The sequence below is a fragment of the Centruroides sculpturatus genome, unplaced genomic scaffold (assembly GCF_000671375.1).
Source record: "Centruroides sculpturatus isolate CEXI.00-Female unplaced genomic scaffold, Cexi_2.0 scaffold38, whole genome shotgun sequence".
Taxonomy (NCBI): domain Eukaryota; kingdom Metazoa; phylum Arthropoda; class Arachnida; order Scorpiones; family Buthidae; genus Centruroides; species Centruroides sculpturatus.
In genome coordinates this window covers 428206-572384 of record NW_019384306.1, presented here as the reverse complement: position 1 = coordinate 572384, position 144179 = coordinate 428206, and the positions used below count along the sequence as shown (strand labels likewise).

The 144179-nt window shown below is 31.3% G+C and overlaps 3 protein-coding genes across 9 annotated transcripts; 1 reads left to right on the top strand and 2 right to left on the bottom strand.

Moving 5' to 3' along the window:
• The first annotated feature begins 38976 nt into the window (after positions 1-38976).
• On the top strand, positions 38977-73967 carry LOC111619027 (zinc finger protein 239-like). The gene is made up of 5 exons (XM_023360666.1): positions 38977-39057; positions 55571-55654; positions 69428-69467; positions 69556-70288; positions 73119-73967. The coding sequence occupies exons 1-5, from the start codon at positions 38977-38979 to the stop codon at positions 73498-73500; spliced, it is 1320 nt and encodes a 439-aa protein (XP_023216434.1). The 3' UTR covers positions 73501-73967.
• Positions 73968-96522: 22555 nt separating this feature from the next.
• On the bottom strand, positions 96523-108186 carry LOC111619240 (potassium voltage-gated channel subfamily KQT member 5-like). Of its 4 annotated transcripts, XM_023360934.1 has the most exons (13): positions 107969-108186; positions 107673-107799; positions 107406-107581; positions 106486-106614; positions 105348-105458; positions 105081-105265; positions 104583-104654; positions 103895-104106; positions 101902-101967; positions 101628-101701; positions 100304-100431; positions 100123-100219; positions 96523-98660 (listed from the first exon to the last, which is right to left on the bottom strand). In XM_023360934.1, the coding sequence occupies exons 1-13, from the start codon at positions 108050-108052 to the stop codon at positions 98058-98060; spliced, it is 2064 nt and encodes a 687-aa protein (XP_023216702.1). In that variant the 5' UTR covers positions 108053-108186; the 3' UTR covers positions 96523-98057. The 4 variants fall into 4 exon arrangements, with proteins under 4 accessions (XP_023216702.1, XP_023216707.1, XP_023216708.1 ...); XM_023360939.1 differs by lacking the exon at positions 101902-101967; XM_023360940.1 differs by lacking the exon at positions 104583-104654.
• A 4754-nt stretch (positions 108187-112940) lies between these two features.
• On the bottom strand, positions 112941-133793 carry LOC111619272 (potassium voltage-gated channel subfamily KQT member 5-like). Of its 4 annotated transcripts, XM_023360962.1 has the most exons (11): positions 133162-133792; positions 120545-120635; positions 120249-120375; positions 119982-120157; positions 119062-119190; positions 117923-118033; positions 117656-117840; positions 117158-117229; positions 116470-116681; positions 114477-114547; positions 114231-114276 (listed from the first exon to the last, which is right to left on the bottom strand). In XM_023360962.1, the coding sequence occupies exons 1-10, from the start codon at positions 133461-133463 to the stop codon at positions 114543-114545; spliced, it is 1410 nt and encodes a 469-aa protein (XP_023216730.1). In that variant the 5' UTR covers positions 133464-133792; the 3' UTR covers positions 114231-114276; positions 114477-114542. The 4 variants fall into 4 exon arrangements, with proteins under 4 accessions (XP_023216748.1, XP_023216739.1, XP_023216730.1 ...); XM_023360980.1 differs by lacking the exons at positions 114477-114547; positions 116470-116681; positions 117158-117229 and adding an exon at positions 112941-112991 and having other exon boundaries at positions 114203-114276; positions 133162-133790; XM_023360971.1 differs by lacking the exons at positions 116470-116681; positions 117158-117229 and having other exon boundaries at positions 114220-114276; positions 114477-114542; positions 133162-133790.
• Between the last annotated feature and the right edge of the window lie 10386 nt (positions 133794-144179).

The following is a 144179-nucleotide window of genomic DNA, read 5'->3' as shown; positions in this document are numbered from 1 at the left end:
AATTTCAATTTATAACTCTACATTCCACCTCTGTCGTATTTTAAACTGAAAATTATAAAATATTATCTTGAATATGTGAAAAAAATAAATGATAAAAGATTTTTGCTTTTATCTAAATTATCCGTGATTTAAAATTTCTATGTGAAAGTATCTAGTAAACTATGTTTATGTGCGGTGAAAGGGAGGTGTGAATTGCCTTAGGCTGACACTTCTCTAACCACTGCCCTGCAATAAAACACTCTACTCGTTTCTACTTATGGAAAATAAAAGAAATTTATCAAATTAAATGCTCAATAACAATATATGAATTACGTGAATATATTGTTTTAACGAATAGTTTTATTGTTTAAAAGGTAAGTGATGTTGCAGTCGAACGTTTTTTTTAAAAAAAAAATTTAAATCTGGGTAAATAAAGCGTCAAAGATCAAGAACCGCTTTATCTTACGTGAACAATGGAACTCTCGGAGAAGAGAAAGTTTTGATGCTATCGTAACCTATTCTGAATTATCCACGTCCACACTTTTATTGCTCGTTGGCCAATTTTCTTTCTTGTCAACTTATCTGTCTTGAAAAGTATAGCAATGACGAACTGTACTGACCCTACAACGCCTTTATTCTGAACTTCTACTGAGATATAAACCATGTTATAATAATAGCCTATAGGGAATAGATCTTATTGGAAGATCTACAGTATATAGTAGAGGAAGCACCTATCCCCGATGATACATTATATATGTACCTTGAAGATTATAAAATAGTAAACTATTAGATCTAACGTTTAGATGTATTTTTTGGCTGGCGAAAGTAATCTTACGCTTTTATAAATCCAACAGTCACCTTAAACATAAATGTAACATTTTATTTTATTTTTATTTTCCAGTTATACAAAAGAATCAATATAAGAAATTTTAAAATATTCATAAAAGTACGTAGCTTAGAATTAAAATTTAGTGGTTGCCAGGATGCTGCTGCATCTTCTTCTGAGGTTTCTAAGGCATGATGTTTCCTTTCTGAATCCATTTCAATGATTCAAGGAGGTTGCTGCACCCCATTCTGAGGTTTCTGTCATATTGTTTCCTTTCTGCACCCCTCTAAAGATTTCTGAATCCATTTCTCAACGATTCAAGAAAGTATTAAAATTTCCATTTCTGAATGTTACAAGATAAACGATTTTGGGCCAAAGTTGAAAGCTTGGTTATAAGTTTATGGGCCTGGCCCGCATTTTAACTTGGAAGCCGTAGAAAAATATGCGAAAAATCTAAAGAAAGTTTAGAGCCCAGCTAGTCGTTTCTTGATAACATCATATATAATGCGCAAGCATCTTCAGCGCACCTTTAATGATAAGGTAGCGAAGAAAAACAGAAAGTATCTCAGAAATGAGATCTTAATGTTTCTTCTATTATGACGCTGCATGTAGGACCAACCACCAAACTCCATAAAATATCAGACAGACATGTTGGCCTGAGGCCCCCGTGACCTTGCAGCGAAGGGTGGGCACATGGGTCAAGTTGATGCACGTGTAACTGATAGCCATATTGCTCGACCTGTAGTATCAGTCGTATGGTAATCAGCGTGCCAGCATCTCGTGCCTGGCAAACGGCTAGCATACTCGTGCACTGCACCGCCCAACTAGGCCATCTGCCTGCCACCACTCGGGTTTTGCGAACACCACTCTCACTTCAGACCCGAAAACGTCCTACATCTCTTTAATTTTATTATAGGACCTGATCAACATAGGCACAATTAATGTCTGTTCTTTAAATAATCGTTTGTAGAAGAGTTATTGAATGAGTTTAATATGATCTAAATTATTCAATAGATATGATAATATACATAAATATAAGATAATTATTCACTGTTTTTATTTAGCAACAGGTCTAAGGTTGTAAGCATCTGAAATATCGTTGTTTTTTTTTATCTAAATATCTTATAAATTTAAGTTAAATTTGCAAAATATTTATGGAAACGATACAAAAATGTGCTTGAATTTCTGATTCCTTGGTTTATATTTGTAAATTTAGGTTTTAATTAGATAATATCTGTATATAATAGCGGATCCAGAAATCTTTAGGGGGTGCAGAAAGGAAAGAAAATGTCTTGCAAAACTTTTTACTACCTGAGGTAAAGTACACGGCTTTACTCGGGAAAAACCCTCAGAAGGGGGAAGCAATGTCCTGCATACCCCTTAAATACGCCCCTGTATGTATACAATTGTTGATACGGATTCAACATAATGCAGTAATGCATTGTGTGAAATCTCTATCTTTTGTATGTATCTACCTCTAGATGTGCAGTTTATAGACATTTTTTTCGACAATTTTTAGCTTTATTAGACTGGGTTATTTCGAGAATTATTGAAATTTTATGTGATAAATTTGAGAAAAAGTTTATAGACTGGAAGAAAAATTTCCTTCCAGGCAATTTATTCCTGTATGAAAGATGTTGGTCATTTCAATGATGTATGACACGTGTCAGAATCTTGGAGAAAAACTAAGATTTGATGCGAAGGTAACAAAGGGGTCATTTTTATGGATTTATGAAGATGAATCTTTTGAATTTTATCTCATTTATTCGCTTCGGGCATATTAATGAAGTTCTGTTCGAATTAAGCTGATAAAAACAACAATAATAATGCTCATTGTTACAGTGTATTTTGTGTGTTACTACAAGTTTCGTGCTTAGAAAAAATATTAACATTATTCGAAATATTAAATTTATTTAATAACAAATAAATAGTTCGAAAATAAATTTTAATTTATTATTAAAATTATTGATTGGAATCCGAATTTAATTCATCAGATTTCAACGATTAAAAGCTGTATAAGTTAAAATGTAATATTTAAAAATATAGTCGAATCTTCAATAACGGCCACCTCTAAACCCTGGCCATTCTTTCGGAAACTTTATTTTGTACAAAAATGCATTAAAATTAACCTCAAACAACGGACGTTGTTCGCAGGTTTGACCGTATCCGATTTAATTTTATAATACAAATTGAATAACAATAGGAAAAAAAAACACTCAAAAATAGAACACATGTAAACAGCTTAATATATATTCAACAACTTATATATAGCTTAATAGGCCTCCATTTAAACACATGATATTTAGATTTGTCAGTGGTCATTCCAATTTTAATATAGGACCCTATCAGCGAGCGATCTTAACTTAAATATTTCAATAGGAAATAAGCTCTTATAAAGATTAAACGAACCTTCACAACATGGACTTACACGATCCTAATTAAAGTTATTAAGAAAATATTTATACTTAGATATTACTCAGCAGTTTATGGGGAAGGAAGGATTCGTTTGTATCTGACGGTTGCTGAAGATGAGGAGGGGTGAGTCTGTTATGACGTAAGATTGCACCCTTCGTTTATTTCCCCCCCCCAGAATTGAAAATAATTCCTGGGTAATTTGCGTTGAGAATGGTTTAAACTTCTGGCCTGATGATGTAATTAGGGGAGGGAGTATCTTGATTTCTGATGACTGGTGATGATGGGAGACGGGTGATCAAATAATGGAAAAAGCTTGGAATATTTGAAAGGCTCCTTATCTGTTTAAGAGGTTAATAAGTACAATTTATTTCGATCCTCTTCAGAATTTAAATTTAATGGCATTTAATTAATTGGAATTAATTTTATGAAAGAAAGTAATTTAAATAGGAAGAATGGCGTTTATAATATAAACAGATACTTTTTACTTGAAATAAAGTTAAGAAATATGTCATTTTTTAATGGTAAAAACTGTATCAAAATGGTTTAGATCGGGTAATTTTAATGGTTGGTCACAGACAAAGCAGTTTGAATGAACGGAATTTACTTTAATTATCTATTTCTTAGACACTTAGAAGAAAAAAATTCAATTGAAAAATGTCATTTGTAGAAGACATTTTGTTTAAGGATTTCCCATCTTTCATTTACAAAGTGGGAAATGAGAGAACTGGCGCCATTCGAATGCTAATAGTACAGCGAAATATAAAGCCGGCATTTTTCTTCCATTAGTTAAAATACAGTCAAACTAAAGAGAAGTGAAATTCGTAGCAAGTTAATGGTTGACAAACTACAAATAATGTTTCGGTTTGTCCGAATTTTCTAGGAAAATGCAACATTTAGAACTCTGCCTAATGATCGCGGTTCGTCACGATTCATGTTAAACTCTCGACAGGAAGTTAAGATTATTGTGTACCGGACGAACCATGTAGTGCGGTTTACTTACACAATATGATCATTGTGTGTGAGCTTGCACTGACACCTACTTCCCTTCTCACCTGTCTTGAGGTTAAAGGTTAACGCGCTGCCTCGACGATGCTACAATAGACAGATTTTTAACAATTATCAAGGAATTTCTTCTTTAGTTTTAATCCTAATTTACATCTCCCTGTAAACCTTGGCATCGATTTCCACATTTCTTACGTATTGAGCTTCGAATCTACATCATTTTGGTAAGCTGAAAATCTATTTGTGATATTTAATTTAAGCTAGTTTCGTGTCACTGCGAAGTTAATTGTACGTTTGCGCGTTGCAATCTTTGAATGATATCATCTTCTGCCATTTCTAAAGTACATCTTTGTATATTTTTATCGATAAAATGATATATGATTAGAGTATACAAGCTTACTTGTTAACATTAGATGCATTTAAACCGTGAGAAATAACAAAGATTCTTCAAATATATCTTTATCTAAGTTAAAAATTTTCACAAAAATTACATCTTTTACTCTTAAATTTTCCTCTTTCTGAAGATCTTTGATGTTGATTCAGGAAAATTTTAACAGAATTACACAAAATGTAAACATGTACTAGATCTTCAGCATCTTCAAATATGGAGGAAAATGTCCGGAGAAGGGTCTGATAATTAATGATGTTTAAGAGTTACAAGCATAATTTAAGGAAGATAATTGTTATTTTTTAGGGAAAAAATTGTTTCAAGATGCTTTATCTTTAAAAAATTATGAATTTTTTTGTTAATATTTATCTGGAAGAACATAAAGTCGGTGTTAGATGCTGCAACTAGGTCTAGGGTAGTCTTTAGAATTAACTATTAAAATAAAATTAAATAGCTTAGCTCTCTGCCATAATGATTTATCAAAGTGAAAAATTGAATTAATATCAAATGTATTGAAGTTCTGCGGCCTGCATCAATGTTGAATCGAATCATTTGTCATCATTTTCTGTCAAATACGGTTGGCTGCTTCTATCGGACGAGTGCCCGGATTAATATAAGTCTCAGAATGACATAGAGTTGGATCTGACATTGATTTATGTCCACTTGATATCACAAGTATTGCTTTTAATCACAAGGCGGCAAACTGGATGTTCAGTCCGTTGACTGACCACAATTAAGTTCTTTTCTCTTTTTGCGTGATGTTCGAGGCGATGGACAAGGGGTGTGGTTTCCTCGCTTGGGTATGATCTCGCTAATCATGACCTTTGCCCGTTTTCCTCGTTTTCCGAAAATAAAAAAAAAGGATTTCATTCACAATTGATGTTCTTTTAATGACTGCGGATGTTTGCTTTGTTATCAATTAGGTGTCGAGGACATTTTGAAGAAGATTAAACGCCGAATATTTAAATAGAAATTAGCAATTTATGACGTAAGATAAAGTCTATTCTCGGAATTATTTTTGTTTCTACACGTATTCGTTAACCTCTAACATCGTTTTATCTCACTAAGCAATAAAAATAACGCACAACTATTTAAAATATTAATGCTTTTAAGTGTATTCTGCGATAGCAACACAAGTCGACATCATAGAATACACTTTAAAACTTTTATACTATAATTTGGTATGGTTGGCAAAGTATAGGGACGGAAATTGTACAACAATACAGCAACACAAAAGAAAAAATTGTACAATGCAACAGAACTACATAAGGACAGTCTGTAGCAGCGATTTTCAGCCTTTTTCATCTGCATCTGTATATAGACTTGTAATACTAACCGATCCTTCTACGTACCCCTAGGGGTACGTGTACCACTGGTTGAGAACTGCTGTTCTGTAGTATATTAAAAAAAATTAATTTTTTCCCGTCTCTTGTATAGCCCGCATGAACTATTTTCTCTCTTTTTTTCATTTTTACTTGTTATTTTTTTTTTTTCTAAACAATAGCTAACTTTGGAATTAATTTCTCGTCGAGGACAGACCCGCATTTTCAAAAAGTTCACTCGAGGAACCAACTTTAACCACGAGACATTAACCGCAATTTCTCAAATTCGAAGAGATATAAACTAATATCTGATAATCTTAATGACAAATTATTTATTTGAAACTAGTTGAAGCAATTAAAATCTCATATATTGGCTGTTGTAAGAGGGTAGAAAAAATGCTAACCTTTCAAACTGGACCAATAAGCGAAGGGAGTTGTTTCCCTGGAGAATGAAGATAACAACTCAGAGATGGGTTGGTTTAATTAAACGACTCCTTATCGGATTATAACGGACGAGGCAGGAGTGTTTGCCTATCTCTGTCAACTCAATTAAGTATTCCGTTCGTCTCGAAGGATTTTTCATTCGTCTTAACAATTCTCCTCCGAAATTATGCATTTCAAAGTTAAATTTTCATTGCTCTATAATATCAATTCTAACGCCGATTTATATCTAAAGAGATAAAACTTTGATATATTTTCCTATAAATTTATAATCGAAAAGTTGAAAACTACTCTAAACGAATTCTTATCAAACTTTTAATTACGAAAGACATCGAGAAAACTCTCATCTTTTATTAAAATTACCATGAAATTTTTAAGAATCTGATTTATATTTTAATCTGGATTTTATTTTATATAATATTAGATCAGTTAGATCAGTTCTCAAACAGGGGTACGCAAAGAAGGATCGGTTAGTGCTATAAAGTTCAGGTAGTACGCCAGTGAAGAAGGTTGAGATCCGCCGATTTAGATAAGCACATTTTAAAATGGATCCACAACTATACACAAGTATAATTTATAAAATCATCCATTAAACTGTACCAGTTGAAAGTGAAATAAATTGAACAAACGAACTGTGGATGAGAGGGAGAATTTACAATTAAAGTAATAATATTAAATTGGAGGCTCCGAAGGAACATGTGAAGTCAATGTCTCCTTGTAAATCTTCATGAAATGAATGATATAGTTACTGTATATAGTTACTATTATAAATGATAACTATTTCAACCAGTTCATGAAGATCTGCGATGAGAAATTGACCTCAGATGTCCATCTGGTAATGGTGTTTGCACTGTTTAAAATATTGAGCAATTCATTTTCAGTTTTTATCCCATTCGGGCAAATAATATTGTGTTAAATTCTTATGCCTGCAATCATTTTACAAGTGCAGAATATATGAAATACGTCTAAGCTACTTAGTATACAGGTTTGGTTCTTGAGTGGGTAGAGGTATGATGTATTGGGAGTTCAACCAAGGTATTTATATCAAAACTTCAGCAGTGCTACATTCTTATTTTCAAAATATAGTTCCGTAATTCAATATTCTTGTTTTAAAATAAATACTTTAATAAATGATTAAATTATTGATAATTAACTAACTTACACAGAAACCACAATTTTAAGAGATGAACAGTAGAACTTATTTTTGCTTATGTTTACAATTAAAATAAATTTATTCATAGCGAAATCATAATTTAAAGATGAGTTTATTAGAAAATTTTTCTATTTACATAAAAATGCTTCTTAAACTAAAAGGAATAAATAATAGTTTTATTAATCTAAACAATTTCGTATTTACTATCTAAATTCTAGTTGATTTATGATGCACTTCATTAAATGTTTTATAATAAATTTATCTGTATAAGAACAAAATATTAGATAGAACTAAGTATTTACCCTATTAGCATCCTACTGAGACTTTCTCTCCTGTTTTTTAACCATTCACTCTCTTTCTTTCTTCAGTATAGACCCATGAATAAGCTCTACTCCCTAATTTAGTCTGTAAATTGATATGCTTATATAACTTATTAACAGTTTAATTTATGCATTACTTCGTTTATAATATATCATAAATTAATATTAATGTCTTTGTTTATAATTAAGCATGAAATATATTAAATTTTAGATTTGATGCTAATAAGGAGAATTTTATAAATTAAAAAAGTCTTATTAAAAATTAACATTTTATATAAGGTACAACCTCAAACAGATCTGGACTTAGATTTATTGTGGATCTAAGCGCTAAACAGGCCCTTCCCCTCCACTAAATAATGATACTTGTAAAAATGTAAGGCCCTAATCTATAGACTCGTAAGCTCGAGGACCTAAGCTGCAGCTCGTTTAGATTGGCTGCAAATTCGATTGTGGCCTTAAAGGTTGGTGTGCGGAGATACGTTATTTTTATTAATTCCATATATTAAATATAATTAAATAATTTAAATATTTTATTAGTTGTATAAGTATATTAATTCAATTAGGCTATAATCAAATGAATTTATAATTTAGTTAATACTATATAGCTTAGATAAATATACTATATTTATATAGTATATTTAATAAATTCAAATTCAAAATAGTATAATAAGTAGTAATAAATTCACTAATATTTATTTATATTGAATAATTAACCACGTGGTAAACATTGTTCTTATATATCTATGTTGATATACACCTACATAAATGAGTTACTAGCAAACAATTGATTTAATATAGTATTTGATGAGAATTTCATTAAATTTATAAAATTGTTTTAATATTTACGACTTAAAATGTAACATTTAGTTTTATAAGTAATAATGAATGCCAAGCTATAGGCATACAGTAGACCCTACATCTGTTTGTTGTCATAAATTCAAATTATTACAAATTAATTTAGTTATTTCTAGATAATCGAAGATCAATCAGTAGATTATGATACAGTAGAAGTATATTTTTATACCGAAAAATAATATTCTCAATAAGGCGTTTATTACGATTGTATTTAGGAATTAGCAAACAGAAGGAATCTTAACTTCTGAAGAAAATATCCATTGTTTTGTTAGCTACCGTTCCACCCACTGCCATTTGCACCACGTCTATAATTATAGCTCATCAATTTTTTCTTACCAGCAGCAGCATTCACAACTTCCCCTCAAAAAAGCAGCTGTCTTCTTTACTGATTGAGTATTCATTAAAGAATAACTGTAGGCCCACTTTCTTTCTGTTATGGAAGGTGGGCTCCCCTGTTGACATACCAAAAATCGTGAGTAACTTCTACCATTGTACATCTCCCCCAACCTTTTTAATTTGACCATTTTCTTACCCTATAATTAAGACAATGGCCATCGGTTTTTGGTGCTGTATTCTTCTAAGACTTCGGTTTTTAACAAGAACTTAATGAGACATCTGTCTTGGCACATAAATCTCTTCGAAAAAAAAAATTCTTCTTAACTAATAAAGTTATTATAATAGTTAATTCGATCTGTCGTTTAATTAATTAATTAATTAAAATTAAATTCGAGCGAGCTGTGTTTTTTCATTTGAATTAAATTTAAATAAGATCCGTAGCTGATCCTTACGAAAGACAAATTTTAATATTATGAATAAATGATAAAATCGAAGAAGAGAACATCTTTTATTCACGGAATAAGAAATGAGTCATTTGTCATATTTAATTTGAGTCATGTTAGAATGTTCCACATAAAAATGAATCTCGAAAATCTCTAGAATTATTGAAAATTCCATACATTTATATTGTTTTCTACACTTTATAACGCTGTCGTAACACATAAAATGTTTCTTTTATATAAAAAAAGAAAGTACAGAAAGACAAACTGATGTAGGAAAAAATCAATAAAATGTCCCTACTGATATGAATGAGCAGTGATTCAGACATGGGTGTCTACCAAACCAACTATAATTACAGCACCGGTGGTTTCAATCAAGTGCGGTAGAGTACATCTTCAGATCACTACCACCCCACATTCTCCCGCCACAGATGCTGTCTTTGTTGTGACCAACGCGTGCTCTATGGTCAGGTCACGACAAGACGAGAAAAGGTTATGACCGCTATTACAGCTACAAATGCCAAACCCATGACTCTAGACAGCTGCACAAGGGTCGATAAAGTCTGTGAGGGGTAGGGCCATAGATACTTATTTGTAGGGAGAGAAAAGAGGAAAAAAAAGAGGAGAGAATAGTGAAGTTGACGCCTACAGCCGCAGATTCAATATGTGGTCTCAGGAATGTCCATTAAGGGGAAGTCCTGCAAAGATGGTGTGATTGGGTACGGGATAGAATACTCCGGATTACGTAACTAGCTTTATTAAACACGTTAAGCCAATAATTACTTTCGTTAAGTTTTATGTTTTAATAATCTCCAAACTTTACTTCTTTAGGAATTAAGATTTAAATCCCGAAATGACTCTAATTTGAATAAGAAACTATTTATTAAGTGATTTTTGTTTTCTTTTTGAATTAATGAAAAGTTAGAGATTTTAAAATATGTCGTGTAAAGGAATATAGTCTTGTGTTAATACTGGAAATGGGGAGAATTTGTGCGAGGGAGGCGACATTCTTACTTGTTGGAGGTCAAAACAGAAAGAGTTATGCCGTGTCTGATTTTGTGACAGAAGCTAGTTGTCTTCTACAAACAGGAATTTTGATTATAGACCCTCAAAGAGTACGATTTTGCTTTATATAATACGCGACACGTGGACATGTTATAGATACCGTGACAAGGACAAATAACTTTTTAAATCGCACACTCCAGAATCACTATACATGCAACACGATACCTTTTAATATTTAGTAAACAATCGCCACGATATTCATATTTTGTAATCGTGTAATGACGTCAAGAAAAAGTTCGTGATGAAGCTGATCTACTGTCAGAGATTCTCACCAGATGGCGGACAGGTGAAGCCATGTTAATGCACACCTGGCTTCTAAGAGGAAACATGAATCTCGAAAAATCTTCCTTTCGTCGCTATAAATATCCACAAAAATAATGTAAACAGTTTATTTTTTTCAAAAATTTCAAGTATTTATATTCGAATTATTTGCTTACAAGTAAATATAAATAATTTGCCATCGTTTATAAGTGTAGAAATGTCTTGTCACACAAAGATTTATAGGTTTATTATGAAGAATATCCCGTTTATCTTTCTGACATTGCGTGTTTATATCGCACGCATTAATGAATATTAAAGCATTAAATTGTAGTTAGAAAGACCAACCTCTTGCAAAATGGAGCGCGAGTCAACAAAGATTGAATGAATCACCTTTGTTGACCCATCTACTATTTTAAAGTCAACAAAAGATAGCTTTTAAAACACTTTTACCGCCATCTGTTATCGTAGATTTCGGCTCTTTTGATTGACTTTAAACGTTAATTTGTTTATTGCAAACGTTTAAAAAACGTTCATTTGTTTATCGCTCGTGCGGAAGGATCGATAATTACTTCATTTTTTTTTTGTTTGTTTGTTTGATGTGTGGTCTTGGGTCCTGACCGTATCCAGCTGCGAAGTGGACAGTAGAGATTTAAAAGCGTTCAGCTACTGGTGTTGACTCCTGTGGCGTGCTTGGGGATATTTACGGCGGAAAACTTAAAAACTGGAAGAACTTCAATTAACATGGCTCTTCGTGCAGTGAAGGGCGAGTATAGACTACACAAGTGCCTATAGCAAAATTATAAACTGCAGTCGTTACGAAGGTTAAAGTTGTTAAATATCCATTTGTTGTACCACTTGCAACTTAAAGATTCGTTTTTAATACCAGAAAAAAATAAATAAATAAACTAATTGTCATAAGTTTAGTGGAGTTTAATGTAAAAATTATTTTATTTTATTCGAATTATCAGTAAAGTTACTGTAACAGTTACCAGTAAAATAAAGCTGCAAGGAGACTTTTAATTAATGAAGTAGCGTATTGAAGATTTTTGATCAAAATAATTAATAATGTTCTCTAGAAATTATATAATTTATAATTGTAATATGATTAAAAATTAATTTAAAATTCTAGTGTCTTGTATTAAGTTATCTGGCGCTCATGACCATACAAATATTTGCTGTAAAAGAATGATGGAGCGAAACTGTCACTTTACATACAGTTTATATTTAGCTTATTGTTTTCGAAAATTTGAATATTATGAAATATAGAATTTCCTAATTTTCATTATATTAAATATACAGCGCCTGATTATCCACTAGGCACACAATGCACATGCCTGCATCTTGGGGGCCCCGAAACCGGAAAAATAAAGCAATTTTATCGTTGCAATTGTATATCGTAATTTATAAATAACTCTATAACTACAATTAGATATTATTATGTAAAATTAGAGAGCCCCATTCTGCGACTAGGGTCCCGGAAGATGTTAATCTGCCACTGTAAATATAATATTCATGTATTAAAAACACATTAAAATTGTTTTAATTTAATTGTTATTTAAATTAAAAAGCAATATGATTTTTATAGGTAATTTTAGTTACCTGAATGAGGTAAATAATTTAATTAGATTGACTTGGAAGTGTCGAAATTGAGTCAAATGATGGCGTGATACATCAGCTTGACCTCAATATCCTAAAAGAGAGAAACTCGGGGTAGTTAGCCAATACGATAATGAATAGTATCTAATAGAGTATTACGATATTTCAGTTAAAAATTGTCATATTTTGAAAACAATATATCAGCCTACAGGGAGCGATGCTGGAAGAACGAAGGTTATCCCTCTGGACACAAGCGAAGATTGAGCCCGAGGATACTAATCGTTTACAATCCCACACCCTAATAACTCACAGCTTAAACTACCACCTGTCAGAAAACAAGACAGTCGCTTGTGGCCGAAAATACAACCAACTTGACAACTATGATATGCGTTATTCGTCATGTACTCTACATACTCTTTGGTCACGTCGAAATTACATTTGCAAATACTTGCTCCTTTATCTTCATCCTCCTCTACGCTCTATCTTCTTGTTTCGTTTTTAAAGACATTCCTCAAACCGTCTTTTTTTTTCTTTTTGTTTTGATTTGCTATAACTTCCACAATTTTAAACGAGGAGAAGGCAAGTTCAATTCCTATCAGCGTAGGGACGTTGTCGAATGATAAATGGTTTCAGATTACGCATGTGCTTAGTATGTGATTGAGGTGATATAAAAGTTGATATTCTGTGTCTCAATCAAGCCGTCAGATAGCGGCTACTGGTCGACGCTTAATCACATGTTTGGCGTTATGACATGCGAAAATCCATGTACTTAAAGACTTACCAATTAGGGTAATTGTTTTAGATAAATGCTAGCTTAGAAGCCACGACGGATAAGAATTAACATGCTTTAGTTGCCATATTCTTCACCTGCCTCACGGCTTATACCTAGCAGGTATGAAGTGTCAGCTCTGATCTTGCATAGAAGAAATCCCGATGATTAATTATGAAACTATTGCCACAAATCCGACGAAAACTTTACACAGAAATCTCGGTGTCAGTACGAAAATGCTCAATTTTAAATATTAAATCGGGTAAAACAAGTTTCAAGAATGCAACTTGTTTTTTCTAGTTACGGTTTAATGAGTCAAGTAGCGATATATTCAATCACTGAAATAGTTGGATGGAAGAAATGTGGAAAAAAACGACTTAGCCAGTAGGCTGAAACCACGTTCCCTACAGCAATCTCCGGATGACGTTTTAAATACCCTATGTTCTGTGTCAGAAGACCTGTCTAAGTGTAACACAGACGAAATTGAAATATAATACCGTGAGTCTACACCCTGCTATTTCGATATCATCCGGCTGTCGATCCAGAGGCTCCTGTCACAGAAACCAAAGTGAATAGATCTTGTTGGAGGTCAGCAGGGTAAACCATTTGATATTGTCATTCTGATTATAGGGAAGAGCAAAAATCGTTTTCTCCCATTCCAACTATTCACCTACGGAAGACCTCTTAGCGTAATCCTGTTTCTCCTACTGTCCAACACGTACCAATTGAGAAACAATTGTACATCAACAGTTGCAGCTAGTAATGGATTGCCGTTTTACAACGGGAGTAATCATTAAGCACAATCGCATTTAAGCAATAACATTCATTACGATTGCTACCGTTTGACAAACAGAGAAACAAACGTTTCTCTGCTTGTGTGACTGTAATTGGAGAGGGCGTTACTAATCATCCGAATCAGTGACAGCTGAGCACGTGTCTTGTTTATGTGACTGTTGGGCCGCCAACCATCTAATGTTATCATTTACCACACTCGTAATTAGATAACTGTCTCTCATTTATTGCCATTTAGACAGTTTGTTCTACTTATAAAAATATTAATTAAAAAGTCTCTTTCCACGAAATTTATCATTTAATGCATTCATTCAAAAAAGAAAGCGTCAATAGCCATTGATGCTCAGCAAACTTTAATAATATGAGGTATATCAACCTTAGATGATCGACATCACCGACTTTGCATAACAGTGTCTGCTGTTAGACAATTTATCTTTACTTATTTATTTTTAATGCAACAAAGTGAAGATGCCAAAACTGTGAAAGAAACTTTTTTATAAAGTGAAATGGCGCCTAGTTCCGTTTGAATCAAACAGTGTTGGCTAACTGGTAATTGCCCGAAGCCAAGCGGGGATCAAGTCCAATTGTACAGTTAATGGTTAGTGTGAGTGGACAAAGAAAGTACCAATTCCTCGCTACTCGAGATATGTTCACAACCTGTTATGGTACCTAGTTAATTACAGAGTCGAAGATGGATGAAACAGATTTGTATACAGGAAATACAACTCGGAGAGTGCCTACTACAATTTACAAACATCGTGTCATTAAAAGAATATGAGTTGAGCGGAATTGGTCACCTCCCACCGCAAGATAGTTAATGGACGAACCAAGCCCACAATTCGTTGGTTCTTCCAATTTACCATTGCGAATGGAAAATGAACGAGAACACTCGCATAGGAGAATGCCTCGAAGGATAACTCATTTACTCTTATTGTATCCAAATTTCTCCTCCCCTCCCAAGTATCTCTCTATCAAATTTACTTAATTTTGAATGATAGAAGCGATAAGAAGTTATTTATCTAAACATTCTATTATATAAAATTTTAGAAATTAAAATAGAGAAATTGCTCATTACTGCCATTTTTTCATTCCTTCATATTCGGGATTATTTTCATGCTTAACTTATATTGAGCCACCCATAAGTAGGTGCACACTGATATTAAATACGTGTAAGGATGCTAGCGAGCAGTATCGGTCAGAGGCATCCCAAAGACACCTCGGAGGGCCACTTTGATGTGGCCGATCATCTGGGGTCGGTCAGTGGAGGAGGCAGCAGCCCAGCAATTAGTACTTGGCAGCTTGAGTTATTTCGCATGGTTCCCAGTGGTCAGGTACCTTAGTGGTGAGATTTGCTGTCAAGTTCGATCTCGTGCTTCAGGCTGTCCTGCTAGCACCAAGTAGGAACTAACAGTTTTCTTTCTATAAAAATTTTTAAGAGAAATATTTGTTTAAAGATGCCTGTTTAAACAGATATTTAGCTTATTATGCGCGTTATATCATAATATCAAAGTTAGAATAAGCATATAAGTATTAGTTTCAGAACATATAGGCCTATTATTATTAGGGGTAGGCCCTACTCAAGGGAAGAACAGTGAGAATTCAAAACGTACTGTACACTTGATTTTAATAAATAAATAGTTTGTATGAATTTTAATTAAGTTTTTAACACTGAATTTAATTAAAATTTTATTAAAATTATTAATAAAACTAAAGAACAAACGAAATGTTCGCATCACTGTTAATTAATAACCTACTAAAAGGTTATTTTCTTCGATAATCAGATTGAATAAACTTTATCAACTAATAATTATGAAATTTTTAGTGAATAAACCTATAAAATCATGCCATTTATTATTTAAAACAGGGCAATAGATGTAAAGTTCTAAGCAAATTTTACTAGATTTACAAGTAGTAATCTATAGACTAGACTTGTGAATTAGATTAATGTATAGACTAGTCTAGTTATACATTAACTTTTAATTATAATTAACTTTTTAAATATGACTATAATTAATTCGAGACTAATAGAATTTACTTTGTTGCTCGTTCTACGTCTACTCTTATTTACAATACGACTGCTTGTGTCCATTCTGAAGTTCTGTGCACTTTGTGAACCGTTGTATCATGTTTCGTTGGGTTCATTCCAGCATGTTGGATCGACAACAGCACTTAAAGACTTTTCGGACATTTTATGTATAAAATACGATATTAACAGATAATCTGAAGATAATAATTTTCGTAATTTTCCATGAAGTTTTATCGTCTGATCACATCACAATTGGATATCAACGTTGATCTGTTCTCTATATAAAGATGGATTATTTCAAGTCGAAAATTTAAAAAAATATTCGTAGGTTTAATCAGAATTTCCTTTAAAGATACTTTAGATATCACTAATATTACTATATAACAGAATTTTAAAGCTATTTTAAATACAGGTATGCGAACTTAACTACGAGCGATGTCGTTAAGGGAACATTATTAAGAAAGAAAGCCACTAGCTCTTAATTCTTTAAAGAACATCATTAAGTTTAGACAAATCTTACTTGCTGTAATATACTTATAGAGGCCATATATAACACAATTGTAACACAGTGATTAGTATTTATATATTTAAGCATATCTAAACAAAGACGAGATATAGGCTAGTACAGGCGGTTACGGATTTTCTAACTCCATTGTAATCTATGGGTACAGTCGTTAAGCTGCGCATACTTGTATACAATTTTTTTTAAAATGTTGAATGACTTAATTTTTTTAAGAGCGCAGGGGAACCATATTATACTAGAGCGTATTTGAAGAGGATCATATTATACTACATTTGAAATGTGTCTAACAGATTATGTATTGTATGTGAAACATTGAGAAAAAGAGTTTAATGATGAAAAAAATATAAAAATTGTGGACCGAAATCTAAATCTAATGACTGAAAAGTAAAAGATAGTAATTTGGAGTAGATAAATGTAAGTTGGGCGAGAAAGATCTTTCATTATTTCATATTTTGTTTATTTAAAACCGGAAAATGACACATTGTTCTTAGAATTTCGGTCGAAATGACACCCCAGACATTAAAAAAAATAGTCAAAACGTGTCAAGGGTTCGTTCTATTTAAATTGGGCAAATCCTATTTTGACCTCCAAACGAGAACAATGAAAATGTAAATAATCTTTAAAGAAAACTTTCTACTAATGTTTATGCGAGTGGCAATTCATTGTTACATAAAATATTTACAGTTTATTCTAATAGAAAGGGAGAACAGTTGAAACTTTAAAAAACAAAGTGCATAATTTATATGTAACGAGGGAAAAGCGTATCTTAACATTCCATCATCAGCGGCTCCAACATTAATCAACAGAATCACGAATGTGCATCTTACGCGACTTTATCGAATTTCAGAATGGCTATATAATATAACAGGATTTTTGAGCACGGAGAAATCCTACTGGGATAGCATTCAGGGCGTGTCTCTAGCCTTTTGGTTTGCTTCCAGATGATATTTCACAATTCCACCTCCCTCCGTGAAGTTCTTCGGGGAGTCGCCTATGATCAGGAAGTTTAGCTGAACCCAATCTATTATACCGACGGTGGACAGTTGACTGAGTCATACTCCACCCTCCCCAGAAGGAATCTATGTTGCACGGGATGAAATCACCTGCGGGATATGGTTCACTGTGGCACCTACCGTTTCTTTCGTCCAAGTGCGATATTGTTGCCGAAACCGTACGCACTTTTTATATTTCTCGTCCACTGCGAAAACGTATTTGAAGAATCTATTGAAAAATTCGTTAAATATCCCCAATATGTAGGGATATTTCGGTCTAAAAGTAGCTCCCTCTGTAGGATCCGAGTGTAATTACATAGCAATTTATTTACAGTTCGTGACATCATATAATTGTACCGTTCCAACTGTACCAAGGTCGCTTAAAGTATCCACCTGTTTCTCAAATGACCATTGCTTTGTGCCATTCATCACTACGTATATCACAAGAAAAACTCAAACATGTAACCACCACCTCTAATATACCTACCAGCAATAATCTTTTCACTGACCAGAATTGATAAACGGAAAATATAGTGTTTACCTTCTGACATTTCCCGTTGTATAACATTTACTTTGTCAGCTGATGTATTGAGTTTGTGCTGTGATTAAATGATCGGAATTTGGGAGAGTACAATTTAGTTACTTCAGTTATATTATTATTATTTTTCTGGTAAGAATATTAAGGATAATTTTATGCTTAAATGGCGCCGATAGAAAAAGATTGGCTTTACTTGTTAAATAAAACGTAAATGTTCATAAATAGGAGGCTTATGCTCATCACTTTAGTAAAGATCTTGTATTTAAACAACCCATAGAAATTTATAATCAACTATATCATGTCTAGAGAGTTGGGAGACAGACTTCCTGCTGTGTATAATGTTGTATCCCGCCGTCTCCTCTTGTCTTACAAATATTCTTGGGTCACTCAGACAGGGGGTAGTAAATCTAAATATAGTCTCGAGTTTAGTTGTCGTTTCAACGGGTACAAATAATTCAGATTAGGAGCAGGCCACTTGGCTCGGGGGCATTGTAAAGTGTTGCATCCTTGTATTTTTTTGAGATAACGACGATTGATTTGCTACTTATATTAATTCAATGGAGGCTCCTTAGTTGAAAAGCAACTTATCTGTCAGATTATAAATCGGATATTATCAAAAATATATAAGCTTAGTTAACTTTTTAAAAATATGATTTCTATAATTCAAGTCTGTAAGGATAGTCTGCAATTAAAATGCTTTTACAAAAATTATTTTTTGGGGAATATTCTATGATCTAACGAAGATTAATTTGTTATAATCGAAAATAATGATAGATAAATTCTTTTATGCATTAATTTCTTAATTTTTATGGAAAATAAAAGAGGCCACCTCATCATACTTCACCCCAATCCGGAAAGCATGTCCAATTTTAAAAATTGTTTAAATATAGACCTATTTATTTTTCCAATAGTTATATTATAGTGAAAGACAGTACATCACTAGAATGTACTGTAATTTGCATACACACATGATTAAACTCTACATTTGTGTATATTTATCGGGTTTATTAGTAGGAACATCCCCTAAAACATCATTAAAATGCATTGTCATTAGATTTAGGTATGTGCTTAAAGTTTCAGCCTTCTATCTTAATTAGAAATGGAAGAAATTTGAGTTGCAAGATTCGAGGACATAAATGAGTTTAAAAAACAATTTGTTCATATTTTCACTTTTCTTTTCTAGTTATTAAAATAAAATTCATTTTAAAATATTTTATTTTTATTTATTTTTTTCCAGTAGATAAATGATATTGTTCATTCAACAGACATTTTTGATGAATGAATAAATTAGCATCAATCAAACTGGCTCGGCTAGAGAGAGCTTAGCTTCAATTTCTCCTAAGAATTTTATTGATTATTCGCTAAGAATACATTTTTTATAGACAAAAATCTATAAAATTTGTATTTAACTTCAATATATAACAATTAAAATCAATATTTTTTTTTCAATGCGAGAAAATACATTGCATTATATTTGATTATATAAAATTTGAATATGTTTTCTTACTATCTTAATACATAAAAGAGAAGTTGAGATCATTGACCTTTACAGAAACGAAATTATTCATTTAGTTAAGAGTTACATAATATAGGGAGGCCGATCAGAATGCGGCTTGACCTTATTCTTTTCGACAGAGCTCGTAGATCAATTACGTTTTGACGAGTGTTTAAAAGCTAGACGTGGGCGAAGTGGTCAAGAGCACACACCTTTTTTCCAGTTCAATGATCTTTCATATAGCAAACAATTCTATTCTTAGAGTAGTCCACGAAGAAAAATGTTAAGAAGTGAAATTACCCTCCCTTAACATTCTACAACCTCTTTCCATTCAGCAATATTCTAACTCACACGTTTTAATATAAGAATGCATGCTTAGAATCATAATTTAAAACGTTTTGCTTAATCTATCTTCTTAATTCAACAATAATCTGAATTTTAGATATTTATCTAGCACAATACTTTGTTTCTACTCATAATTTTTATTTAGATAAAAGCGACACTGATGCTAATCAATGATTTCTAAGCCACACTTCGCCCCCCCCTGTAAATCTTCTCTAAATTCCGACAAACACGGAGAAGCTATTACCATCTTGCGGGTCCACCATTAGATTTGTACAATTTATGAGGAAATTGCCAAAACTTAAGTCGAGACACTCTACTTTACAGGACCAAATGCTTTATAAATAGGAAGAGTGTCATAGATTTAAGAATAAAAAAAAGTGGGCAATCAAAAACTCTCCTCTAATCGTGAATAATGATTTATTCTAAATTCAACAATGAAACTTTTACCCATTAAATATGGTATATAAGCGTCGATGCTTAGGTTAGTCGTGGCGCGTGGCCCGATAATAGCTACAATAAATAAGTCGGATTTAGTTAGATGCCTCAGGCTGGGCTATCCATCCACACCTCGGGGAGTCTTATTATGGACACTTATGAACTATGGTGGTGGCTGGGTCCATAGATCGCTGCTGATGAGGGCTGAGCTAAGGTCTCGTAAGGTCTCTTCTGGGAGTGGAAGAGCTGTGAGTAGGATCCGGGTACTCCCCACATCGTATGCTCTTTCTACGTTACATACACGATTCTATATACATAGGACTATACCTAATAGCTTGTCTTCTTATCGCTGACTCCATCTAGATGCGAACGCAATAAACTTGAATATAATTGATGTATTGTGAAGGCAGACGGACAGACATTGTGATTCACTGCGCTAAATACGGGTGAAAGAAAAAAAAATGTAGTTAGTCGTCGATGACGCCATCATTTTATGAATATTTTCCGATTAAAAATAAATTTATTTATATATTTCTTATTATATTCGGCGCGTTGTTAAATATATCGAGCCAAAGATGAATTTTTTATTTTTCGTTTAAAGTTATATAATATTTTTAGGGGGTGGCTGTAATACGTCATTGGTTTCGAACGGAAACAGAAAAGCGATCTGTCGGCATGAACAGAAAAATGGGTGAGACTATGTCAACATCGGTCGGGTCTTTCAACAAATAATCACGTGATGTAGGTACCGATCTATCAAAAGATGCCGCGGAGTGACAAGTGGACCGATGGGGGAAATTGCCAAGCGCCCTAAGTAAATCCACCCTGAAATATTTAATGTGGGTGGATAGATGTTGTCCCGCTCAACCGACTCCACCCCCGCTGACGGAACAGGTGGGGGTTCCTACTAGCACCTTCGCTCTCTAGGTCCGGGTCAACGGTTGTTCTTTGGTGTCTATGATTAGTAAAGCCTGTCTAATATAATGAGAGATTTGATACGAGTTGCAAAGTATATTTTACTCTTTTCACTTTTTGACAGACTCGCTATGCTCATTAAGGGCATAGACGCGCATTTTTAATTAAGTCTGCCAAATGTTTAAGCTTTAATTCCTCTCTAATTCTTCCAAAGCAGCACGAAAATAAATTCTCCATGTTCACATCTCCTTGCTAACCTATCAATTAAATTGGCTTATAGTGTCATAGAAAACAAAATAATTTATTTATATGATTGTTTTTCTTTTCCACATATCGTATAAATCAGTCTATATGAGATCTTATCAAATAAATTAGCTTAAATCATAAGTTATACCCTATTATACAACACTATTATATCCTAATAAATACGATAGAATGTTAAATAATTTATTTACATCAATAAAACTTTCTTAAGGCTATACGAGGCTACTGTAGAGCTATTTCTTGTAGGCCTACTTCAAATAAATTTTAGAACCCGTATAGGCCTAAACTTGAATTTATGTAAGCCCTATTAGATAAATTATATTACAGGTCACAATCAGTTATGAAAAATATTAGGGGTTAAGTCTACAAAAGCTTCAATAAGCGAAAGTCTAAACTGATTTATAATATTGGAGGCGCGTCTAGGTGACAAGCAACTAAGTAAGCAATTAAGTGTAATTTTAAAAAGTAAACAACTAGCCTTTAATTATAATAAGTGATTAAACATTTACGGTATCAAATTGATTAAATTAAATTCAAGTAGTAACATAAAGAGTATGCGATGAGCCAAAAGTTACTTAACATTCTTATAAAATTGATTTAGGCAGAAGAAAATTTGGCATAATAGAAATATGCTATGCCATTCAGTTGACATATGTGAAGATGGGTTGCCCCTAAGCATTACGTGTTTATATTATGACAAAATTTTCCTTGTCCAACTCAGTTCGATTTTATAATTGTGTTAAGGACTTTTGACTCATCCTGTACAACACTATGACAATATATTGTTTATAGACATTACACAGCTAGAAAATTATTCACAAATTGCACGTTTAACATTTAAATACTATTTACAAAGTACAAGAAAAAAATTTCTTGCTAGTGAGAGTTCAGATAGATCCCAGGGCAAAGTAATCACAAAATCTACTAGTTTCTGTTACTTTCAGCTGCAACTAAAGTCTTGAGACTTGAGTTGCAGCTGAAAGTTCAAATTTACTATTTAATATATGTATATAGCCTATGTCTTTGTAAGAAAAGAATTTTATTATAACTAAAAGATATCCTGGTGTTTCCCGGGCGAAAAGTAATAAGGACAAACGTTAAGAAGCATGGAACTTTATAATAATTATTAGACAAATCCTATTGTGTAATAATCTACCAATAGGAGAGATGTGGACATCAGGGGTGTCCAGGTTGCTTTATATTAGCCTATATTATCCGTCGGTTCCTGAGATAAGTAGGTAAGTATGAAAACTTTGCTGCAGATCAAGGGTTTAGAAGTGTAGAGAGTGTAAATATTCTATTATATATATATGGTACCAAAGTTTGTATTGCTATTTTATCTCATTGACAAGTTATACATTATTAATCTATAAATATCATTAACTCTCAGTTCATTTCCTAATAATCTATTTTAAGTAGGTGGCACGTGAGAAATGACTTATTTAGATCATGCAGACAGAATCTATCTCAATATTTTCATTCATATCTTTAGTGTGATCCAGCTAATGGCGCACTTTTATACTTTATATGGTCTCAAATAGCACGTCACACCAAAGATTCCCATATCGAAATACAACGTTGATGATGTGTATTTGTATAAATAATATTTTAAAAAATAAACAAACAATTAATATAGATTATTTTTCGAAATTTTGTGGATTGTCATAAGTAGTGGTATAGGCTTATTAGGGTTATGTCTCAGCACACTGCACCGGTTGGGAACTATTTGTTAATTATAAGTGTGTTCCAATTGTTTGTTATCCTATAACCTAAAAAATAATTTATTATTATTATATGATGACTTGCTTATTAAATTACGAAATTTAAAAATATAGAAATCGTGAGAAATTTTCTAAAAAATTTAATTATAAAATGATTTTGCAAATGTCAGCCTGACTTTATTGAGCTTCAGGATCCATTTATCCTTTAAAAATTGAATATTCCTATAATAAATTAATTAGATTTTTTATGTTTAAATCTATAATTCAATTAAAAAAAACTATATCAGAATCTTAAAATATACATTTAAAAACTTCTTTAAAGAATAATAGGCTATAAAGTATTATTTTCTTAAAAAAATCTTGCAAAAATCCATAATTTTCCTCTAAAAAGTCATAAAAATTGTCGAATTTATTGATAAAATGACCATTTAACCCATAATATAGGCCTATCCTTAAATCTTATTTTTAAAGTTTTAATTAATTTTCTAGTAACTATAAACATTAAAAATAATTAAAAATACAAAAATTGTTTATAAATATCTTTTTATTTTCTGAAAATTCAATAAAGTAGGCCTAACCTTATGTAATAATTTTGTAATTTAGAATTTTTTTTTTAAACAAAAACATTTCTTTTATTAAAGGTAACCTTGAAAATTCTATTTTTAGATAGGAGTTATATTTATTATTCAAATTAAATGAAGAGTACGAAAGTATAATGAATTTCTCTAAAAGTGTTTTGAAAACTGTCATTTAATTTAATTTTTTGCAGGAATTACAAATGGAGTTTNATATATATATATATATATATAATCTTCTTACATAATTTTTATATTTGATACTCTTATCGACCCCCTCAAACTTTCATCGATCCCGAAGGGGGTTAGTACTGACTCGTTTGGGAAGCCCTAGGCTAAAACTTAATTATTTATATTTTATCATCATCGTTCTATCTATTTTTCGTATTTTAAATTCTTTCTATATTTAAAACACCGCAAAATTCATTTTTGATTACATCTTTTCTTACATATCAAATGTAATTACGACTACAAAATATTGTATTTATTTTCATAATCTCTCATGCGACCTTCTGTGAGAAAGGGACTTTCTCTCCTCTTGTCTACTTTCTCGTTCTCTCACTCTTCCTTTCTTCAGTTTAGACCCTCAAGTATGCTCTACCCCTTAATAATAGTAATATCAAATAGCCTATTTATTATTTTTAAGTTATTATCGTACTTATTATCGTCTTGTTATATTTTATTTTGTATCTTTTAAAGCAATAACACTACATTATTTGTCTACAGTTTCTTTCGAAAGTTTCTTATATTCATTTTGATTTTTCAATATTTTTGGTAAAAATAACGGTTTGAATAGTTTTGCTCTATTCCAAAACGTATTTACAATCGAAAGCCATACTTAACACAGTCGAACCTCCAATAACGGCACCTTTGAACAGCCATATTTTTTATATTCCCGTCAGTGGTCGTTATTTACAGGTTCGACTATATTATATGTATAAAAAAATTAATTTCATAACCATATAATGCCATATAACCTTTTTACATGGTATATTATTTATCTACATTTTAACATAAAGTAGCTCTTAGAGTAGACTTGCATGTTAGTAGGTTACATACAGTACTATGATTTTCATACTTAAAAGTAGACTAGTTATAGATGTATTTTTAATAGAAAAACTATTATTAATATATGATTATAGTACTTAGAAGTAAATATAAAACATCTCTTATGACATATTTATATGATATAAGGAGACATGTCATGATGTAACTATGACATCAGAGATGTAAGATAGGCCTACCTTTTAGAACTAGTAGTGAAGGGTGATGCAAACTTTAACATATTTTTGCACTGCGAATAAGACCTAAGCTGTAAAACGGTGTTTAGAAGCTATTTCCATATAGTTAAAACTATTTCTTTCCTATTTAGAATATAATAATAGCTTATACAACGGTGTAAATTTTAGTTTGCTTTGTAGATAAATTGGAATTTTTACATAGATTTAGCCTAATAATTTAAAAAATTATGAAAGGTTTTGTCGATATACTAAACTTCGAATTAACGAGATATCAAATAGTTTATGTAATAATAAACCTGAATTAAACATTATATTAATGAAAAATCAATGCTTTATATACTTTATTTCATAATAAATATCTATAAACAAACAGTAATGTTTATTATAACTAATTTATCTTACGGTTATAAATAATTCTAAAGATGATATTGCTATAAAAAGAACATACCTTTACACAGAAGGAGTGAGCGCATTATACAAGCTAGCGAGTGTCTCTTGTTAAGACATTAATAAATTTGTGTGAATTGGACCGTGGGAACAACCAAGTTCTGGATTAGGGTTAAACCGCCGGTTCATCTAGTTGCTAGATAAACACGGCGATAGACCTAACCCTAGGTAGCTGCGGTTACATTGTGGCCTTATTCCCACGCTCACCTATACCAAAATCATCGTCTCTCGTCCGCAAAACTTCTTCCCACATGTGCCAAGGTCAGGGTCTTCGTCTTTCTCGCTTCCTGGCTCTTGCTTCCGCTTTGAAATATCTCCCTGATAAATACGTGAAGTAGTTATAAACAATAAACACGCACGTCATATATTACATAGCAGCAGATGCATAAATTGATTCTAATTCTTGTTAGATACCCCGCACCTTTCTAGGCGTCAACACGAGAAAATAAAAACTAGATCTAAGTAACCGAATATTAATTTTAAAATTTAAATTAATATAGTATATCTATATAAGAATCTATATTAAAATCTTAAAAAAGATTATCTTTAAAATATTATAAACACGCATTAAAAAAAAAACTTTTAAAATCGAGCGACTTCTCACTAAAATAAATCTTCGAATACAAATAAACACATAACTCCACGGGACAATTTGTTTATTATTAAATTCTTTTAAGAATTACAAGTTAAAAGGCTACAGTTCGGTAAACGACTTTCTTATCTTTTGAAGGATAAACAAACTGATCTAAACCAAACATCAAAAAGATGGGCAATAATCAATTTAATGCTGCCATTAAATAAGTGAAACGTATCTTGAAACGTTGTATTACTAAGTTTATATTTAAGTCAAGGGTGTAGAATAAAACTGTTTAAACAGGGAAAAAAACCGTTAAAATTTCTGTTTATATATTGGGCGATGACGATGAGTAAAAAAAATTCTTATTGCCGGATTTTGAGTGGATATAAAAAATATTGCTGTGTACACTACACTGCACTCGTTTCTACTGCTAATTTATGTAATTTTTTATAAAATAAAAATGCGTATGTATCTTGAGAGGGAGGACAATTTGTCGTATAAAAATATTGGGGAATATGTCCTATCCTTAATGCGGTTACGAGCTAAAACTGTTTATTATTTTGATAACTACTAGACCTCATTTATTATGAAAGTAGAATAATTTTTTTAATATTTACGACTTATTCTCTGTTATTATTGTTATTATTAAACAATTTTAATTCTACGAAATATCCAACCGAGAAATTTCCGATGTAAACAGCTGCGTTTTGTACGATAAATAAAGAGCGAGAGTTTAGATGAATATAAACTATAAGCTCGTTATATTTGTATAAATTTATGTAATTTGGTTAAATACAATCAATATACAATAATTACTGGGCCGACTTCGATTAAATTAATGATGACTCGATCGATAATTATATGTGATCCGATATCTTCTACCGGTTCATTAAAAATGGCCGCATATCTTATATACAATTTTCCTGTCAACTGTGCAAGAATAATGGATATAATGGATAGATCTGAATCAATTTTCTTTCAATAAATTATGTTCTATTAACGAATTACTTAATTTAAGCTACTTTATTGAGTAAATCTCCTAATATCTAGATTCATGTTAAATTAGATTTCATAACTAATTAATCTATTTATTTATTATTTTATATTGGGAAAAAATATCGAAATTATAAGATAAATTATGCAAAATAAAAAAAATTAACTAATTAACTATAAACTCAATTCATTTATAAACCCTTTAAACGTGTAGAATCGATCAATTCGGTTACCAACAAACGGGATTTATATTTATAACACAAAATAGATTTATATAAAAATAGTTCCATCGATAGATGAATAAGCAAATAAACTTATATTTAATATTTATTTAAGAATATTTAGTAAATAATATATTAACACTTCTGAAAATGTAACTTATACATAATGTTAGCTGCTGTTTCAGGCTTATTCTTAAAATAATTATAGAAAATTTATTTCTATTCTCAGATATTTTCTAAATGTTAAGTGTTAATTCGATATTCTTTTTTTCATCGGCTCAAATACTGACTTCATTTTAAAGGGATGTCACGAATAATATATTTAAACTAGGTTTAGTAACCGTTCATTAATTACGCGTATTGTTTTTGAGCCATTTTTGCTCCTTCTTCCCTGTTACAACGGTGTACTTTTGACAAACCCTCCACCTTTAATTACGTATACAGTACAATAGTTCAATAGTCGGGGGCTGACATTGAAGAAATGGCTTTAAGAAGTTTTACAAATATTTTCTAATAGTAGATTCGCATGACTAATAAGTAGGCTCATAAGAACAAATTCGCATGACGGCAATACCACTTAAAAGAGTCAATGTAGACAATGTCTCGATGTCCTCCCTCCCTCCCCATCGTGTATAATGACGTGTAGTACAATACTTCTCGAGACCCTCTCCCTTTTAAACAGTGCACGTAATTAATGGACGGCTCCCTACTTTTATTTTAAAATTATCTATGATAGATATTTGAAAAAAAAAATAATTTTATCATTCTCTAATGTTTTTTATAATTTTTATTTATTCGTTATTTTTTCTAAAATAAAAACTTTATTTAATAATAAATTTAAATAAATATTTAAAGTATAAATTAAGTAACGCTTGAGATATTATTAAATATCTTAACTTTGCTTTTAAATTAGTTTATTTCGTACATTTTTAATGAAAATAAGTAATTTAAGTATCAATACGTTTGAAAATTTCTATCTTATTTAGAGCCGGTTGTAAGTAGCGTGAAATTTTTTAGCCTATTGTTAGTGCCTGAAGTTTCCAGTATACAGACTATATTAAAATTAAATAGACTACAGTAGTATTATAGGATATATTGAATATTCACATATCTCGAAAAATGAAACTGCAGACAGAACTAACTGCTGGCCTTACCTAGCTAACACCTGCCTTTTGTGGCGTTTGCCACGAGCTCTACTAAGCCTATTAATTAACTGTCTGACGCGAAAAGCATGTTGAATTTTGTTGTTAAATCTATTTTTTCTTTTTTTTTACATAAAACTTGTTTATTTTCGTTATAAAAATATATTAAATCGACTAAATACATTATAAATTCATCAAAATCGTTTAAGTATTTAGCTCAGATTAGTGAAATTTTCCAATAAGCAATAGCACTTATATGGAAAATAAGATACATCAATAATAGGGGCCTATATGTATTATTTTTTAAATGTTATCATTTAAGGGCAGTACATTAATTACGTGTACAGTTTTTGATCCACTTTAGACCCTCTCCTTCCCTGTTGTATACAATTCTGTACTGTACTTTTGACAAATCCCCTCATCTTTAAGCGAGTGTACAGTACAATAGTTTACAGATTTCCCTCCATTGAAGAAGAATGTTTACTATTGTAAAATAAATGTTTAAATATAGGCCTATATTACAAAAGTTCACAGACCCTACTTAAGTTCTTCAAATATTTTCCAGTAGATAATAGATTCACGTGACTAATAACTATGCTTAGCCTATAAGAACAAATTCGTATGTCACTAATACCACTAAAATAATCTATGTAGACGATGCCTCAATCCCTTCCCTCCGCATCATATACAACGTGCGACATCTCCTTTACTTAAACTGTACACATCACATAGACGGTCCCAAATAATATATGAGCTGTTTATAACAGAAAATTGTAGTCTATAATGTTCAATACAACAAACATACTTTTAATCACTAGATAGAAGAAAATAAAACAAAAATGAAGGGAAAAATATATTAAAAAGATTACATTTCTTTGTATATTTAAGATCAAAGACTAATCTTTAATATACAAGGAAATTTGATTCCCCAAAGAAAAGCAAAGCACCTGACACCTGCGGTTCAGAACAATTGTATAATATGAAATAACCATTATCAATAAACAAAAGATAATTTATTAATTTTATAGATAGACAATTCTTTTCAAATTAAATTTAATATATAGAAAGGNATAAATTAAGTAACGCTTGAGATATTATTAAATATCTTAACTTTGCTTTTAAATTAGTTTATTTCGTACATTTTTAATGAAAATAAGTAATTTAAGTATCAATACGTTTGAAAATTTCTATCTTATTTAGAGCCGGTTGTAAGTAGCGTGAAATTTTTTAGCCTATTGTTAGTGCCTGAAGTTTCCAGTATACAGACTATATTAAAATTAAATAGACTACAGTAGTATTATAGGATATATTGAATATTCACATATCTCGAAAAATGAAACTGCAGACAGAACTAACTGCTGGCCTTACCTAGCTAACACCTGCCTTTTGTGGCGTTTGCCACGAGCTCTACTAAGCCTATTAATTAACTGTCTGACGCGAAAAGCATGTTGAATTTTGTTGTTAAATCTATTTTTTCTTTCTTTTTACATAAAACTTGTTTATTTTCGTTATAAAAATATATTAAATCGACTAAATACATTATAAATTCATCAAAATCGTTTAAGTATTTAGCTCAGATTAGTGAAATTTTCCAATAAGCAATAGCACTTATATGGAAAATAAGATACATCAATAATAGGGGCCTATATGTATTATTTTTTAAATGTTATCATTTAAGGGCAGTACATTAATTACGTGTACAGTTTTTGATCCACTTTAGACCCTCTCCTTCCCTGTTGTATACAATTCTGTACTGTACTTTTGACAAATCCCCTCATCTTTAAGCGAGTGTACAGTACAATAGTTTACAGATTTCCCTCCATTGAAGAAGAATGTTTACTATTGTAAAATAAATGTTTAAATATAGGCCTACTGAATTAAAAATGAAATCTAATTTATAGTTCCATTAATATTTTTTGTTTAATTATATTTAATCACCTGTTTCAATAAACTATTTTAGAAGATATCTCGTGTTTAATATAAATCTTTGTTGTCATATCAACATTGTTTAGATACAGCTTAACTGTGATGTCATCGTTGACTTTTCTTATCGTATTTTATTTAAAACATTCCATTCTTTGCGTTTTAATATTCGAAGTGTGACAATTTGATAATTTTAACAGGAATTAATGTTAGAAAAAGCAATTAATTATTGAAATTTAACGCAAGAAAGTAATTTATACGCTGGATTGCATTATCTAGTTTATAATAAATTTGAATTTTATAATAAAATATAGTAACCGTTACACAAAGTAAACTGTTTGCAACTATAATGCACAGCTGCAAATAATTGTATACAATGTTACCATAAATTCATATTATATATTATAGATATTTGGAGATAAATATAATAAGTTTGGGGATTAACCTAATATTTATAAATATTTTCTGTATTAATTACAAGAATAATCTTCTACAGTGATATGAGCTCCGGTTCACCGGTTAATGGAATAATTCATTTACTTGTAATTAGAACCATTTGCATGGTAGCGTACTGTACTTCAACAATATTGTCCACCGTTTGTTTTATAGAATCCAGTGGCTATTTTAAGTGTATTCGAAGCGCATGATAAAAATTCGGAACCGAATGAAGTCTATGATGAATTGATAGGAAGAAGAGCAGCTAAAAGAAATATACATTATATATACATATTTACAACACACGCTCTTTAATAATAAGTAATTTATTACACAACATTAATACATGTTTTATAGTTTTAATATCCTAGTTTATTAAAATGAAGCTGTACAAGTTACAGGTACCGTACATTTTAATTTTTGAAGCATTTTTTAATGGAGATTTAAAAGCCACTAAGAGCAATTTAATAATTTGATGTTAGGCAATTATATGTTGTAATATAATCTATATGTTTTTATATAAGCGAATTTGTAATATTAACACCGGATCTGATTGATTTATATTTATTTTTCAAATTTTTATAACCAGTTTAGCCCCATTTTGAGTCTTCTATACATTTGAATCTGAATTCTAAAACTAGCATTTAGACTTGTAAATTGTATTAAAATTGAAAGAAAAAAATAATTGGACGATAAGCGAGAAATAATGCACAATAATTTATATATAGGCCTATATATACACAGTATTATGTTTAAAATATTTTAAAGTACTTGACTACGACAAGCTTAGCCATTAAACTATAAAACATTAATATTGCAGTCTTTTATATTTTAATAAATAATTATTATTTCTTATCAGCAAGTCCTTCATATAATATCAATAAGGAAAGCTTTTGGTAGATGTATATATCTTATACAGAGAAGCCTAACACGGTACCAAGATAAATAGGAACCATAAAAGTAGAAAAGAATATAAGCACGAGCCGTTCTTAATTACTTCTACTCGTTTTCTATAGCATTAAGAAAAGGTGAAAAGAAGAGCGATTGTCAAAAATTGAAAATTGGGGCGAGACCGAAAGCTATCCGTTGTTCCCTTTAAAATGTAAGACGGGCGTTGGTGTATTTATCAAGCTTAGCACAACCCTATCAATACAACGTAGTTAAAGCTGCCGCATATTACACATCCACAGATATCTCTGTTACCGACCAACCCACATCTTTTACAAATCCGAGAAGTAGTACCAGCGGCCTACAGCTAAAATCTAGGTGGACGGTGCGGTTTCCTTTGCCCCGCCCAAACCGAGGTGACAAGTATACTACTAACTTACCTGGCACGCATCCAACGGCAGCCGATGGTTGAGCAACCTGATTGGCTGCCGTGCAGAAGCTCAGGCGGGTGTCTGTTAACTCGGCTCCCCAATCAGAAGCGAGAGTCTTGTCTGCTCTCTGCATCGATTTCCTTGGTTCATCCCCTATCCACTATCTCGGCAGCACCATTGTACGGCGGTAGCCAACTGGGTACTGCCCTGATCATCCTTCTTAGTAAGGTTTTATTTGGCGTTTGGTTTAGCCTATAGGCCCACTTGGTAAGTCTTCCAATTTATAATTAATCTATCATTTTGTCCAACAAAATTCTGTTTAATATCAACCAGAATATATTAATATATATTTTTTTATTATTTTTAAAATTTTTTATTCCATTATTTTTGAAAATTTATCTATTAATATTTAATTAAAGATTGGCAAAGATGGATCCGGTTGAGTTAGAATATTCGAATTTATTATCATAAATCTGCATTTTTAATAGTTAAGTAGTTAATAGTTATTTGTTAATTTAATATTTTATTTGAATAATTTATTAGTTGAGCTGTTTTTTAAGGAGTGTCGTAAATGCAATGGCAGGTTCGAATTAAATATTTTGCCTTGGTATTATTATGTATGCTTTTTTACAGATTTTAGCGATATTCTATAAGTTGTGTTCTTAAATATAAGGTTGGATTATGCTATTTGAATTATTAACAAGTGAGACAATCTATTTTAGCAGATCCTAGTTGTTGGCTTCCTTACAAAGCAGAGCAGTCAATAGGAGAGGTTGAGATCTTGCAGTTTCTTTGAGGAATTTTTCAATACCCGTATATAGGACATCTTTTCTTCTCTTAAATTAACTTCGTAAATAATATCTGGACTGTTTAAATCGATGTGGAAGTGTCCCATTTCCTTTTAAGTTTTGTTTAAAGATTAAATGACCTCATTACTGGTTAAAACGTTGACAATAACTCTTTAAGGTCATTGTTTCCGTATAATTATACAGAAACCATTATGCTATACACTTCAAAAGATCCGTACGTAAACGTAATGTCTTAATTTAAAGTTTTATCTTTTTTTCAGGGGTAATACTTCAATGGAGAAAAGAAAAAGTTTTTAATCTTAGTCTGTGTAAGTTCTAAAATAACAGGTGAAAGCGTTTTATATAAATTAAATTTTGGTAAACGAATTTAAGTTTTTTCATTATAATTTTCAACCCAAAAATATTTTAATTATTATATAAAATTGATCCACAATTCTAAAATAATGATTAATTTGCCTACGTTCATCGATTTATTCATTGCAAATTTTATATAAGCGTTAAAGGAATGTACTGTACATTCGTCGAGATAATGGAAAATATCCTTTGTCAGTTATACAATAACAAATATAACATTATAATTTTACCAACAAACCTTTTACTTGCTCTTCTCGATGAAAGTTCAAACTCGTAACTCTAAAGTCCAAACGAGAAGAAATACGCAGATTCACTTTCACATTTAAATTATTCGTGCCACGATTGATAAGTTTAAATTTTCATATATGAGAGAGCGATTTCTGCAGAAACAAGTTGAAACTTTTAATTTCCTGTGCTACAAGATAGCATTGCCCGTGGATATATGTGTTTAAACGCATATACCCACGCATATCTGGCATTCACCTTTCACTGAAACCATTAAAATAAACCAAAAGAGTATAGGGCCTACATCTATCGGTATCATAATCAAAGGGAGGCCCCTTTTGTAAATAAATCAATTAAGAAAATGTAAGTACAGGAAAAAGATTTCAATATGACAAACGCACTTATACATCATGTATAAGTGCGTTTGTCACATTGCGCACATGTGTATATTGTACTATACAATATCTTAGAGTTTACTCTTTATCTATAGCATTAGAGATACAGGGGTGAGTATAAGTTTGAGCGTTATAATTCGAGTCTTCTCTAATATCCTAAAGGCACTATTGATACACAATGTTTGATTTTATAAAATTATAAAACGCAATCTATTATTGCTTATTTTCACAGATGTTCAATATAAAATCTTCGAGATTTATTATATAATTTATATATACTATTACATTCGTGTATAGTATATATAACTTTTTATATATCACTTTTTCGAAATTTAAGCTATGTAAAACAAAGGATCATATATTATTTTTCATTTTAAATTTAAGCTTTTATATAAATTATTTTATATGTATCAGAAAAATAATATAACGTAGTTTATATTATATGCGTTTTTATATATAAATATAATATATATCATACATTATAAACTGTAGAAAACTGTATCATTGACTAGTTCCTTACATGCATAGAATTTTCAATTTAAATATAGACTAAATGTAGAATAAATATTTCAATAATAAACAGGTGGCCCAAAGAAAATAATTTACAACTCTTAATACTATATACATAATTCATATACAACAATACAATATTATAGATGTATAATCTTACGTAGAAATATATACATGAATTCAAACTGATAGCCTTGACCTTTGAAACAAATTTAAATTTTGAAATAATTAGCCTCGTGAGAACCCCTAGTGAGAATAAAATAGTGAGAAACCCTTCGTTTATCAGTTAACCTTACAGTTAAGAACTATAGAGCTATAGTCTCTATCTTATCGAATATACTGTATATTCTGTACACATCACCTCTATCAGATGGTTTAGTTTATTTTTGGTAGATTGTCAAGAAATTTTAAGTAAAAATCTAATTATAAACGTACTAAAACTAATTTTCTCACAATATAGTAAATTAAAAAATTTTCCTTAATCATATTAAAATTAATTTTTAATATATTATAAAGCTACAAAAATAATTTTTCCCATTGTTTTATATTATGGAAATTAAGTACAGGCTTCAAGCTCACACTCTTTTATTTGCAGTAGATAGATTATCCTATTATCTCGACATTGTAAATATATAAAATTAAATAATTTAATGCTTACAATAATAGAACAAAAATATAACTTGAAAAAGTATGTTTTTATGGTTTAATTTTTATTATAATCAAAATAGAATGTAAAGTATAGAACTGTAAATTATTTCTTAATTAAAATTTATTAGTAAAATGTAAAGAATGTTTAAAGAAATAAAAAAATAAATATTCCTAACATACTACTGTATTCAGTTGCGGATTAAAATCCCCTGGAGCCCTCAGGCACAGCAATTTGGGGCTTCTCCGCATAATTTTACGACATCATAAACTAAGAACATTTAAATTGTAGCTATAGAATTATTCATAAATTATGATACACAATTGCATTACCTTTTCCAATTTCGGGGCTTTCTTAGATTCGGGATCTTTAAACATGTGCCTCACGTACTCTACTGTAGATTAGGATTTAAAAAAAAAACAAATTAATTAATTAAATATTACTTGTTTTAGTTAATTATAATGTGAGATTTATGTAAACCCGACGAAATATATTATAAAGAAGTAAATAATATCTATAAATATCTTTAGATTTAAAGCATAAGAAGTAAATCAGGTAATAATTTTCTTGTGTAATCTGCAACATTCACGTAAAGGTCGAGAGACATTTACCCCGATTATAACCATATGCAAGTTGGAATAAATTTACAATTAAAACCACAAATTATATTTTATAAACATGCTGCTAATGGGCTAATCTCTAAAGAGAAATATTCTTCTCACGAAGGAAGGTTTTCATGCTCTGTCTCCAATGTAGGTTACCTCGTTTTGCAGCGTATTGAAAATCCCACTAAAATGTTCTGTACGGAGCACCCCTGTTGGGTGAAAATGACTTTATACTAGAAATTAAATTTATCTCGTTGATTGGCCAGGAAAAAAAAATGCATTTCATACCTTCTTAAATGTTATTTTTCATCGGAACAGATAAAATTTTAACAATTAATGGTTCTATTAGACGAAATTTTATTGTTTACTTTAATCGATTCTATGCTAACAAGGCGGCAGATTAATAAAAATAAAGTTTAATAGAATTATGGTTTTGTCAACATCATACTTCAGAATCCAGGACAAAACCAAATAGTTGGCTTATCTTTGCCACCATATGCTGCACTTTTTATCTTTCTGGATAGTTGACAGGAGTCGTTTCGATGTTTGATGACTTTCAAGTAGCTTACCTATATACTATACTTATAAAATTTACAATTTCTGATAGGGGTGATGCATATTTTAATTCATTTTCCAGTTTTTAAAACGAATTTACCTTTATAAAACTGAATAAATCTATTAAATTTTTTTATTATAGAAATTTTAAATACTGTATAATAATAAAAATATCTATAAAAAATTAAGAAATACACTAAATAAAGTGTCATCATTCTTCGTGTTCCTGAGGTGTTTATTAAGAACAGTTTAATTTCTAAATTTCTTGTGAATGTTTTAAAAACAATTGTTCTTTATTAATATTATTGTATAACATTATAGAAATGTTATTAAAATTACTATGTTACGGTTAACGCGCTACATTTTATAATACAGATTAGCCCAAAAATAAGTTAACCGAGTCGGTTAGGTTTTCGTATATCAGTTAATTGACTTTTGGGTCACCCTGTATTATTATATAATATACTACGCTTTATTAATATTACTGTGTAACTGTACATAATTATTGCAATAATATTTTATGTGTTTTTATAAATTTTAGAAGTAATAAAAACACACAAAAAATTAGCAAAATAATATTTATTATATTCATAAATTTTGTTTTTCTTGAACAAGGAAGTGTAGAAGGTGTGCATGCAAGTTCCCCATCATGATGACAATCCTGACAAAAAATAGTGAGTTCTTTTGTAAATATTTTATATCTCTAACGTTAAAGTATTTACAATATTTTCTTTTGTAAATAAAATATAAGATATTGTCTCGGTTGCTTACTGTCCTATGAGCATTTAAACGGTTTAAATTAAGCATTAATATAGCTTTTAAATTTTAGCATTAATCATTATCAATTAAATTATGTTTTAAATAAGAAATTCCTTCGTTTTTTATTATTATTTTAATGACAATAACCTGTCAAACTTGTAATAAAAATGTCTGTTAGAAAAATAAAATTTGAATCGGAAATTTCAAGTAAAAGGCATTTTCATTCCAATATTTAGAGATTTTCATTTGAAAATTATAAGAAAAATAATTTTATATTATAAAATTGTGTTATTTTATAAAATTTCAATTCTTTTTCCTTAAATAATTTAAGCAAAATTGTTAGAAATCTTGCAATAATTCGCTTTAAATTATCAATAGCTTGCCCTTTTTTACGTTCTATATTTTAAAATAAGAATTATATATTATAATATTTAATATATTTTACACTTAAAAACTGATTTAAATTAATTTTTCCAAAAAATCCATTAGAAATTTTGTGAATTTTTAAGACATTTTAAACAAAAACTCCTTTGATGCTGTTTCTTTGCAACGTAGTAATGCGTTGCTTCTCAGTTTCTACAATATTATCTTATTTATTTATTTATTTATTTATAGAAGTCTTATACAATTAATTTTAATTACTTGATGAAGAGAATTAAAATTAGTGTCAATTATGATTAAAGTTTAATCAAAATTATTATTATTTTTATTATAATTTAAGTCAAATTTAATCAAAGACTTTGAAAGAAAAGAAATGATTTTGATTGAATATCATTTAATTATCATAAGATTTTCATTATCATTCCAAATATTTGACATTAATGGTGATCAATGGTTGGTATTTCTACCTCGGAGTCGGTTAATCAAGAAAATTTCATCATCTCTTAATAAGATTGGATTCCCCTAAGAATTTGTCCATCATTAAGGAAATGGTATCTTATCTTAAATTTAGCATTTCACTTCGTAATAAAGGAACATAATTTGCTGCCGTTTAAATATAGAAAAATAATTTTAATTAATTTATCAAGAAAAATGTAGAAATTTACTGAATTTTTGTTATAATTTAGGGTTTAAGCAGATTAAAATCGATTTATAGTAAAAAACAAAAAAAAATTGTATGTTCATGTTCATCGAGTTAATAATTAAGCTAAACATTTTCGAATAAAACTTTAAATGTAGAGAAAGTGAAAATAACGAACGCATCCATCATTAAAATTAGGCCTATTCAATATCGGAACTTGAAACACAGGTCTAGGGTTCTCTTCCGACCAACGTAGAGTTTTCCGGGTTTTCTTCACGTGTCTAGCATCTAAATAGGGACCAGTTTCTCATAGAAAATCCTCTCCCCTCGACAGATCACCCTCGAGTTGCGTTGCCTTCTTCTATCATATCATAGAAATTCCTCGAGATGCTTTGCCTCCTATCAATTCAATCCGATCCAATTCGAACTTCATTTTTTAACAAATTTCTCTGATTTATGTTTGAAATTCAATCAAATTATCATTATTATTATTATTATTTTAATCAAGTTTAACTAAAACCCTAAAAGAATATCTATTTTTTTAATTAGAATTGCTATGCTACCAATCCCATCATATACCATATAATCATAGATAAAATCTCACTACGCATGGAGTTTTATAAGAAGTCAGAAGACAAAACTTAATTAAACTACTTCTTGGTATGCATCAACGTGGTCTGGTTTAAATCTTGGCAATCTCAGTGACAAATAAGAATATAATCCTGGAAATCCGTTCCTTATAGTTTATGAAGGGTTTTAGTTTGAAGTAATCCCAGGACATTCGGAAGATTCATTTCTTGTCTAAAATTAACATCCGAATGTTGGCTACTCAGCAGTAGTTAGTGTTAAAGAACTGGGTGGTCCGATCAACGGTACTTAATTGACGTTGGTGCGTGCGTCATTTCTCAGTGTTGGAGAACTGTCATAAAACCACTTTAATTACCACTGGCTAACTTTGTAGTCCGGTTGTAAAAGGACACACAGTTCGACAACGTTCGCCAACTTCCATCATGGCGATAGTTCTATTTCAAGTTGCTCATGAATCACCCTTCTGTTCCCCATCCAATCAAAACATTGGCTTAGATTACAGGGTAATTATCTGTAGGCGGATGGTCTCGCTTCCCCCTGTCCGACTCCCGGACGATTGACATTCGTAGCTGTCCTTCTAACATTCTTTCTTCGACTGACTTGATGAATCACTTACACTTGTCTGACCTCAATAAACTAACAACCAAATATATATGCGCTTAGAGTAGATCAAGTGCTTATAAAACACGATGATTCATCACTACATTCGAAGATTTGCCCGCTTGTTTATTTGTATTTGGCTTATAACTGTTCTCTTCTAAAATATTATCAGAAATATCGGCGATAATGTTATTTTCTCTTTGAACTACTCGCCTCTTTTCTAAACCATTTCACCTTCAATTTTCCGGCCTACTCATTAAAATCCTTTTAAATTTAGCATTCTCGAAATCGACGCGTTTAAACAGCTTCAAATTCTTTACTAATTTTAACTTTGAACACAGTTTAGAACTGTAATACGACCTTAACAAAAATTTAATTCTGTAATTTTTATGAGGCATAGGCGAGTAATATTTTATTAATTTTAAAATGGATTTTTTTCGGAATTAAAAAAGAGACAATTCACCTGTACCATATAAAACGGGAAGAATACTTCATTTTATTTTAAATAGCATTAAATTTAGTAAATTAATTATGAGTTTTCTATAAAAAACGCGTAAAATAAACTATTTGCAAACAGTAAACATCAGCAGGAACAAAGGTATTGCGACAAAACAACCATAAAAGGAATTAGACTACTTCTAAGAACTGGGCAAACGTGAATTTTCTTCCAAACTTTGCAGCTGTGTTTAATTGTTCGGGTATATAAATAAAATAAATGAGTAGTTCCTACAGTCAATGTGTTTTGCTGAACACATATAAGCATACAGTCTGCGAACGTCGGCTCCTTTCATCTTCTCGAGCCGACAGTTATCTGAAGCCAACCGTGTTTGTTTGGTGACAACTAACTTCAAAGTGAGGCGACTAAAACACAAAAATCAATGTATTATCAGCCTTCAGACAAACCTTAGTTACAACTCAAATAAGTTATTAATGATTAAAGAACCGAGGAGGGGACCTTCAGACAATTATTCGCAACCTTTTTCACTGATTCATTAATATCACCCGAAGGCAATGTTATGGTACTGTATAGTACTGTACATACAGATTTAATATTTACACAATTGTTTTTTTGATTGATAAGTAAATATTATGACGAAATAAATCATAGAATTAAAACGGAATTGTATATATATGCTAATTACATAAGGTGGCTTCATACATAATACTGTATACGTCATAAATCTTTGGGCTAATGTAACGATCTGTTTCGAAATGGCAATCCCCTGTTCGCTTACATCGTGAATAATAAACGATTAGTGTCATTGGATCTTCTATATAATTACAGTATAGTAATGGGGACAACTGTACTTTCCCCAGGCAATAAACACTCGTCTTGTCGACATACTGGACGAACTATAGGCTAAATGATTATAAAAATTGTTAAATAATCTTCGACCAAAAAGTCTTTATAATTAAATAGTCTACTCCGTTCATAAATTTAAATGTTAGTCATTAAAATACGCTACTTCAAAAACTTATAATTTTTATGATCATTTCAAAAATACTTTGTTTCTTTTAAAATAATAATGTGGCTTCGTGATAGCTTATGTCGAAACAGTTTACAAACTATTACCGGTAACTTTAAACAGCTGTTAGTTAAATACCTGATGTTAGAATGTAAACATATAGGCCTATATCCTATAATTAAAAGGCTTTTTAAGTCTTCGTGTTAAAATGCACACCTGTAAATTATAAAAAGAGAAAAACAAATGCACAACAAGCCATTCTATAAAAGAGCTGTGTAGTTATTTACGTTTCAAACTTGAAGTTACTCAGGTATCTATAGAACATGTGCTCTAAGCTACTCCTCTTTGGTAAAGTATTATCATAGCATTTCTATATAATATTTGAAATTGTAATTTGTACGTTGGAATTACAAACAGGTTGGCCAAAAATCAGTTAATCATTGTAAGGTCTGAATTCTCTTATTAAAATACTACGTTACTTATAAAGTACAAATGAAATCATTCGTATTAATGTACAAATATTACTACATTTCGTGCATTAACTGATTTTTGGACCATTCTGTATTGTTAACGTTTATATTATTTTTATATTAATATTACTATACTTATTATTTTCTATTGAAATTGTTCATTATCTATATAATATAGTTAGATAATGAAGTTAGTCGGGCATCTATGTAACACGTTTCTACGCTATTCTCCTTTGGTATGTGAATTTTTCTTCGTTTTTAATTAAAAATAGAAGATATTCGCATTTAATAACTGACAAATTTTAAATTGAGGCATCGAGTTTTAAGGATTATATTTAGGCCTAAACTTCAAACTTTTTACGTGTTATCCAGCACAATTTATGCGATAAAGATTAACTTCTGACATCTAAAAATATTTCTTATTTTAAGAAAGTTAAAGAATATATATATATATGTATATATATATTTTTTTTAATATCAACTACAGAGACTTAATATAGCGACGAAGAATGTTAGCTTAGTCTGTAGGCCCGATTTTCCTTTTGATGTATGCTATTATCGTATGAAAAATAAACAACTGTGGGTTTTAAAATGCATTTTTATGGCTAATAAATCAAATGACATAAGTCTTTTCTCGAGCAGATAATTTTCTAAGCTTTTCTATTCTATGAATGCAAGCATTTTTCAAGCGTAACATAAAACAAAATTAAAAAAAAAAAAGTCGTGATATTTCATTAGTAAAAAGGAAAAGAAATGGGACTGTGAAAAATTGGGTTTATTATTTAAAAAAAAATACCCTTTAAATATAGAATTATTATGATTAAAAATAAATATTTTATTCCGTGAATCCATATTGTTTCAAAATAGTAATAATTTATTTAAGAAAGTAGCAATAATTCTTAGAAGTAAACTTTTAATTTCTTCCCTATTTTTAACAAAATATTATTTACTTTTCATTTAGTTCANTCTCCTTACAGATTCTATATTCTATGGAAGCTAAATCCGGAGATCTTGCTGCCAATTACGTATCTTCACTGCCAAGAAAGTCATTGACGAGTGCGGCTCGTCAACCTCCATCAAGAACATTCCAAAAGCTTCAAGCTATTCTTATTCAAGAATAGACTTTGCAGTCGATATAGTCGATAAACAACATTGTATCTAACTAGCATAAGCAATTGCAGTGCAAAATGCAAACACATATCAAATTAGAACGGAATCTTATTCTTTTAAAAATGTATTTTAAAATAAAAATATCTCTTTTTATAATCTTTAATTAATAAAATTACAATATTTCAAAATTAGCTACATTTCAGAATATATAAGCCTATATATATATATTCTGCTCTAACGAGTCCATCTAAATTATAATTGGTACCGATAATTACTAATGGCATAATATTAATGAAGACACCGTATCATTAACATATTTTGATGGAAGATGAATATAATGGTACGTTAGAATGATTTGCTTTGCTAACATTTGAAATTCCAATCTGAAATAGAATCATGCTGGAAACACAGTATTGAAATACGAATAATAAAAATATTTAATAAAAGTTGGAAAGCAGATAACTCGTATAAAAATAAATATTTTATTCTGTGAAGACAATCCGATTAGAAGCAGTCTACTTCAGGTTTTCTTAAAGATAAATAATATAAAAGAAAGACAGGAGATAGTTTAATAAGAGTATAATAAAATACTTTCTAAACGCTCTCATGAAAGCTGAAGAGTGTATAAGAACTCCGACGTCAGTTACTTAATGAACTCGTTACAAATTCAAATGATTATGACAGTTGGGTAGCTGATGAGCTTATGTCAAGATGGTCTAATTCTGATTATTCAGAGCGCGTTTAAGTGCCCAAGGCAGAACAACAATCGTCTCTGGTTCTTAACCTGTCCCATAATGAGTTCTTTTATTATTAAACTACGTGCCACCATCGCTCCGATATCGTCAAAGATTTGAATTTACGAGATAAATAGTCCAATCTAATTTAATGGCACCGTATTTTATACATTACGGTAGACTTAAGTTAAAGAATTGAATATTATTCTCTACAAGAAAATCGGTTTTTAAAATGAAGTCTACCCTTTACCAGAAACTAATTTTACTTGTAAATTATACGATAAATTAGCATTGTGAGAACCAAAATTTCTTTTGATATGCTATTTACATAAGCCTGTAATCTACCGAAGTTTTCATGCTGACCAGCAACTCTTATCTCAATTTTTCTTTTTGTGGGTCAACTAAGGTAGTTGTTTGCCTTGGCAGAGTTCAAAATGTTAGGTCAGTTGCCAGAAATAAATCGTCGGCACAAGTCGAAACGTCCAAAAGTGAAGCCTTGAGTAGTTAAGCCCGCATTCCATTCGAACGTACGCAAAGAACAATTTGTAAATAAAACACTTTTATAACTTCAAAGAATAAATCAGGATTTTAAAAGAGGAAAAAAAAAGTTGAAGAATTTAGACTTATTTAAATTTTTAAGCCAGTTCCTGAATATTATATAAGCTTACAATCGATGCTCAGCTGGTATAGGCTATATAATCTATTGAAAATTATAGGCTTAAGAGTTTAAAGAAAAATATTTTGAAGAGAAAATTATAAAAGTAATAATGCATTGATAAGTAAATTATATAATCCAGCTTTATCTATATTTTCTCTAAAATCTTCGAAGAGATATTTTGATTTTCTAGTCGACCTTGCGCTTTGACTTCCTATTTAGTCTGAGTGTTTGCTCATCATTTCTCATCCTTCAAAAATAAGATTTCAAAAATGATTAAAAAAAATTGAATCTTACAACAATAATGGCTTATTTTGAAGTTTGTTCTATGTTATTTGTATAGCAATTTGTGAAAAATGACGTCCTATTTGAAGAGATGAATAGGCCTATATCGATAGATATCAACAATTATTTTCTTCCTGTCTATTTTCCTGTCTATCTGTTTAGATAATTTAATATTTATGTAGTAATTTCAACACAGATTTATTAATTTATTTATAAATTTAAAGCTTGAAGGAATTCCCTTCTTTACTTTATTTTTGGCTTATACATAGATACTTATTTCTTATGAACTCGTCAGCATGCCACTTGATATAGTAAGTTATCGTAATGGCTGCGGTGCAAGAATGTCTGAATGGTAAGAAATCCTTCGGTAAGCAACGTTCATGCTTACAGACCAGTCTCAGGGATTAACTTTAAGTAGCTGGATGAAATTGAAGTACGTGAATCCACGCCAAATACGGGAATTGTATCCATGGGTTGTTGACTGTCACACGAAACTATCCGTTGATTGTTTACAACTAGATTGGAGACACTCCAACATGTATCCCTTTAAACCAGTCTCAAACCAACACCTGAGTACACAAATGTTAATGATTTTCCACTTAACAGTTGTTAAAGTCTAGTGTGAAATTATTCAACCTCGAAAACAGCAAACTAGACAAGGAATGTTTGTACTAAATGTTAGTTTTATTGTTCTGTTTTTAAATTTTAGACTGTTGTGTTCTCGTTTTAAATTTATTGTTTCTTTTCTATTTGAGAAAAGAAAATAACGATAAGTTTTTACTGTTTTGTGAAAAATTCGATAATAAAATTAATGAAAATTCGTTAAGAAACGAAGCGAAGAAATCTAGTCTAATGTAAGAGGAAGTTTTAAAGATCTCTTTAATCCGGATTTCAAAGATTCCATTCATTGCTGCAACTCCTGTTACATACGCTCGGGTTTAACAGGGCTCATAAAGATTCGACTGTGTTTTAACTAACCTCTTGACATCGGAAGATTGCAGAAGCAAAGTAACACCTCGGTCGAACGAAAGTGTACCATGTTACACGAACCAGTGCACCTCCCCAGATTTGCTACCGGACACTTCTAGTCTTTTCATTCATCACATATACTGCCATTAGAACTAAGCAGGGTGGGTACCATGTAAACAGCACATATCATGACAGACGGGGAGGCCATGTGTTATTTGACACCACCACCAGCTCTGGAACGTGGCACAGGACATACTACTTAATTATGACAGCGATAAACTGGGGTGAACTCGACGACAGATCTTCGCAGCATTCCCTAGTCTAAAGGACATTCCAAGATCCCGTCTGGCAAGTGGGATTTATGTTGTTGGTTCAGGAATATTTGTAGCATTTGTTCTGCCACCCGCTTCACCAAATTTATACATGAATTTTCGAGAGACTCTACTTAGAAGCGAGAACTGAAGCAATTCTTCTTTCTTTCATACCACGACGTTGATGTATTGATGCGAAAAAAACAAAAATTGCCGTTATTAGGCAACTTATTGGATTATTTAGATGCGATCAAACTAGAATAATTCGTAATTAATGATATAAAAAAACACTTAATAACAACGATGATTTTTTGGCTGTGCAATACGTGACTGACGGCCACTGCGGCGCACGTGGCATTCTTGTAGCTTGCGGCTAACTGTGACGTCACGAGCTGGCAGCTGGTCTGTCAGGTACCTTCTTCCCCTGAGTGGCGTGGCGGAGTGGTAAATTGCCCCTCTCCTGCTCAATATGGGAACTGGAAACATCTGCTGACTCCGTCTTATCTTCGGCTTCATCTCTACACTTTGAAATACGTCGAGGAAATTTTAGATGAAGTCAACTATAAATCCTTATAAAACCATCATTGTTCTTTAGAAAAGATTTTACTGTCTGGACAGTTATATTAGTGTTTAGGATGAAAACAGTCGAAGTGTTTGGATTTATTACCGTATTCCGTATCAATTCAGCAAGACTAAGATAATATATTTTTTCCTCTCTCTTCCTATTTTTTGCGGGTGTATATTATGTTTACAGCACATTTTTCTATTTTATCATTATCTTTACAGACAGGACCTTTGCAACATTATACTGAAATTATGTTTTTAAAATGGCGTATACAAAGAAATGCCAACTTAGTATGAAAATAATCCTATATGTAATGCTTTAAGTTTCCTCTTGTTGATTGGATCTGTATTGAGAAAACAGAGCTTCACACTGCATAAATAGCATGTTTAACAATAAACGTAGAAGATAAATCTATTGAAAGGCTGAAAACACTAATAAATCAGTAATTTCGTAACACGTTACGCTTTCATAACGTGGTAGGTAGCCTATAAGAAGTATCGATATCCGGCTTACATAACTCATTTAAAAGGTGTTATTTTCGAAACTAGGATGATTATATTAAACAAAATTTATAACATGTAAATAAATGAGATCACAAAGTAAAAAAAATATACCATTTAAAACCAGTAAAGACACGCTGTTTAAGTAGAAACTGCACTGAAAACAGACATTAAATCAGTCATCATGATTTCATTCATGTTACCAAACAGGTTATTTGATTAATGTTCATATCTCGCGATAAATCGATGAAAGTTATGTCAGTAGAACCATAATTTATTTAAGAAAGTAGCAATAATTCTTAGAAGTAAACTTTTAATTTCTTCCCTATTTTTAACAAAATATTATTTAGTTTTCATTTCGTTCAAATCTTATAAATTACGTCATGAGCTTTCATTGTCAGCCGATATTTACAACCTCCAATGAAAACCATCTCTAAACAACGGCCATTTTTTATTTATGCTTTCGTCAGTGTAAACTTGTAAGTCTAACATGAAAAAAAAAATACCTTCATGGGGATTAAATTTATTTAGACCTCTTATTTATCATATAACTTTTATATAGGCCTATATATTTAAATTATTTTTTTAAAAATAATACAAAGTTTACCCGAAAATAATATAAAAAATTAAAATTAATGTTTCGGAGAAATAAAAATGCTTGTAATAAAGTTTAATGCCACGAAATATGCTAAAAGCTATTTCTTTCAGATTAAACTAGCTTTACAACACGATAATATAATATTGAAGCTCAGAAAAATTCCCTAAAAAAAGTTTATTTTATGAAATTAATGTTTTGTTTTTATTTTTTTCAGTTAAAATAAATTTAACTTTTATCTCCCTTCAAATTTCGAATAAAACTTACGACTAAAAGAACAATAAACAAATTTTAAAAAAGGAACAAATGAACGAATTAAAATTTTAAATTTCCTTCCAATTAGTTTTAATTTAATCAGAATTATTCGCTTATTTTTTACGTAATAAACGATTTCCTTCGGTAAACTTAGTAATGATTTTCTTTTTGTATTTAAAAGTCATTAATTAAACTGCTTTTAAAAGCGAATGTGTGGAAAATTCCAACATTATTAAATTTTATGGTGTGAAGGAGAGAGAGGACGTTGCATGTTGTGGGTCAGTGCAAAGAAATCACGATAAACAGTCCCGTTTGCTAGAGGCGATAGACAATTCACGATTTTCTTGTCGTGACGAAACTCATTAATTCTTACTCTCAACGTACTACAATACGCACACGTCTTTGGGACTAGACCTATAACACGAACTTGAATTATTAAACGAAAGTAGAAAAAAAAAGTCAGCGGATTATGTTCTTATTCATCTTCTTCCTTTCTCTTTTTTAAATTATAAACTACGCGTTTGAAACGAACCGAACTCCTACGAAGGAGAAAGCCCGTTATTTTGTCTTCGGGCTTTCATTCATCATAGTAGATGGGCCCTATCAGGGGTCTCATCTCGTGTCCAATACATTAAGTTGTGATTCTACTGTTTGCCACATACTGAACACTGTCCAAACTATATTTAGTCGAGGGAGACAGCTTGGACATACTGGGACTAGTCTTTCTGTCACCAGACACAGTCTGTTATTGTGTCTGACAATGGCTCACACGCTCACTCGACTTTTGGCTTTGAAGTAAATTCTGAAGTCAAAGAAGAGGGGGGAAGACTCAACACAACAATGAATACGGGACAATAATATGGCCTAGGCCCACTCGTTATTCTTTTCAATCTAAACAATTTTAAGCTTGTTTACTTTCTTCCTCTTGTTAAAAGACAAATCAATTCTTTGAGGTTTAGCTTTTACGAGGCATTAAGTCGAGACTGGCTCTTCAAAGCACTACTAAGAACGGGCCTCCACCAAAGAAAATCTGTAAAGTTTCTTAAAGTATACGGAAAACGTTTTGGTAATTTAAAACTTTAAAATTATAAAATTTAAAAAATAAAATAATTTCGGAGAATTTTCTAATATAAGTTTAATTAATAAATATTTAATTTTCACAAACACATAAATTTTCTTTAAGTAAATTACGTTAAAGTGATGGTTTGCCTTCGGATTTAATTTATCATTCAGTCTTGTTGTTTCTTCAATTTCGCAATATGTTGGAGATTATCAACCAGTTAAAACAAGGCCGGTTTCATATTAATTACATCGGTATCTCGTATCATCAAATAAAAGTGAATTGAGCAGAATAGCCAGGCGATCGGATCAAAAATTGATTCGATGTCGAGACAGGGGAGTAGTAATGTCACCACTCGTACATTCCTCGAGTTGTCTGCTTGGAAATTCAGTCCAATGGACCCCTCGAGAGCTAGTCCAATGGGACAGGAAGCGTAGTAACAAGTCACTTTCTTCTCGGACTGCAACTCGTCAAACCGAGCAGCGTTAGAGCAGCGCCATTCGTTTCAGCTACCATCAACGCATCTGGTAAATAATGAGCCAAGCAGTTAGATACGTGAAAAGAAATATGATTGTCTTCCTTTTCAGACTATATATTCCGCTGTTAACAAAGCTTCTCCTTGCCTGTCTTCGTGGCCTCTTACAAAGCACTCCCCCTGCTGGAGATCGGAGACTACATTAGACGGAGGAGACCGCCCGGAGTGTCCTTGATTGCCCGATTCTCGCACAACGTCTGTCCACTTGGTCAAGTTTCATTCAACTTGTCTGTCGTCTGTCGCTTACTTTTTAGAAGTTGACGATAGCAGATGGAAAATATGAACTGTTCAGTCTTGGCATTCCAACCGGTTACGACGGCCCTTGAGCAAAGGTTAGATTCTCTACACCTATTTCCTGAATTTGGTATGATCCTTTCAGTTATTTCGTTCCATTAGTGAAGCTTATAATGCGATTCCACGTTTTCATTCGAACTTAGGTCACAGACAAAAAAAGAAAAAAATCAATAACACTAAAAACTTTCCTTTACATGCGCTTAATAACCATCTCACGGCCATAAATGCGGTTAAAAATGCGCTTATTCAGCTTCATAAGTAAAGCTTAATAATATTTATAAATGTTTGCAGAAAATAAAAATGGAAACTGTCTTTTCTAAATTCTCAAAGGTCCCACACACACTGTGATGCAGGATTTTATAAGATTAATCAGTCGAATGAAAGTTTTGACACCAGAAATCGTATCCATTATGGAAATTATTTGCTATATTGTTAATATTATAAGTAGTATTATAGAAAATACATTGTGGCACTCGTATTACTTGAATGTCTTCCGCCTTCATGTTTCGTATTTCTATATATTTTCTGTTATAAATTGACAACATGCGCGCAAAATGTCAGTTTGTATCAATAAATTCCTATTGTTTTACGCTTCTAAAAACTAATTACAGTCAAACCTCTGAACAACAGCTACTGACGGGAATATAAATAAATGGCCGTTGTTGGGAGGGGCCGTTATTTGGAGGTTCGACTGGATATTATTACTATAACTATAATTTATTGTGTATTTGTTTATTATTAATTTCTAAAAATATATCCATAAATTATAATTATTTTAAGCAGTCGAAAATATCTTATTAAGTTTACATAATTGAATTTTATTACAATATTTTATTGATAAAATAAATTTAGTAATCCCTTTCTCTCTCTAGGCAAATACTTATATTATAGAAGATTATTATTATTATTATTATTATTTTTTTTTTTTTTATATATAGGCCTAAAGGAAAAGTAACGAAAATATATAAATCTACTGTCGAGATTTATATCTATTCAAAAAATAGTTATTATTCTTTCTTTGTTTTTATTTGATAAAAACGGATGCGACGAGGCTTTGAAAATCTTGCATTAAATATTAGATTAACATGTTTAACCCGAGGGGTTGTGTTTTCCTGTTTTCCATTGTAATGAAATTCAGTATTAAACAAGACATTATTCTCATCAACTGATTAAAGTATTACTACTTTCTGCGTATTTTTCGTATGAAAAAATATTTTTCAATATAATAAAATCGGTTAAAATAATATTTTTTTCCCTGCTACTTCGGGGTACAAAATTCGGTCCCGAATTAATACAAATTGTTGCTGTTTTCTGGCCGTTGTACCAGAAAACAGCAACAATTTGTATTAATTCGGGGAGCTGATTTATTGTAATTTTACAGAATATACTCCTTGTAAATTTTTATTTAAGAAACTTAGAATTTTACTGGAAATAAAACATGACCGAACCTGTAAACAACGGCCACTGAGAAAACGAAAAAGAAAAAGAAAAAATAGTCGTCATTCGGTGGTGGCCGTTGTTTGGAGGTTATTTCATATGCATTTTTTTTCAAAGGAAAATAAAAAAAAGGTTTCAGAAAAGTGTCCGCTATTTACAGGTGGCCGTTTATTGCAGATTAGACTGTATTTATTTATTTATTTTTAACATAAATTAACTCTTCTTTATTAAATATCAAGTTTCGAGAAGGAAAATATTAAATTTTTATTTTTTGTATAAACTTATTCTGATTAGTATAATTAGTAAGTTATATTTAACAGACCTTTTGCTGTATTAGATTATTTGGTCTTGTTAAATCTTATTTATCTTAGACAAGTTCGACAGATCTAAATAAGCGCTAGATCATAATTCACACGTAAACTGGATCTTATCAACTCAAAATGATCCATTTAAAATTTGATTATCAAGTTTTATCCAATTAAAAAACATGTCTTTTGTCTCAAATTAGAGCTGGAATAATCTCTTTTAATAATCTTAAATAACTTCTATGAATTTTAAACTATAAGGAATGAGGTTTTATGGGCGAATTTACTTACTTTTCTGCAAATTATTCAAATGTTAGCAAGTTGGCCTAGGATGAAAGTACTACACAAGCTATGATATTTACGACGCTAGCGCTAGAATTTAACCTTTTTTCCTCTAATTAGACGATTATATAGTCAATATATATCACGGAAATAGATTAACCATCAAATTAGAACAAGGTCGAATACCAAAAAAGATTTAAAGCTAACACAAAAAGAGTTCGATCGATGTTGTAACTTAGCAAAGAGATGGGCGAGGACATTATGTGGGCAGTAATGAAAATGATTGAAAGAAGAACTCAATTAATAACCATTGCTGTCAGATCACAAAGAGAACTTCTTATCGGGACCACATGAATTACTCGAACATGTAGATAGAGGAATAATTGGAAGGTTCGAGGCACACCCCACCCGTTAGTTTTTCTTACAGGTCTACCACCCCTCCCCGATCAGAATAGTGTTCTTAGTAGAAAGTGCCACCTTTGGCAGCACACAGTTGCGTTATCTCTTCCCCAGAGGCGGGCACTTGTAGACTCGGGCAACCCATTTATATTCATTAAGGTGACTGCAATGTCGTTTATGTACCAATTATCGTTAATGTTTAATTCCAAAAATCATGATGTGCTCGACATGTAACATACCGACCAGGCCGTATTTGAAAATTAGGCTGCTGGATTTAATGTCTCTTGTGCGGTAACAAGAAATCGCAATTGCTCTTTGGGACAAAAATACCGAATGTTACTGATTGATATGGTCCTCCAGAGACAAAATTTGTTTTTATTAAAGCCTCTCGTTCTTTGCTAAGAGTTTCTCGGCCGTCTAATTGATAAAAATAATGCAATTCGATTCTATATTTTATGAGAAAAATTACGCCTAATTTATTTCTGTATAAGAATTACTCAAATTATTTTATTGCTTCTCAATTTTTTAAATAACATAAATTTAGAATTATTCCTTTAAAACTGTAAAGAATATGTAACTTTATTATCAGTTTTATAATCTGAAGACTCACTCTATGAAATATACCTGCAAATTTATCAAAAATATAAGGACTATTATTAGAGAAAAATGAAGAACTTAACATGAAAATATAAATAACTTCTGATTGCTAAATCAGCAAAGTATAAACTGGTATAAAGTGTGAAGGAGTAGCCTATATAAACTAAATAAGTTGTAATTTCAAAGGCATTACTCACAAAAATCAATTAATTTTATAATACGATCAATTAAAATCACAGTGTTTCGAGTCATCAATTTTTATATCGTGCATACTTACGTTCTGTATCGTATCAGATACGGATGGAAGCATTTAGCGACTAATTTTCGCCCATTGTACAAGTGTTGACAAGTCAACACGCAACAAATCTATTAATTAACTTATAAAAAATTTATTTTTTTCTTGTAAAGTGTTAATCATTAAAATTAATTAATAATATTGCTAGATATATCAGGATTTCGATTAGAGTTTTAGTCATATTTTCAACACGCAATACTCGTAAACCTTTACGCTAAAAACCAGGTGTCCCTATCAGTAGGGAGTCATTACAAACATCCTGTATTTTAACTAGTTGTTTAGAGGTGGGAAAATTGTTGTACGTGTAAAAACAGTACGTTAGACAATAGTGTATAAATTTTATGTCATGAATCAGAGATTTATTCAAAGTGTCATCCACAGGAAGCTTGTTAGGTTTGACATGAGATGAAATGAGAGAGCTGTGTGTCAGATACGGATATACAGATAATATCGCATTTTGTGAATGTAGACATCCCACTCTCCTGTCTGTTCTGCTAGCAAAGCAAAATTGACAAATGTCAAGAACAATCTCTTTTTCCACTTCCCAAAAACATTTATTTTCACATGAATAACTCAGAAACTTTTTTAATTAATTAATTAATTTCTGCATATAATTCCATTTTAAATAAGTTAAAAACACTTCTCTGGCTTTTACTTTTTGCTATTACATCACTGTTTTTACTAAACATATTAATTACCTAAGATGATAAGAGAATTTTTGAAGTGACACTCGATAAATTTAACGCTAACGCGTTTAGGGACGTAGAAAACACCCCCGCAACCCCGCAGAGCGGGAGAACCCATAGGAGAGAGGGTGATGGGGTGCATTTATAATACATTTCATCTGTTACGTTCTTCTGATCTAGAAGTGTTAAATTCGAACTTCACATCTCTTCTCCAGTAAATTAACCATTTTCTTAGAGAATTGTACTACTTTTCAAGCAGTTATCACCATTTGAATTAAATATTTTTAAAATTATGTATCATCTGTTAATCTTCATGCAAAATAAGAAACATGGCCAATTAAAAGTTAAAAATGGCTTCCATAATATATCGACATCAAAGATTTTTAGTTATAATTTTATTAAATATAATTGATATATCCAAAAATAAACGTGTTACTTCTATGAAACTAGAAGAATTTCTCTGTACGTAGACTCTAAGTGACAATTAAATGGAGATAAAAGTAATCAATAACGTTTAGTTATAGGCCTACTCTCACGGCAGAAAGTTTTCTTACTAATCTCGATATTACGCTCTTTCTCCGTAAGAAAAAAATAGTTTATTTAATATATATTTCATTTTAGCATCTACATTTTATCTTATTGTCGATTTTATATTTAATATTTTCAATACCGAAAGCGAAAACAAACAATAAATATAGTTTCTAGATATACTTAGGCCTACGTATATGGATTATATATACCAAGTTTGGCAATTTATATACATTTTAATCTCTAATTTACGTTTCTTTTAAGCTCTCAAACTTTAAAACTTGTGTGTAGACCTCATTGTTTTATCGTTCGAGGTTTTTCGGTTTAGCGCTTCATTCGAATTAGTTTCAATTTCGGTGGCGCTATATCGGGGTTTGACTGTATATTAATTCTAATTAAAGAAAAATTAGTTCTTTTTTTCCGTAGCCACATTGAACGTTTGTTATTTACGGTGAAAGTTATTTTAGTCTATATAAAAATATGACTAAGAGGATAGATTTACCCCGAATAACCTGCGCATTATATAGTATATAAAAAAACATTCTCTTCACGATTTTAAAATTTAAAAGTTATAAAGATAAGTTAACTTTCAAGAAGTTAAATACAGTAACTAGCATTTTAGATTTTTAAAGTCATATTTTAATAATTTGAATAGCGGAGAAGACCATCCGTTTTTCCAAATATTGTCATGATTTACGATAACGTTCTATCTGTCGTCTTGCCACCGTATAGGTCCAAAATATGGTTTCAACGGGGGGGGGAAGCTTTTTTCCACTCCTTTCCTATTGATATATGGCTGAAGGTGCAAATCAAATGAACGTTACATAGGGGAGGCACGAATTTTAAGTCACTGCCGGAAATCGAACTGATTTATTAGCATACGTGATCGGTTCGTGTCGTATAGAACCCGGTTTAAAGTATTGCCTAATAACAATAATAAAAATTTAATCGTGCTAATTCATCATTTATGAGTGTTTTATTTCGATATAAGTTTGAATGGTAGAGATCCGGAATAGCTTAAGCTACTTAAAACATCCTAAACTACTTAAACTCGCTCTGCCATTTTCTCTCTCATTTTTGTTTTTAACCACTTTAGATTTATTCCCTCGACTTCTATCGAAATTTTGCTGCTGTTACTAGGCGTGTAACTCATTCATTTTAATGTCAAAGTTGTCTTGAATTTTAGAAATTATTTTCTTCCTTCCAACATAATGTTTACTCGAACTTCGTCTCGAAGAGTCTAGGCCTATCTTCGCTACAGTGTTTTCATCGTACGATGAAAAATAGTACGTTCTATATTAGACATTATCTTTGGATAATTAATTATCTGTTGTTAAAAGATTCCTTAAAGTTTGTCTAGCCTCAAGATTACTAGCTAACAAGATATGTGGAGGGTCGTTGAGTTATTTTCGTCCACAAAATTCGTCAAGCAAATTAAGCGCAATATTTAGAATGACTAGACTTAAAATATTTGGAAATCTTCGATAAACTAGCGTGACATTTTTGGTAAATCCAGGAAATGACTTTATTTTGGTGGTGTATTTAGGTAAATAAATGTCTAGAATTTAATTAAAAGTTTACATAAGTATGTAAACTTTTAATTGGCTCATGCAAAAACAAAATGGTCGTGTAAAAGACCGAAATAATTACCTAAGCCATTTTTAATATGTGTTAAAAATTGGCTTATATAATCGAACTTAAGACATTTATAATTAACAACTATTCTTTTCATTTCTCGATTTTTAATTAAATTTAAATGTAATTTTTGTTTAACATCTAACAAATTTGATTAAGGATTAATATAAAGTAAACCTTAAAATACAATAAAAGAATATTTAATTATAGTTATTAAGGAGTTTGAGAATTAATATTTAAAGTTTAATCAGAAGTTTGTTTTATGGTCGTAACGATCCCCTGGTAGTGTCACATAGTTTTAACAGAATGAAATCTCAGCCAAGACAGTTATTGAGGAGAGTGGTTCTGCAGTAAGTTATCCAATTAGTCTTCAGGGCACGCCTACGTTACGTCGGCAGGCGACACCTGCCGTTGGGGTACAGTTGTACTGTCTTTCAACATCCTGTAGCAGCATAGAAGTTTCGGTTGTAACTCGCCCGCCACCACCACTCGTGACTACATTATTTTATATGGTTTTCCCTTTATTATAGAGGTTAGTCTATATTTCTTTTAATATACTTCTAACCATTATTTATAAAAAAATACATCGCGCGTAATAAAACATATACGTAATATAAGACACGATAACATAAAACTATAACTTACTCCTTATCAAGACTGTAAGCTTAGATAATGCGGATTAACTGGATCCAAGTTTAAATTAGCATTTAAATCGGATACGAAAACGTTTCTGTATACAATACAAGTAACATTTATTGAATTTACTGTATTTCGTAACCCGTAAAGTAAGATCGGTAGAAGTAAGATGGCCACCCGAAACAAATGAAACTACGTCAATTACCGTAAATTAATTCCCGTGATTATTAAATTCGCCTGTTTTTTTTTTTTTAATATTAAAAAGGACCATCAAATTTCTTATAGTTCGTTTCTCCGTCACGAGAGGCGCTCGGTGAAAAGATCGGAAAATAGGAATGACTTATAGGAGCAATTGACTGTTGATTACCGGTAGCCGGTGTAGCTAAATGTAGATTTATGTGGAAACATTTTACCTAGGCTAATTAACTCAATCGTTTCTTGCAGTTAATGATTGTCACGTCCTTTTAACAGAATCTTCCGTTTCTCAGCAATTAAAGCGGGGAAAAAAACCGATTTCTTTTTAAGAATATTTCTAATATTGAAAACTGTTAACTTTATTTATTTAGACAAATTTAATAATTTTCTATCAAAAACCATAAATCTTTTGAACTCTTTACGACAAAAACAAAGGAAATTTTGTAAGTTTTTTTTTTTTTTTTTTTTTTTAATGTTAGTAGGGAGCGAATTTTTTCGGTTTGATCTAAGTCTAGCTTCTATCTACAATGCCTGTCTGTTCGGGGGTACTTTTCCTTAGCTACTCGAGCAGTGTGGTCTTGTCACTTTCTACTGTGTATGATATAGAACAGACTATATTTCCACTGCTTAATTTTTAAGTTGATATTAATGGCATGCTTAGAATTCCTTTCTTTATTACTATAGATCTATAGTTTGGTAGAACATGTGTTCCGAGAAGTTACATTCAGAGAATCGGTGTAATTTAAAGACATTCGCTACTCTTTTTTTTAAAGTTCTCTAATGTAACTTAAGACTTTAACTGATTTTGATACGAAATTTTCTCGATTTTCATAAACTTTAAAGAGAAATTAAGGTGTAACTTTTCAATAATTTCTTACACGCTACATTAATTTTAACAAAGCGCTTCTAAAGTTCATCTCCAACGCCTGAACTGGCATCCTATGTTAAATATGTTAAGTAATTTATCACAGCAATTTTCTGCTAATTTTAAATAAGTGAAAAACATAACTAAAATTACATTATTAATATTAGAGTAATATTATTTTCTGTTCTTTAATTCGATCTTTAGCAGTGTAACCTTTAGAAACATTAAAATTCACTTAATAAATGAATTCTGTAGACTATATTTTAGATTTTAACTAATTAAATACGGAATTTATCAGTTTAAACGTATACTTTTCATAACGACCTTCATAATTTTCTATTTTTTAAGAAGAAAACTGCTTATTTGTGTGCTTAGTATCGATCTCGAAGTGAATATATCCTTAAATTTTTGTAAAAGGTTAAAATAAGTTGAAAGGTCAAAGTATTTTACTCATTAAAGCTCTCAAAGGTTAATATATTAATGTTTGAATGCTGTGTAACGTACGGTAGATATTTTTATTTTAAAATCTATTCACTAGATGGAGACACTATTCATAGCTAGACGTGGAAGAAAAGCAAATTTACAGGAGCAAACTACTAATTATCTTACTCTATAAAACTGCTTTCTGTTATTTAGTATAGAAAAATATATTTTTATTATTATAAAGAACATTTAAACGCGAGTTTTTCACGTTATTTCGTGATTAGGTATTAAAAACTGACGATTTACCCGATAATTTTGCTTACACGAATGGCTTATTTGCGTTAAAACGAAGTATAAGTTGTAGTTGTTATATTATAACGGAGTGGAATTCGATCATACTATCAAAGGCCGTTAAAATTATACTGTTTTAACGCCTGCTACGTAATTTCCAGCACTGGTGTTGTAAAGTGTTGATTGGTTAATTAAAACTGTTGCCGGTTCCAATGCATCACCCACACTTTATGTAGGCCCATTAACGCTAGCTTTTATATCGCACTAGACTGTCATAAAAGGACTAGAGTCCAATTATGCCGACGATTTCACTAAATGGATGAATGACGTAGCGTACTTTATGTCTTCTTTCTATAACTTAGCCAAAATCCTATTGGATAAGAGAAATTTCCTTTAAAGATTCGACGTCTTCCTATTGAAATTTAAGTTTAAAAATCTATTTTTTTTTAAATATTATTTGCGCGAAAACTTTATCAAGAACTTAAAGACGTTAATAGCAATTCTCACCTTTTTTAATGCGTTTATTTCTAGTCGTAGAATTTGTGATGAAATTTTTATCTGTATTGATTGAGATATAATGAGTTTTCCCAGCTAAAATAATTAGGATAATAGTTTGGGAATATTATTCTTGCAATCTTGTTAGGTTCTTGTAGGGTAGACGTGACAAACAATGGAGAACGATAACCTCTTCTTACTGTCATCATACACGTTTCTTAGACGTTATTTATCCACAACCTTCTTTTGTATACACATTTAACGGTCTATAATTTCTTTATCATAGTACCGGTGGGTCACTTGTCAACTGCTAGCCTTTGTCAGCTGGACAACAGGACACCGATTTCGTACATCAACATCGGCAGTAATGCCCCTTTTCTAGGAGGAGAGAGCGATTTGTGAATAGAGATGATGCCATAAAAACGAATTTCATTAAAAAAGAAACTTTGTTATACATCTATAAATTATATCTACAAGACTTTTACTTCTGATCTCATTCGATGTTTTGACAAAAGCTTCTCCTCACTTCCCAGAAAAGTTTGAAATTTTCTAGAAAAGATGCATTCCTGATGCTGCAATTTCGAGAAGCTCTATTTGTCTTCCTATATTTTCGAACAGAATTGAAAATTAATGCATACACTTTGGTGTTTAGATGGTGACTAATAATAGAAGGATAGACAAACCAACGAACTGAACGAAACTAATTGGTAGTTCCGAAAATATTTCATGAAAATAAATTGATCGAACGAAGCAATTAAACTAATTAATTGTAATAAAATAAAAATAAAGATATTGCCTTTCAAAAGGGCTTATTTTTCATTAAAGACGAAGAAAAATGATAAATTTCATCAAAGTTTTTATGTAGTTTATCGCAAACTTTCCGTAAATGAACATTTATTATAGTTAAATAACATATGTTATGAAGTAAATCATTATTTAGACTTAAAAGTAGGAGTAATTGTTTATATATGCGGAGTACCGTAGCTAGTTTTAATAGAATTGGCCTCCAAGAATACTTCTCTTAGAACTAGACACGACTACTGATGGTCTGTTGAGGGGTCGCAGGCAACTCGTTGGCCAGTGAGATCACGTAAGCAAAATCTGACACGTGTCGTACAACAGGTGGTAGAAATACAAAGAATGGAGACACCTGTACGAACTTTGAAATTAACTTTAGGCCACACAGGTTAACGTTTACGGAATTATAGGATTCGATATAATTAGTCTCTTGACACCCGAGTTAAATTATACGACCCGTAGGGCAAAAATATATAACATTTGCTGTAGGAAATATAGTTATGACGTTTTGAAAATTGATAATAAATTTAAAAAAAAGTAACTATTTTTTGCCCCTAAGTTATAAATAAATTCGACATTCGAACGCAATTTTGTCTGCTTTTTTTTATTTTTTTAATCGTTTCCACGAAATTTTATCTGCTTGTCAGAGCAGCGAGATTAGTCGGTCGATCGTAGAGTCTACTTCAAAAAATCTCTAACATGTCCCCCCCATCTCATAACCATTTTTAAATTATTGATCACAAGCAGATGGTAGTAAGGTATTGGGTGTGGTCGCGGAATATGTCAGAAAAACTAAAAATCGAAGATGTTTTTACCCCCTTATGACTATCTTTTCTTCTATAGCATGTCATCAATAATACAAGAAGAAATCGAAGAATTTTCTTACTGTTTATTAATTAGAAGGAATAAAAAGCAAACAATAGGACAACACCCTGGAAATTACTCGTACTAAACCGCCATCCATTAGAATTGTATTCGAATTAACGAAAGTTGGAACGTTTGCTCTTATAAAACAGGATAAAAAAAGGATTAATTTAAACAAATTAAAGTCTATATTTTCTTCAAATATCTAAATATTTTTTTTAATTTTAAAAAAACAACTGCTTTTATTTATAGATAAAGCAGATAATAGACAATAGATACAAGCCTACAGTAAGGAATTAGTAGATTAATTCTTTATCGATATATCAAATAACACAATATAAAATTAATTTACAAAATAAAGCTGTAAATTATACTTTCGTGAATTTTTTATGGTGTTTTATGTTAAATGATAAAGCTATAAAGTGACATAACTTGCGCCTTCTTATAAATAGATCTACGTTATTTAGCGTAGTATAAATTAAACTATTCATAAACTTGTATAAGATCTATAGAAAATATAAAATGGAAGTGTGCTAGGTCATCTAATAAGCTTTAAATTGAGTGTAGATAGGCCATAATACATTTTACTGATAGGCCTACAATGTTAAATATAGTTGATTTATGCCACGTTTAAGTTCTATATTATAATAATGTAACAGCTTGCTTTTTTTAATTAATTGTAGNGTCATATTAAATAATTAAAATAGAAATTATAAACTTGTAAACTGAAACTCTCACATTCACTTTACAATATGTTTGTTCCAACACAAGTCCCTAACTGGTTTAAATTTGAAACTGTATGAGGCATATGCAATATCATTTTACAGCCAAGAACTGAACAATGCGCATGCCAGTTTTAAACCAGTTAGGGACTTGTGTTGGAACAAACCTAATATTTGCAAGTTAGAATTTTAAAAGTACATTTTCTGTCACTCAGCCTAAGCATAAGATAGGGATAAGAAAGTTTGGGTGGGGGTGTGAAGTTAAAATCTTTAACCAGTAAAATAAAATACTCCTACATAATTTACAGAAAGGCCTAATTAATTAATGGGGCCTTTATAGAAATTGGGAATGAGGTTAATACGTGCTTCAAAATTCTCTTTACGTAAGGACTGTAAGCTAATGTTTTGTCCAGAATTTCATGAAAAATATTTATATAAATTACATAAATATAGGCCTAAGCATTTAAAAATGTGTTAATATTATTATATAATTTAAAATTATGGTTAAGACGAACCTAAAATTAATAGACTTTTAGCTCGTAGACTACACTACTGACGGAAATTTTGAATCAGATGATAAATCTATTCAGTATGAAGAAGATTAATTACAACTTTCACGACAAAATTTTCTATTAATCTTCGAAGATTATCCTAATATATAATCTTATAACATTAGTAGCCTGCAGTATATGGGTCTACTAGGCATGTGGATCTCTCCCCGGCTGGTACAGTAAGGTTTGTATACAGTCCACACCCACCATCCTATACCCTCAAATGGGTTATATGATCAATCTACTAGGGAATTCTGTTGACACCGAGCTCAGGGCTGTCGGAAACGCCCTGTTTTCTGAAATATATAGAAACAAGACGAGAATGGAATGCCCAGTTAAATATTTCAAAAAGAAATACAGTTTTGATGAAGAAGTGTTTAGAAACCAATATCTGTAGCAACTCGGAGATGAATTTGGCTTTCCTGCTTGTCACCAAAATCCCAGATGAAATAAAGTCTCATCAAAATTGACACAACTTTATAATCCAACAGCTTAGGGCCGAGCCCATCTCCAATGATATCTTTATAACTTTGTCCTTGGCCAAATTTTCGATTCCATCTCTTAATTTCTGTAATCCTTAAACGCCTCTCTTGTGAAGTGTAAAGCGATGCTCCTGCCACTTTTATATATAGGACCTATATATATATATATATCTTCTGTAGTCCAAAGATAGGCGCAGTTACGAATTTGGCATTGATCCGTGAAGAACCATTCTATACCCCCCGTCCTAGAAGGAATGTTTCGTCAGGATAACTCAGACGTCCTACGGATTTTGTCCTATTACCGACCAGACTCCCGTCTCCTCCCAAATAGCATGTCAGACGAATAGTTTGACCGCGGACACGTGAAAAATGGATGTCAGAAAATACAGACTAATTGCTAACTACTGGATTATATTTTATGATTTGTTATAATATAATAGAATTGCAGCTCATTTCACTGTTTTTGCACTCCTAAACGGGCCATTTTGGACTCGTAAAATGTACCGAAGGGGAGAAATATTATTCGCATTGATCATGCTTTCTTATTGTATGGGGTGGCATTAAATAATAAAAGCGCAGGTGCTAATCTCCCGCAGGGAGAGTGAGAAGAAGTAGGAGGGACTGTTTCACCTTCAACTTCTGTTAAGTTGTCATTCTGATCCTTACGTCAATCAGGACCGCATCGAAAGTGCCAGGTGTCTGTAATTTCGTTACTTTACATATTTAATTACAACATTTTTTTTATCATTTAAAGTAAAAACTACTCCACGTCACGTTAGAAGTTAATAAGACGTAACAGTTGCCGTTCGAATATTACCGGGTGACAACAATAAGGCAAAGCACGTGCTTATGTCGAGAGGTTAAGGTACGGTCGCGTTACTTTAAACTCGTCTCTGTCCAACCTACTAAAAAAACATCTCCTCTATTCCCTTAATCCTTGCCTCTTTCATTTAATTCACAATTCTATGATACAATCTTATCAGCAGCGATTGGTATAGTCGAATCCTAAGTTTAATCCCTGCATGGCCCACCGGGGTTGTCTGTCAAGATAAATGTCAAGATGGAGAGGTGAGGTGACAGAAGAAAGACCGTGTATTCGGTCGCTAGTCAGTCATTGCTCGGTGTCGTCGTGCTTTCAGGCATGATGACCTCCGAATCTTTACAACTTGTGTTTTTTTTCTTTCTTTTTCTGGTCCTGTTCCTTCCGAAATAATCTAAGATCTTTCAAAACTTACTCGATGTTTATCTGTTAGCTAATATTTTAATCTAGGGGGAAAAACGAACTTTTAACCGTTGGCATTGTCAAATTCTTTTATATTTTTGAATCATACATTCCATTTTCTGTTTTCGCTATTATTAAGCAGTTAAACTACGATATAGAGTCATTTTTTTGCGCTGTTCGCCTGCGAAATTGGCACTAAATCGAATGCTGCGCTAACTCGAACGATAAGAATTACATACAAGTTGGTATTTTGAGATTTTGAAAGTCACATAATTAGTAATTGATAGAAGCTGAAGAAGTCTTTATTTAATATCCGTTCTACAATATTCTACAATCTTCATTGGCGTTCTATGAGGATAGCGCTATGTAGAAACGAACTATATCGAGGGTTGACCGTGTCAATTTATTTTTCATGTTAAATTGTTGATAGCGTCTATAGATTCAGCTAAAAAACATGTCTGAATATATGAAGTCTTGTATTTATAAATGGAAGCTTTGATAATTCGAATCACGAGAATGCGGTAACTCAAGCGGATCGCTGTTTATTTATACAGTTAGCTGGAGTACCCGATTGGAAAAGAGGTCTAAATGTCTTAAAAATAAACAGCGGGAGTGAAATTTCAAACTACTTGTCTAATAAACTAAGCTGATAGTTACACAGTATGTGACCCCTGTCGTTTAAAGGTCAGGGGTCGAGCGGTCAGCAGTTAAATAGCGGAAATGTATAAAATAGCAGTGGAAAACACACGCTACAATTCACTAGCAAAATATTTATCGTTTAATTAATGTAAACCGAGTTTTTATCGTCTCTCCTACGGATAATTTCGAAAGCGAAAGTAACACCTGATCTTTTTCCTCTTTGTTAAATGATTTTTAAAAAGGTGAAAGATTTCGAACAATTTAGCCAGTTCATTCTTTATTCAAGTTCATTTATTATAAATGGAAGACGTGCTCTTCACATTTACCATCATATTAGTGGAAATGATAGCAATTTGTTAGAGGAGTGAGGAAAAGAGATGGTTTGAGTGATATGTGGTGTCTGTACATTCGACACGTGGAACTATTCACCTTATCCATTACGCTGGAGAGTGTAGAAGAGATCTTTTGTGAAGAATGGCTTCAATCAGCCAAGATGACCTTTTGCTACGATCCTGTGGGTCCTCTAGCTATATTGGTAGCATTTCGTCGAAAGTAGTTGGCAAATAAAGTCCAGATTCCTTACGTTGGAATGTCCCTCACGCTAAGATGTCTGACGATTCGATTTGGCTTATGTTCAACTCGCGTATTAATCTAACTTCCTCTTCGAAATTTAAACACAAATGAATATAGATTCTACAAATTTTACTCTACCTTTTCTTTGAAGATTTTACTTCATCGATTTAACTTTAATCGCTATGAATCAATGGAAAGGTGAGCTTGATTTATTCTTCGTTATCGTTTACTCTTCAGTTAATTGCATCACTAGATCGTAAAATTTCATTAAATTAATCCCAAAAATATTTAATAAATACAAAATAATGAACATTTAGATTCGTTATCTTTATCAAAAATGTTTAAAATATTTATTTTTAAACGCTTTTATTTAACTTTCTTCGCATCAACCTCAAATCTTGCAATTCAAATTACATCCACTTCTAATTAAGTTAGAAGACTTAAGCTTTAAGAATAGAGCTAAGTCCTCATGACAACCTCATCCCCACCATCCTCCTCATCCCAATTGAATTCTATTAAAATAACCAAATGCAGAATTTAATCATGATGTGCGTGTATAAATGCACTGTATTGATGCATACGGTGGGAGTGAGGACATCCCGCTATCTCCCGCATCCAATTTAAAAGCGTTTTTTAATATTTTATATTTTTAATACTTTATAAAATTATTCCTTTATAAAAATTTCTAATTACTATTAACTGTAAAACTTGTTTTTTAAGTAAAAAGTTGTGTCATTGATTAGCAAAGAGATATATCACACCTGATAAATAATTTAGAGATATTTGACTTTCAAATACAAAGTGAATTGACTCGAACATATTAAACTGCGAATCTGCAATTTACTCGAGTTTCCATCTGTTCGGAAATGCCAAGAGTCTCAGAGAAAGTAAAAGGATAAAATTATACATATGATTTATTAAATTGGTCCGGAAAACACCCTTCTATACAATAGCTAAATGTTTATGAAATTCATTACAATCACAATTAAATGATTTGTTTCTTTACAACGGAATTTACTTCTGTTACGTCTACTTAATTTACATTTTTAATAGCCAATTCTTATTTTACAAAAATTAGGCCTATGTCTTTGTAGACATAGGCCTAATTTTTGAAACATAAATGGATTTATATAGGATATTATATTTAAAAATTCTATGAAAAAACGACGAATTTAGCCTATTATTTGTAAAATTTTATATGATTTTTCGTAAAATTATAAATAGAATTATCACGATAACTTTTATAATTGTTAAAGTAGGATGATAAATCGAATGTTTGGTGTTTCTGCTAGAAATTTCGACAGTGAGTAGGGCTATACAATTGTTTAGAATTTATTGTTTAATTAAATTATCTTTTATTGAGTAATTACTCGAACCCAAACGTAAGCGAATTGTTCAGTAGAATCTCATTGTTCTTACGACAGAAGGCCTTATAAATGTCCTAATTTAAATTTAAGTGATATATTTTCTACTATTCATTTTCTATTTGTAGCAAGTTCGATCAGATATGAAATATCGATTAAGGATATTCCCCACTAATTCAAGTTTGGAGAGGCATTAAAAATGAGTGGTTCTTAAAGGAGGAACCATAAAATCATGATCTTTCGCTGTTACCAACGCCAGAACCGAGCACTAACACAGCTAATTGGACGTTTGACCGCACACTACCATCCTGTCATCCATCAAGTTCACGTCAGAGGCCTGCTTGGCGACACAGCCTGTCTATGCCTGTCACGGTCGGGTTGGGCCTTGCACCCCGCCGTTCGTTCTTCATTAATCTCAGCCACCCTCTCTAACATTTGACCTTTAACCCGTTCAGGTGGAGACGTTTTTGCCCTCTATATAATTGTACTTTCTGTCATTGTCTAAATTAAAAAGGAAAAGAAGGTACTGTACAGTACTATATTGAGTTTTGACAGATTTTCGTTGACGAGTTCCGTACGAAAGATTATTTTTCACTCTCGGCTTTACCAACTCGATTATCCGGGCATGCTGGCGACATCTATCGTCGATTATTTAAATTCCCGTTCTACGGATAACCGGCTTTTAACAATAATTTACAGCATGGATTCAGCTGTTAGGCACGGATAATTGAGAAGCCGGCAAGAACCCGACATACGAACGAACGACTAAGTATTTACGTGATCTTTTGACTGTATAATCCGAGTGTTTTTCGTCCACAAATTTCCTTATTGCTCAGTAGTCTGGCCAACTTTCAGAACAGGTAGCGCAGCTTCTGAAGGTCTGAATGTCATGTAATGAAAGTACACGACTTGAAACACTAATCGTGGATAAGATCCGGGTTTGAAGGTTGATGTTTCATTAACCTATGTGTTCATACCACATGTTTATCTCCAACAATAGTACGGATTGTTTTTCCCCCTCTCTGTTACCTAGCTAAAGGTAAATGTAATAAGGACTGATGTGGGCGTAAACCTTGAATTGGGAGTTGTTAATGGCTAATCGCATTTACTATGTTCCGTTTGTAGACCTAGATACTTAATTATTTATCCACATCTACTTCTCCACCCCCAAGATTAAGGAAGACAAATGAGTTAACTCCACACTTATTATTAAATTAAAAAGTCCTGTAACATATTTAAAAAAGAAACTAAGTAGGCTTATATCTTTAACACGTATTTAAAATAATCCAACCCCCGTCCGTAACTTTTACAGTCTGGCAGTTGTAAAGGAGCATTTTATGCAGCGTGGTTTCTTGTATTTTTTTCTCATTTTTAAAGCTTAAAATCACTCAATAACAGAAATATTGTTTATAGCCTTAAGAAAACAGAAGCCGAAAGTACCAATTTGACTACATTTGTCACTTCCAATTAGGGTAAAACCGGTTAGGTGGAGGAAGAGTTGCAGGGCGTAAAACCTTCCTTAATTATACATACAACACTATCTGTTAGATCACCCTTTTGACTTTAAGCTATTTACCAATACAACTCGTCGGTACGATTACATTAAACGTGGAAGATAAATCTTATTATTCAAAATTACATATAGATTCGTTTAATAGGTATCATGCTCTATCTGATAGTTGTTAATGTCACTAATAGATGGCGCGAGAAGGATGAAGGATGAATTAAAAAGTAACTGTAGATGTTTACCTAATATAATTTTTTTTTTAACACATTAATAACTATTTTTAGATCTTCCTCTTACTAGTTGGAAATTATATACAATAATGGATGCTTAAGAAATTATTATTATTATTATTTTTTCTTTTGAGGGGGTTGTACTCGAATATAAATAGTTATCTTGGTTTATCGGAGTGTAGAAACAAGCTTAGTGGATGACCTAACATGGGGATATAAATGTGGCAAACGAAACTCCATTCGTCTCACTCAGAAATGTCGTTTTGTGTACGTTAAGCGTGTAACTCTGTTTATTTTTGGTGACCATTTACTAGGAGTTAGTAACAGCTCTAGTCGGGTCCTAGCTACACTTTGATGATCACCGCTAGCTAAGAACGACGTTTACACTAATTGGAAATAAAGTAAGCCAGTATGGATAACAAATTAAATGTAGAAAATCGTCTAAATAAGCGTATTTCCTTTAAAGATTCTTTTTCTTATTGAGTGACGAGAAGTGAATCGAGTTTCACGCGTGTGTATTATCTCTTCCCTCTTTCTGTGTAATATCTTAGGCTTTATTTTAATTGTTTCATGCTATAGACGCCATTGAAGATAAACAGAACGGATTTAACTGAACATGTGGTTGGAGTAAAGCGATCTTCTAATTACAAAAAAAAAGGCGCATGTATAGCACGTGTCTAACGATTTTTTTGTGTTTCCTGTTTATAATTTGTCATTTTTCTAATCTTTATCGCTTCTTTTCGAACGAATTTTAACTTTTTTTTATTAGTATTTTTCGGTAATTTGAAACTAATTTATAATATATATAATTCGTCTAAGGTAAGCTATTCTTTAAAAAAAAATTAAACTTGTACTACGAAGTCTGCAATATATGTACTGTACACGCATTTAAATTTTATTTTTTTTTTATAATGTTAAGATTTTCTAGCTTAGTAATTGATAGAGAAGATGAAATTTAAAAAAAAGTGAAAGTTAATTATGTATAGGCCTACTACAGTAATGAAGTCAAATGCGTTATCCATTAATCATTGTAATTCGCAAGTTACAGATCAATTAATGAAACCAATTTTGGGTAATTTGCCCTTTTAGCCTAGGTTAATGCCGTCGGATCACTTGTATGGTATGAGAATAGAAGCAAAAGAAACAGAAGATTTCCTTATTTTGCTGGTGTAAAATAACCGAAAATTGTTCAGAGTGATGTTTAAGATTCATTTGTCATCGGGCTTCATTACTTCAGGGACGTAAATTCGATACCAATGTTTATAATTCACAAAACGGATGTGGTTTACATTGGTACTCTTCACGGTTTCTGTCCTTTACCGACTGATGTACATCAATCATTAGCAATATTCTCTTTAACCACTTACAAAATAACTGTCATTTTCAAAGAATTACACCAGCAGCTACAAAAACCTAAGGCAAAAGTAAAGATGAAATTACCTATCTGCAGTTTGCATAATGATTACCATGACTGAGCTCATTAGCATTATTAGATAATAGCACAGATTTGTGGAGTACATCTATTCAAATTATCGTTATCGACAATAGCATTTTTGGCTGAGTGAATTGATCTGGCTGCCGAGTTTTAATGTTGGGCGTTGACATTGTCTTTGTCGTTCTCTTCCTATGACATATAATGTTGGGTGTGGGCGAACATGATTAATAGGATGGTTTTAACTTAGCGTTAATGGAATGACAGATTTTTGCTTCTAATTAGATTTGTATTTATTTATTGTGACTTTTACAACGACTTTTAAGCCGATAAAGCTCCCGTCCTTTGCGAGAAACCGCTGCAATTTAGTGTGAAAGTGTATCTTCGCAGGGGTACCTTTATTTTGAAACGTGGGCAGGATCTCTTCTTGTATATACTATAAATTAAATATACGTTTTATAATAGGTTTACACAATTGCATTTGAAGATACGAACAATTTCTGTTCGAATTTTATGGCTTTTCCAGGTGCGAACCCCTATCTGAGCATTGCTTTAAGTGTAAGTTTATTGTATGCCCACAAATCATCTTTAACAGGCTTCTAGTTCTATTCAGGTTTTACTTCTTCCTTGCCCATTAGCTTAAGTGAAGCTCATTATCTCACTTGGAATATTTTCCGTTTACTACATTTAGTCGAAAAGCAATTGCACATTCAAATTTTGAGGTTATATTAAAAGAATAAACTCTTATAGTAATTAGTTTGAAAGATCAAAACGAGATGGCGCCACTCAGATAATTTTTCAACAATATGGCTTCCAACCAGTTAATTGATTTTATAATTAAAAAAAAAAAGGAGATCATGTGATCTAGTTGGTGGTTGTTGCGACATTGTGTGGCACGAGCTAGAAAATAGAGGTCTAAACCAAACACGCTATTGTTTTGTTCTCTTTAATGGGTTGAGCGGGGGAGGAGAATAGAAAAAAATTCTAATCATGACGGTTCTGATTTATGGTGGCAGGTGGCGGTTCACTTCTTTTTAAAATGGGAAACTTTAACAGGTGGGGATGACGTCACTTAGTTAAGATCAAAGTAGGAGGAGTTGAAAGAGAGTTGTTGTCCGTTGACCAAATCTTAATTTCTCTTCAGCAGATGTAGGAAGAGACAAGGGACAGAGCTCGAAAATAACAGAAGATAGAACAGAAGGAGTGGCACCCACAGAGACGTCCGCTAGCGGCGGCTTGATAAAGAAAGCCCAGCACACGGCCACCAGTTCCACACTTCCACCTCTGTTCTTACACCCAGCAGGCATGCATACCCTACCGCAACTACCATACGCCCGTCCGCATTTTCCACTGACACCATTACCATTACTACCCGCATGTGGTCACCAATTTGCCACATCTTACCACCTCTCTTGGACCGGACACGCTCCAACTTCTTGCCCCTCCAAACACGAATACGATAAGAATTCAACACGACCGAACGGTTTGGCTAAAACCGAAGAGCTGCAGAAGAAATCCAAATTCGATTTTTCTCGATTAGCCGAATCGGCTACCACGCAAGACGATTCTCCACCCGATAAATCGAGTGGCAATAAGGGATCATCGGCGGTCATAACCAGTCACGCTTTTCCATTTGTACCCTCTTACTTTGCACTCGGTGCTGTCAGCATCGGCTCCGATTTCTTCGAAAGAAAAGTAGGACGAGGAAGAGGTTCTTCCAGACCAAAGAAGGAGTTCATCTGCAAATATTGCCAACGCAGGTTTACCAAATCGTACAATCTGTTAATCCACGAAAGGACCCACACCGACGAACGACCTTATACATGCGAAATATGTCATAAAGCTTTCAGGCGACAGGATCATCTCAGAGATCACAAGTAAGTCGATTTCTTTACTTAAAATTACATTGAAAACGCCGCTTCTTTATATTATTAGTTTTAATTAAAAAATATAACTATATTATCTACAAAGTTATATTACTTACTGAATATTATCAACTTACAGAGACTTGCCTTTAGTCTGAAGATCCCGCTGATTCTCTAGCTTTAAAAATTTAGATTATAAATCATAACTTAAGTAAAATGAGATCTAGAACGTAGCCTACTCTTTAAGTATTTGAAACGTTATTCCTTTTTTGGTTTACTCCGAAATTCCTGAGAGTCTGGTTTTGAAGACTCACTGGCTGCTGCTTTTTAGTATAAAAAACAAAGGCATATTTTAAAGCAAGGAAAAAATCCAACAATTTTTTCCTCGTTTTTTTAAATCACATTACATTTTTTAACATTACAAACTTGTTAAGCCATACTTTTCAGACCTCTTAAGATCACGACCCCACATCAGTTTGCAACATTCAACGGTTAATATATCAGATAATTATTAGCAGATCGAAGAAATGTTTACTTTTCTTATATTCTGAAAGCTTAAATTAGAATAAAAGGGCTTAAATTTTAGGGTCCACCAGTGGCCGAAAACATACGGGTCGTGGTTTCGTTCCTGACCAACGGGGATGGCCGCGTATTTTCTGGGTTTTCTTCACGTATATAATATATAAATAGGAGCAAGTTATCCATAGAAAGTCCTCCCTCTTGACATATCACCTGTTACGTTGCTTTATTCCATAAAATTTAAATTTTGGCTTTATTTTCTTACGATCTTTAACAATAATGCCAATCTAACTCAAGAAATTAATCGTGTTTGTAAGGTTTTATTGTTCGAATTTTATATAATAGTCATTCAATTTACTTATTTACAACCTTATCATCGACATTAAATGTTTCAATAGGATCTACTGCTATTAAAAAATTGATCCTATCATTAGGCCCAGTTCTCATAGAACCTGTTATTAAGACCTCTACATAGCGGCGATTTATCGCAAGTAAATCTATCTGCGATAACTTCATCTATAATTAGGGACTTCTATAATAAAAAAAAACAATTATGAAAGACAGTTTATTTAAATTGCTTTATTTATTTCTTTTTTAAATCCAAGTTTAAAAATAAAATTAACTTTTATCTTTGGCACAGCGAGATGTTTATTTTGTCCATATGCGAATAAGTATCACACGTAATTAAAATTCAATTTGGCGTAACCGTAGACAGTAAACCAGTTTAATATATATACGAGGTTAAAGGTTAATGCAATTAAATATCAGATTTCTTGTTGATGTAAACTCTTAATTCTGAATGGCTTAAAACTCTTAAATTATGATTAGAATTAAGGGTTTTATATCGTTTGTGCATAAGCAATATTGTAGACGAAGGTATGCGGATGTTTCTTTCCTACCTCTTAGTGCCAAGGAGAGGTTAATAAATAAATCAAAGTGGAGATTTTTATCTCTTAAGATGTGTGATTGTTGATGCGTTGTGTCACGGGACACGCTCTCTTCTGTCGTGACATCCATTCCGACCCTGGCGAATAAAGAGAACTCCTACCATGCAATCGTTCGTTTCTGTTTAAAAATTCACAACCAAGTACAGCTTCGTTCTACACAGGTTCAATATATCTTTATCTCGTTCAGAGGTGAGATAATTTTCATGCACGTAACATCATCCATGCATCGAATAGGCAATAGCGGATTCAGAAATCTTTAGACTAGGGTGCAGAAAGGAAGCAATATGCCTTACAAAATTTTTTACTTCCCGGCTTTACTCGGGAAAGGGGTTGCAGCTTCGCTTTGCTCACCCCTCTAAATCCATCACTTCGAATAGGAGCAATACAGAAGTTTACATAATAATCTTCTCTATCCCGAGTTGTGTTAAGGTTTATCAATATTAAACACTACTTTTTAAAAAATCATACTGTTTAATGCCTTTAGAAAAGAACTGTAAAACCCAATAGGCCTTGGGTCTATTATTGGGTTTTCTAGTGTTATCTTCCATTTAAATCTTTTTCTGTGAAATTATTTTTTAAGATTTCATGATCTCCTGGGTTAAGTTTAGAGTTGATCCCGGCAATCGATCAATCGAGAGAATGTAATGATCAGACTAAGGGGCTTATCAGAGAAAGGGGCCCAAAGTTGTCTCTGTAGGTGGAACTCTACAAGACGTCCTTTTTCTTTTATAAGAAAGAAATAATAGTTATGTTAATTCATAATGAAGGCCGCTACAACGATTGTTTTCATAAAAGATGATATTTTTTATACCTTCTTTTTGCAATTTTTATTTGATTCCGGATAAATTTAAATCGCTTAAAATTATTTCTTACAGGCCTAAATTTTAAACCAATAATATAATTAAAAGTTCTTATTTTAATTATTAGAAAATATTATAATAATTATATAGAAAGTAGCCTAATTATAACTAGTTTATATATTCTATTTAATAGTTTATTAATAAAGCCATGTAGTAGAAGGCCTAGCAACAAGAGAGCCAAAGGTGTACTCTTTTACTCACATCGAGACAAAAATAAATAAATTAAATATGTAAATTTATTTTTTACTAATAATTATATCCTGTTACCATATATTTTCAAATTTTATTTCGTTTTTCGTGCCTTTAAGATGGGGGTCGCGGCACAAATGGAGGTTGCATCTAGTGCACTTTCCATTTGCGAGGCCCCGCCGATTACTGTTATTTCTAATAAATCAGAAGGCCTCCGAAAAGGACTACTATATTATTGGATATATATTATTATAGGCCTATTTTTTTTTATATGATAATAAATATGTAACTTGTATAAATTTATTAAAAGTAACGTTTCCATTTCAGATACATCCACTCGAAAGAAAAGCCTTTCAAATGTAACGACTGCGGTAAAGGTTTCTGTCAGTCTCGTACTTTAGCTGTCCACAGGATCCTTCACATGGAAGACTCCCCACATAAGTGTCCTACTTGCGGGAGAAGCTTTAACCAAAGGAGCAACCTCAAAACCCACCTCCTGACCCACACGGACATCAAACCTTATAACTGTCCTTCCTGTGGTAAAGTGTTTCGAAGAAATTGTGATTTAAGACGACATACTTCCACCCACTTAGGAATACCAGAAATGTCACCCACAGGTAGCCCACTATCGCCATCTGCAAATGTAGATATAGAAGGTTGCGATTATCACGTCTCGGAACACCAAGAGATAGTGGATGTGGAGAATTGAACTTTCTTCCTTTGTGCTTCTCTCAAATTCTTTCCGTTCGGATGTTTAGAAATATGAAATTAATCCGGAAAATTCTAAAAATTTCATTAGCCTAAATACAGGCATAAATATATTTTATTTATATTAAAAAAAATAAATAAATAAAATAAAATTTAGATTGTTGTGTATATGTAACTTAATATTTTCTGAATAGGCTACGCGCAAAATAGATTCTTTAATTATGGCTTCTCTGTAATTCTGTAAGTAAATCGGCTTACAAATCTAAAAATTTAAGCAGAAAATTGATAAATTTAGAGCATTTTTTCTGTCATATTGTGCCAAAAACTTGGACGTATCGGCTAAGAACAAGCTTCCTCATAATGAAGTTCAGACGTTGTTCTTCAGGTTCCTGTCTAGATTCTGTACAGATTCTTCTATAGACTTATCTATAAATTCGTAGAAAAAGAAAAATAAATAAATAAAAGGTGTACAGTTCTATGTAGTTAATGTAAAGTTCACTTTATTTAATAAACGGGATATAAAGGATTATCAATTTTGTCGGATGTTTACAGAAATCTCTTGTGGTTTTCATTGATTTTAATCAAGAAAACCTCTTTGCAAATGATTGGTTTCATGTGTACAAGTATTTAAAAGCTCATGNATGTTAAAATATAATTATTGGCACGGTGTTTAATTAAATATATATATATAAATATACACACTTATATATATACGTGTATATATATATAAAAGGTGTGCTTTATCTTCGGAAATTTCTGTTATTCAAGTAATTTATTCTTCGTCATGGAAAAAAAAAGATTGTGAATTTCGACGATGGTGTGATGTTATATTTTAATTTTATCCTTATCTAAATATACCACTTTCAAAATTATTAATTAAGAAATTAAATATTTATTTGCTTTAATTTAAAAAAAATAATAATGTGTTTTTAATTTAGTCATTCAACCGGTGATATCATTTCCTCCCTCCCCTTGCTTAAACTTGTACGATAAACTGTACTTTATGCTGACGTTACATTACTTGTACAAATTACCGAGTGCATTTTTATGCCCTGTCAATAAACACAGGATATGGTGCATTTATTGTAGTACGTTTTTATAATATTAATACACTCGTCACTTATATTTTTACTACACAAACTAAAATATGAGGCTAAATATAACTGATATATAATGTTTCTGGTCCACGATTTTTAGTCTGTAAGCTGACGAATGGTTACTTTCATTGCAACCGTAAGGCATTTATCAAATTCATCGAATTAGCTCGCCTCCCAAAGTGGTCCAGACAAGTGCCAAAATGACATTAGACGCGTGCGAGCAGTTGAGGGTCCACGCGTTGGCTGCGAGCCAAATTTACCATCAGCGAAAGGTCAATGTGGCAAAAATCTGGCTGGCTGAAAGGGGGAGTTGATGGTCTTATCCACCACGTGATCGGCGCGCTCTCCCCCGTTTTCTCTTGTTTTTTTTATTTTATTTTAATGTAGAATTAATGTAGGTTCTGTTGGAACTCGGAGAAAAAAAACCAATTAGACATCTGCTGTCTTGAAAGGCACCGCTTCTTTGCTTCCGGAGATGTGGTAGGCCCAATTCTCTGATGACAAACAGGAGGAAGGAAGGGCTGTCACGTGGTAGAACAAGTGACAAAGTCGATGATTGAGGGTGTCGGCGTAAAAAATTGTCACCTGCTGGTTAACTGTCGTCTACTTTAAAGAATGATAAATCTTATATATTTTTTTGGTGACACTCCTTACTGCGGATAATTGTTTTTTTTTTCTATTTTATTAAATAAAGAATTCTTTCACGGCCAGTGTTATAAGGCAATTCCTGCTTCGGGTCGATACGAACATGCCTTAGCATTAGACGAAATTATTTAAAAAATATTTAATGTAAATTATGAAAGAATCAGCTTAATCAGATAAAAATATATATAATAGATTAAAGTAAAAAAGTAAATTTCCAATGGGTTCTAAACATGTTTATTACGATTATAATAATTTTTAAATTATAGTTATTGAAGTAAGCTTTAATAGTAAACAAGTTGAGTAATTTTGTGTCAACAGTAGATTTAAAAAAAAAGAAAGTATAATTATTAGGTAAGCCAAGAACTTTCATTTTTTCGTGCATGCAAGAAGACGGAGTATGAGAGGAGGGGGGAAGAAAGCGAACTTAAAAACATTTAGTCGAACAAACGAAGACATTTCCGGTGAGTTGAACCCGGATCCAAGCAGTCCAGTGAACTTTTTCTTTTATTATCACATGGCGGGAAGGTGAAAGCTGAAAAGGTCGTGACCCGAAGAGGTTGTGGCCCGGATGATTCACTTGATATGGCCCATTCAAGAGGAATGTCGACGCACGTGCCAGCATTCTCCCCAACACTTGGCTTCTTGTCTGATGTGGCGTGGACAATACAACTTCGTGCAGACATGTTTCTAGAGTCGCTAATTTTAATAATTGTTTGTCATTACACACGTTCACTCCGATTCATTCATGAATGGGCACACTCGGTTAAGGCCCCCCTCTTACGGATACGACGGAAATTCATTGAGTTATAATAAAATTATTCATTTATTTCACGTGAATTAAGAACAGATTGGACGAATGCGTTTAAATCGAAGGTGGAATTGGTAATAGGACCGCATTTTTAAGACAAAAACGAGTAAAAAAATTTCCCGCAGTTGGGTCAATGCACGTGTTTGTTCACAGGGTTGTCATGTTTCTGGGCGTTGTCTCGAATGTAGACATGCGATTGGTCAAATTACTATAGCCGAAAACCAATAGAATGACACCGAGATTGGAATTTTATCGTTGGGGAGGGTGTGGCCGAATCAACACAACAATACATAATGTCCAATGTTCTGTCATCCTCCTGTGTTACACCTGTCATTGGACACGTGTCACCAGTCACTCACTTTAATGGGCTCTTATCAATAGGCCGAGATTACCGAATACAGATATTTTTAATAACTGTCAGGTAGGTCACACTGTGCAATGATGATTCACTTCTATTTTTGTCTCCGTCACGAAACATGCCATCAATTTTAAAATGATAGACTGAATAGTTTGAATAAAAATAGTTCTTGCGCAATTTTATGTATTTCGCAGAAAATTGATCATAAATTTCCTAGCAAAATTAGTTCTCGTCAGGGTGAATAAAGGGGAGATAATCTATTTTCAAAAGAGGTTTTTTCGAAGATTCTTGGCGACGAGAATGAAGAACCGAAGAGAGAAAAAGTCATTTTACACGGCTATACTTTCTCATAGAGTACTGTCCACGTCCCCAAAGGGCAGATGTCCATATTGTAACACATGTCGAAGTAGAATCAAAACCCGAGAGTATACAAGTAAGGGGATAAGAGACATACTAGGGGCGGTCTGAGCGTGCCCTATCATTAGGGGCCCGGTTCTACCCACCCCTACAGGGAAGTATTTATCAATAGTGGACACTGACGTATACTACCACCTTTTGTAACTTTAGAGCGCATGCTCGTAACCGTCCAATCAAAGCGGGCCAAGTTTCCCTATATTTATCCTAAGGGCTGCGCTTTATAATTTGGGTCGCTGGAGGTGATGTGTCGCTAAGTCTAATCACAACAACCCAACTATTAGAGGCAGGATCATCTGATCTCATAATAATCGGGTGGAGATCTTATGGAGACTCGTGACTAGGCGTATGACGTGGCTTAACTCTAACGTGTATACCACTGCCACCATTCTTTTGTTTTGCAATTCTTTTTTTCCATCCTAGCTGTCAATTGATCATACTTAAGACTCACGGGCTCTTTCTTACTACTGTTAATAATTATTAAAATTACAATTGAGTAATTTTAACATTCAATTAAAACTTTCGGTACCGTTACTCTACACCGATCTATTGATACAAGTTTACGTGTGCATGTAAGATAGCATGCACCTATACGTATACCAGGAATGTAAGATAGACTTTATGATGAGATTAAATACATTCTGACAAGAAAAACGTGATATACAATATAATAATGACGTATGTAGCACAACATGATTTGATGCTGTGATGTATATCCTACTCATTCACACTTCTAAGAAAGAATAGCAATTTCAACTTTTTCCTCAAAGGGGGTGATATATCTTATCTGCATTGAATAATCTATCACAATTATTTGAATTAATGTTTCCAACGTTGAGAGAATTCTTCTAATTTAAATCGTATCAACAATGGAATAAGACACGAGTTAAAACTAGGCCCTCGAATAGATAATGTATAGCATTTAAGACAATTACATCTATTTTTACACCAGCTTTTTCCATTCTAATAAAGAAATAAATACCCAAATAAAAATAATAATAATTATCAAAATTAATGAATAATCGTAATAATAATAATTTAATCGTTTTAACGGGTAAATATTTCGATTGGATCATAAGTTTCAGGTTGTTTTTGCAGTTATTAGAAAAAAAAAGATATAAGAGAGATACCAATCGCAGGATGCAGGTGGCTTTGCATGCTTGAAATTTTATATACCTAGGGACGCCCAATGCATAGATAGGGGATGGCCACCCACACAGCCTTTGGTGCATTCTGACTGACCAGTGACATACGTGATAAGAATGCCATGATTTTCTGATGGCGCCAAAACTACAAACATTATCACTGGACTATAAATTTTCGTTGTGTATGGCACACGTCTGCCTTTCACTAATGGTTACTCGTTGGTCCTTTGTCCTTGTGTCACGTCTCCTGTGTCATTGTGTCAAGCGTGATCTAGTAATTTGCGAGCTTCGACCAGACCAACTGGTTATTGAATTGCATTTACCTTTTAACTTTACTGCTAAATACAAGTAAACTTATTAATTGTACTGTACAGTTACTTTCTGTATTTAAAACCATAGAAAAAGATTTCTGATTATAACCCGCACATTAAAGGTTTTTTTTCTTTTTTTTAAACATTTCAGCATTATCTTTAATATTTAATACTAAAATTATAGTTATTAATCAAAGGTTATTTTTAAAATAAACCTTTTTATAAGGACAAACTTAATTTTTGGACCTGTGCCCGTATAAAGTTTAATGAGGTTAGTACCATTTTCTGCAAATTTATATATATAAATTACATCGTTTATAAGCTTTAGGGATGGAGATAAAAAGGAAACTAAGTTCTACTCGGTTTTACTTGCCACTTTATACAATAACCCCTATATTGATGGGTAACGTCGCTCTATTCTTCTAACAATACCTGAAACATAAACTGCGCTTCTGGCTTGATGGAGAACGAGAGCAAATCACCCAAAATCTATCCAACTAGTGAAATATGAGAATATATTTTACTACTAGACTACCCCCTGAGGATGTGAAATTTTTTTCCTTCTCTCTTTTTTTCTAGAGGAATCTGGTGAAACATGTGACACCCATCATTAGAAATATGCAGTAGATATGTTGAAAGAGAGCGGCTTCCTTGTATATGGCCGCTCTCGAGGCGGATCTACTGAGTTGAGCTACTGTTTGGCGTTAAGAAATATATCTCCAGAGGGACTCTACAGAAATAGGACCATTAGCCTACATTTCCTAGTAGGCCACTCTAACTACAAGCCTTTATAATCTTTTCTACTTAGAAATGGTCACATACGGTTTAAATCACCGCTTTTTTTTTATGTCTTTAATTTATACAACGTTTACTCTGTTTTAAATTAAGACATTCCGAAGGAATTTGGCATAAAAATCGCTTAATTTCTCATCGTTTTTTTCCCGATAATCTACTGAATTTCAACGTAGAAAATGGATAAAACTCGATAGTGTCATCTATATTAATGGGCTAAATGCCACCTGTTTCAGTCAGTTTGACACGCTCCATGTCTTTACAAGAGGCTGTCGCATGAAACACGTGGTCATCGTCAAAAAGATCTAACGTGGCATGGGTAACCTGTCATCGCAACTTTTCTTATCGTCTGTGGTTAAGATCGTCTTGTTTAAGTGCAGGCATGCGAGGGGAGGTACTCGACTACACCACAATGTCAGCCCTTATATTTTCAGATAAGTGGTTACAGCATCCCTGTGTTCTCTTTAACACCCACTGGACCCAATTTTGACTTCGAGTGGAATGCCAAAGTGGACTAATCGATCCAATTTTTTACAGCATTTTACATCTTCTTAGTCACCTGACTACTAGCAGCAAATATATTAATAATATAAAGTTATCTACAGAAAGGAATGGAAGAAAAGGTAATATAGACTTTATATTTAGTCTAAAAGATATTTTTATTTCAGGAATTTCTTTTAAAAAAAACTCCTTATAAAACGAACTTTAATGAAGCTCGTTCGGTAGTTATCGTAGAGTGTCGACTGTAAAAATAAAAAGAAGTTGCAAACATAAACATCAGAAGGGAGAGAAGCAATATAAAGAGAACAGTTGTTAAAAAACTAGAAGTCAGATTGGCACCAAAAGAGTCATCTGATTGGGGTTATAGTCTTTCTCGCAAGTATCTTCACCTAATAAGGACAGTTTTGATAATCCCGTACGACTTTTTAAGGATTAGTTTTGGTCATTCAACTCCCACCAACTTCTAATTTTGGAACTTATCCTTCTTCTTTAACAATTTCCATGCAGGCACTAAAAATATGAAACCCAAAATTAAAATTATTCAAGTAATATAATCTAAGTCAAGACACTTTTTACTAAAATGCATATGATGCTGACGTAATTAATAAGGATCTCTTACGTAAGCTTTCACATTACGCTCAATCTTTTTCATTAGCGTACCCTCGTGTGTGCACTCGTAACACCAGGCATATTCCCAGTTGAGAACTGTCCATTTAGACAGGTTCTAAAGATCGTTTTTAAACAGTTTAATTGGCGTTTACAGCTTGTCGTTTCATCTTATTTTGTGGAATTAAAGTGAAAAAATAGGATTTCGAGTAGAAGACAGCAGGAATTTGTTGGCAGCAAATAATACAATTTCCTGTAATCCAAAGTAAGAATTTAGAAAATAAATGTCGGGGTGCATTACCCACCCACGAAAGGAATGCAACTTTAAGTAGTATCAATTGAAGAAAGTACAGGAAACATTATGATTTGCTCCGACAGTTACATCGTGATGTGTTCCTCTCTCTCTCTATTTTTACGACTTAATAAGGGGGTGGTTATTAAAAAAATTCATTTAATTTAGACGTCATACGAGAGAAGAATCTTTGTTATTTATAGAAACCCAATAGGGTCCCGTGGGTCGACAGAAGCCGATGGTCAAACATTATCAGTAGCTGTCTATAATGTTTGCACGATCAAAACTCTTGCTTCCGTTCTTCCAAGAAACGTTGCCTCTCCGATTTCGTCATTTTTTTTGTTGGCCAATTAAAAGATTTTTTATTTATTTGTCCATTCTATCGACTCCTCCTATACGCAGACTGTCGCCATGGGTCATTTTAGGGTCACGGTGAAGACTGAAACGATGCTTTAAAATACATCTCTCGCCATCTAGTAACGATTTTAACAACTAAAACCATCATTTAAGTGTTTTTCGTTTGTGTGTGTGTGTGTGTGTGTGTGTGTGTGTGTGTGCGCGCGCGAATGACTCGTATATTATTTTTAAATATACTATTAACATATTTATAGCATTCGACTATATATATATATATATATGTAATACCTCGCAAGGTTATGTGTGTGTGTGTTTTTTATTAACGAGCAGACAAACTGACGTGCTTTTTCTAGTTCCGAGTGGAGATTTCGACACGATTGAATTACGCAGTTTCCAGAACGGCATCATTTTTTAACACCAATGTCACTAATACTGTCTCATCTCATTTGTCATATTCGTATATGAATGAGACTATTCATGCAATCCGTTTCTAATCTAAACACTCCTCAAGAAATTCGAGAAGTTGATGGACAATTTTAAAACCAATCAAGGTAGCTTCGTTAATGATAAATTAGAAATTTACACTTTCAAATTAGCCATTTTTATGATATACAAATGGGAGAATTTTGCAGTTTTTTCATAGAGTTAAAGTGCGCATTTCTTAAGAGATTTTTTAGAAGAAAATCCTCTAATTTTGCTGGAAAAACAAGAGTTTATCACTCGTCGAACACTATTTATAGCAAGAAATTAATATTTCTAGCTACAGATTATTATTATTTTAAGAAGACGATAGTTAACAAAGAGTATTTATCTGTCAAATAGGAACCATAAATGTTTATTTAGGTAAATAACGGTGCAAAGTTTGTAAAGTAACATGCAGCTAGAGATGACAGATGGCCAGTCATAAACACAGCAGAGTAATTGAAAATGTCACATGTCCAATGGTCAGCTGTAAAATTGGACTACCCCCTCTAACCATAAAAATTTTTACTGTTCTCTAAGGTTATAAAAACGATGTTTGGTAGAACGAGTGACTTTAATAGTGTTGATTTTGGTGCCAACTAATTCTGAATAATATTTAATAGTTCGTAAAATGGCCCATCTCTCTCTTTGCTAATAAAATTTGAACCTCGTCGTAAACCCCCCTTCCCGGTTCTCTTTTAGTAATCAAATTTTCTTATACGACCCATCCCCATATAAAACTATCGTTAGTCACTTTTCTTTATATTAATTCAAACGCCAACTTTTTCAGTTGAAAGTTTGCTTTCCAGGGAATTTTCAGCAGAGTTTATATGAGGCCCCGGCTGGAATTGGTCCCTTTAGTCATTTTTTAAAATTTTTAAACAAGCGAAATGCTAGAATGTTTCTTTATTAATAAAAATTGGCCCTAAAGATTTTTTCTGTTAGTAAAAATAACATTAATAATATAGGAGTAAGAACAGGGTAATAGGGGTGTGGGGCAAAATACGTATGGGGGCCCTAAAGCAAATTAAAGGAAGTATACAAAAAAATGGATAGGGGCCCTACTCCTTCGGGGGCCTTTTGCCTCCTCTCTGAGCATCCTTAAGAACTGCGACGGGCCTAGGGGAAAAACCACTATTTTTTCCCTCTCGATAGTCCCGATTTTGAGTAAAAGTTTTTGATATAAAAGAGAAAATTGTAATATTTTTGGCGCGGAAAATGAGAGAAATTTCTTTGAACAAAATTAAAACAAACGATTTGAAACAGAAACAGGATGTACGAGATTCCTGCTCAGGAAGATGTGGGTGTATCTTATTCTGGCATTCAACCCCATTCACCATGAATCTTTCAATATGTAGTCTCCTTAAATGTATCCCATTCCTGTGTAATTACAATTAAATGTCGTGTGGATATGTCAGGACGTGTTTTATTGCAACGGTTTGTTGTCTTAACTTAGAACTAAGACGTCTCTCTAACTCAATCCCTGAGGTCCACTTCAGTCGACAAACAAAATCAGAAGAAACTTCTTTGCCAAAAAGACACTTCATGCTTCTGTAAACAATGGCTTGTTTTTCGTATTTCCTAGCACTAAATCATTATTAATTATTAATTATTCTTAATAAAAGGAGGCGCAATTACGTTGTGTGACACTACCCGAGGGTGCAAAACGTCATAACACCTTACGTAAGTTCGAACTTCCTGGTAATTAGTAGAAGCTTTTGACGAAAGGAACAGCTGTAAAGTTGATTTGGTTTGAATTTCATGCATTTAACACCCACAAAGCGATTGCGTGGGTCACACGTGATGCAATTGGCAGATTACATCTAGAAACATACAAGAACGGGGAGTGGTTTGTATAATGGAAGTATGCAATTGATTTACACGTTAAACGATAAGAAAAATTCAAGTTTTTACAGTTATAAAGTTATATTTTTATTCGCGTCGGGAGCAGGAGAATACAGAGATAAGCCAAACAAAGCTGGAAGAAAACGTCACACATTCGTTTATCCAACACACAAGTCACTGTTGGAAAGAAAACCTTTGGCATAATTATGGCCCCTGCAAATCACTTGTCTGTATACAATGCACCAAAAGTTACGGGCCTATTTATTGGTGAAATACGTCATTATTGAACCGGAAATAACTACTCCTCGCTATATTTACGAACCAAAGGAGAACGTTGACGGCTTACTTTCTACTATTTTCTTTTAATTTCTGCATGTATGTAGCAGAAGTCGATAGGTGACTTTGTCTATTTATAGAAGGGCAGAGTTTCCTGCACGTGAATAAGACCTTCTACCGTAGATATAAAAAAAAGTAAAAACTTCATCCATTCTTTTGTTTTGCATCCAGTACAGCAGTGGTAAGATGCCTCCTGCAGTGTAAAAATTCGGAATTGTCAGTATACATTCCGACACAGTAGGGGTTGGGAATCACAATTGCACCGCAGACTGGGGAAGTTGTCTTCTGGTGATTGATGTAGGCCTTTTTTTTTCTTTTTACATTTTTTTTTTTTCCTTCTTTTCACATGTCGCAAAATATCACCACGTTTGGTGTCCTTGTTCTTCCTCGACGTCCATTACGTATTATACTTTTATCTACTTCTGTGTATCCGGCATCCATCTTTTGATTTTTTTAATAAATTAATTATACAAATATTAAATATATAGGCCTATATATTCTACTTTGCATTGAAATTTCTTATAGATTTATATGCCAGACCACCTCCCAGTTGAAATTTAAACACACTGCATGAAGGGGGTATCATACTGCGTTTGACAATCTTCGTAAAAAATATAACAAAAGTCGATTATAAACCTATTTAAAACGTTGTCAAAAACGTTATAACATAATTATTTAACTCGTTTTTTTAAATGAGTTTAGCCACGTCTTTATACGAATTTTTTAATTAAAAAAAGAAACACAATTACTATACAATTCATTAAAAAGACAGTAAAAATACCCCCTCTATTTTTATTATTTATTTATTTATTTATTCGAAATTTAAACAGCAAATAATAAAGGCTAAAAGATTTTGTTGACTATGTGTGAACCATTTGAATCAATCTGGTAAAATTGGGTGGAGTAAACAGGTGTTAAGCGGTAATTAGGAATGTCCAATCACGTTTATCTTATGGTTTGACATCCCTCGCCACTCTTCTTGACCTTTAGGTGAGTCCCTACTCAGCAGGTGCACTGACAGAGAGGGTCTTCAACATCTTCTTACTCTCTTACTACATCATACCCTACGCTCGTTTGGAATTAATAATAATAATTTTTTAAAATATTTTTAATTAGTTATATGCAAGATTTAAAAAGAAAATATGCTGGAATATTTAACGTGTAGGAGTGTTTTGAACTTGCACGAGGAAGAGTGAGATAATTCGATATGGCAGGATGGGTGTGAGAGAGTATCTTTTATGATTCCTTTTATTTTTCTTCTTAAGTGATTGATGATATAATTATGTTTAAAAATTTTAGAACAGATCTGTCAAAATTCTTCGATTTATTATTAGAGGGATTGGCTAATCACTATATAAAAAACCCTTTACGAATTTTAATGAGCGGATAATTATATTAAAAAAAATACCAAAATATTGCGCATTATATGGCGATAAAACGCTAGGTTTACATTATAGGACGCATTAATCATTGATGCCTTTATAAAGCACTGATCGCTAGCATTATATTAAACTCCAATAGAGGTTAATTCACCCATAAATAATAATAAAAATTAAATATCTTGATAAGTTTCTAAGAAAATTTACCCATTGAAGCATTTACGGATCAAATTTAGCTTCTCTTAAGAGTAGGATGATGTACAACCGAGTTATAATTACATTTTTTAAAATATATGACATCATACTGTTGGTATCCCTCTCATATTGTACATCAATGGCATAAATCAGATGTCGAGACGACAGCCATGGACTTGATCTGTCTGTATGATATTCAGAAGTAGATACAATCAGCATACAAATTAGTAGCCTTTAGGCAAAACTTTTATATCCCGCTGATACAACAGAGCTATTGGCTGCAGGGAGTCTGTTGTACTGTCAAAAAAATAGCTCGCTTCTGCTGAAGTACTTCTCCAACTACCGAGAATACTAAGTATTATAGAAGGCCAATGGATTCTGAATTCGGAGCCTCCTAAACTATCGCAAAGGACTCTTATAAATGTTAAGAGTAACCCGCTGTTTCTACTTCTAAAGCCTTTTTTTCAAATTCGAATTCATAAGAACCCGAAAGATTAATAGAGGGAGGAGAAAGAGAGGAGGATGTATTAATTCCTACCAGCCCCCCTCTTCTTTTCTCTCTGCGCAAATGCGTGTGGCCTTGGATTTGATTAACTTTTGCAGTCTTTTGAGAAATACGGCTGGTAAACAATAGATATTTTGTTAAATTCTTCGGAGGATGAGGTTAAACAATGGTTTTCTTTCTAAGAAAAGGAGTCCAATTGAGATGGAAAAGATGCCTTTAAGCTCATGTAAGCTACTGCAGGTGTTTTAAGAAAGGAGTTATTAAGCCAAGCCTGAAGAAACGCAATTTTTGTGATTTAATTATTATTATTATTTTCTATTTTATTAAAGATAACTTTATAAATTTTTTTTAAGGAAAAGAAAAAAAAACCACTAGAATACCTCATCGATGAGGTAAAATATGCCCGCAGTGCCATCTGTGAATAATGTTTTTAACTAGGAAGCTTATATTTTCAGTCATCAGATGGCACTGCATTCTTTAAAATTGCAATATAGTGCTGTATTAACATTATTCCCCTTTAATTTCTTTTTTGTTTTTAAATTAAATATTTATAAACTTTGAATATGTAAAATAATTTTACTGATAAAGTAATATTTTATAACAATTTTATGCGACAAAAATACGATAGAACAGAATAAATATCGTTAAATAAAAATCCATGAAATTTTATTTTATATTTCAGTATTTAATCCTTTTTAAATATAAAGATATTTAAAAATATATTTTTTTATTAAAATATACTAATTAAATAACATAAATTTTCTAAATTAATTTATTTATTTCTAATGATTCAATTTAACACGAGATGGCAGATTAATCGCTTAACTCTAGACCAAATTACTTAGTATCTTAATAATTAATTAGCCATATTATCGCCCATTAAGAATCCGGCTGTACCGTTCTTTAGTTAAAAATTCTAAATAATGAAATTAGTTAAAAATCAAAAATTATATTTTGTATAAAAACAATAAATATTTCAAATAAATAAGATATATTCAATAAAGTAATTAACATTTTTGAGACACCGATAGAATGAATGCTTCGAAGTAAGCTTACCTTTGAAAATTGCCGTGGAATTTTTCAATGAAAGCAAAACAAAAAAGAAAAAAATCGATCTCAATTTTAGTAGTACTAACAAATGAATGAATAGAGTCAACTTCAACTTTTTGTGGAATGAAATTTCATTGAAAATTCCATTGGAAAGCCACTGTTAATTGTCGCTGTAGATGACAATAACAAGAAGATTCTTAATTAAATGTAAAATAAAATATACAGAGAAACCTCTGTTGCTATCAGTGGCTGTTGAACAACTGCCACTGATAGCAACATAAAAATCATCGTTGTTTGGCCGTTGTTTTGGGTACATTTCAATTCAAAAAACAAAAAACTTTAGACCGATTCTGACTTCTAGCGATAATTTTTTCAAATGTTTTTGCCTCAGAGGCAAAAACATTTGAAAAAATTATCGCTGTTTAGAGATCCACGTTCTTTGAAGGTAGCCGTTGTTTAACGGTTCGATTTTATTTTATTCTGAAAATCTAATTTTTTTTGTAATAATTGTGACTATAATAACTAGAAAATAGTAAAACGAATAATATTATAGTAACATAATGTAGCAGAAAGATGTAATTCATCTTCAAAATTGTTTTTTTTTTTTCCTTTTCAGGTAAGATTTTTTCAGGAATTTCCTAAGTATTAGTAATTTTTTTTCTTTTAAAACATTAGAAAAAAATGTATAGGAACTATTAAAGGTAGATAATCAGATAAGAAAATAAAATAAAACTAAAACATATAGTTATGACTCACAATTTTTTCCCTCCTTTCTGTTTAGACATCGGAAGTTTCCTACTAGGAGGAATACAAATTTCAATCAATATCCTTGTGACAAGGTGATGACAACACGGCACTACAAGTCCTACCACAATATCTTTCTCAATAATACTCGAAAATGTATCACACAATATCAAAATGACAGGTAAATTTAATTCTATCTTCAAATTTTCTACCTTACTTTATTATAACGTAAAATATGTTTAATTTAAAACTGATTATACCAATGTAATTATGAAGAATTAACAATGTATCAGGTATATTGTAAAATAAAAAACGAAATAAATATAAATTTTTTCTTACAATTTAAAGTATATGATTGTAGTGGCGTAACTAGAACCAATATGAAGAAGGCCCGAATTAAAACGCAAACATTCAATCCTGTTGCTGGTTTAATGAGATGTGGCAACAAAACATATAGGCAATCTGCCAAGGGGATAACTCCTAGAGAGACTTTCTATGAGAATGGCCCCTGATTAGGTGTTAGGTGAAAAAAAAATCCGAAAAACTCTATGTGGACAGCTCGTTGGTCACGCGTGAACCCTCGACCAACTAACACTGTTCGTGGTTTTATCTATTCGGTCATTGGTGAGCCACGTTCACTCCTGTCCGCTGTGAATGTAGCCACTAGCGATGCGGATGAAGAGTAAACTCTAGAGTTGCCAACCGTCCTCCATTTAGGTACACAGACCGTGTTGGAACGTTTTATTTTTTTATTCTAAAGTAATAATTTAGTTTTTATCACTCACATTAATTACAGAAAGAAAAAAAAATACTACAGTTAATCAGAGTTGGAGAAGGAAATAAAATATAAGAACTTAATTAGAGTGCAGTTGTGCAAAACATGGTAAATTCTGTTGTTGAGTTTACAACACTATTTCCTGTTTTATAATTTACAGTTAATTAATATTTATAACAAACTATTTTGTTATAAATGAACTCCATTGTACATTATCCATGTAATGTCTTTCTTTCTGTACAGGAAAGTTGGCAATCCTCGTTTATCATATTAAAATTTTTTTCCTGTACTTATTTGATTCGATCTTCATTTATTTACTTACAAAGTTAAGAGGGCTCGGGTCCCTTGGGGGCCTTCCGTGGTTACGCTACTATATGATTTTAAATTATGTTTAGATTCTTTAATGTCAAATGCTAAGATCGAACTCTAATATCATATTCTTGTTTTAAAATTAATAATATCAAATTTATTTATATTTTATAATAGTTAATTAATTATTTAATTAAAGCACTTCCTCTTTAAGATATTGATACTTCTTGTGTAACTTTAAATCCGAAACTATAGACGTGTATAAATTACACATCTATAGTTTGTAAACGTAAAACAGTATATGTAATATTTTACTTACTAATTTGTAAACCATATTACAAATTTGAAATAAATCTAGCAACGAGTTGCTTAACTTTCCCAGCGACATTTAAAATTTCGTATGGCGCCATCTGTTATGATATTTTACTAAAAAACTTTTTATATTTTTAACTATTATGAAATGACAAAAAGCTTAATTTCGAGGGCATGGATGAGTTTTATAAAAAATGTAAATGCTAATAACGAGTAAAATCGTCATTAAGTCCGATCCTACTCGAGATGTGACACCCCACCCCCTCGATCCTCTACCCATCCCCTGGACCTTTAACAATAGAAATTTAATAGCATCGATGCCTCCAATACACAAATTTAGCTGCAAAAATTTCATTTCGACAAAATTCACGGAAATTATTAAGCTTCAAAGTGGGTAAACAAAATACGTCTCCCATACAAACACTAATATCCATCCATACATACAGTAAATAATCCGAATTTTTTTTGCATTTCTCGACGTTTCAATCTCTCGGGTTCATAAATATAAAAATCTTAAGGGGTCATTTTTGATCAATCGTATATAACAGAACCGGAAAAGTAAAAAAATAAACAAAATGACTTCCTACAGGTAGTAGAGTGAATATGATCATTGTACGCTTGCGACGGTCGTGGGTTCGCGCCTCTCTAACGGGCTGGCTACGTGCAGTTTTCCAGATTTTCTTTATATGTCTAACACCTAAATAGGAACCAGTTTTCGTAGAAATTCGTCCCTCCCGGGACTACTTTCTATGGAATCTCGCAGATCGCCCACATGTTATGTTGCCACAAACCAACCAACCAACAATTTTTTACAGAAAATAATTTGTTTCTATTTTTAAAAGTCACGCTATATAATAATTAGAAACCAGTTTACAAATTAATAATAAACTGTTGAGTTAACATTAAGAAAAACTTATATTTTCATGGTTTAATAGAAATTAAATCTATTCATAATGAACAAGTATTTTATTGTGACATCGTCACAATGCCGGGCTGCAATTTTGAATTTATTTAATTTAATTTAAAATATAGTAATGTCATGTCTCTGTAAACCATACTTTTCTTGTTAACAATAGTGCCGGTCATCTGACTCCTTTCAGAGAAAAATTTTGAATTGAGATAACATTACTTTTAGTGAAAATCAGAAGTTCGTATATAGTTAATTGGGGTCTTCTACCCCTCATCTTTCCACAACTGTCTCGATTTTCATCTATATAACTCCTTTCTCGAGATTAAGGACGGACAGTCGGACGGGCGACGGAAATTTATAGGTCTATAACAATTTCTTCAAATTGCAGCCCAAATAGAGTAAACACTTGATTTAACGGACTAATTGGGAGAAAGGGGTATCTGTTAAGTTGAAAGTATTTTAAAATTATACGTCGATAACGAATGTACAATGTACATGTTGTGTCATTTTATTAACTTATAATGTATTTATATTGAGTAATTTACACTCATTGATCTATTGGTTGACACGTGAGAGATCTGTCGAGGAAGAGATACCATCTGAAGGGCTTTCTATGGTAAACCGTCCCCTATTTAGGAATTTAAGACGTGAAGAAAACCGAGTTGGGCGCGAATCCGTCACCAGTTTTTATTGGAGTGGGCCATCATTGAATCATTAACCAAATCTTTTAGCATGATCTATTGGTGAATCAAAAAAGGTTCTAAGATTTCCTTTTAGGACAAATATTTATCTGTTAAATTTCATATCCGTTAAATCGGGGTCCATTAAATTGATGACGTACTGTGTCTGCAAATTTATCGTTCATTGATTTATAAAGTAATTTCTGAAAATTGTCACAATTAATCCATAAAGTTATATAGAAATATCGATAATAATTTAGTGTAAACCTTGACTTCGATTATATAAAAATATATTTATTAAAAAAAATACTTCAATTAACAAAGATCATTTAATGTTGTTATTAAAATTATCCAAATGAATTAAGTAATAGTAACTATGCAGGAAGAATAACTTTAATGCCAAGTAAGGAAGCAAGTGAGTGCATTCGATGCATTAATAAGTCAATTAAATATTGGTTTATCGAGCAAAGAGCCCTTCAATAAGTAATTTTCATATCACTTTAGCAATTTATTTAAATAAGCTTTGAGACTTTGGGAATTGCATTTTACCACACGATCCCGTAAACTAAGTTTATTCACGATTTAAATTTTATCTATAAATACTTTTTATTCTTTAAATATAACTTTTTTATTAGATTAAATTGCATTTTATACCATTTGTAATCAATATACACATGTAAAATTCTATTTTTACTTTACTTAATTAATTAATTTATTTTGGAAAGACAGTGTCATTGCGATTTCGAATTCATTTACTGTAGTCTGGCGAAAACCACTGAGTCACGGGTTCGTCTTTCATCAACAAGTTGCCACGTGGGGTTTTTTCGAATTTTCTTCACGTGCCTAACAGTTACCCATAGAAAGTCTTCCTGGGAGGCACCCTTTAGCAGATTGCCCACGTGTTGTTTTACCTTATTGCATCCATTTCAATTCATTTAACTTGTATATATATATATTTTTTTAAAGTAAGTAAAATTGTAAATATGTTAATAGAAACTTTTTAAAGTTTTATAATTATAAATTTTTTTCTTACATCTAGAAATACAAACTGTTAGGATACCATACTTGAATAAAAATACATAATTTGAATAAATGTGAATATATTCATATAGATGAGCGTACGAATTTTCTCCAAAAGATAATAAAAATTGTTTAAATATTATTAAAAATTTAAATTCAGATGAAAGGGATAAAATTTGCTATGTTTATTTTAAATATTTGCATTTATTACTTAAACTTTTTTCATTCTACCGCTCTGGGGGATCCGGGATCGAACCGAGTGAACAACTTTCCACAAATTTTTCATGAGAAGTACGATGCAGTCCCTCATCTAAGGATTGCCCCCATTGTAAGCCTGACCAAACCTATAGAGGGTATAAAATTGGACTGATGGACTAAGGCAACACAACACATAGTCGACCTGCCAAAAGAAAGGATGCCTCTTAGGATGAATTTCTATGAGAAATTAGTCCGTATTTAGGTATTAGACATGCGAATAAAACCCGGAAAGGTCGACACAGACAGCCGTTAATCAGGCGTGAATCTATGATCATTGTTCAATGAATTATCTATTGGTAAGCTATGGATGTAGGAAAAAAGACTCTCTTAATGCCCACAAGGCGCTAAGTATGGCAAGTATAAAAGTGATGAAAACACGTATTTGAACACAGATTTAAAGAGTTACTACGTAAAAAGTCATGAAAATTTAATCTTTCTACATTATTCCGAGACTGCTTAATAGAAAACGAAGTCAGGAAAACTAACTACCCATCATGTAGCTGATGTAACCTCAAGATATTATTCAATTGTTCTGTCTCTATGAGGATCAGTGATATTATCTAGATAGAGAAATTATCCTACGGAACCTGCCTACAGCGTAATATGCTAATCCACAGCTTCATCTTGATAAATGATATACATATATGTATATAACGCGAAACCTCATTTTGACAAACTGTATATTGACATTAAAAGATGTGAACATCTATATATGTATCCTGAGGGTAATGAATATAACTTGTGTTATATGTTAACTTTAAAAATTTTTCGAGGTGGTGGCCTGTGCAGAATACGTCGAGCTCTGTCTCTCACTGCTTGCCCAACTCATTGTGGGCCTGGCCAATTTTACAGTAAGCCTGGAAAAAAGTCCATTGAGGCGAAGAGTGTAAAAACCTAAAAATATAATTTTCATTTCAGTGAATTTTATATTTATTTTCTACAAAAATAAGTTTTTGAATTAATGAAGTTATTATGTGACGTCACAGAGTTTTCTATGATGTCATCATTTGTACCGGTCGAGTGTGGATCAGTATTGTTATATATGATACTATTCAATGAATACGTCTGTGCCTTGCTGATAAGTTCTTAACGGTCGATGCTTCCTAATAGTTTCTGTCGGGTGTTTTGCTTCTTTTATATAAATATTTTTTGTAAAATTATATTGTATAAAATTGCTTTTGATGTGGTAAACAATTTTAATTTAATTGGGCTGAAATTTGAAAAAATTACAGACAAATTCCCACTGTCATCCGTCCATTGTCTGTCTGTCCTTCCTTAATCTCGAGAACGGAGTTAGATACATGAAAATCGAGAAAAGATATGGAAGGCGTAGGGGTTGTATGCCCATTAACTATATACAAACTTCCGATTTTCACCGGAAGTAATATTATCTTAATTCAAAAATTTTCCCCTGAAAAGAGTTAGATACTGGCACTCTCTGTTGCTAGCAGGAAAAGTATGATGTACAGGGGCAATACGCAACTAATTTGAGATGGAGAGCATATATTTAAAATTAATCTAAATGAATTAAAAATATGATTAAAAATTGCAGCCTGGCATTGTGACGATGCCACAATAAATAATTGCTCGTTCGTTTATATATTTTTTTTATTACTGCAATTGTATTGCATTTTCAATAACAGCAACAATGAGAAAATGAACCCATTCTAATTAAAAATGAATACAAATTTTTTTTCGAAAGATGCATTTTTATGAGAGTGAAAAGACTGGAATATATTAACCGATTTGAATTTATTTGCATATTTTAAATTTTAATTTTATGAGTTTTTGAAGATTGGATAAGATAACGCAACGCATGGACGATTCCCACGGAGGAATGTCTCCAGGAGGATTTCAATGGGAAACTGGTCACTATATAGATGTTAGAAAGGTGAAGAAAACCTGGAAACTTGCAAAATTTCCACATGGCCAGTTCGTTAGTCAGGCGCGAACCCTGAATAGTGTTGAGTACTTTTATCGACTCGGCCACTGGTGGCGGTTAGTTTTTGAGACCTGATTTGTTTTGTTCGTATACGCCACTTATCGCATGGCCGAATACGAACAAAACAAATTGGGAAGACTTTCTATAGAAAATTAGTTCCTATTTAGGTGTTACAAACGTAAAAACCCGGAAAACTGTACGTGGTCAGCTCATTGGCAAGGTGCGAACCCATCTGATACTAAACTTTTTTTTTTATTTCCATTCGAACTGGTACATAAAATTACGTTTCAATTTTTTAAGATTATTTATTTATGTGAAAAATCACGTAATTTTTCCAAGCAGGTCGACCCCATTTCGGGTCGGACAGCTTGTAATGAGCACAATTATAGCAATCTTTACGGCCAATAACTTTAATAATCATTACTTGCATTAAAATGGCATCACACCAGGCTCTGTTTTTCTTCCATGGAATATAATAATTTAAATAATGATAATAATAATAATAATAATAAACAATCTGATTAATGGGATTTATCAAATTGAACATAAAAAGTAATTATAACGATCAAGAAAAATATTTGTTTAGAGAAACCGCAGATTATATTCACAACTTTTTATAACCCTTTCTACCCTGTGGACACTGAGAGAGCCTTTCTAGCTAGACCATCATGGGTTCTGCCAGGCTGGTCGGATGATATCCGAAAATCTCCTGGAATTTTTCGCTTTATTTGGATCCCTCAGAACGGCAGGCTGCCACCTTAGCTGTTCGGCCATCCGGCCGATTTTATTTACTTTTATTGAATGCACGTTTATTATTTATTAGTAAGTACGATTTCATATAACAGGGGTGGCCAACCTGCGGCTCGCGAGCCACATGCGGCTCTTTGAAGGACTATTTGTGGCTCTCGATAAATGTACCCGAGTTCTCTTTTCATTTTTGTGTTATTATATTTTAAAAAATTATTATCGTCCGTATGTGTTTCAAAATGTCTTTTAAATTACTAACAACAAATATAAAAGACTAAGTGCAATGTTGTAACAAATTTCATTTCCGTCCAAGTTAAGAATGATATGACTCATCGAAAACTGCGCGAACGAACATAAACAGTAGTGTAATCGTCCGTTAGCGACGGACTTCAGACCGATTTTGAATTTGTAAACTGTCATTGCAATGGACAGTTGACATTGTGCTCTGGAGGAAACAATTTGTATCACTCTTGCTACGGATATAATTTGTAATCTGGAATTTTTTGCATACCTTTTTAATACGTATTTAATTGCGGCTCGCGAAAAATTTCAAATTTTGAAAAATGGCTCGGACTATCAAGGAGCTTGGCCACACTGGTCATATAAGATTTATTCGTTTAATTAAAATTAAATACGGTTTTAACAAATTACTTAATAAAAATCGATCACGATTCAATAAAAATTCATTAAACACTGCTGGAAAACACTATGATTAAAATTTACAGTAGATTTTAACTGTTTTGATAAAAATAACACAGGAAATTCTGGTAATGCCCACTCAAAATTCTTGGTTTACATATTTAATAATTATTACATAGGACTCATAAAACAGTATATTTTGAAAACTCTAAGCTCTCGCCAGATTAGTTAATGAGATAATTTCACAATTTCTAAAAATGGAAGAATATAACAGTCAAGTTCAAAACACACACATACGTCAGTTAAATTCAAAACGATATATATATTACAAATAAACGTATGTACACTTACAAAGGTTCACAAAACAAACATTCACAAAACTTCAGATGTTAACAAAGTTCTACACATTTATCCACGACACAGGTCCGTCGAAAAGACACCTTGCGACGGATTAACTCTAAAGTCATTTACAACTCAACGAGACGAAACAATCTTCTGGACCAGCTTAGGCGAACTAAAGACCAACGTGAGTTCCAATGATGTATCCTAGGCGAACTAAACTTCCCGCCACAACTCAATCCTTTTATAGGATTGAAGAAGAATTGGATTCCACCAATCAGCGCTTAGCAGCGCTACAAGACGTCCGCCGATGGTGCGATGTCTCTCAACCAATCAGCGGTCGAGTCTTCAAAAGTGGTCCGATTGCCGTTTCTATGACGACAACCGTCATTCGTCGAACAAATGGAAAAGCGCGGGAAAACCGTGTGCCAGACGATTTTTATCCGACAGTAACATCTGATTGGATTGGATAAATGGAATAAGGCGATGCAACACGAGGGCGATCCGCGAGGACTTTCTAATGGAAACTGGTTCTTACTCAAGTCTTAGACACCTGAAGAAAAACCGGAAAACCTGTTGGTGAGATGCCACTAACCCAGTATTTAACGGTTTTATTCACTCGACTGTTGAAGGGCACAATTGGACTGGTTAACACGACTGAGGGATGAAAATGATCTTCCGACCGAAACTGTTTATAAAGAAATAATACACACACACAAAAGTCTAAATTAGCTTCGAACTCGAATCTTATTTTTAGGACAACGGTGATCGTGACCTAAAAATAGTCGATGATTATCCAATTATCATTTATCTTTCTCAGATTTGTCAGTATGAAACATCAACCCATTTTGAAACAAAATTTGACCATTTGATTTTTTTTTTCATACAGACTTTTATTTAAACTGCATAGCCTAAAATTTAATGGAAAACTTTCGTAACATAATTCAAAAAGAATTATATAGTCGAACCTTCAATAATGGTCACTTTTCAAGAACTTTTGTTTCTTACATAAATGCAAAATAATCTCCAAACAACGTCCATTTTTTTATTTCCATCTGTGACCATTGTTCACAGGTCTGTGTTGATTTGGTATAGAAAAATTCTTAGTATATTTGTTAAATAGAGCTAAACATACATTCTCTGTAGAATAATATTTTTAATTTGTTTCATAAAAATAAAATATTTATTTATTATTTTTTAAATATAATTAATTAATGTATAAAAATAAGACTCCACACGATAGACACGAATTCTCATCACCAAGTTTATTATTTTTATTTGTACATTTGAATCCCGTTTACCTCAAATAAACAAAACACAAGACAAACGTTTACTTCAGCACCTCTGAGAAACTAAACAGTCAAATTTTTTATGTAAATATTTACAAATAAATACAAGAAACTTTATTAAATAAGAATTATGTACTTTTAAGAATGAAAGTGTTTTCTGATGTTGATAAAATTCAGAAGTTGATCACACTAGATGGAATAGCAATCTGTACTTAAAAACATATAAGAAGTGTCGTTTTGTCTAAATAGTGTACACTTTTACGTCAAACTGACGTCACTATCTCAAGAAAATTGTATGAATGACGTCAAATTGATGTAATAGAGTACATTATTCGGATAGAACAAATAGTGTCGTTTTGTCTAAATAGTGTACACTCTTACGTCACATTATGTTAAGTGTACACTGACGTCATTAGCTCAATAAAGTTGTAAGAATGACGTCAAATTGATGCAATAGAGTACATTATTCGGATAGAACGAATAGTATCGTTTTGTCTAAATAGTATACACTTTTACGTCACTTTAACGTTAACTGGCGTCATTACCTCAAGAGAACTGTAAGAATGACGTCAAATTGATGTAATAGTGTACATTATTCTGATAGAACGAGTACACCTAAGGAAATGAAGTGACATTACTTTCGTTCGTAATTTATAACTTACATCCCAAATTCTACGTGCATTCAAAAATCTATTCGATAATATTTTTGTGGCGAAAATAGATCATTTCTTAATCACCTAGTAGTTAATAGGAAGTCACATGATGAAGGCTTTTATCTTTTCGTTAATGAATAGCTCGTTGTTTTGGGCTAAAAGAAGGCGTGAAGAGAGCGAGAAAAAGAGATACAGATAGATAAATAGTAGAAATGTCATCCTTAATGGCGACGTGCTGCTTTTTTAAGTGAAAGTAAATCTTGTTTTGTTAAGCGATGTTTAAAAAAATTCTTGGACTTTTGAGCTAATTTAGACCAAACTGTAAACATCCTTCTCATTCGGTAATTTGGAGTTATTGCCATTTTTCTTTTAGCTCAATAATCCCATTTTTGAATATCATAATGATGTAGAACAAGATGCTAATTATATATACATGATCTCATTCTCTACATTCTGTTTTCTTGTGCATCAAAGATGGTAATTATGTGCAATGTAGCAAAAAAAAAAGCTTGTATTATACAATGATCGAAGACTAAAATTCTTATTCTCAGTTTATATGTGGAATGGAAGAATTTGTCATCTAGCTAATGTAGACTCGCACCATCTTAAAAAATTTGGTCGTTATTCTAATCTCTATCTGTGCATTGAAAGGCTATGGAAGCCACCATCTATGGTCACTTCGTTCGTCTCGTAAATGGCTGGATCCTGTTGTAGATCCGAGTGCTTGATATTATAGTATTCTAGAAATGGAAAGAAAAATCTTTCCTAGATTGAGAAATGGGCTGTTTTTTATTACCTGAGTTAAAGACTAGATGATATGGATGGAATGTGGAGCATTTGCTGTTAAACTTTCAAGTCATTTGTACGTAAAATTACGTCCGAATCCGTCAGCACCGATTTCACATCACAGTCAGATTGCTTCCTTAATAATTCTGTATTTTCAGAAATCTGTTCACCGTCTCCTAGAGATTCAACTTCGGTTCCTAGAGTACTAGTTTCTGAGATTTCGACGTTAACAGAATCACCAGAAGAGAAGAAAGAGACTTTTGATTCACCTCCAGTTTCCGCATCAATTCTGATGCTGGGTGTAGTCACCTCAGATTGTTCAATTGTAGAATTGAAACTAGCTTCTAGAGAATGCCTCACGGTTACTTTCTTCTTAAGTCTTTGTCCCAGATCCGAGTTACCTCGATGGATGGTACGTTCGAAGCTTTTGGCTACGGGCGTGTTTGGCTCACTGGCTTGTTTATCTACCAATATGGATTTGGGTTTAGGCATTATAGCGGAACTAGAAGATGCGGTCGCAATGGGACTACTAGTTGGGGCGAGAGATTGCTGATAATGATGAATTGGAGGATTTGGTACCGGTTGAGAAGCTAATAATCGACTACGGTCTTCTATGTACATTTCCATAAATTGATCCAGTTTTGTTTCTATGTCTTCCACCTGTTCGACAAGATTTTGATTTCATTATTTTGACAATTTCAATGTTTACTTATTTTTATTATTAAAAAAAGCGAAGAATAAATGGGGTTAAAAATCTAAATTTAAAACGTTATTTTAGTCTGCAATTATTAATTAAATTAGATATATAGTCAAACCTCAATATAGCACCATTATTTTCTGGCTTCCGAAATTGGTGCTAAATAAATGAAACAATAGGAATTGTATACAATGATGAGGTCTACAAGCAAGTTTGAAATTCATGTGATTTAGCAATAAAAAATAATATTTTCGATGCAAAATCGTGCGTTTATTCACTGGAGCCAAAGTATTTTCCGTTTAATTAATATCTAATAAGAAAATCCGTTCGCTAGCTATGTTCATTGGCGCTATATCGAGGTTCGATTGTATAAATTTTGAACTGAAGAACCGTAAGTTTTCCTTAAGAAATAAGAAAAATTCAACATTAACAGATTAACAAATGTATGCTTTTAAATAGAGATCCTACGGCTATTTAAGTTGTTTACTTAGAAGTTCGCAAGAGTACAGAATAATTTTGCAATTACTTGTGTTTCTTATACAAACAAATATCATTGCAAAATGTATTGTCTCGATTGTACGAATCATACGAATGGAATGAAAGAATAAATATTTATTAAAGTTAAACTGAGCAATATTATTCTTTAAATAAATTCGTTTACGCGCATTTATGCTGAATCTTATGCAATTATAATTTCACGGAAAAATTAAACTTCGATATAGTGTCACTTTTATAAAGCGCCAATAAACACTTGAAAACGGATCTTACTCTTAAATATTATTAAATAGAAAAGGCTTCAACTGTGTCAATTAATAAATATACGATTCAAAGTTCACTGTTATTTACTGTCGAATTTCAAACTTGTTTGTTTGAGGTCTTTCGATTTAGCGTTGAATTCTATTTAATGCCAATTTCGGAGGCGAACAAATGGCGACGCTATATAGAGGTTTGACTGTAACAAAATTTAAAAGAACTTCCACAATGACTCATTTCGATAGTGTAATCAGAGAGGGGCGATGTATCTCGGCCTCCCTTACTTTTATAAATAAATAAATGAAGAAGAAATACTCAAATACTCTTATACACATGTCGAAGAGTCTCACGATATTGTACATACTTGTATACATAATTATACATTTTTGAATAAACTCATTAACTACAACAATACGCGGACGATTTTCTATATTGCAGCCATGTCCATTTATCATTTAAAGTACTGTAATATAATTTTCTCGTAGAATATCCATTGAAAGACAACTATTTTTCAATACTTTTCTATAAATAAGCTCTAACTTAACAAAAGAATCAAACTACAGTTAAACTTCGATATAGCGTCACCCTTTTAAAACGCCAATGAATAGCTGCGCCAGCTGTCAGCTTTTAATTACGTACAGCTTTGTTAACGTCACAATTAATCAAACTTACACTTCTTTCAACTTTTACGATCCTCGAAGCTAAGCTAATTTTCGATTCGTAAACATCCTTCGCTTTAGATCCCGCTTTTCCTAAAATTTGATCCAATCTGCGTAGATAAAAAAAATAAAATAGTTTTTAGATTAATATTACAAATATTAATCTAAAAACTTTAATAAAATTTAATTACAACCTGGATTGAACGTTCTTCACTCTGCTTAAAAGATCCACGTGTCCAGCTGAGTATTGTTCTATAACATCTTTGACGTCGTAAGGTTTTAAGGCCTCTTTGAATTTTCTTCTAGCCACAAAATATTTTATCTAAAATAATAAAAAAATAAATAAAAAAGATAGGTAGAACATATTACTTTTCTGTAGATAGAGGAAACCTTAATCTTCAGCAAAAGATTTGGAGTTATCGATAAGAAAACCTGTTACTGTAAATGGTAAAACAGATAGGAAAACAAAACCCTCGAACTGTGAGGATTTATTTTATAGAATTTCACCTTTAGATTTTTCCATTTGAAAGATTAAAATGATAGAAATCATACGAGTGCTATTTTGGAATCCCTTTCAATTTTTTAAAGAAATTTTCTCAACTTGTATAAAAATTGATTTCTCTTTTTGTACGTTTCAGCATTTACAAGGACTCTTTTTAAGTGCCAATCTTTTCTTTAGTTATTTACGAATCGAACTTATCCATTAAAGTTAATTTAAGGTTTCGATTTGGCCTTAGAATTCGGTTTAAAATTTCGAAATTTTTTTAGTTATTGCTGTTTTTTTTTTCAAATAGAACTTCTTGCTTAAATAAGACGAAATCATTTTCTGTTTCCTCCGGCTTGGATTTAAGGGATAAGGTAACGCAACACGTGGGCGATCTGCTAACAGAGATGATGGGAAGACTTTCTATAAGAAACTGGACCGTATTTAGATGTTAGACAAGAGGAGATGTGGAAAACTGCACCGTTTGTCAGGTGTGAACCCACGACCTAATTTTAGTGGTTTCGAAAGAGTTAAAAATATTTTAAATCTAGAAAAAAAATTAAGTAATAATTTAAAACACATTTATGAATGATTTCATTGAATTTTTATGGTTATGTTTGTATTTTTCTGCTTCAGTAGGCAATTCCATTATCCTTTACATCTTATTAATGAAATCAAAACAAAAGGATTATAAAGATAAAATTGCTGAATTAATAAATGAAAGAGAAGAGTAAAGCTAATTTATCTTTATTATTCATCATTATTATTGAATTTATAACTAAATATGTATTAATGATAAATTAAATAAGAGAAAGACGGAGCTTGATATGGAAACGAATTGTAAACATGTTTACGAAAACAAACCCATAGATAAGAAGAGAGGAGATTGAGATACCTCAGAAGTGAAGCAAGCATTTGATCAATGAATTATGGCCATTTTATCTTAAATTTTTACAATTTTCTATAGCTTCTGATAGTATATATTTAATTTTATGTACAATAACGATATTTTTACTATTAAAAAAATAATCTACCTTTCTAAGTGCTCTTATAGCATTTTTATGTTGTTTTGTAAGTACTGTAAGATGTGGCTCTTCAGCTTCTTCATCTACAAATAAAAAAAACATGTAAAATTGAAAAAAAAATAACTTAGAGTTTTCTTAAACAGCAGCAATAAATATATTAATTGATCGTATATTGTTTGTTTAAAGCTAAACCATACCCACAACTAGAGATAAATTAGGTTAATATAATTTATTAATAATGTAAATTTTTCCATAAAAATCACCCACGAAAGTTATTTCTTACCAAAAGGTGGACTTTCTCTACGTGCTCTGAGAAAGAAACTGCTACAGAAACTGCCTCTCCTAGATCCTATTCTTGGACAAATAATGATTCCATTAGGTCATTCTAGAAAATTTCACAAACTTTCTACAACTATGTACTGGGATCAAATGGCATAAGACAGTCTGAGTTTGTACAAAGCAAAGCAGTGAAGCAAATGTAGTTTGGGTGGGAAAGACGGTAGTTGTTTTTCTATTATTTACACAAGAATAATGGGAAAATGTCTTTGGTATCGTGTGACTATTACAGTTTATATTTAAACAAACAAAATTTCCTTTTTACATGAAAAAAAAATTAGTCACAACGTTCAAAGATATTTTCTCATTAATTTAAGAAATAAATAATTAGCATAGTGCTACAATATACATAAATCAAGTGCTTAAAGTGCATGTGCAGTGCATTCAAATTTGAAAAAATACTGCAAATGAAAAAAAAAAAACAAAAGCACAAAGCAAATATCCTGTAGGTCAGCCATTTACTCAGAGGTGCAGTGCTATACTACTTGTACCTAAAAAGTGCTTGAGAATCTTTAAACTAAATCTAAGATACATAAGTTAATTAATTTATTTAATTTTCTATGGGGACTAATCTAAATTTGAATAGAGTAAAATGCTTTAAAATTCTTTAAATGACAAGAAAAAAGGAGGATTTAAATTAAATAAAGTAAGAATTTACATTTGATTTATATACTTTTTTAAATTGTAATTAAAATTAATTTTTTATTAGTTTTATTTAATAATCCTATTGCTAATTATATTAAAATTTAATCGAATATTTCTAGATGAATTCTTTTTTTTTTCTTTTTAACTGGTTTTTTCCTATCTCCGCCTTAGTTCTTGTCCAACAATTAATTATAATATTATTCTTTTTAAACACGTGTTTTTCTATTTCCAACGTTTGAAGACAATTTATATTACAGAGAAGTAATATTTATTCTAGATATTAAATCAAATATAAACAATTACACACTTAAATGTTTCGGACCATAGGCTTTAAGCACTGCAAACCTGGTAATGCTTCGCCACAGGATTTATAGACGGGCGACAACGCAACGAAAGGTGGATGAGTGAATTCTTTCTGCAGCATGTTGCATAGACCCCATGGGGCAGCAGCCTCTTCCAGAAAACATTCTCAGGTAGCACCATGCAGAACATCACAGATATTGGAGAGGAAAGGATGACATGCGAGAAAAGGAAGAGAAAAGACAAACAACACTGGTCAATCATAACATGCAACAATAAATTAACATTTACTATACAAATAAATCACTATTAATATTATAAACACGAAATTATTAACAAACATCAAACAAGCACAAAACTTTCTCGAAGAGTTTGCAGTTTCCTAGCAGGAAGTTTTTATTTTACTTATTTTTTTTTAAATCTTCAAACTAGGGTTGTTGCTCTGAAATTCATAATAAAACAATATCATTTTATCCAGGAGCGTATCCAGGGGAGGATGCTTATAATGCCAATCCTTTTACTTTAAAATATAAATAAATATAATTTATATGGCATGACTTCAGTTAAGTAACTAAAAGTAATTTTAAGGTAATTAAAATAAGGTAATCAATTACACGACAGGGGAGAACGTGACTTGGACCCCTAACAGCACCCATAGTCTGAAAATACTGGATACGCCACTGATATTATCTATGAAATTGACTCGCGAAGTCTTGTTATTGAATGATATTGCACATGATTTTTTTTTTCAAAAATTTAATACTTATTTTTTAAATAAAAAAGAAAGTTGAAAAAGTTTCCTCCTCTGAAATGTTTTAAAGCGTCGTAGGAGCCATAAACATCGAGAGAAAAATCAATACCGAGTCGTTTATGTTAATATTATTCCTGACATCAGTTTGTTTCTTCTGTTTTGATCAAAGCACCGCATTCCATATGCTTAACGTAAGGTTTTTTGACCTCAAACTGTCGATAGAAAGCAAAAAATTGATATCTACCATCCGAGTTGCGCTTGGAAGCATCAGAGACATCTTTGGACACGCTGTCTTCGCTGTAGCTAGCTGGGATACGGGAACCCAGGTTGTCTGTGGAAGAATTGGAATCACCGAACCGACTTCTGGGCATGGGGGAATGTGTATGAGTTGCCATAGGTTGCTTGTGTCTCCTAATGGTGGATAGGCGACTGACGAAGGAAGTATTGTGCTTGAAACTGGAACAGAATGAGATTCGGTCATCCAATCGAATTCGATTAAACAACATCATTCATTCTTATCTCTAGTAGAAAATGGATTAGAGATAAAGAAAAAGAATGAGAAAATAAAGAAAGATGTGCAGAAAGGCTTATGTTATTGTAGGATTGCTTATAAATTCTCCATTCTATCTTTTCCTAATTAATCAATTAAGAAAAGAGAATTTCTTTTATAAAAAATTTTAAATAATTGTATCCCTTTCTATACATTTTCCTGTGATATATTTTTTGATAAACAAATAAATTTGACGAAGCTACTTTTAATGTATACAAAAGAAAATCCTTGCTCAATAAAATTAACGAAATGGTAAAATAAAATTTGAATATTTTTTCCAAGAGGGAATAATTTGGAATTCTCCTTTTTAAACTTTAAGCCCAACATAAGTAATTGGATTTGTTTGTATTTTCCAATAAGTAGTTACCTTTCTGATACTTACAGACTTCCCCCTCCGGGTGGTAGATCCAGCCTATCTCTGCGTTTAGTGCTTGTAAAGGAAGAAGTCGTATAACTGGAAAAACAGTGCAAAGATGCTGAAGGATAACAGTGCAATTTGTTTTCTCCGTTCAATCGTTCCTCGTGAAAAAATAAACATCTTTCTTATTTTATTACGCCAAGGAAGGATGGAACGAAGATTTAAAAGTGAGAATAAAGTAGGAAAGAAAATAAAGCATTAGGATCAGAAAACAAGACAGAGTTATGCTGCTCATTTTTTTTTCAAATCTTTTCATTTAAATAAAGGTAATTTAACATATGGAATGACTTACACATCACCAATAAAAGGGTTCATGATCAAGTTTCTTACTTGTCTTTATTACTTTAAATCAAGCTTATTGTTTAATATTTATCATCGTCTTACCTTTCTGATTAATTATATATTTTAAAAAAATTATTTTCTACTTATTTTTCATATAAAAAAATAACTAAATAAACTTACGCGGGTGGACTTGGAAGGGGTAACTGATGAATTTTCCATGTAGCTACTGACATGGAATTTTCATCGGCTGCATAACACCTCCATAAGCATTGAATTAGAGTTGCTGCCGGAACCCTTCGCCTAATCATATGCTTCTGACGTTGCTGCTGCTGCACTTTTAGTGCAAAACCCGATCCCAATATTCCCTACACGTTTAAAAGACGTTTAAAATTTATTTAACGAGACATGATTTGTAAAAATTTTCTACTTTTTTCTTTCTTTACTTACGGCTGGCAGAGCGAAGAAAGATATGCCCAAAAGGGCACAAAAGGCAGCTATTAATTTACCAGGCCACGTGATGGGTACGGTATCACCGTACCCGACAGTACAGAGTGTAATCTGAAAAATAATCATGAAAAAATATTAGTGTGCTTTAAAAAATCATCGGAAAATCTTGAATTTTCAATATATTTTGCGAATAAATAAGAAAAATATCAGAGAACAAGGTAATTATATGTTTTTATAAGAGTTCATTAGTGAATAATTGGTAAAAATATCGACTGATTTAATATAATTAAGCAGATCTTATTCCTGTAACAAAGTTAAGATATAATTATGAAATTCTATATTTGAAAAAAATAATATTTGGAATTACTTTTAGAACTGAATTAATCATAGAAAATTTTAATTTTGTAAAAAACAGGAAGAGATTGAATTAATGGGATAAGGAAATGCAACACATGGACGATTTACCAAGGGGTTATCTCCTCTCGAGAGGATTTTCTATGGGAAACTAGCCCCTATGTAGGAGTTAGACACGTGAAGAAAACCTAGAAAACTGTACATGGTGAGACACTAAATGCTAGTGGTTTAAGGACGGTAGGTTCAGTACTTAGGGTGATAGGGTAGCAGCGGTATTGAAGTGGTACTGTACCTTCAGTGATTTTATCCACACACTACTGGTAGACAAAAGGAAAGGGAAGAAATACACAAAAATAAAAGATATGAACAAATCATGACGTTTAGAAAGAAATTAAATATTTTGAGTATAAAATTAAAAGATTTTAACAAAAAAAGAGATAGTAAAAGTTTTAATCGCACGGATAAACAGAAAAAAATAAAAAAAAAAAAAACAGAATTATTTAAAACTTAAAGATGAAACAATGTTTCAAAGAATATATAAATAATCATACGAAAGAAATTTTCCGTTTGGTTTGTACTGAATAAAATAAACATTTTTCAGAGATTAAAAGCAAGACATGTCAACTACAATCGGTGCTATACAATAAACATATCTTTCCTACCTTCAAGTCATGTTTTAAATTTCTTATCGTGCATTTAAAAATGAATAATTTAATTTTAAAATTTAAAATTAAAAAAAATATATATATTTTTTTTCAATTTAAAACTTTTAAAACAGACTTACCACACCCCACCATAATGCATCGGCAAAATTTTTATATTTGGAATTTTCTGCATCTTTTTCGGCAAGAAAAACTAAAAATGACGAAAAAATCAATCCCAGGAAGCCAATATAAAGCGTAGTAATTAGTTCCTGTAAGTAAATATTTGTTTTTAATTCGTAACACTAAAATAAATAAATAAAATGTTAATAATACTTTTATACATACTTAAATAAAACTTCTATTTAAAAATAAAAGAAAAAAAATAGATTTATTTATAGATTTATTTACTTTTATTTTTTGTTTTCCTTGCACTTTTGGTCCTTAAATAGACACCTTACTTAATTGTTTGTGAAGTTAGATAAAGAGAACAAAAGCATACAGCATAAGAAATGTACAGATAAAATGTGATTTTGTATTAATTTGTGTTAAATAACAAATGATTTGTGTATTTTTGCTCGTGAAAAACATATTTTTATTTTATTTACAGAAAAATATACTTCAAAATCAAAGTTATACTCAGAAAATGTATCAGGATTCTTTAGAACTTGTATGGGATCCGGGGTAGAGCGGGCCCCTTTTGCATTTGCCTTTTTATTTTTCTTTGTTTTGAACGAATAAGATACTAGAATGTTACATTATTAATAACAATATATAGTTACATAGTCTTAAACAATTTAATTTATTGTTAGTAAAAATAATATTAATTTATAGAAGTAGTCTCTCAGTAAGTTTCTCCAGCCGGGAAAAAAATCCCCAGCACCCCTTTTCGGCGGCCGTAAAGAGAGTTCATTCAAATTGATTTCGAACCTATGTTCGACGGACATTTTTTTCTTGTTAAGCGATCGACGAAGAACAAAAGATGATGAAAATTGTTCTAATCTATAAGATAATCGCTGCACATTACAATTTAAGCGGTAAATGATGCAATAAATCACATTACCTGCCTATGGGCATAAACTACGGAACCTAGCAACTTCCATGTTCCTCCTCGTCTGTCCATTCTCACCATCCTTAGAATCTGGAAGAACCTTAAGCCACGTAAAGCCGAAGCAGCGAACACTTGGCCACTACTCCCGACGGCCAAGACAATAATCGATGCGATAATCACAATTATATCTGAAATTCAATAATATTAATAAAGATAGAATTAGTAACGTGTAATAGTTTTATCCTTATCAAATGTTATTTAATCATTAATTATATTTACCTATGATACAGAAGGGGCTATGAAGGAATCTTAAACGTCCTATCCAACCTTGATAACGAGATCGACAACCAGCCGACCAAAGGCGTAGGAAAAATTCTAATGTGAACCACACTACCATAAGTATTTCCTGAAGATAGAATATTTAGAATGATTCTCTAACATTCAATAACTTGATAAATACTTCACTACGCAGATTATTTTTTTGTACTTCAAACATATTTACACGGTGCAAATGTAATAATACCTTCGACAATGATTTTCATTGCGATTTTCATATAAAACGTTCATTAACTTACCATTCTCAATAAGATATCACTAGAGATCTGTTCGTATTCGCTTATTGTAGAAAATACACTGAGCACAAGACAAAAGAAAACCATACAAAACCTGTAGAAGAGAGAAAACCTTTTAATTCTTATTAATAAAAGCTCACATAACTCAGATTTTTTAAAATAAATAATTGTTTTAAGCTAAATTATATTAAAATTCTGCTTTTAATCGTTAATTTAATTTTCTTTCTTCACCAATAGCCCAGTTAATGAGTTAAAGTGTAATAAAATTTTTAAAAAGTTACATGATATTATCAGTTTTAACTCTATTTCAGAGTATATTTTTATGATCGCTTTACAAAATAATACAAGTTACTATTAATCTCTTAACTAAAATTTTACAACATTCTATTTATATCAAAAATAATACAATTTAAACGTATTAAAGCAGGTTACGAGAGAATTTTAGGAAGTTACGTGTAGTTTAAGGATAAAAGACTGAAGCTAATTCCATTACAATAGTCATAAGCTCCTAATTACAGGGTAGATAAGAGGTATTATGAATCATAATACCAACTGCAAGCAGCTCTCCAAGATATCAACAATCTAAATATACCGATTTTCTCTTCCTTGTTATTTAACATAGAATGTAAATAGCGGAATTCTCTTCTCTGTCATATGCAGTTATATATAGTAGCGTAACAAGGGAGAAGTTTCCTTTGTAAATAAATGAAGAAAAGTTAAATAAGTACAAGAAAACGATTAGAATATAAGAGATGCACTTATATGCATGTGTATAGAATATCTAACACTTTACTCTTCTTCCACAGCATTAGTTGATGAAGAGCAAGCCAGTGGCTGTATCCACTAACGCTGTGCAAAGTTGAAAAATTCATTTTAATTTATGTTAAAAAAATTAATTTAATCTAAAACTTAATTTATTAGGCATTTTATCAAAGTAACAAAACGAATATAAACTTTAAGTAATTATTTTGTAATGAAAAAAAAAAGGAAAATTGCAGAGATTTAGTTTTGATATTGAACTAAATTTTAATTTAAAATAAATGCAAATTTTACTTCAAAGAATTAATACTTTAATTCTTTATAACAAAGAAGAAGAAAGCATAACATTAAAATCTTATAATAAAGCTAAAATTCATTATTTTTTAAGAAAAATATTTATTAAAATGATGTAGTAATGTTCTTTTTTTCTGTATTTAAATAAAGCTTCGATAAGATAAAGAAAATAATCAATCAAAACTTTATCTTGTGTGCATTTTAGCTTAATTTATTTGATGTGGTGCCGATAAAAACAGAAATAATAAATCAGTTTTAAGTCATTTCAAAACGTATATTTGTAAAAAAAATTATATTAATTATTCATTTTCCATGTCAAATTGCAATATAAAGATTATTATTCTTATTGAAACATTGAAGAATTACCTTAATTGAAAATTTTAAAAGAATTAAAACTTGGAATTAATGGATATTAACATAAACAAAAATTATTTCCGGGAAGAATAATAATCAAATTTTTGCGATTTTCTGTACTAATTATTAAATTTAATAAATTTGGAATTCATAAGTACATCTTAATTGAAGTGATGTTTGCTTAAGTGTTATTTACATTCAATTATATTTTAAAAGTTCATTTATAACGTTATTATTAATTATTTTTAAATTATAAATTAAATTAAATTATGTGATTTATAACTTAAGTAAACTAGGAAGTCCATTATGCCCACAAGTTTGGACTATTGTTTTGACCAATTCCATACCTACAGTCCAGACGGTAATCTAAACTATGGGTATGGAATTGGTCAAAATAATAGTCCAAACTTAATGAGATCCCCTATTTGTATATTATTTAACTCTCCTCAACAAGAGGGTCTTTTTAATCTGTTAGTCGTGGATTCGGCATGGGGTCAGATCGCCTCCGAAAATTTATGGTGTTACTCGCTTGGATTCGATCCCGGATGCTCTTTAATCCTCTCGATCATCAGATTGTCGTGTTCTTTTAATTTATATATTTGTAGGCATGAGGCAACGCAACGCATGGATGATCTATCAAGGGGGCATCCTAGAAGGATTTTCTTGATAAACTGATCCCTATTTGGGTGTTATGCAGGCGAGGAAAAATCCGGAAAACTTTACGTGAAAAACCCGTCAGGACGTCAATTTATATTTGATATATTTATAATTATCTTATGTTATTGTATGTACTGTAATATTTTATATCTTCGAATCCTCACCATTTATCGCTTCGTCGCAACAATATCGTTTCTATCCTGAAAGACATTTCATATATCAAATAATTCATCTATACGAATACCAAATTACACTTTATTCATATGAAATTGTTCTTAGTTCACTAACTTTTGTGAATACGTCGACACACTTCAAATCTAAATAAAGATTATTTGAATGGCAGAAATATATATTTTTATAACAAACAATACACTCTGAGTTGCAATTTCATTGCATTTCGTACTCTATTTCAGTTCATGTATTGTATAAATTTTTATTTCCTATCGAATTTTTCTCCTGTTGACATTTCTAGATAACTTTATTTGTCATTCGGCTTGCAATATTTTTTGAATCTGATAGATGTTTTTTTTTCTTTCTTTCTACACTAGAAGAACTTTCCTATTATAGATTTTACGAAGATAAAACAAATTATCGTTTGTTTATGTTTAGTCTTTTGTTATTACGCTAATAAATAAAGAAAAATTGTTTTGAAAATTTCTTTTTCCAATGTTTACAAGTAAATTACAGTCACTTTGTATCGTCGTGTTAGCATGTAAGGAATGTAATTCTTATATTTCAGCGTGACAATTACACACGGAATATTACGAAATTCTAAATTTAATTTACAAATTACAACATTATAATCAAATGAATCGTGTTGAAATAAAAAATTTCAACATTACAAATCTCAACGCACAAACAAATCAGTTAATTTAATTCGTAATTAAATGCAAAAGTTTATTATTATTGTTATTATTAATTCTACAAAATTCATTAAAGTAATTGTTCTACATTTATTAATGAAGAGTTTCTACTTAGTTTATTATTATTGTTATTTTGAATTCTACAAAATTCATTAAAGTAATTGTTCTACATTTATTAATGAAGAGTTTCTACTTAATTTGTTATGCTTAACATTTACATTATTATACATCAGGGACTTACTTTAATTTCAATGAAACTGTTGACTTTTCTAATATTTAACTTATAAAACTTTTAAGATTATATATANTGTTATTATTATTATGGGAAAATATTTAAATTATTTAAAATTATTTTCACATTACCTGATTTGATTTTAAGTAGTTATATAAGTAAATATTTTAAAAAATTACTTAGAAATAAGCAAGCAATTTAAAATTTTTAATGTATTTTCACTTTTTTTTGAGATGTAATTACAGAATTTTATAATTTAAAATGCCGTGATTGTACTTAATTTCATATCGAGTGTGTCATGAAATCTAGTTTCATGCTGCTAAATGTTATATGAAGATTTTGAAGGAAAGCATCAGCAAAAGGAGGATTCTTAAACCAGAACATGATACATGTAAACAAGTCTGACAGTGGCTTTCTTTGTAGCTGACAATATTTGAATTGAATTTCAAAAAACCAAACCCGTATGAGAATATTGCACCTTTTGTTGATAACTGATACTTTCTCGCAAGGTAAAAGGAGCACTTCACGGATTTCATGACGAATTTTTGTTTGTATACAACAATGTGACACGTGGGCAATCCTCCCGGGAGGATTTTCTATGGTAAGGTAAACTGGCCCCTATTTAGATGTTACCAACGTGAAGAAAACCCGGAAAACTCCACGTGGTCAGTCTGTTGGCGAGGCGCGAACGAAGTGGTCAGTATTCAGTGGTGTTATTCACTCGGCCACTGGTGGACTAATTTCATAACACACGCTGTATATAAAACAAAGCAAAAATCATTTCATTGCTCCACAATAAAATGTAAAAATTTGTGTTTCATAGCTTGATAATATACAAATGGTGTTTATTTTACTTAAATCTGTAATGTTCTTGATTTACATTAATATAAAATAAAAACATTTCCTAATGATTTACTTCTCAGTCAATTTCTCTTTGTTTCAACATAGAATTGTACTTGAAGAAATGACACAGAGTAAAAGAATATTTACATATAATTAACTAACGATGAATAAAACAATTTTTAAAAATCTAGCAACGAGTTGCATAACTTTCCCGGTTTTTATGAAATTTTATTTTAAAAATAACATTTGTATTACTAATCAAAATAAATAAATAAATTGTATGTGGCGTCATCTATTATGATATTTTCTTATAAAAATTTTATATATTTTTAATTGTTATAAAATAGCAAAAGACTTAATTTTGAGAGTGGAGATGAGTTTTATAAAACACATGAAAAATTTTTGCCAACACAATGCTAACAATGAGTAAAATCTTCATTAAGTCTGACCCTCACGAAATATATCACGTGACCACCCGCTATCTCCTCATCCCCTTGACCTTTTACAACCAAAATTTAATAGTGTCAATGCCCTTATATACGNACAACTATTTTTCAATACTTTTCTATAAATAAGCTCTAACTTAACAAAAGAATCAAACTACAGTTAAACTTCGATATAGCGTCACCCTTTTAAAACGCCAATGAATAGCTGCGCCAGCTGTCAGCTTTTAATTACGTACAGCTTTGTTAACGTCACAATTAATCAAACTTACACTTCTTTCAACTTTTACGATCCTCGAAGCTAAGCTAATTTTCGATTCGTAAACATCCTTCGCTTTAGATCCCGCTTTTCCTAAAATTTGATCCAATCTGCGTAGATAAAAAAAATAAAATAGTTTTTAGATTAATATTACAAATATTAATCTAAAAACTTTAATAAAATTTAATTACAACCTGGATTGAACGTTCTTCACTCTGCTTAAAAGATCCACGTGTCCAGCTGAGTATTGTTCTATAACATCTTTGACGTCGTAAGGTTTTAAGGCCTCTTTGAATTTTCTTCTAGCCACAAAATATTTTATCTAAAATAATAAAAAAATAAATAAAAAAGATAGGTAGAACATATTACTTTTCTGTAGATAGAGGAAACCTTAATCTTCAGCAAAAGATTTGGAGTTATCGATAAGAAAACCTGTTACTGTAAATGGTAAAACAGATAGGAAAACAAAACCCTCGAACTGTGAGGATTTATTTTATAGAATTTCACCTTTAGATTTTTCCATTTGAAAGATTAAAATGATAGAAATCATACGAGTGCTATTTTGGAATCCCTTTCAATTTTTTAAAGAAATTTTCTCAACTTGTATAAAAATTGATTTCTCTTTTTGTACGTTTCAGCATTTACAAGGACTCTTTTTAAGTGCCAATCTTTTCTTTAGTTATTTACGAATCGAACTTATCCATTAAAGTTAATTTAAGGTTTCGATTTGGCCTTAGAATTCGGTTTAAAATTTCGAAATTTTTTTAGTTATTGCTGTTTTTTTTTTCAAATAGAACTTCTTGCTTAAATAAGACGAAATCATTTTCTGTTTCCTCCGGCTTGGATTTAAGGGATAAGGTAACGCAACACGTGGGCGATCTGCTAACAGAGATGATGGGAAGACTTTCTATAAGAAACTGGACCGTATTTAGATGTTAGACAAGAGGAGATGTGGAAAACTGCACCGTTTGTCAGGTGTGAACCCACGACCTAATTTTAGTGGTTTCGAAAGAGTTAAAAATATTTTAAATCTAGAAAAAAAATTAAGTAATAAATAAAATTGTAATAATTTAAAACACATTTATGAATGATTTCATTGAATTTTTATGGTTATGTTTGTATTTTTCTGCTTCAGTAGGCAATTCCATTATCCTTTACATCTTATTAATGAAATCAAAACAAAAGGATTATAAAGATAAAATTGCTGAATTAATAAATGAAAGAGAAGAGTAAAGCTAATTTATCTTTATTATTCATCATTATTATTGAATTTATAACTAAATATGTATTAATGATAAATTAAATAAGAGAAAGATTGAGCTTGATATGGAAACGAATTGTAAACATGTTTACGAAAACAAACCCATAGATAAGAAGAGAGGAGATTGAGATACCTCAGAAGTGAAGCAAGCATTTGATCAATGAATTATGGCCATTTTATCTTAAATTTTTACAATTTTCTATAGCCTCTGATAGTATATTTTTAATTTTATGTACAATAACGATATTTTTACTATAAAAAAAATAATCTACCTTTCTAAGTGCTCTTATAGCATTTTTATGTTGTTTTGTAAGTACTGTAAGATGTGGCTCTTCAGCTTCTTCATCTACAAATAAAAAAAACATGTAAAATTGAAAAAAAAATAACTTAGAGTTTTCTTAAACAGCAGCAATAAATATATTAATTGATCGTATATTGTTTGTTTAAAGCTAAACCATACCCACAACTAGAGATAAATTAGGTTAATATAATTTATTAATAATGTAAATTTTTCCATAAAAATCACCCACGAAAGTTATTTCTTACCAAAAGGTGGACTTTCTCTACGTGCTCTGAGAAAGAAACTGCTACAGAAACTGCCTCTCCTAGATCCTATTCTTGGACAAATAATGATTCCATTAGGTCATTCTAGAAAATTTCACAAACTTTCTACAACTATGTACTGGGATCAAATGGCATAAGACAGTCTGAGTTTGTACAAAGCAAAGCAGTGAAGCAAATGTAGTTTGGGTGGGAAAGACGGTAGTTGTTTTTCTATTATTTACACAAGAATAATGGGAAAATGTCTTTGGTATCGTGTGACTATTACAGTTTATATTTAAACAAACAAAATTTACTTTTTACATGAAAAAAAAATTAGTCACAACGTTCAAAGATATTTTCTCATTAATTTAAGAAATAAATAATTAGCATAGTGCTACAATATACATAAATCAAGTGCTTAAAGTGCATGTGCAGTGCATTCAAATTTGAAAAAATACTGCAAATGAAAAAAAAAAAACAAAAGCACAAAGCAAATATCCTGTAGGTCAGCCATTTACTCAGAGGTGCAGTGCTATACTACTTGTACCTAAAAAGTGCTTGAGAATCTTTAAACTAAATCTAAGATACATAAGTTAATTAATTTATTTAATTTTCTATGGGGACTAATCTAAATTTGAATAGAGTAAAATGCTTTAAAATTCTTTAAATGACAAGAAAAAAGGAGGATTTAAATTAAATAAAGTAAGAATTTACATTTGATTTATATACTTTTTTAAATTGTAATTAAAATTAATTTTTTATTAGTTTTATTTAATAATCCTATTGCTAATTATATTAAAATTTAATCGAATATTTCTAGATGAATTCTTTTTTTTTTCTTTTTAACTGGTTTTTTCCTATCTCCGCCTTAGTTCTTGTCCAACAATTAATTATAATATTATTCTTTTTAAACACGTGTTTTTCTATTTCCAACGTTTGAAGACAATTTATATTACAGAGAAGTAATATTTATTCTAGATATTAAATCAAATATAAACAATTACACACTTAAATGTTTCGGACCATAGGCTTTAAGCACTGCAAACCTGGTAATGCTTCGCCACAGGATTTATAGACGGGCGACAACGCAACGAAAGGTGGATGAGTGAATTCTTTCTGCAGCATGTTGCATAGACCCCATGGGGCAGCAGCCTCTTCCAGAAAACATTCTCAGGTAGCACCATGCAGAACATCACAGATATTGGAGAGGAAAGGATGACATGCGAGAAAAGGAAGAGAAAAGACAAACAACACTGGTCAATCATAACATGCAACAATAAATTAACATTTACTATACAAATAAATCACTATTAATATTATAAACACGAAATTATTAACAAACATCAAACAAGCACAAAACTTTCTCGAAGAGTTTGCAGTTTCCTAGCAGGAAGTTTTTATTTTACTTATTTTTTTTTAAATCTTCAAACTAGGGTTGTTGCTCTGAAATTCATAATAAAACAATATCATTTTATCCAGGAGCGTATCCAGGGGAGGATGCTTATAATGCCAATCCTTTTACTTTAAAATATAAATAAATATAATTTATATGGCATGACTTCAGTTAAGTAACTAAAAGTAATTTTAAGGTAATTAAAATAAGGTAATCAATCACACGACAGGGGAGAACGTGACTTGGACCCCTAACAGCACCCATAGTCTGAAAATACTGGATACGCCACTGATATTATCTATGAAATTGACTCGCGAAGTCTTGTTATTGAATGATATTGCACATGATTTTTTTTTTCAAAAATTTAATACTTATTTTTTAAATAAAAAAGAAAGTTGAAAAAGTTTCCTCCTCTAAAATGTTTTAAAGCGTCGTAGGAGCCATAAACATCGAGAGAAAAATCAATACCGAGTCGTTTATGTTAATATTATTCCTGACATCAGTTTGTTTCTTCTGTTTTGATCAAAGCACCGCATTCCATATGCTTAACGTAAGGTTTTTTGACCTCAAACTGTCGATAGAAAGCAAAAAATTGATATCTACCATCCGAGTTGCGCTTGGAAGCATCAGAGACATCTTTGGACACGCTGTCTTCGCTGTAGCTAGCTGGGATACGGGAACCCAGGTTGTCTGTGGAAGAATTGGAATCACCGAACCGACTTCTGGGCATGGGGGAATGTGTATGAGTTGCCATAGGTTGCTTGTGTCTCCTAATGGTGGATAGGCGACTGACGAAGGAAGTATTGTGCTTGAAACTGGAACAGAATGAGATTCGGTCATCCAATCGAATTCGATTAAACAACATCATTCATTCTTATCTCTAGTAGAAAATGGATTAGAGATAAAGAAAAAGAATGAGAAAATAAAGAAAGATGTGCAGAAAGGCTTATGTTATTGTAGGATTGCTTATAAATTCTCCATTCTATCTTTTCCTAATTAATCAATTAAGAAAAGAGAATTTCTTTTATAAAAAATTTTAAATAATTGTATCCCTTTCTATACATTTTCCTGTGATATATTTTTTGATAAACAAATAAATTTGACGAAGCTACTTTTAATGTATACAAAAGAAAATCCTTGCTCAATAAAATTAACGAAATGGTAAAATAAAATTTGAATATTTTTTCCAAGAGGGAATAATTTGGAATTCTCCTTTTTAAACTTTAAGCCCAACATAAGTAATTGGATTTGTTTGTATTTTCCAATAAGTAGTTACCTTTCTGATACTTACAGACTTCCCCCTCCGGGTGGTAGATCCAGCCTATCTCTGCGTTTAGTGCTTGTAAAGGAAGAAGTCGTATAACTGGAAAAACAGTGCAAAGATGCTGAAGGATAACAGTGCAATTTGTTTTCTCCGTTCAATCGTTCCTCGTGAAAAAATAAACATCTTTCTTATTTTATTACGCCAAGGAAGGATGGAACGAAGATTTAAAAGTGAGAATAAAGTAGGAAAGAAAATAAAGCATTAGGATCAGAAAACAAGACAGAGTTATGCTGCTCATTTTTTTTTCAAATCTTTTCATTTAAATAAAGGTAATTTAACATATGGAATGACTTACACATCACCAATAAAAGGGTTCATGATCAAGTTTCTTACTTGTCTTTATTACTTTAAATCAAGCTTATTGTTTAATATTTATCATCGTCTTACCTTTCTGATTAATTATATATTTTAAAAAAATTATTTTCTACTTATTTTTCATATAAAAAAATAACTAAATAAACTTACGCGGGTGGACTTGGAAGGGGTAACTGATGAATTTTCCATGTAGCTACTGACATGGAATTTTCATCGGCTGCATAACACCTCCATAAGCATTGAATTAGAGTTGCTGCCGGAACCCTTCGCCTAATCATATGCTTCTGACGTTGCTGCTGCTGCACTTTTAGTGCAAAACCCGATCCCAATATTCCCTACACGTTTAAAAGACGTTTAAAATTTATTTAACGAGACATGATTTGTAAAAATTTTCTACTTTTTTCTTTCTTTACTTACGGCTGGCAGAGCGAAGAAAGATATGCCCAAAAGGGCACAAAAGGCAGCTATTAATTTACCAGGCCACGTGATGGGTACGGTATCACCGTACCCGACAGTACAGAGTGTAATCTGAAAAATAATCATGAAAAAATATTAGTGTGCTTTAAAAAATCATCGGAAAATCTTGAATTTTCAATATATTTTGCGAATAAATAAGAAAAATATCAGAGAACAAGGTAATTATATGTTTTTATAAGAGTTCATTAGTGAATAATTGGTAAAAATATCGACTGATTTAATATAATTAAGCAGATCTTATTCCTGTAACAAAGTTAAGATATAATTATGAAATTCTATATTTGAAAAAAATAATATTTGGAATTACTTTTAGAACTGAATTAATCATAGAAAATTTTAATTTTGTAAAAAACAGGAAGAGATTGAATTAATGGGATAAGGAAATGCAACACATGGACGATTTACCAAGGGGTTATCTCCTCTCGAGAGGATTTTCTATGGGAAACTAGCCCCTATGTAGGAGTTAGACACGTGAAGAAAACCTAGAAAACTGTACATGGTGAGACACTAAATGCTAGTGGTTTAAGGACGGTAGGTTCAGTACTTAGGGTGATAGGGTAGCAGCGGTATTGAAGTGGTACTGTACCTTCAGTGATTTTATCCACACACTACTGGTAGACAAAAGGAAAGGGAAGAAATACACAAAAATAAAAGATATGAACAAATCATGACGTTTAGAAAGAAATTAAATATTTTGAGTATAAAATTAAAAGATTTTAACAAAAAAAGAGATAGTAAAAGTTTTAATCGCACGGATAAACAGAAAAAAATAAAAAAAAAAAAAAACAGAATTATTTAAAACTTAAAGATGAAACAATGTTTCAAAGAATATATAAATAATCATACGAAAGAAATTTTCCGTTTGGTTTGTACTGAATAAAATAAACATTTTTCAGAGATTAAAAGCAAGACATGTCAACTACAATCGGTGCTATACAATAAACATATCTTTCCTACCTTCAAGTCATGTTTTAAATTTCTTATCGTGCATTTAAAAATGAATAATTTAATTTTAAAATTTAAAATTAAAAAAAATATATATATTTTTTTTCAATTTAAAACTTTTAAAACAGACTTACCACACCCCACCATAATGCATCGGCAAAATTTTTATATTTGGAATTTTCTGCATCTTTTTCGGCAAGAAAAACTAAAAATGACGAAAAAATCAATCCCAGGAAGCCAATATAAAGCGTAGTAATTAGTTCCTGTAAGTAAATATTTGTTTTTAATTCGTAACACTAAAATAAATAAATAAAATGTTAATAATACTTTTATACATACTTAAATAAAATTTTTATTTAGAAATAAAATAAAGAAAATAGATTTATTTATAGATTTATTTACTTTTATTTTTTGTTTTCCTTGCACTTTTGGTCCTTAAATAGACACCTTACTTAATTGTTTGTGAAGTTAGATAAAGAGAACAAAAGCATACAGCATAAGAAATGTACAGATAAAATGTGATTTTGTATTAATTTGTGTTAAATAACAAATGATTTGTGTATTTTTGCTCGTGAAAAACATATTTTTATTTTATTTACAGAAAAATATACTTCAAAATCAAAGTTATACTCAGAAAATGTATCAGGATTCTTTAGAACTTGTATGGGATCCGGGGTAGAGCGGGCCCCTTTTGCATTTGCCTTTTTATTTTTCTTTGTTTTGAACGAATAAGATACTAGAATGTTACATTATTAATAACAATATATAGTTACATAGTCTTAAACAATTTAATTTATTGTTAGTAAAAATAATATTAATTTATAGAAGTAGTCTCTCAGTAAGTTTCTCCAGCCGGGAAAAAAATCCCCAGCACCCCTTTTCGGCGGCCGTAAAGAGAGTTCATTCAAATTGATTTCGAACCTATGTTCGACGGACATTTTTTTCTTGTTAAGCGATCGACGAAGAACAAAAGATGATGAAAATTGTTCTAATCTATAAGATAATCGCTGCACATTACAATTTAAGCGGTAAATGATGCAATAAATCACATTACCTGCCTATGGGCATAAACTACGGAACCTAGCAACTTCCATGTTCCTCCTCGTCTGTCCATTCTCACCATCCTTAGAATCTGGAAGAACCTTAAGCCACGTAAAGCCGAAGCAGCGAACACTTGGCCACTACTCCCGACGGCCAAGACAATAATCGATGCGATAATCACAATTATATCTGAAATTCAATAATATTAATAAAGATAGAATTAGTAACGTGTAATAGTTTTATCCTTATCAAATGTTATTTAATCATTAATTATATTTACCTATGATACAGAAGGGGCTATGAAGGAATCTTAAACGTCCTATCCAACCTTGATAACGAGATCGACAACCAGCCGACCAAAGGCGTAGGAAAAATTCTAATGTGAACCACACTACCATAAGTATTTCCTGAAGATAGAATATTTAGAATGATTCTCTAACATTCAATAACTTGATAAATACTTCACTACGCAGATTATTTTTTTGTACTTCAAACATATTTACACGGTGCAAATGTAATAATACCTTCGACAATGATTTTCATTGCGATTTTCATATAAAACGTTCATTAACTTACCATTCTCAATAAGATATCACTAGAGATCTGTTCGTATTCGCTTATTGTAGAAAATACACTGAGCACAAGACAAAAGAAAACCATACAAAACCTGTAGAAGAGAGAAAACCTTTTAATTCTTATTAATAAAAGCTCACATAACTCAGATTTTTTAAAATAAATAATTGTTTTAAGCTAAATTATATTAAAATTCTGCTTTTAATCGTTAATTTAATTTTCTTTCTTCACCAATAGCCCAGTTAATGAGTTAAAGTGTAATAAAATTTTTAAAAAGTTACATGATATTATCAGTTTTAACTCTATTTCAGAGTATATTTTTATGATCGCTTTACAAAATAATACAAGTTACTATTAATCTCTTAACTAAAATTTTACAACATTCTATTTATATCAAAAATAATACAATTTAAACGTATTAAAGCAGGTTACGAGAGAATTTTAGGAAGTTACGTGTAGTTTAAGGATAAAAGACTGAAGCTAATTCCATTACAATAGTCATAAGCTCCTAATTACAGGGTAGATAAGAGGTATTATGAATCATAATACCAACTGCAAGCAGCTCTCCAAGATATCAACAATCTAAATATACCGATTTTCTCTTCCTTGTTATTTAACATAGAATGTAAATAGCGGAATTCTCTTCTCTGTCATATGCAGTTATATATAGTAGCGTAACAAGGGAGAAGTTTCCTTTGTAAATAAATGAAGAAAAGTTAAATAAGTACAAGAAAACGATTAGAATATAAGAGATGCACTTATATGCATGTGTATAGAATATCTAACACTTTACTCTTCTTCCACAGCATTAGTTGATGAAGAGCAAGCCAGTGGCTGCATCCACTAACGCTGTGCAAAGTTGAAAAATTCATTTTAATTTATGTTAAAAAAATTAATTTAATCTAAAACTTAATTTATTAGGCATTTTATCAAAGTAACAAAACGAATATAAACTTTAAGTAATTATTTTGTAATGAAAAAAAAAAGGAAAATTGCAGAGATTTAGTTTTGATATTGAACTAAATTTTAATTTAAAATAAATGCAAATTTTACTTCAAAGAATTAATACTTTAATTCTTTATAACAAAGAAGAAGAAAGCATAACATTAAAATCTTATAATAAAGCTAAAATTCATTATTTTTTAAGAAAAATATTTATTAAAATGATGTAGTAATGTTCTTTTTTTCTGTATTTAAATAAAGCTTCGATAAGATAAAGAAAATAATCAATCAAAACTTTATCTTGTGTGCATTTTAGCTTAATTTATTTGATGTGGTGCCGATAAAAACAGAAATAATAAATCAGTTTTAAGTCATTTCAAAACGTATATTTGTAAAAAAAATTATATTAATTATTCATTTTCCATGTCAAATTGCAATATAAAGATTATTATTCTTATTGAAACATTGAAGAATTACCTTAATTGAAAATTTTAAAAGAATTAAAACTTGGAATTAATGGATATTAACATAAACAAAAATTATTTCCGGGAAGAATAATAATCAAATTTTTGCGATTTTCTGTACTAATTATTAAATTTAATAAATTTGGAATTCATAAGTACATCTTAATTGAAGTGATGTTTGCTTAAGTGTTATTTACATTCAATTATATTTTAAAAGTTCATTTATAACGTTATTATTAATTATTTTTAAATTATAAATTAAATTAAATTATGTGATTTATAACTTAAGTAAACTAGGAAGTCCATTATGCCCACAAGTTTGGACTATTGTTTTGACCAATTCCATACCTACAGTCCAGACGGTAATCTAAACTATGGGTATGGAATTGGTCAAAATAATAGTCCAAACTTAATGAGATCCCCTATTTGTATATTATTTAACTCTCCTCAACAAGAGGGTCTTTTTAATCTGTTAGTCGTGGATTCGGCATGGGGTCAGATCGCCTCCGAAAATTTATGGTGTTACTCGCTTGGATTCGATCCCGGATGCTCTTTAATCCTCTCGATCATCAGATTGTCGTGTTCTTTTAATTTATATATTTGTAGGCATGAGGCAACGCAACGCATGGATGATCTATCAAGGGGGCATCCTAGAAGGATTTTCTTGATAAACTGATCCCTATTTGGGTGTTATGCAGGCGAGGAAAAATCCGGAAAACTTTACGTGAAAAACCCGTCAGGACGTCAATTTATATTTGATATATTTATAATTATCTTATGTTATTGTATGTACTGTAATATTTTATATCTTCGAATCCTCACCATTTATCGCTTCGTCGCAACAATATCGTTTCTATCCTGAAAGACATTTCATATATCAAATAATTCATCTATACGAATACCAAATTACACTTTATTCATATGAAATTGTTCTTAGTTCACTAACTTTTGTGAATACGTCGACACACTTCAAATCTAAATAAAGATTATTTGAATGGCAGAAATATATATTTTTATAACAAACAATACACTCTGAGTTGCAATTTCATTGCATTTCGTACTCTATTTCAGTTCATGTATTGTATAAATTTTTATTTCCTATCGAATTTTTCTCCTGTTGACATTTCTAGATAACTTTATTTGTCATTCGGCTTGCAATATTTTTTGAATCTGATAGATGTTTTTTTTTCTTTCTTTCTACACTAGAAGAACTTTCCTATTATAGATTTTACGAAGATAAAACAAATTATCGTTTGTTTATGTTTAGTCTTTTGTTATTACGCTAATAAATAAAGAAAAATTGTTTTGAAAATTTCTTTTTCCAATGTTTACAAGTAAATTACAGTCACTTTGTATCGTCGTGTTAGCATGTAAGGAATGTAATTCTTATATTTCAGCGTGACAATTACACACGGAATATTACGAAATTCTAAATTTAATTTACAAATTACAACATTATAATCAAATGAATCGTGTTGAAATAAAAAATTTCAACATTACAAATCTCAACGCACAAACAAATCAGTTAATTTAATTCGTAATTAAATGCAAAAGTTTATTATTATTGTTATTATTATTATGGGAAAATATTTAAATTATTTAAAATTATTTTCACATTACCTGATTTGATTTTAAGTAGTTATATAAGTAAATATTTTAAAAAATTACTTAGAAATAAGCAAGCAATTTAAAATTTTTAATGTATTTTCACTTTTTTTTGAGATGTAATTACAGAATTTTATAATTTAAAATGCCGTGATTGTACTTAATTTCATATCGAGTGTGTCATGAAATCTAGTTTCATGCTGCTAAATGTTATATGAAGATTTTGAAGGAAAGCATCAGCAAAAGGAGGATTCTTAAACCAGAACATGATACATGTAAACAAGTCTGACAGTGGCTTTCTTTGTAGCTGACAATATTTGAATTGAATTTCAAAAAACCAAACCCGTATGAGAATATTGCACCTTTTGTTGATAACTGATACTTTCTCGCAAGGTAAAAGGAGCACTTCACGGATTTCATGACGAATTTTTGTTTGTATACAACAATGTGACACGTGGGCAATCCTCCCGGGAGGATTTTCTATGGTAAGGTAAACTGGCCCCTATTTAGATGTTACCAACGTGAAGAAAACCCGGAAAACTCCACGTGGTCAGTCTGTTGGCGAGGCGCGAACGAAGTGGTCAGTATTCAGTGGTGTTATTCACTCGGCCACTGGTGGACTAATTTCATAACACACGCTGTATATAAAACAAAGCAAAAATCATTTCATTGCTCCACAATAAAATGTAAAAATTTGTGTTTCATAGCTTGATAATATATAAATGGTGTTTATTTTACTTAAATCTGTAATGTTCTTGATTTACATTAATATAAAATAAAAACATTTCCTAATGATTTACTTCTCAGTCAATTTCTCTTTGTTTCAACATAGAATTGTACTTGAAGAAATGACACAGAGTAAAAGAAAATTTACATATAATTAACTAACGATGAATAAAACAATTTTTAAAAATCTAGCAACGAGTTGCATAACTTTCCCGGTTTTTATGAAATTTTATTTTAAAAATAACATTTGTATTACTAATCAAAATAAATAAATAAATTGTATGTGGCGTCATCTATTATGATATTTTGTTATAAAAATTTTATATATTTTTAATTGTTATAAAATAGCAAAAGACTTAATTTTGAGAGTGGAGATGAGTTTTATAAAACACATGAAAAATTTTTGCCAACACAATGCTAACAATGAGTAAAATCTTCATTAAGTCTGACCCTCACGAAATATATCACGTGACCACCCGCTATCTCCTCATCCCCTTGACCTTTTACAACCAAAATTTAATAGTGTCAATGCCCTTATATACGAGCTAACGTACCAAATTTCGTTGCCGTCTTTTTTTACTTTTTTTTGGTTCAGGAGGTCACAAAACGTGGAGATTTGCAAAACACTCGGAGTGTCAAATTTGACACGATTCCATTACTTTCCCTTGTTATATATACATAATAGCCGGGAAAGTAAAATTAAATAAAAATCACTGTTTTAATAAATTATAAGATTAAATTTATATAAGCAAAAGAACAATAAAATTGCCTGAACGGTTAAAAAAAAAACTATTTTTGTCATCTGTCACTTTTTTTATCCTGCTAGTAGCTGAGTGGATAAAACCAATGAACTAGTGGTAAACACTAGTAATTGGTTGCGGGTTCGCGCCTCACCAACAGGCAAGCCACGTAGAGTTTTCCGGGTTTTCCTCGTATGTTTAACATCTAAACAGGAGCCACTTTTCCCTAGAAAAGTCCTCCCGGTTGGCATATCGCCCATGTGTTGCGTTGCCACAACCCATCAAGCCAATCAATTTTTCTTCATTCTCCATCAAACTAGAATATTTGATTTAGTTTCTTTTTCCTGACAGAAGCATTTTCGTAATCTTTTAAACTAATTTAGAAACTAGACATTTTAATTTATTAACTAAACGCTTTTATTTAACTTACTTTGTATCACGTCCTCAAACCTAGCAACTCAAATTTCATCCACTATAAATTAAAGTATAAAGCTAAAACTTTAAGGACATATCTAAATCGGATGACAATACAATTTAAGTGTTTTGAGGGGTGGCCCTACGCTATCCTTTCCATTTCCAAAACCCGATAAACATAATTAAATGTGAAATTTAATCGTGTATGTGTGTAAATGCATTGTAGTGATGTATATGGTGGGGATGGAGTAAATATATTTTTTTTCGGTTACTTTTTGGCAGATTTTTTAAACAGAATCACTCCGTTTCGAAGATTTTTTTTTTCGTTTAGGCAGGCTTCCGTTTTATTCAGGTTCTGTTTTAGACAGGTTTTACTTATCTACGTAGGTTCATGATCTGGGATTGCCTCGGAGGTTCTCGTCTATAGTAACTGTTTGGTCTCATCGCTCAATAAAGATTTAATAAACATGTCATCCACAGGAAGAAGAAGATTCCACCATTTGTAAACATTCTGATAACTTATATAGCGGCATTAATTACAACTTACGTTTTCATTCAATTAAGAAATTAAGAATACTTGTAATTAATTGGGTGAGATTCCTAAATTAAAAGAAAAATTATGCGTTTATATGTATTCCTATATCAGAAATCTGACTTAATACTGAAGTGTTACGTCACAGACGGTATGACCCTTGCTAGACATCATACGTCATCACCGACGTCACGAAATACTTATTATTTTTCCGATGACGTTATTAGCGATGATAGGGTTATTTATAACGTCAAATATATTATTAGAAACTGAAGTTCCATATAAAAGACATATTCATCTGCCATATTTACTTCTTCTTCTAAACCATTAATATAGTAATATTTTATAGATTAATTATCAGTAATGAAAGTAAGTTATTTATATTTTAATTTGTATGAAAAATATCAATAATTAACAGTATTTTAATTTTAAAAACTTCATAAATTAATTTGAAATCCAAACAAACAGCTGCAGTTTATAATTATAAATATGTAAGTACGCACAGTAAATAACCTAAATATGACGATATATTTGTTAACTTTATTCGGATTCCTAGAAACTGTTGTAGTAGGGATTGGATTAAATGGAATACCGCAACATAGCAAGTGGGCGATCAGCCAACGTGGGCCTCACGAGTGAACTTTCTATGAAAAACTTACCCCTGTTTAAAGTGAATAACTCCACCCACGGTGTGGCGTGAACCCACGATCAACGTTCAGGTTTAGGCCGGATGGACAAACTGGGAATTCGGGATCGAATCAGGACGGGTAAAAAAACCCAAGAATATTTCGGAAATGGTCCGTCTGGATACGTCGGGCCCCGTTCTTCATCACTCGGCCGTCCCATTATGGGCTTGGCCGAACCCCATTACGGATTCGGCCAAGCCCATAATGGGTTAATGGTTTGCTAAAAAGAGGCATAAAGGGTTAAAAAAGACAGAAAACGGACGAACGAGGGACGATCAAAACTCCCCAGGATTTTTCGGGGTGGTTGAGTCCCGTCCCTTACCACTCTATCACCCTATTGTGAGCCTTGCCGAACCCCCGACAGGCTCGATAAAACGCAGAAAGGCAAGAAGAACAGAAAGATTCTACAGGGCAGAAAGAGTCTAAGAAAAAAATCTTTGTTTTTTTCGGTTCATCAGACTAATCTTTACATTATTCAAGTGACGAATTTGATTTTGCGCACAGCTGTTCTTCGATTATCGAAAATCAAACAACTTGTTTCTCCAAGAAAAACAGAGACAGAAAGGACGATTATTTCCACTTTTATTTGTTTTCAGAAAATTGTGTTCGAGTAAATAACTCATCATCATCTTTAAATAATACCTTTTGCAACTGTTCATTTTACTAAATAAAAGATCCCTTTTTTTTAATATTAAATTTATTCTTATTGTAATTTTTATAGCGAAAAATATTGAAAATCTATTCGATAAACCTTCTGCAACTATACATTAAATGAAGAAAAATATGTAACGCGGAGGGTAGATTTATTGACATTAAACAAAATCCATCACATTTTACAACACGAATTTATTCGAAGATAATTTACGCGATTTAATTACAATTAATTATAAAATTATCTACGTACGTTCTCTATAATGAAGCTATTTAAAATTATAAACTGTCGATAAGTAAAATCTCCTCTTACTTAAAATTTGTACAGTCATTAATTATAATTAGACAAATTTGCTCTTAAACTTATTAAATATTTGTATCGTGAAAAGTACTTCGGGGCATCGATATAAGCTCCCTTATTCAAAAATTAAATAAATAAATATTGTAGAACGTTCAACAACGACCACTTTTTCAGGAACGTATTTTTTCTCTGAACAAAAATGCATACAAAATAACCTCCAAACAAACGACTCTATCTAAGCAGCGGTCATTTTTTCAACAACTTCTTTCTAATAGAAAATGCATACAAAACAACCTCCGAACAATGGCCATTTTTTTGTTCCCATAATGACCGTTGTTCAGAGGTTTCACTGTAAAATAAAAACAAGACAATTATATGTATTGCCATGTTTTTCAGCAAAGAAAACAATGGTTTAAAATCGTCTCTAGTAAACATGTGTCCTTTTTAAACAAAATAGAATTTAATTCTAATTTTAATTTACTTAACTATAATTCTTTATAAATAAAAATATATTAAAAAAGTAATTTTTTTACATTTTATTCTAATTTTTTTTAATGTAATCATCATAAAGATTCTTGCTGTTTATCGAAATTATGTATTAAATCATTATAATTATTACACTAGAATAAAAGTTATGTGTAATGATTACAGCTATATCTGAGATCTTTCAACCTCCGAGGGATTGTCATCCCTTAGAGGTTCATACAATCTTCCAATTGGCAAAAGGAGGTCAAACTGTGATGTAATACGTAGAGAATTTTTCAAAAAAAAAATTCTAAATTAGTCGTATTAACGTGTCTTGTAGTTAATATTGGAATTTTAAGAATCTGTTTATTTAAACAGTGGATGCCTTTCATCAATCATTCAAAGTTCATGCTAGTTGTCGTCGCCTTCGACTATTTTCAAACCAGTGACTATATATAATCTCGGGAAATTATTTATTATAGTTATAGTGATACAATATGACGTAATAATACTAACATATTTATTTATCTTCTGATATAATTATGCTACAGTATATATTACACGTGAAATCTTCGCACTAATCAGTATGAGATCGATAACAAACCAATTCTTCACCATTTTTTGTTTCCCGTATTTCGCTTCTGTCTTATTTTAGTTTCCATGGTAACTTACGAAAGTACAACACTCTTTACAGAATAAAAATACTTATTGATCCGAAGTTTGTATATTTTATGCCGGTTGTACTTAAGTTAAAGATTCTTATTCTATTTGAAAAATCTATAAAATAATTTACTCATATTATAAAATTTTATGTATATATGTTTATAAATATTCTTCTTTTATTTTTTACTTCACAGTATAAAGTAAATTCATTATATACTCTAGCGTAGGCCTACTTTTAAATCGCTCATCCTCTTTTAATATGCGAAAGATTATAGTGTTACCCAGTGCAGGATTTAATCTTTTTGTGGCCTTAAGCTGTAATATACAAGGTATATCAGGCTCTTCTCCTCTACCAAATAATGATACATGTGAAAATGTGAGGCCCTAAGCCCCTCTTGACGGCAGGGAATCGCGATTTGAAGACTACTAGCGTTATATATATATAGACAAGCGTGCTTCAAATTGCCTTAATCACTGTTTAACTTGTTCTGATAGAAGCGTAACATATACAAGCAATAATTATTCTTCTTCGTGTCGTTAACGATCGAAGCATTATCGAACAACCACACAAATTATTCCCCCCGAAAAGTAGTATTAAAGTGATTTACTCTCTAAATAAACATTTCGTTGTATATTATTAATGGATATTTAAAAAAGAATGATATTACGAAAGTCTAAAATAACCTTGACGATAAATTTCTAGCATGGAATCGCAGAGCATCATCAGTATTACTCATGTAGTTGGGTCGATAACGTAATGTGTGGGGAGCAATAAAGAAAGTGCTTGCTAATATCTAAGTCACTATTACCTCTGACTTAATAAGCAAAATAGAACTACATTTTAAACATTGCGATTTGTGCGATGAAGATAATTTATCTCACTGATAGGTGTTTATAAATGTTACCAATTTCAAGTAGTTTGTGCACGTAGAGGTTTAAAAATCTTTATAATACGTCGTACCTTGATATAACGCCAACGTCAGCGTTAATTTAAACCGAATGAGGCGCTAAACTGAAGGCCCAGAATACCAACAAGTTTGAAAATCACGTGATTTGGCGATAACAATGACCCTTTGCAAAAAGGATCATTGTTATCACTAAAGGTAACATCGTACATTTATTAGCCTAATTGATACAGGATGAAGCATTATCTATTTAATATTCAAAGGAAACGTGGCGCTATATAGGAAGGTTTTACATCGAGGTTTGACTGTACAAAATAAACTATATAAACAATTATTTAACACGTTTGTATTTCAGCTTTTTATCGATTGGATTTAATATTCAAACATGTCAGTTTTTAACATAATAAATCTGATAACCGGAAATTAAAGTTTATACTCCGGTTGAAAGCATTAGAATGTACTGTACAATTAATTACTATAAATATTAACTAATTAAGAGTCCGAATGTCCATATTCCGATAATGATCACCGTAACAATGTGGAACAACGATGAAGAGTAACACGAACACATAATGAATAGTAGCTTATACTGTATTCTGTTTTAATTAATTTAGAATAAACTAATGTATCTATAAATTTTCAAGTTTATAAATGTTTATTTCCTATATAAACGTGGAAATTTTGTATTCTCTATTAATTAGATAAAAAAAAAGGTGCTATTTATAATAACCGGAAATAGCATATTTCAATAGACACCTGGGATAAACATAGTTATTTTTATCGCAGGTGCGAGTTATACATCCGTTTACCTGACTTTTACGGAGTGAAAGTAAGCACCAGAGAATATTATTCTCTCGATAGAAAAGTTTATAAGGAAAATTTATCATTTTTTAAAGTAAAAGTCCACATTAAAGGTATATAAATGTATAGAGAAAAATAATTTGTGTCTCCAGTATTCTCTTTAATGTATTTCTTCCTGGAATGATGTGAAAAGAAGCAATGGATACGAGTTACCCTGAAGCTATCCGAAGACAATGTCTTGCCTCTGTATAGTCGTCTAGAACATTAATAACAAGAGATAAGGACACAATTCTTAACTGCTTTATCCATTTTACCACTAAACGGAAGCTATTTGAAAAGTTACTTAGGCTTATTCCTCTAGAAAATTTTTAAAAATAATAATAATAATAATAAATTTAAAGTATTTAATGATTAAAATACATTAATTTAACTTTAATTATTTAATAAAAATTTGATTATATTCAAGAGAGATTTTTTAAATAAGTTAATTGAAGAATTCCGAAAGCAATATAAAATCATTAATTTTAATTTTATGCAAAAATAATACTTTTTAAAATTTTTAAACGAAAGAATTCAAAGATTTTTATATAATTCCATGCTTTTTTTCTACGGGTAGAATTCCTAAATAAATTAAAAATATATAATTAGTTGTTGGTATGCGTAGATCTATATTTGTTGAAAGTTATTATTAGTACGATTGAATGTTATATCTAATTAAAGTTATTTTTTGTGGCTGTGGCGTGTGGGAGTTAATGCCACAATTCAGATTAATGCAGTTTAATCAAATATCCTACTTGAGTTACAATGTAAATCACAATGTCACCAAGACAAATTACTTTCTTCGTGTCCTAGCAACAAGAATTAGGACAGTAGTTTAGGATTAAAGAATTACAGTATATATCATATTTATTCTTTGTAATTTCTATTGAAAATCTCGTAAAAACAATCATTAAAACTTAGAGAAGAAGAGTTAAGAAGCATCAAAACATGGATACAACTTAAAGAGATATTCACTCTTTCTCTAATATAAACGTAACTTTATATAAAACTTCAGAATTACAAATTAAATTTTAAATGTAAGGTTTTTTTAAAACAATATTATTATATATTTATATATAATTTAATTACGTTATTTTAGTAAATAGATTTAAGAATAACAATAAAAAATTTCCACTTCATTATTCGTGAACTGAATAATATTATAACAGAATTTTTTTCTGATAAAGATCAAGTTTCGTTATTATTTTAGTATAGAAAATGCTAAATAAATTAAGAATGGAAAAATTAGAATGTAAGCTTTCTAACATTTTGACATCTGAAGACAAGAAAAAGATGGAGAAGCACTTAATCTGTCAGATCTACTTTGCTAGTGAACATTAAAGCTCTGGTTATCACAAAACCAATAGCTATTAATGTCTCCAGTCAATCAGGCACCATGTATTTGTTCACCCACTGGTTTGTGAGCTCTTTTAGCTACTAGTTTATTATTGTTATAATCAAAAAATTATAGCAATATTCCCGATAAAAGTTCTTACACTTCACGAGTCTCTTATCTACAACAAGTTGAAATTTCATCTTATTTTTATTCCATTCACTCCTTAAAAAAAAAAACAAAATGTGTAATTTAGTAAAAATCATAATTTTCTCGTATTGGAATGTATGACTTCGTTGAAATTAAACTCACGTTCGAAACGTAATCAAGCGCAGATCTTAATCAGAAACTGCATGCAAATTTTCAATATGGAGTTAATATTATATTATTTGAATTACTGATGCTTGAATTAAAAGAAAAAATTAAATTTTAAAAATAAGGATTATTCTTTTTATTGTTTCAAAAATTCGTGTAAAATTTTTTAAATATATAAAATTATTGAAAATAAAGAAAAAAATAGATCAACTAGTACGAAAAAATTCGAATATAATAAGAGTAATAATGGGGAAATCTGATTAAACAACTCAAAACCATGCCAGATGTTTTTAATGTTTCTTTGATGTAACAACGTTTCGTGACTGTCAAAAAACTCTTATAAAAAATGAAATTACCTTTTCAACAAATAATTTGATTTTAGAATAAGAAAATTAAAAACATTTACGTAATATTCGAATAAAATTTAAATCACTAAATCCAATAATCTAACTCGAAAAGTTAATCCAAAGATTAAGAAAAATTGTAAACTTTTCTTTAAATTTATAGCAAATGAATTTTATTTTATAGAGCTATTATTTAATTATTCGAATTTTTTATAGCGTTAACGAGTAATTCCATTATAAGGGACATCTCATCCGGTTTTATCCACTTAATGAATCCTTAAGGAAGCGCGTCACACCTTGCTTTTCCACGCGCAACAACTTCCCCCCCCCAAATTTAGCGCATTAATTAAACAGATTTTTTTCTTTTCAGTTATTCGAAATTAATGTCACATTTTCTCTTTAATTTAGATTTAAAGACGGTAAAAAAGATAGTAAGTAGCAATACGAAAACAATTAAAAAGACGTCACAATAATCATCTTCACTAAGTACTTTTACAACCCACAACTTTGACCATAAACTGCACAAGAAAACACATTATGCAAGTTTAATTGCTTTCTATCATTTGTAAGTGTGCGAAAGTAAACTTTTTAGTTAAACTAATTTTATTTTGTGGGTTACAGCTATAATGTAAAGCGCGTTATGTCAAATTTAACGAATGGAGATTATATTTAAAAAAAAAAAAAGAAAACTCACACCATGATATGATACAAGACAGTTCTCCAGCCTCGTGGTCTTTCCAAAAAGTTATATATTCTCAACTGAAATTTTCTATATCTAGGGTCGCGTGGCCTGTGTCTGCACGTGATGGGTCGACCCAAAAGACTCATTCGCGGCTGATGAAATCTTTGTTTGCCATCTTCTAGTTCGTGTAATTCCACCGAAACGTTCAATTCTCCACAATTGCTACTACTGCTACCATCCCATTTTTTGTTTAATTCGGGGCTGGCCGACTGTCGACCGAGCAGCGTGTATAGCCATTTGCCTGGCGATGACATCTTGTTCTAAATACTCCCTATCACCTTTGGGAAATGTTCCAAAAACCACCGTCATAGTTCTCATGCACGCTCTCTCTCTATCATCTGGTTTCCTCTTCCACTGGCTGCTGACGTCACCCGTTTCTCTCCACCAATTGCTTTCGATCCAGACGGAGCACAATGCTCAGGTTCGCATCAAAATTTATTTGGCAATTAGAATTTTCACTTGGCTTTTTAAATATTCAATTATGAAAAAGGATTCTTCCGATCGGCAATTTCTTTAATTATATCTTTAAATTTATAATTAAGCTTGTTTTTATTAAATTTGCATTATTTAAAGCTTATAATAAGCTGATTCTTTAAATTCAATCGAGGATTTGAGAAGTATTTTCACGAATTTTTCTATCCGCTTATTTCTTTTAAATGTCTCTCTTCTCGTATTCTATTTACGTTTATTCTATAAATTTAAATGTGTTGCTTAAACGATGATATCATCTTTTAAAATTAGATAAGATTACGTGAGATGAAAGAGGAGGTTATGTAGACAGCAAGTTTCTGAAAGATTTTCTATCTCAGATTGCTGGATGTTCGTCTTTCCCTCAATACAAAAATCGATGGCACAAAGTTGGAGATGTGCTTCAACAGATTACAAACTTTTTCAGTTGTTTCTTTAAAATTATAAAAGCTTTTATAAAGTAAAATGCAACGATTCGGTTAGGAAACTTAAATAAAATTATATTCTTTAACGAAGGTGACCGCCAGTGACAGGGCATTCTTTAACGAAGGCGACCGCCAGTGACAGGGCTTAAAACCACTCAACACTGATAGTCGCGAGTTCGCGCCTGACCACTTGCAGTTTTCGGGTTTTTTTAACGTGTCTAGCATCTAAATAGGAGCCAATTTCCCATAGAAAGTCCCTCCGGAAGGCATCCCCTTGGTAGATTGCCCTCGTGTTGCGTTGCCTTATTCCATCAATCCAATTCAATCCTCTAATAACGAATGCCATTAAAATGCTTGCGAAACGACAGTATGGATGAATAAGTTAAGGCAACACAACACACAGACGATCTGACAAGTGGGATCCAGTGTTCAATGGTTTTATCCATTTGGCCACTGAAGGACCGAAACGACATTATCAAGAAGAACGAACTCATTAGAAAATTCATAGCATTATTATAATATTAAAGTGCATTTGTTAGTACAGAGTATCAAATGCTCTCGAGCTACGGATTATTCTCAAGATAAGCTGTAAACATTGAATTGCAATATCACAAATGCTGATAAACGAATGTAAGATTTAACTTCTTGGTAAACTAAACACGTACTGAACAATTTAGAAAAAAATTTGAAGAAAAATTTCAAAAATATATTCGAAGTTTTCTTGTATTTTTGTATAAAAATACATAAAGAATAGAAAGCCGAGGAACTAAAAGTGCAGATTCGAATAAAAAGTCTATAGGTTATTTGTGCTTAAAATATGCCTTTTGTAACCGGAAGAAAAAGCATTTTTATGCTACTATATGAAATTCTTTCAGCATCAATGACATTCAAGAGTTTCACTTTGTATGAAGTAACAGTTGAAACTAGTAGATGTTGACAATGCATTTCTTAAAGTCGGATCGAGTCCGTTTTCGACAGAAACTTTAAATTTTTCAATAGAATTTGCCATCATTCCATACATCAAAAGTGACACGTAAGAATTTCGATATTATTTTCTAAACACATTTTTCATACATTATCGTACAAGCAAATATATTGTTAACATACGCCATGCTTGTACACACGTTCTTCCAATGGAAATTCGTCAAATCAGCAATTTGTTTCATCATTTCACCATTTCTTCATTAGAAAAAACAAACGAAAATAAAATATTCTTCAATTTTAGGAAAATTTAAATCATTCTGGAACGATTTTTTAATGTATTAACTGGCTGAAACTAGTTAAACATTTAAAAAAAATTAGATTATTATGCTCTATTTTCAGTAGCAATATTCTAACCTTTATCTCTGAAAAACAGAATTACTATTATTATTAAAATTAGTAAACAAATTTCTATCTTCATTAATTTTATAAATAGAAAAAAATGTCGCATTTAATACAGTCAAACCTCCAAACAACGGCCACCTCCGAATTACGGCCATGTTTCTGTCGAGTGCCCGTCGCTCAGGGGTTTGACTAAATAATACTGTAATTTGTCAATAATTTAATTGTTAAGTATAAGTTTTCAGGATTTAATTCGTTTTACTACGATAATTTTTAACAGGTACTCTGTACAGTTATTTACATTAGCCATGAGTAAGAGCGTATAAAATATTACAAGGACGTGACCGGAAACAATAAATCCTGATAAATTATGTAAAAATATTAAATCTATATGAACACGTAAATTAAAATAAAAGATTTTAAAGGTTAAATGTTTAATAATTTAATTAATTTCTAAAAATGGGTAAACGAACACGAATTGTACATCAGTGAATTTCCACTATTTTCTCATTTAGATTTTTAGATATTTGTGCAGAGTTGTAAAACACGTAAAATTAGAATAAATATCATTTTTATTTTATTTTATTTTAAAATATTTTCTCTTTTGTAACAAAAATTGAACGAAGTTTTATATGTATAAAGTATCAAAGTATCAAGGGAAATAAAGTTTATGTAAAGTATTCTCTCCTCCCCGAGTACACGTTCGAGAAATATGCTGCAAGAAAATGAAATTTGTTTCTGATTTATTCGTAGCTAATGAGAGAAAATTCACAGATTTGTAAAATTGCTCGGGGTGAAGTCAATACGCCTTTTTTTTTATTTTAACATAAGCGAGTGTCTTGAGGAAATTTTCATTTTTCTTCCCTTTTAACTGAGATAGTGAATAATAAAACAATTAAAGATAACAATTTCTTCTGGTGTATTTCTAAATCTGGAATGCGGATTTAAATTTAAAACATAAGATTTGCATCTTTTAAAACGAAATAAAATTAATTCAATTAGTTTTAATAGAAGAAACACATTTCGCTTCCTGTTTGAAACAGATCTTTTGTTGTAATATAAATGTGGCTGCATTGGCAACACTCCCCGGGGAAGGTGTATATACAGTGAAGAAAATCAGTTAGAGAAGCCATGTACTATGTTAAGTGCAAGCTATTTGGAAGGTGAAACTCTAACATTAATAAAGGAAACTCACTCCAGTTAAATTGCCAAAAAAATATTTGTGCTTTTAACTTTCAAGTCTTGTTTAGTTTGGGTAGAAAATTAATCCGGGTGAGGAATAATTAATAAAAAAAATATTCAGTAATTCTTGATGAGATAAGGCAATGACAACACATACCAAAGGGGGCGACTTTCTATGGTACACTGGTCCCTATTTAGGTGTTAGGCACGTGAAGAAAACCCGGTAACTCCACGAGGCCTGCATTCAGTGGTTTTATCCGTTCAAGAACGTTGAAAACTATATATAAACTAACTCTTCGTGAAATTCTATATTTATAAACCGAGATTTCATTAAGTCGAAAACAAAGTTTAAAAAATTAAAGGAAAAAGAACAGGTTGGTAGAAGAAAAATAAACTGAAACAAATCGTATGACGTAACAATGACGTATTGTGTGTTTCATCTAGAAAAGTGACGTTATATCCCCGCATCCGAATGACGAGACAGGAACCAGCCGAACTAAAAATAGAAAAAATATTGTTAACGTTCGATATGGTAGAAGTCATGTCGATGCGAGTTTCCTTTACGACTTTCTTTTTTTTTTTTCTGTTAAGAAAAGATATTTCTTATAAAGTAAATAATTTAAAATGTCTAGAGAAAAATTTATATGTATTTCTTTTTAAAATTTAAATTAAGACATATTATTATTTTTGCCTTCAGGTCAAAATAGCGAAGATCAAACTAGAAAAATTTATTTTAAAGTTTTTCTTTATTAAACATTTCTCATATAAAGCGATTAAATTTGAAATTCGAGGCGTAAATCACAGCGAGTTAAACAAGTTTCAATTGTGTTAAAAGATTAAAAATTTCTAAGAAATTTTCTATTTTTAATGTTAAAGTCGTAAATATTTTCTTCTTCGGAGAATAAATACATTTTGTTTGATATTTTTTAAATTTATAAATGAAAAAAGAACACATTTTTCTTTTCTCTTTTTTTTTTAAATTTTATTCGTGAGAAACTTTATTTTAATGAAATTAATCTGAGAAATTATCAATGCAACAATGCATTTTATTTTTTTTTAATGCTGATATTTTACAATGAAATTTTTCTTTTTTTTTTTTGTCTAGATATTTTAATTAATTATTTTTTTAAAACATTTTCCTAAAATTCCTCTTTGCTACTTTTGATACGACTAATTGCATTTTACTTTTTGATTTTTTCGGCTCGTAATCATAGATTTTACCCGAACTTATCGTTAAAAACTTAAATTTTTTAAACTATTAAATCGATTTTTTTTTTGGTTTTTACAATCTCTCTATAGCAGGTACAGAACCTTCAATAACGGCCACCTCTAAACAGCGGCCATTTTTTCAGAAAAAAATTTTTTTAATAAAAATCCATACAAAATAACCTTTATATAGCAACCATTTTTAGAATTTTATTGGAACAAAAATGCATATAAAATAACCTCCAAACAACGGCCACATTTTATATTTCCATCAGTGGTCGTTGTTCAGGAGTTTGTATATATTAATTAGAAAATGTAAACTTTATTCTGTGTAGTAATATATATACTAAATTAAAGTTAAAACTCGATATATCGCCTCCATAACTAGCAATAAATCGAATGTGGCGTTAAACCGAAGTATAATGCCACAAAAAAATGAGATGTATTCACAAGTTCGATAACAATGACCTTTGAATCAAATATTTATTAGTTCATAAAGGCTAAAGCCTTATTTTTTTAAGATTTAAGAGGAAAATTCGATCGTAAATGTTCATTGGCGCTCTATAAGGGTGCACTATAGAGGGTGGCGCTATATCGAGGTTTCTCTTCTGTCATTTAATACATAAAATTACGAAATAGGTTTTAGAAGAATTTCTCACGTATAATTTTTTTTANAGCATCATCAGTATTACTCATGTAGTTGGGTCGATAACGTAATGTGTGGGGAGCAATAAAGAAAGTGCTTGCTAATATCTAAGTCACTATTACCTCTGACTTAATAAGCAAAATAGAACTACATTTTAAACATTGCGATTTGTGCGATGAAGATAATTTATCTCACTGATAGGTGTTTATAAATGTTACCAATTTCAAGTAGTTTGTGCACGTAGAGGTTTAAAAATCTTTATAATACGTCGTACCTTGATATAACGCCAACGTCAGCGTTAATTTAAACCGAATGAGGCGCTAAACTGAAGGCCCAGAATACCAACAAGTTTGAAAATCACGTGATTTGGCGATAACAATGACCCTTTGCAAAAAGGATCATTGTTATCACTAAAGGTAACATCGTACATTTATTAGCCTAATTGATACAGGATGAAGCATTATCTATTTAATATTCAAAGGAAACGTGGCGCTATATAGGAAGGTTTTACATCGAGGTTTGACTGTACAAAATAACCTATATAAACAATTATTTAACACGTTTGTATTTCAGCTTTTTATCGATTGGATTTAATATTCAAACATGTCAGTTTTTAACATAATAAATCTGATAACCGGAAATTAAAGTTTATACTCCGGTTGAAAGCATTAGAATGTACTGTACAATTAATTACTATAAATATTAACTAATTAAGAGTCCGAATGTCCATATTCCGATAATGATCACCGTAACAATGTGGAACAACGATGAAGAGTAACACGAACACATAATGAATAGTAGCTTATACTGTATTCTGTTTTAATTAATTTAGAATAAACTAATGTATCTATAAATTTTCAAGTTTATAAATGTTTATTTCCTATATAAACGTGGAAATTTTGTATTCTCTATTAATTAGATAAAAAAAAAGGTGCTATTTATAATAACCGGAAATAGCATATTTCAATAGACACCTGGGATAAACATAGTTATTTTTATCGCAGGTGCGAGTTATACATCCGTTTACCTGACTTTTACGGAGTGAAAGTAAGCACCAGAGAATATTATTCTCTCGATAGAAAAGTTTATAAGGAAAATTTATCATTTTTTAAAGTAAAAGTCCACATTAAAGGTATATAAATGTATAGAGAAAAATAATTTGTGTCTCCAGTATTCTCTTTAATGTATTTCTTCCTGGAATGATGTGAAAAGAAGCAATGGATACGAGTTACCCTGAAGCTATCCGAAGACAATGTCTTGCCTCTGTATAGTCGTCTAGAACATTAATAACAAGAGATAAGGACACAATTCTTAACTGCTTTATCCATTTTACCACTAAACGGAAGCTATTTGAAAAGTTACTTAGGCTTATTCCTCTAGAAAATTTTTAAAAATAATAATAATAATAATAAATTTAAAGTATTTAATGATTAAAATACATTAATTTAACTTTAATTATTTAATAAAAATTTGATTATATTCAAGAGAGATTTTTTAAATAAGTTAATTGAAGAATTCCGAAAGCAATATAAAATCATTAATTTTAATTTTATGCAAAAATAATACTTTTTAAAATTTTTAAACGAAAGAATTCAAAGATTTTTATATAATTCCATGCTTTTTTTCTACGGGTAGAATTCCTAAATAAATTAAAAATATATAATTACTTGTTGGTATGCGTAGATCTATATTTGTTGAAAGTTATTATTAGTACGATTGAATGTTATATCTAATTAAAGTTATTTTTTGTGGCTGTGGCGTGTGGGAGTTAATGCCACAATTCAGATTAATGCAGTTTAATCAAATATCCTACTTGAGTTACAATGTAAATCACAATGTCACCAAGACAAATTACTTTCTTCGTGTCCTAGCAACAAGAATTAGGACAGTAGTTTAGGATTAAAGAATTACAGTATATATCATATTTATTCTTTGTAATTTCTATTGAAAATCTCGTAAAAACAATCATTAAAACTTAGAGAAGAAGAGTTAAGAAGCATCAAAACATGGATACAACTTAAAGAGATATTCACTCTTTCTCTAATATAAACGTAACTTTATATAAAACTTCAGAATTACAAATTAAATTTTAAATGTAAGGTTTTTTTAAAACAATATTATTATATATTTATATATAATTTAATTACGTTATTTTAGTAAATAGATTTAAGAATAACAATAAAAAATTTCCACTTCATTATTCGTGAACTGAATAATATTATAACAGAATTTTTTTCTGATAAAGATCAAGTTTCGTTATTATTTTAGTATAGAAAATGCTAAATAAATTAAGAATGGAAAAATTAGAATGTAAGCTTTCTAACATTTTGACATCTGAAGACAAGAAAAAGATGGAGAAGCACTTAATCTGTCAGATCTACTTTGCTAGTGAACATTAAAGCTCTGGTTATCACAAAACCAATAGCTATTAATGTCTCCAGTCAATCAGGCACCATGTATTTGTTCACCCACTGGTTTGTGAGCTCTTTTAGCTACTAGTTTATTATTGTTATAATCAAAAAATTATAGCAATATTCCCGATAAAAGTTCTTACACTTCACGAGTCTCTTATCTACAACAAGTTGAAATTTCATCTTATTTTTATTCCATTCACTCCTTAAAAAAAAAAACAAAATGTGTAATTTAGTAAAAATCATAATTTTCTCGTATTGGAATGTATGACTTCGTTGAAATTAAACTCACGTTCGAAACGTAATCAAGCGCAGATCTTAATCAGAAACTGCATGCAAATTTTCAATATGGAGTTAATATTATATTATTTGAATTACTGATGCTTGAATTAAAAGAAAAAATTAAATTTTAAAAATAAGGATTATTCTTTTTATTGTTTCAAAAATTCGTGTAAAATTTTTTAAATATATAAAATTATTGAAAATAAAGAAAAAAATAGATCAACTAGTACGAAAAAATTCGAATATAATAAGAGTAATAATGGGGAAATCTGATTAAACAACTCAAAACCATGCCAGATGTTTTTAATGTTTCTTTGATGTAACAACGTTTCGTGACTGTCAAAAAACTCTTATAAAAAATGAAATTACCTTTTCAACAAATAATTTGATTTTAGAATAAGAAAATTAAAAACATTTACGTAATATTCGAATAAAATTTAAATCACTAAATCCAATAATCTAACTCGAAAAGTTAATCCAAAGATTAAGAAAAATTGTAAACTTTTCTTTAAATTTATAGCAAATGAATTTTATTTTATAGAGCTATTATTTAATTATTCGAATTTTTTATAGCGTTAACGAGTAATTCCATTATAAGGGACATCTCATCCGGTTTTATCCACTTAATGAATCCTTAAGGAAGCGCGTCACACCTTGCTTTTCCACGCGCAACAACTTCCCCCCCCCAAATTTAGCGCATTAATTAAACAGATTTTTTTCTTTTCAGTTATTCGAAATTAATGTCACATTTTCTCTTTAATTTAGATTTAAAGACGGTAAAAAAGATAGTAAGTAGCAATACGAAAACAATTAAAAAGACGTCACAATAATCATCTTCACTAAGTACTTTTACAACCCACAACTTTGACCATAAACTGCACAAGAAAACACATTATGCAAGTTTAATTGCTTTCTATCATTTGTAAGTGTGCGAAAGTAAACTTTTTAGTTAAACTAATTTTATTTTGTGGGTTACAGCTATAATGTAAAGCGCGTTATGTCAAATTTAACGAATGGAGATTATATTTAAAAAAAAAAAAAGAAAACTCACACCATGATATGATACAAGACAGTTCTCCAGCCTCGTGGTCTTTCCAAAAAGTTATATATTCTCAACTGAAATTTTCTATATCTAGGGTCGCGTGGCCTGTGTCTGCACGTGATGGGTCGACCCAAAAGACTCATTCGCGGCTGATGAAATCTTTGTTTGCCATCTTCTAGTTCGTGTAATTCCACCGAAACGTTCAATTCTCCACAATTGCTACTACTGCTACCATCCCATTTTTTGTTTAATTCGGGGCTGGCCGACTGTCGACCGAGCAGCGTGTATAGCCATTTGCCTGGCGATGACATCTTGTTCTAAATACTCCCTATCACCTTTGGGAAATGTTCCAAAAACCACCGTCATAGTTCTCATGCACGCTCTCTCTCTATCATCTGGTTTCCTCTTCCACTGGCTGCTGACGTCACCCGTTTCTCTCCACCAATTGCTTTCGATCCAGACGGAGCACAATGCTCAGGTTCGCATCAAAATTTATTTGGCAATTAGAATTTTCACTTGGCTTTTTAAATATTCAATTATGAAAAAGGATTCTTCCGATCGGCAATTTCTTTAATTATATCTTTAAATTTATAATTAAGCTTGTTTTTATTAAATTTGCATTATTTAAAGCTTATAATAAGCTGATTCTTTAAATTCAATCGAGGATTTGAGAAGTATTTTCACGAATTTTTCTATCCGCTTATTTCTTTTAAATGTCTCTCTTCTCGTATTCTATTTACGTTTATTCTATAAATTTAAATGTGTTGCTTAAACGATGATATCATCTTTTAAAATTAGATAAGATTACGTGAGATGAAAGAGGAGGTTATGTAGACAGCAAGTTTCTGAAAGATTTTCTATCTCAGATTGCTGGATGTTCGTCTTTCCCTCAATACAAAAATCGATGGCACAAAGTTGGAGATGTGCTTCAACAGATTACAAACTTTTTCAGTTGTTTCTTTAAAATTATAAAAGCTTTTATAAAGTAAAATGCAACGATTCGGTTAGGAAACTTAAATAAAATTATATTCTTTAACGAAGGTGACCGCCAGTGACAGGGCATTCTTTAACGAAGGCGACCGCCAGTGACAGGGCTTAAAACCACTCAACACTGATAGTCGCGAGTTCGCGCCTGACCACTTGCAGTTTTCGGGTTTTTTTAACGTGTCTAGCATCTAAATAGGAGCCAATTTCCCATAGAAAGTCCCTCCGGAAGGCATCCCCTTGGTAGATTGCCCTCGTGTTGCGTTGCCTTATTCCATCAATCCAATTCAATCCTCTAATAACGAATGCCATTAAAATGCTTGCGAAACGACAGTATGGATGAATAAGTTAAGGCAACACAACACACAGACGATCTGACAAGTGGGATCCAGTGTTCAATGGTTTTATCCATTTGGCCACTGAAGGACCGAAACGACATTATCAAGAAGAACGAACTCATTAGAAAATTCATAGCATTATTATAATATTAAAGTGCATTTGTTAGTACAGAGTATCAAATGCTCTCGAGCTACGGATTATTCTCAAGATAAGCTGTAAACATTGAATTGCAATATCACAAATGCTGATAAACGAATGTAAGATTTAACTTCTTGGTAAACTAAACACGTACTGAACAATTTAGAAAAAAATTTGAAGAAAAATTTCAAAAATATATTCGAAGTTTTCTTGTATTTTTGTATAAAAATACATAAAGAATAGAAAGCCGAGGAACTAAAAGTGCAGATTCGAATAAAAAGTCTATAGGTTATTTGTGCTTAAAATATGCCTTTTGTAACCGGAAGAAAAAGCATTTTTATGCTACTATATGAAATTCTTTCAGCATCAATGACATTCAAGAGTTTCACTTTGTATGAAGTAACAGTTGAAACTAGTAGATGTTGACAATGCATTTCTTAAAGTCGGATCGAGTCCGTTTTCGACAGAAACTTTAAATTTTTCAATAGAATTTGCCATCATTCCATACATCAAAAGTGACACGT

What these genes read in the sequence shown, in the direction of transcription:
- LOC111619027 (XM_023360666.1), top strand. Translation starts at nt 38,977, where the DNA reads ATGGCGATAGTTCTATTTCAAGTTGCTCATGAATCACCCTTCTGTTCC. An exon ending in GTTTTCCCTTTATTATAGAG is followed by an intron (nt 55,655 to 69,427) that starts GTTAGTCTATAT and finishes TTATGGTGGCAG; the next exon opens with GTGGCGGTTCACTTCTTTTT. An exon ending in GATCATCTCAGAGATCACAA is followed by an intron (nt 70,289 to 73,118) that starts GTAAGTCGATTT and finishes TTTCCATTTCAG; the next exon opens with ATACATCCACTCGAAAGAAA.
- LOC111619240 (XM_023360934.1), bottom strand. Translation starts at nt 108,052, where the DNA reads ATGGTTTTCTTTTGTCTTGTGCTCAGTGTATTTTCTACAATAAGCGAA. An exon ending in CTATAAGAGCACTTAGAAAG is followed by an intron (nt 100,432 to 101,627) that starts GTAGATTATTTT and finishes TTATTATTTTAG; the next exon opens with ATAAAATATTTTGTGGCTAG. An exon ending in GTGAAGAACGTTCAATCCAG is followed by an intron (nt 100,220 to 100,303) that starts GTTGTAATTAAA and finishes TTATCTACGCAG; the next exon opens with ATTGGATCAAATTTTAGGAA.
- LOC111619272 (XM_023360955.1), bottom strand. Translation starts at nt 133,463, where the DNA reads ATGTCATCGCCAGGCAAATGGCTATACACGCTGCTCGGTCGACAGTCG. An exon ending in ATGCATTATGGTGGGGTGTG is followed by an intron (nt 118,034 to 119,061) that starts GTAAGTCTGTTT and finishes ATTATTTTTCAG; the next exon opens with ATTACACTCTGTACTGTCGG. An exon ending in CCCCTTCCAAGTCCACCCGC is followed by an intron (nt 117,230 to 117,655) that starts GTAAGTTTATTT and finishes CTGTTTTTCCAG; the next exon opens with TTATACGACTTCTTCCTTTA.